Source organism: Dreissena polymorpha, chromosome 7 (genome assembly GCF_020536995.1).
Source record: "Dreissena polymorpha isolate Duluth1 chromosome 7, UMN_Dpol_1.0, whole genome shotgun sequence".
NCBI lineage: Eukaryota > Metazoa > Mollusca > Bivalvia > Myida > Dreissenidae > Dreissena > Dreissena polymorpha.
The window spans coordinates 868,376-991,182 of NC_068361.1; the positions used below are offsets into that span (position 1 = coordinate 868,376).

The window sequence follows — 122,807 nt, forward strand, 5'->3', positions numbered from 1 at the left end:
AATTAAATAGCTCAATAATTGAACAAGAATAAAATCAAAGATAAAAAAGTTATCCTTAACTAGTCTTAAACAACTGACCATTTGAGTAAAAGACTAGAACTTAAACAACTAGCCCATCTGTGATCGTATAGTAAGTAATATGTTTATGTTATGATTTATATCATCAATCATCGTACTGTCACAAAATATAATGATAACAACAGAACTCGCCAAATTATTCCTTCGTAATGCTTTAAATTTTTAATGTGTTTAAATCATCAAAATATGCAAATACTGTAATACTGTAGAGCTTAGTAAATGTTCAGTATTACCTATTCCTCACAAAAATATAACTACAACGACATTTTGAAATCTGAAAAAAAAATCAATTTCGTCAATTAACCAAAACGTGAAAAGGTCCATTTAACAAAACAATGGTACAAATCTATTCACAAGAGGCAAATTAATATCAGAAATCAGAATTTTAATATGCTCACTATTTACAACAAATGTAAACGATAAAGGAAAATTATGTCGCATGTTTCGTTTACAAAACAATGTATGACCTTAGCATCTTAGGCCGAAAAGTAATATATGAAAATATAATAACACAATTTCTTAAATTTCGCTTAATGAGATGTATAACTCTGTCAAATGTTATGTATCATCCTCTTATCCATATTTATACTCATACCAAGTTTCAATGAAATCCGCCAAAGTACTTCCAAGATATGGCTCCGGACACAAAAAATTATTAAAATATTTTCCCAAACTTAATGATAAATCCGAAATGTTGTTTGCATTTCGTGACGTCATTTGACATTGCAATGTTATTTCAGCAACATAACAAAATGCGATTGGTCAATCAAACAAAAATAAGCCAATGAAAATCCTTAAAAAGTATATTACACATGTGTAAAATAAAAATATTTGTAATGGTTATATTACAAGGGGAAGCAGGGTATGGCATGTGATAAATATATATCTGTATTGAAGTAACTGTTAATTACACACTAAGCACACTCACAAGCTGAACTAAGGTGTGTTGGTCATCATTGCTATCACAACCCTTCTTTGCTGCCTTATTCATGTGATATCTGATCACTTTTTTGTAGGGGCAAATCTCCTTTTAGTTCTTGATGGAGCAGGTGTGACATTCTTCATAACAAATGAGGTCAGATGGCGTTGCATTTCTTCAACATTTGCAACGCCCTCTTCCACCACAAGTACTTTAATTCTTGAGGCAACATCACTGTCGATACGTTGCAACAGCCCAGCGTTCTGTTGAAGATTCAATAAGAAATTAAAATAGCAGCAATTAATATAAACATGCACTTTGCAAACATTATCACCCCAATGTACGATCATCTGCATTTTAATACAGATCTTCAAGCTAATATAAATACATTATTATAAAGAGGTGTCAAATGAAAAGATGTAGATGTCTCAGTGTCTGACAGACAGTGTGACCCCAGAGTGCGTTGTTGTTGATTAGTTAAGATGATCAGTAAAATTTGAATATTACATTAACAAGAGCTTGTTAACAGACAAAACAGCTGCCCCCTAGTGGATATTTGCTGCATTGTATTTATATAACCATAGCAATCAGCAATTTGAACCATATTAAAGAAACTGACATGAAGTGCATATTCCCAATACGGCCATTTATGCCCTCCAAACTTTATCAACTCTGCTTACGTACTTTTTGAGTCAGCACGCTTTTAGTTTCCAATCATTTCTTTAAACTCAGCAACAATAATTTGCGCAGGAGGCAAAAAAAATGAAGGAAATTGTACATTCAACTTTTTGTCCCTCTTTCAACATACCAAATTTCATCAACCTAGGTAATTTACTAGTTGACATATTGCAATATGCTGATTGCGAAGATGGACATACACACACACAAACGGAATGACAACTGCAAGTTCAATACACCTATGCCTTTCGGCAGGGAATAATAAAGAAATTATAATTGAAACCAGGGCATAATCTTTATGTCCTTCTTTTCCTCATGATTTCGTTATTTTTATCTTAATTATTGCAAAACTTTGACTTCTTAAGAAAGTTTTTAAACAGTCATTTTTAATAAAAGTCCATATAAATCATTCGACCACTGGCGTGTGGCTACCTTCGATTCCAGGAGCATGCTTTTAACAATCTTTAGTTTTATTATTTGATGTCAAATAACAACTATCAAAACTCAAGCATTTAGAGAAAATTAATTGTAAGTTATTTTATTATACACATCATCTTTTAAGGAAAGATCTAGGATAATGTAAAGGTACAGAGTGCTGCCAAACAAATTAGGTTTAAAGCTGGAGCAGTCTGATGACATTTTTAAATATTCTGCGTAATCCTATTCATCTTTTAGTTAACACTGGTAAAAATAGCTATTAAGCAAAGTTTTTAGATTTGGTTTTAAACATTGGCAAAAAATCAAATTCAAAAGATTTTTACATTTTTTAATTATTACGTGCCAGGTAAACAAGAAATCCCCATGATGGGGCAACTGTTGACAATTTTGATCACATGTTACAGCAAATGAATCAACAGAAATTTAACTTTACAGAGTGTTACTTTACATATCAGTACCTCCCCACTTGTATGGGACTTGTGTTCGATGTTAGGAAACACCACCATTATCTTTTTGATGCCTTTACTCAGATCACTCCTCACATTAGAAGCAGCCATTTTTTTGTCCAGCTCGCTTGATGAACCCTTGTATTAAATGACATAATGTTGACAACCTAATTAATGCTTAAAACCAACAATAGCAAAAATTGATTGGATGAAGATGTTCAATTTAATTGTCATCATATTTTGCTTATCACACTTTTACAGAGGTAAAAACAATAAAAATGAGGCAAACACAAAACAAATGTACATTTTGTATGAATCAGAAGAAATTGATGATATAACCAGTGGATTTTGAGCATTGGTGCAATAGTAAGGTTTCTTAAGTGTTATGATTGCAATAAAACAAAGTAATGTACAGTAATTGTCCTGCTTGTGGGTAAATTAAATAAAAGAAAAAAAACACATCCAACCTCTTCAGGGGTATATATCAACACTTCTTTCAGAATGATAGAAGCAGGACAGTCCAATTTTTTGGAGAGCTGCACTGCATGCCTTGTTTTCTATTTAGCATATGAATGTTGCTCACTGCTAACTGTCTTTGTCTGAAAAGAATGTTAATATCTTTACAACTTTATGTACATGAAAATGCATATTTTATCTGATATCACACAGTGTTGAGTTTTGACAACTATTTGGACCAAATTTGTTTAAGAACAGATACTGTAAGTCTAATTTCATCATAATATTAGTCAGTATAAAATAAAAGGGTTAACATTTTACTCTTCATGGAATGATCTGATCAATGTTGGCATTTTACCAAGTCCAAAGAAATAAATCTTATATTTTTATCTGAGCATTCATCAAGACAATAAGAACAAAAAATTTCGTTTTGCACTGAAATCAACACCATTTTAAGAACATTTTTAAAATCCTGTGTCCATCATTACATGTACATTGTTTATTTTTGCATTAAATGGCTTACAGGATGCGCTACATTGATGTTTCAAAGTTTATATATGAAAGATTCTTGTACATTTAGCTGATTCATCTAGATCCTATTTTTTTAACAAAATGGTTATTAAAAAAAAAAGCTTTCCAATTCAGTAAAGACTGATTTATATGAGACATTGCTATTGTATTGTTTATGAAAATAAAGATTCTGCATACTAACAAGGTGCTCAGGTAAGCTAACAAGAGCACCGCATTAAAGGTGCAACGCTCGGCTGCGGTTGCATTTTTGAATACATGAAAGCTTGTCAGATTTTTTTAGTTTTTTTAAGAGGTCACAGTGACCTTGACCTTTGACCTAGTAACCCAAAAATGCGTGTGACATGTAGAACTTGTCAAGGTGCAGCTACATATGAAGTTTCAAAGTTGTAGGTTGAAGCACTTTGATTTTAGAGCCAATGACAAAATGTTAAGGTTTTAGCATGACGCGGACAGCCAATAACACAACGACGGACACGACAAGCTGGCTATGACAATACCTCGGGTTTTCTTCGAAAACAGCCGAGCTAAAAGTCAATGACAAGCATGGAGGGGAAGGTTACCATATTTCTGTCCAATACCTTTTCCTTTTCCAGTTTTGTCTTCTTATTCTTGTCTGTAACATGGTGGCATTTCAGAACCTGATGTCCAAGGCTCACATACATGTGAGGGTTCACCCCATGGACCCAACAAACCTTATGGGAGGATGAAGTAAAAACTGAAATTATTCATCAAAACAGATTTTTTTTTTATTTTCTGCTTATGTATACACTTTATTTATAAAAAAACAAAAAATTGAAATTAAACAAAAAAATCCATATCATGAATTCATTCATTTAATAGGAACAAGAGATGTGTTTGTCAGAAACACAATGCCCCCTATTGCGCCGCTTTGATTTTTGGTTTTACCTTAGACCTTGAAGGATGACCTTGACTCGATTCAGAACTAGCCGACTTTATGCAAGTGAATAAGTTCAAAATGGCATCAGAAATGTATTGGTAAGCATTAATAAATTAATATGGCCTGAAAGATGATAAATTTTGCCTCAACAATCCAAGTATTTTGAAAGCAATTGCTTTCTTTTAAAAATATTAACACCATTATTTTCGCTAGCGATCCAGAACTACCCGACCGACTGTAATTTATGCTTCTTTCATTTCAACAGAAATCATTACGCTTAGATATATGAACAAAATAATAAAAATGAATTTACCTGAATTACCAAAGTTTTCTATGTAGGTTATTCGTATCAATTTCATTTCTTTTTATGTAAGCTTTTGCATCGTCAAAACAATAAAATAACATTATTTTGTCTTCGTTGCGATTTCTTGCGTGGAGATTTACAGACGCCATCTTGAAAACTACGACCAACTTTCGGTATAAGTATCTTTACGGCAATTTTTTTGTTTCCTTACATCGTTGCCAAATTGCCCATACGATACTGACTCGACGGTTTCTCCCGCGAACGCCGCTACGTCAGCATTATCAGACGATTGACTGTATAAGCGCCTTTCAGAAAGGTATAATTTGCGGCCAGATAAGACTTGACGTAAAGCTGAAGCGCAATCGAACCACTCCAATAGCTTTTAAATGCTTATCACTGCGAAGTCAAATTTAATTTAAAATAATATCATTTGTAAAAAAGAACAGCGATATCTCGAAAATATTTATTCAAAATACTACATAACCGGAAACTATATATTTTATATAGTTATTTTTAAAGTAGCACTATACTTAATTCTCGTCATAGGTATCAACTTGTGCTTAAATCGTGTAATCTGCTATAATTTATTGAAACCCAACATCCAGAGTTCATATTCGTTCGAGCATTTTAAAGGCAGGAAATACAATCAGCTATGCAATAACGGCATAATTCCTCACACGTGGCACACCATTGTCCGCCAAATGAACAAGCACCGTTTAGCGATAGCATCTTTTATTAGTGTTGGCAGTAGCTAATAAAATTTACCGCGGTAGGAAAGGCATCTTTCGTTATAAGTAGTAGTAGTCTAAAAAGTCTAATAAGTTTCTACTAGTAGTAGCTAATAAAACAGGATCGGGTGTCCTATTGACCTAAATGAAGTGTGTAATAATTCAAAATGGAGATGTTAACAAAAGCAATAATTTAACCAGTAAACAGATAGATAATTAACCTGTTTAAAATACATATTTAAATGAAATGTGTATATGACACAGGTTGATCAGTGATGAAAAAATAACAAATATATATTTCATTTCTACAAATATTATATTTGAGAGCTGTTTTCCCTATAAATAACGTAAATACTTAACACTTAATACTCCACTAACGTTTGATTTCAGATAGAAATTCTGGTGAAGTAATTTCAGGCAGTTCAAATAACTAACGGTTAAAAACTGTGCGACCCGGGGTCATTAGTTTATTCAAGTAATCATTTGAAGAACAGAAATGAAGGTTTAAAGATGCCTAATTGGGTTAAACCAATACTAACAAATCAAAACAATTATGATACAAATAGTTGTAACCTCAAAGAAAATTTGTTAAATTTGTATTTGCTTGCCAACGTGTTTGAGAATATGTTGACTATTCAAATTTTATAACATAAAACTAGCTGAGAGCTTAGGTAAGTTTGCAAAGTCCAAAAAAATTACATGCGCCAAAATACATTTTGAACATAAAAAAAATAAAAGATAGCTGGTATATCCATTTCAATAACACTTCATCTTTCATAGCTAGTTTTTATTCTGAATTTACTACACATATTTCGAAGTGAATAACAATTTACACATTTAAATAAGGCTAAAGTTTTAAAATATTGTACTTATTACGCATGCTTAATTTTGTGTTTTGATTTTTCTTTCAATTCAAAATATGTTTACATTTTTATTACAAATTGCAATACTTGTTATTTCCAGAACATTTTAACTTAATGTCAACAAACTTAGCCTGAAACTTGAGTCAAGTGTAAAACAAAGTGTGTTTCTTTAATTTGGAAATCGTAAATACCTACACGTGACTGGCAGGTATGGGTGACTTTGACGTGAAACGACGCAAGCGGACGCGCCATTTCTGTCTACTTGGCCTAAGTGAAAAGGTTAACACAGACATTCTTACAAAAGTTTTGAACTAAAAGGCCCAACTGTGTCAATGCTGCGTGTTTTCCCCTGTAAGTCAAGTCCAGGAAAAGTTGTGATTCGTCCAAACGTTTACGATAATGAGATGACCGAACGCTTGCTGGAATATGACTTTTTGCCAAGATATATTTCGTGCAGGCCATTGCGTACACAGGCGGCGAAAGTGCAGTCGCCGAGACTTCGAGAGGGACGTAAACGTTCGGACAATTGGGTGGACGCTCCTCGCTTCGACTCCTATGATTACGACCCCTGGGCAAATCGATTCAGAAGTCTGGATATGGAGGTGGACTAACCCGAGTGTTGGGTGTGATAAATGCTCCATTAAATGTGTCAAAATGGAAGACTTTAAGTTAAAACTGAAATGTACAGCGCATCATACTTGTGTAAAAGATTGACTAACCTTCACATAAATATTTGTGGTATTTCTGAACATTGGTTGCTTCATATCAGTGTAAATTTTCTCGACTCTGCTTTTAAAAACAATATGTATATATTCTCAAGTGTGATAATGATATATTATTGCCTAGAAAACGGAAAATTGGTAGCCCTACTTTGGCGACATAAACTTAATGACAGAGTTTCGCCACTTGAAATTGATGATGATAGGATAATTGGTTTACACATATCACCAATTAATTATGTATTTATTGTTCAAGTTTATGTGCCATGTACCAATCATTCTAATGTGATATACAGGGATTACGCACAGGGGCATTTACGAATAATTATCTACATACTACAAATATATATTCAAGGGATACAACTGTAAAATTTCCTGCACAACAACATGGTCTGAACAAAAGCAAAATAATTGCTTCCAACAGCAAATATTGCACCAAATAAACAATATAAAATTAGCCAAGACATTTATCTTTCATAATATAACTATCTTTATAGCAGTCAATGTGTAAATAGTTTTGTTTGAAACGGACGTTTCATGAAAAAATGTAAAATGTTCGAACTCCGACACAGGTGTGCACAACCACTTTGACATATTTTGTTCCATAATAAATAATACTGAGAAGTTCAGCAAATTTTTCCTTGTTTTATAATCCAAATATAATTTATGAATCAAAGCAGACAACTTTTATGATGGCATGTAACTGCATATGTGTAAAAACACCGTAATTTTAAAGTGTTTACGTTATCTACAATATTCAAGCATGTCTATATGCAAGTTGATAAGTAATGTAACACGGAACGTGATTGGTGGGCTGTTTACTGCAGTCGAAAATTAACCAATCAAATCGCATGTTTGAAATACATGTAGTGTATTATATAACCGGTCCTATTTACTACCGATTATATTTTATTTCTTACTCGTATTCTCTTGGATATTTTAGGATATCTTGATGTTTACTTCGTGTGTTTAATGTTATTCATGAAATGTTATTTCCATTTCTGCGTTAAGCACTAATTATTAAATAGATATATATATATTCATTTCCTGATGGTTTGATGATAATAATTTAAAACCAACGATCTTGCCATGGCAGTTCAATTTTATTTCTTTAAAGCGAGGCAGAGAAATTTTATAATATTTTCAAATAAAATACATGTGAATCTACATGCACAGTTTATAATAGCATGTCATAGAACATTTTTAATAAAATACTTCTACAGTAATTTTCAGAAACACAGGATTTCAGTAACTAACAATAATAAGCCTATATTTAAATATTTGTTATATCAGTTTGCGGTCCAGTTATTATAACTTCTACACAATTCTTTACATACCGAATAATCCTGTAGATTTAATAATAAAATGTTATTAATTATAGCAATAACATCCAAATACAACTAAAATCAGTAATTAACTATAAGTTACCGCACTAAGTAAAATACTACAAACAACAAATGAATATCCAAAATGTATAAGAATGGGCAGGTATAAAACCCGGAACTATCCGGAAATCTTTATGGTAAAACCCGGAACCGATATAAATGGTTATAACTTCATTATTATTCGTCCGATATTAATTATAATGGTACCGTTGTAAAGAAGATCCTCTACAGATTCTAACCATATCAAAATATTTTATGGCAGGGTCGTAGTCGGCCTGTAAATCGCGGACAAAGTCGGCCTGTTTTAACGTTTTTTTTTACACACGCAAATGCCGAAAAGAAAACCCGGAACCGATATAAATGGTTATAACTTCATTATTATTCGTCCGATATTAATTATAATGGTACCGTTGTAAAGAAGATCCTCTACAGATTCTAACCATATCAAAATATTTTATGGCAGGGTCGTAGTCGGCCTGCAAATCGCGGACAAAGTCGGCCTGTTTTAACGGGTTTTTTTTACACACGCAAATGCCGAGAAGAAAACCCGGAACCGATATAAATGGTTATAACTTCATTATTATTCGTCCGATATTAAATAATAATGGTACCGTTGTAAAGAAGATCCTCTACAGATTCTAACCATATCAAAATATTTTATGGCAGGGTCGTAGTCGGCCTGTAAATCGCGGACAAAGTCGGCCTGTTTTAACGTTTTTTTTACACACGCAAATGCCGAAAAGAAAACCCGGAACCGATATAAATGGTTATAACTTCATTATTATTCGTCCGATATTAATTATAATGGTACCGTTGTAAAGAAGATCCTCTACAGATTCTAACCATATCAAAATATTTTATGGCAGGGTCGTAGTCGGCCTGCAAATCGCGGACAAAGTCGGCCTGTTTTAACGTTTTTTTTTTTACACACGCAAATGCCGAGAAGAAAACCCGGAACCGATATAAATGGTTATAACTTCATTATTATTCGTCCGTTATTAATTATAATGGTACCGTTGTAAAGAAGATCCTCTACAGATTCTAACCATATCAAAATATTTTATGGCAGGGTCGTAGTCGGCCTGTAAATCGCGGACAAAGTCGGCCTGTTTTAACGGTTTTTTTTACACACGCAAATGCCGAAAAGAAAACCCGGAACCGATATAAATGGTTATAACTTCATTATTATTCGTCCGATATTAATTATAATGGTACCGTTGTAAAGAAGATCCTCTACAAATTCTAACCATATTAAAATATTTTATGGCCGGGTCGTAGTCGGCCTGCAAATCGCGGACAAAGTCGGCCTGTTTTAACGGTTTTTTTTACACACGCAAATGCCGAGAAGAAAACCCGGAACCGATAAAAATGGTTATAACTTCATTATTATTCGTCCGATATTAATTATAATGGTACCGATGTAAAGAAGATCCTCTACAGATTTTAACCATATCAAAATATTTTATGGCATGGTCGTAGTCGGCCTGTAAATCGCGGACAAAGTCGGCCTGTTTTAACGGTTTTTTTTACACACGCAAATGCCGAAAAGAAAACCCGGAACCGATATAAATGGTTATAACTTCATTATTATTCGTCCGATATTAATTATAATGGTACCGTTGTAAAGAAGATCCTCTACAGATTTTAACCATATCAAAATATTTTATTGCAGGGTCGTAGTCGGCCTGTAAATCGCGGACAAAGTCGTCCTGTTTTAACGTTTTTTTTTACACACGCAAATGCCGAGAAGAAAACCCGGAACCGATATAAATGGTTATAACTTCATTATTATTCGTCCGATATTAATTATAATGGTACCGTTGTAAAGAAGATCCTCTACAAATTCTAACCATATCAAAATATTTTATGGCAGGGTCGTAGTCGGCCTGTAAATCGCGGACAAAGTCGGCCTGTTTTAACGGTTTTTTTTACACACGCAAATGCCGAAAAGAAAACCCGGAACCGATATAAATGGTTATAACTTCATTATTATTCGTCCGATATTAATTATAATGGTACCGTTGTAAAGAAGATCCTCTACAGATTCTAACCATATCAAAATATTTTATGGCAGGGTCGTAGTCGGCCTGCAAATCGCGGACAAAGTCGGCCTGTTTTAACGTTTTTTTTTACACACGCAAATGCCGAGAAGAAAACCCGGAACCGATATAAGTGGTTATAACTTCATTATTATTCGTCCGATATTAATTATAATGGTACCGTTGTAAAGAACGGCATTTGCGTGTGTAAAAAAACCCGTTAAAACAGGCCGACTTTGTCCGCGATTTACAGGCAGACTACGACCCTGCCATAAAATATTTTGATATGGTTAGAATCTGTAGAGGATCTTCTTTACAACGGTACCATTATAATTAATATCGGACGAATAATAATGAAGTTATAACCATTTATATCGGTTCCGGGTTTTCTTTTCGGCATTTGCGTGTGTAAAAAAAAACGTTAAACTAGGCCGACTTTGTCCGCGATTTACAAGCCGACTACGACCCTGCCATAAAATATTTTGATATGGTTAGAATCTGTAGAGGATCTTCTTTACAACGGTACCATTATAATTAATATCGGACGAATAATAATGAAGTTATAACCATTTATATCGGTTCCGGGTTTTCTTTTCGGCATTTGCGTGTGTAAAAAAAAACGTTAAAACAGGCCGACTTTGTCCGCGATTTACAGGCCGACTACGACCCTGCCATAAAATATTTTGATATGGTTTGAATCTGTAGAGGATCTTCTTTACAACGGTACCATTATAATTAATATCGGAAGAATAATAATGAAGTTACAACCATTTATATCGGTTCCGGGTTTTACCATAAAGATTTCCGGATAGTTCCGGGTTTTATACCTCGCCTATAAGGGCGAGAATCATACCTGTAAAGCGAGACAGAAAATACGGTTTGCGCGAAGCTTAAATACTGATAATAGGGGGGTGATTTCGATCGTGATAGGTCGGCTATCTCCGGACTTTCCGTAAGATAGTTTTCCACAAAAGTGTTAACTGGTATTATACGGTTTCTCCTTTTTTGGTAAGTTCCTAGCTATATTTTTTCTGGTGAATCAGTGACCAATTGACTGGTATTAATAGATTTTTATAATTCATTGGTGCTGAATAAGTGATCTGCGATCAGTTTGCGTACTGTTTTTCCACCCTGATTTATATTCTTGGAACTGCATTGTGTACACATCGGTCTTACTGACCTGTGTACTAACGCGAAAGGAAATGTGGGTAGCACTTCTTTTACAAGTGAAAGTAAAAGCGAAAGTAAGTCAAGTAATCGTGCTTCTGAAAATCGCTGTTAGTCTTAATAGAGATTCAAAATCGCATTTAAACATATTAAATAACATTTCTTTAAACAATATTCTATTTTAAACACATATTTTACACCGTTTTTCTCATTATAATAAAATATTCATTCCTACGCGGAACTTTTTTGGCGGAAGCACAAATCCCCAAATCAGAGGTGACAATAACGTAGTGACGTCACCATCTATGTATAGAATGCTTGGAACTGGGTATATGTGTTTTGTTGAACCGAATTCTCTTATATTTATAGGTCATTAACCTCAACCGAAATATATGCTTTGTTTCGTTTTTGTTAATAAGAATTTGCTTGCGAAGTATTTTCTTACTGTAGGTACAGACAGGTGTAAAACATGCACTTATTTCTTTTGTTCTTGGTCACAATTTGCTATTCTAATATGATAATTATATATGATATGTATATATTATATAAAATAAAATGAAAATTATATTAAATAAAAATTAAAATTAACAATTAATGTAAATACATTAATCCCTAAAGTCAGTGTTTTGTTTTTAAAGGGATTACAATTATCCAAAATTACAGTAGACTATTGTGACACTAAAGTAGTTTTATACAAATTTCGAGCAAAAGATCACAATTAATTGTAATTATGTTATATTGAAGTATGAACAGAAACAAGCATATGCATATGTACCTTCAAAAGAGGTTAGTTTAAAGGAATATGGATATAACAACTAGAATTATCAGTTTTCATTTGTGCACACTTGTGTCCAAGTTAGGATTTTTGAGCTTTTTTGCACGAAAGGTATCGTTTTGATTAAATGAATTTTCGTAGTTTATTGCCAAGTTTATTATTTTCTGAACGATAAATATCTTGGCTCTTGGCATAACGTTTATTTTATGTAATTAATGCTTTTGGAAGCGAGTTTTTGCTTTTGTTCAGACCATGGTATTGTGCAGAATTTTTTACAGTTGTATCCCTTGTATACTGTAATCAAGTATGTAGGGTATTTTTTATTAAAGATACCTGTGGGATTACGTGCAGAAATTGTATGAGCTTTGGTGTGCCTTTTGTGAGATAGGTATGGTTATTTTTAGAGGTGATTTTAATTGTTCTGAACTTGATAACAAACCAAGACGTTTGCTTCTTATGCAGTTCTTTTCAGATTCGCAGAATGTACCTGTAAATTGTTTGCCAGCTTGTAATTGTGTGAAATCTACATTTGTATCACATGATGATGTATATGAATCAGTGATTGACTATATTTGTTTATCTACTGTATTGATCTAGTTTTGCATTGTGAAATTTTAGATGATGATTGTCTAAATGTTTCTAGACAAAGGCCGGTCGCAGTTAGCATAAACTGTCCTTTGTCAGACGGTAAATTCAACGTCAGCAAATAATCTGTTAAACGCATTCACTGGAAAAGAGCCACGGATGCAAAAATAAGTGACTATACTGGAAATGTTGCAAACTCTTTGAAACAATGTACATGTGTGTGTGATAGTAAAGAAAGTATTGACTCAACATATACTATGTTATGTGACGTACTGACAGGGGCGGAAGGAACTTGTATCGGTCATAAACCATTTCAGTCTCATTTAAAGCCATACTGGGATAGTGGTTTACGTGAATACCATAAACAGATGCGTTATAATAGGTCCCAGTGGTGTCGAGCTGACGTCAGAGGAACAAAACTAACACAGAGTCATATAAGACGGAAAAGAAGGACTTCCGGCGAGCCCATAGAAAGGCAGCAAGTTGGCATATGATGCTGCTGACCAAGGAACTTGACGAATCTGCAGAAATGAATACAAATGATGGAAACAGGTCAACACACGTCGTATGGCGTATAACTGTAATAAGTGCACATCTAGTATCAAGTTCGGTGAAATTGTATATCGTGATAAGAAAGCAATTACATTACATTACATTGGGGTTTTATTTTGAAAGACTATATTCGCCATCTAACTCTGAACATTTTGATTTCATATGGCGTGATCATGTGTCACAAAACGTCGGGAAATTGCGTTGGACATAGATACCTGACAGCAACGCCACAGTAATGTCCTAAGACATTGAGAGGTGTATACGTTCTTGTCCAAAGGGAAAGGCTCCTCATTAATTAAAGGACAATCCGGATAACTACAGGGCTATAACAGTGCGGATTTCAGGAGGGCCTTGGCTGTCTGATTACGTTATTTACGTTACGTAAAAGTGTTTATTTTGCACGTGAACATGGATCAAAGCTATACGTGTGCTACTTAGATGGGAGACAAGCGTTCGATAAAGTGTGGCATGACGGCCTCTTTTACAAGCTCCAAACACAAATATAGACGACACTTCACTGCTCGCATTCATGGAATTATACTCGACCATGACTAGTTGTGTGAAAAATCGTGGCCATACATCGGAATGGTTCCCTTTTTGTCAAGGAACCCGCAAAGGCGGGAAAAGTTCACCGAACTGCTATCTACTATATATAAATGGGTTAATAAATGCTCTTGAACATTCTGGTCTAGGTTTCTACGGAATGAATATGAACAGTCTACAGTAGCAGACGACATGATTCTAATTGCATTTTCAAAGCTAGCACTTGATGGCATGATGAAAATATGCTATGGCTATTCGTTTAAATGGCGCTTTGAATTTAATCCATCAAAATGTGCATTTATAGTATTTAACGAACAGCGATGCAGTCGACCTGAACGTAGTTGGACACTCGGACATGAAACAATACAGGAAATAGAATCGTACACACATCTTGGACTGAAATGTGACCGTAACATGTCGAGCGGTGCACTGATGCGTGAATCTTCGTCGAAGATGAGAGGTACTCTCAATTCTATGCTTCATTGCGGATTTAATACTGCTTAACTAAACCTTAGAAAAAAATTATGTAAATGTGGTCTTGCCCAAAGCTTTATACGGCTCGCCGCTATGGTGCAACTATTCAAATAGTGACACAAATCAACTTGAAGTATCCCATAGAAGATATGTTAAACAAATTCTTAACGTAGGTAGGAACACAAACACCGATGTTGCATGGTCATGTTTAAACATTAAAACCGCGGAAGAACTGATATACTTTGAGAAACTTCAGTTTATTGGGGCCACTGTGCCGGCTTCCAGTTAGATTTTCGACCAAGAAAGTGTTCATCCATAGATTGTACGATATTGCTTAGGATGCGCGAATATGAAAGGGCTGATTCCTGACATCTAAAGACTTTTACAAAAGTACAATATGATGCCTACCCTAGAAACTTATCTGGGTAGTGGTGTATTCCCCGGAAAAATGGCATGGACACGGACAATTAAAAACAATGTTAGAATGATAAAACAGACAAAGACGCTCAGAAAATGCAAATGAAATTACATGTCTCGAGGACTCAAAGCTATCTGAAGCTTAAAGACCGCTTTCCACCATCGTCATTTCAAAAAATATACCGTCATTATCTGTGATAAACCAAAAGGCAACGAAGATCCGTATTAAGGCGATGTCGAGGTAATTTGCAAGTAAATGTGCCATCTGCAACAAGTTCACCGACAGTATTGTGAGCCATACTCTCTGTTTGTGAAAAAAAGAACCCAAAAGGAATGAGCTTATTATTGAACTGTACAAAGTGACTGGTCACTGCAAATGTATGCAATTTATGATTCTTCCAGTAATGAAAATGAGTAGGCATATAGTGTGTCTTGCATTTACAGTAACTGAAGATAAACTTTTTAGCAATTTCGTTTTACTCAAGTAATGTGTTATTTGTTTTAACTTGATTATGATACATTCGCTTAACATCGACTATAATGTTTCTTTGTAATGGTATGAAACTTACAGGATAATATTGTCAATATATTATATTGTTAATTTATATAATAATTTCTGATAAGATATTTTGTAAATCATGCCACTCTTTCTATGTTAAACATGCTTTGTGAGTATTGTATAACTATGTTATTTCAATCTTCGATATCGGAGGAAATAAAGAATAAATGATTTGCAGAAACATGAATTTAAAACAACAATTAGTTCATGTGACAATTGCATTTCAAATTGACATAAGACGCATGATGGTAATTAAGATGGTAAAGGCTCGCTAGTATTATAGTGATTCGATCCTCTGTCAAAAATGAAAATCTCGAAATGCCATGAGTATGTCTGTATTGAAATCAAGAACGTGGTTGTTGTGTATTAATCCAATCATCATCTTGCTTGCGTCTTTGCTGAAATAGACAGATCCAATATTTGACATATCAATATCAATTTTCGTGGTTTTGAGGATTTTCTTGCCGTCTGTGTCTACCTGCCTTAAAGTATTGTCACCAAAGACAAACACCTGTCCTGTGGCAGCCACATGTAGGTTACATGATAAATATGTACATTTGAATGCAAGATCCGCCAGCGTTACTGCGACTTCTCCATCCCTATTCAGTGTGAGGAGCTTGCCATTTGTACTGTCCGTCACATAGATCCTCTTTCCATCAGGACTCACTCCAACACCTATAAAATATAATATACACAATACATGGACATGTAAGCTTACTAATTAACAATACTTTTCCACGAAAAGTTTAGTAAAGATATGTTTAATTGATATTACGTTTTCCGTTTTCCACCCGATTTAAATATTTGAATGTTAGATATCGTTAATATATTTAACATTCTTAACTTAAGTTAGCAATATTGTAACGCATAATTGTATTGTTTAAATATACACATAATGAATTGTTTATACAATAGTCACAACGGTGACATTGGATTGACTCTTATCCGTTGCCTATAGTGATGTTCCTGGAGCATCTAATAATTAAATGGCCATAATGAGCTTTTGTTACTGATATACTTTTATGAAGCTTTATTGATATATATTTATATCTAACTTTACTCTAGAATGTGAATATCACTTGAAGAATAATAAGATATGGTAACATTATATAGTAAGATTATTGTGAAACAATGACAGAGTTAAAACGTCTTTAACATAAACAACAACAACAAAAAATTATATGTTACTTTTAGGAATCAAAGAAAATAATATATATTCATGTCCTTTTAGATCGGATTTGGAATATAAAAGTAGTGTTTACCCATCAACAATCCAGATGAATCTTTGAACAGCACTTTCACCAACCGACCATCCAACGGGTATGGAATACTTCAGAATGCGAAGTTATATACATGTCGTCCTGATGAATCGCAATACCGTAACATTCATGCTCCTGTGGGAGAGTCTGACACTTTACAATTCGCCCTTTGTCGTCCGAAATAAATCAATCTTGTTATCGGAGCAATAATAACAAACAGTGATCGCTATCTCGTTGGTGGATATATTTCACAAGGACCACAACAAAGAAGCAGATGCATTTTCTCTATCAAAGTGTACGCCTGATCCAAGAGTTTCACGCACTGATTGTTTTTTATCAACAATGATTCCCCATCGAACGACTCGCATATATCACTAATTAAACAGTCGCTCGTATCATTTGGTGTTCGCACCATGTATTGTGATTTGTCCGTAATGCTTACAACGTCGCTTTGATAAACATGCCTCGCGACTGGCGATTTGTTCGAACTCAGTACAAGAAGCGAGTAACTGCTCTAAGTCCTTGTTGCGCTGAAAGAAATTCTCAACATTAATTATTACGTTGCGAGGAAATAAATCTGTTGAAGCAGAAATATCCAGACTTTTTCTATACATAATGAAAGATCGCTCAATCGACGTACTATGTGGTGCATTTTGTGTCGTTAGCCCTCAGCTTAGAAACAAATTCTACGCATCGTTGATGTATGTATGTATGTATGTATGTATGTATGTTATGTATGTATGGTATGTATGTATGTATGTATGTATGTATGTATGTATTGTATGTATGTATGTATGTAATGTATGTATGTATGTCTGTATGTATGTCTGTATGTATGTATGATCGTGTATGTATGTCTGTCTGGATGTATGTATGTCTGTCTGTATGCTGTCTGTCTGTCTGTATGTCTGTATGTATGTATGTCTGTATGTCTGTATGTATGTATGTATGTATGTATGTATGTATGTATGTATGTATGTATGTATGTATGTATGTATGTATGTATGTATGTATGTATGTATGTATGTATGTATGTATGTATGTATGTATGTATGTATGTATGTATGTATGTATGTATGTATGTATGTATGTATGTATGTATGTATGTATGTATGTATGTATGTATGTATGTATGTATGTATGTATGTATGTATGTATGTATGTATGTATGTATGTATGTATGTATGTATGTATGTATGTATGTATGTATGTATGTATGTATGTATGTATGTGTATGTATGTATGTATGTATGTATGTATGTATGTATGTATGTATGTATGTATGTATGTATGTATGTATGTATGTATGTATGTATGTATGTATGTATGTATGTATGTATGTATGTATGTATGTATGTATGTATGTATGTATGTATGTATGTATGTATGTATGTATGTATGTATGTATGTATGTATGTATGTATGTATGTATGTATGTATGTATGTATGTATGTATGTATGTATGTATGTATGTATGTGTATGTATGTATGTATGTATGTATGTATGTATGTATGTATGTATGTATGTATGTATGTATGTATGTATGTATGTATGTATGTATGTATGTATGTATGTATGTATGTATGTATGTATGTATGTATGTATGTATGTATGTATGTATGTATGTATGTATGTATGTATGTATGTATGTATGTATGTATGTATGTATGTATGTATGTATGTATGTATGTATGTATGTGTATGTATGTATGTATGTATGTATGTATGTATGTATGTATGTATGTATGTATGTATGTATGTATGTATGTATGTATGTATGTATGTATGTATGTATGTATGTATGTATGTATGTGTATGTATGTATGTATGTATGTATGTATGTATGTATGTATGTATGTATGTATGTATGTATGTATGTATGTATGTATGTGTATGTATGTATGTATGTATGTATGTATGTATGTATGTATGTATCGTATGTATGTATGTATGTATGTATGTATTAGTATGTATGTATGTATGTATCGTATGTATTGTTTATGTATGTATGTATGTATGTATGTATGTAGTGTATGTATCGTATGTATGCTATGTAATGTATGTACGTATGTGTATATGTATATAAGGATCTGCTGTGTGTGCTTATGTGCGTGCATGTGAATGCGCATGTGTTTCAGTCTTCGTGTTTGGTTGTGTGTTTTTTTTATTTAATGTTTTTCGCATTTATATTTCCTTACTTTGTATTCATTTATTTCCTTTATATAATTGTTTAATACCATCGATTATTGTTTTGTTGTGTTGTTGTTGTTGTTGTCTGTTGTTTTTGTCCTGCCTTCATATCTATTTAATTGTTCGTATTATGATTATTATTATTAGTTTCAAGTTTTCAACATCGGTAAAATGCCTTTGACCATTTACATAGAATTTATGGCTGCAAAGCCAACGTCCAGCGCATGATTCTGAATTGGTGACCTAACCTTTATTATGTAGGTCAAGGGCTGGTGATCTACTTCCAATACAAACTCTCTTCCATATATGTAAATCTCCAACTTCTGTACATCCCAAACGAGTGCCAGACATTCCTTCTCAATGGTTGAGTAGTTCACCTCATTAACGTTCAACTTCCTGCTGGCGTACATCACAGGAAGCTGTGAACTACGACGATTGACTGCAGTAGGTTTACTTGCGTCTCCATAGTCTCTTCGCTGTCCTTCTGCCCAAATTCCTCACGCTCTACAAACATCCTAAGCATGTTTGCGTGGTACTTTCTCAGATTGCCATTATTTCTAGTATGTAGTTCCTGTCGTTTACCTTTTTCTTTGATCTCAAATGACCCCTTCCATTGCATCAACAGCTTATTGTTGTCTGTTGGAAGTAGAAGCAAGACCATATCAGCGACAGCAAAACTCCTCATTTTCTTGCATGTATGTGCGTACGTTCGGTACCTTGCACTTGCTTTCTTAAAGTTTTACTGCGTTAGTCTCATTGTTACATCGAGTCGTTCCCTTAAATCCATCACATACTGGAATGTTGTCTTTGTCTCTTCGTCACCCTTTCCAGAGGTCCAAATTATTTCAAGACTGTGAGTGGCCCGCACTGTCCTTCCATATATAAGCTCAAACGGCGAGAAACCTAAACTCACTTGTTCGCTGTCGCGGTAAGCAAACAGAAGTGCTGAAATGTATCTATCCCATTCACGTGGTTGGTTCTCACACATCTTCTTCAGCATTGATTTCAGGACTCCATGGAACCTTTCAACTAGACCATTGGATTGCGGGTGGTATGGGGGTCAGTTTTTTCATGTCAAGAAGCCTGCATATTTCTTTCATAAGATCGGAAACAAACTGTTTCCCTACGTCGGTCAGCGTTTCATTGGGTAGGCCTACCCTGCTAAATATGTCTGAAGTGCTTCTGCTACTGTTTCGGTGTATATTCACTTCAATGGCAGAGTCTCTGGGTAACGTGTACCATAGTCTACGACTTTTAGAATGAAACGATGTCCCCTTTTGGTTTGTGGGTTGAAGGGTCCTACTCAATCGATTGCAACCCTGGCAAATGGAATGTCAGTCATTGGCATTTCTCCTATTGGTAGCTGTTGCGCTTTCCCCTTGTGATACGTTTTTTGGCATACCCCGCATGATTTGCAGTACCTTTTTATATCTGCGCATACCCCTGAATTCGGCAAGAATCCGGTCGGTAATCTTCTTTTCTTTGACATCAGATTATCATGACCAATACGTAGCACGTGCTGCCTATACATTTCTGGAACGACTAGCCAATTTTCCCTTCCCTTTCTGCTCTTACCTTGTTTTCGACATCAGACCTCAATTCGGCCCCTTCTGAACCCATTAATTTTCCATCTTCAATGACCATACATCCGTTGTTCCACAAAAAATTAATTCCCTTAAAGGCAATTTAAAAACAAATCTTAACACTTATTCAAATGATATGACACAGATAATATTCAAAGAATTTTTTTAAAACGAACCTATTTTGTAACTTACCTCAAATGCACTTAATATCAATAACACTACAAATATCCAAGGAGAAAAAACTCGTATACCCTAGATCCCATGAACATCCCTAATTTTCCACTGCTAGTCTCCCTTGACTCACATCAAATCAAATCAAGCGTCGCAACAAATCTAAAAAAAAGCTTAAGCCCTAACAGTGTTCCAGGTAAAGAATAGAAATCTGATACCTCATTGATGATCTGCTCCACACCAATCCATGATAAAGGAAACCAATTGTAATTAAATGGTCCTGCAGGATCGCCAGTTTTTGTCACGAAGTAATTTATGAGTGACAAGCGGTTCGAGCCTTGATCATGGAAATGATGATTGAAACAGATGGAATCTATTAATATTTTTATTAATTGGATGTCTTAATATGTGCTACATTTACTACACCACTAATGTTAGTAGAAACCGCATGCATAGTAGTTTATTAAAATGACTACCAGATAAAATTGTACCAATAAAAAAAAACAATCATTTAAGACATTGGCCGACTAAAATGTCACATCCGACAACAAATCATCAAACCCTCACGCCTTGTCATCGGCCCTTTGGTGGCGTCCAATATGTCATGCCCACCCCGGCACAGATGATACTCGCCTGACGATGGGTCCACTGGCGGCGTCCAATTCCAATGTCCGTTCCACCCTGGCCCAGATGACACACGCCTGACCCGGTCGGCCCTAGTCGCCGAAACCGCCTCTCTCTCTCAGAAATAACAGCTTTCTGCATAACCGTCGTTGGGTGATGGCCGCTGCCGCACCCACCCGGAAACTTCCCGTTGGGTGATGCCCGTCTGAGGCACTCAACCGGAGACTGGGATATATTTATTCAAAATAATACCTAACCTTGATATTGCGTGGTTTTGTACATACTATATTTAGACAGCCAGCATTTAATTACTAAATTAATAATGATCCATCAACATATAAACAAATGAAAAGTACACATGCATAACTGCAATATTAACACAAAAATACAAATACTATTTAAACTTCACATTAACATTAATTCACCCGATATTTAATAAATGTTACTGTGTTGTATATCTCAGAAGCTAGCAGGGTTTCAGTGCAAACATTTACTAAAAATATATTAAAACTTATTAAAGTAATATTTACCCGAGTTCCTTATAAATAAAATATCCAAGTGTCTGCCATTTTTTTTAACGGCACTGAGTTGATTTGCTTAATATTTCTGGAAACATCGGATGTAAAGATAGCAATTCACGGATCTGTCGTTTATCAAACTGGGCATGCCCTTCGTTATAAAATGCCAGAGTTAATGACAAGTTTGCATTCCAGAGCCCTATTATTTTGATAACCCTGGCCGCATCGAGAATAAGCACAGATTGGGTTTGTTTTTTTTTGTTTGTTTTTTTATTTTTTTTTATTCAATATCATACATACAATGTAAACATGTATAAGATCATACAGCATAGTGATTGTACAAAGCAATTAAGTTCAGACATGTTATACAAGAGATGCTAATATATATTTTTTAGAGAGAAAAGAAAAGAACAACAGAGGAATAGTTAGGAAAAAAAAATGAATTGTATAAAGTCGGAAGAAGGCATACTGGACTTGTGTGTTTTGTTGTATATTCACAATGATCTTGTCAGATTGAATGAAATATATAAAAAAATAAACAAAAACTTTTTTAGAGAGATAAACTGACATTAGAATGAAATGTATATAAGTGGACAAAAACATTATGAGAATTTAATCCGATTCCATTTTTGTTCAAAGATTTGTAATGTGTCATTACTGAGGGCTATTTCTTTCTCAATCTGGATTTTTAGTTTAAGACTATGGACAAAACAATTAAAATTTGGTACTTGTTTTTTGTACTTCATGTTTAAGATAAAATATTTCATCAATATAACCATAAAATTCACAATATTATTACAGTCTATTGATTTCAATGAGTTAATTCCGAAACTTACATTTAAGAAAGAAAGTTAAACGTTTAGTTGATGTTGTTCAAGAAAAGATATTAATTGATTCCAAATAGGCTGGATGTGTTTGCACTCCCAAAAAAGATGTTCTATAGTTTCAATGTTTTCACTGCAGAAGTCACACAGATTTGAGTTAGATAATTTGCATTTAAAGAGATATTTATTTGTAGCTATAACTCTATGGATGTATTTATATTGAAAATTTCTCAGTGTGCTTTCAATGGTTGCTTTATATGGCATGGTAAATATGTGTTTCCAATTAAGTTCCTTTTCTCCAAAAAGGACTTGCCATTTATTTTGGATTTTGGAGTTTTCTGTAGGGTTTTTAATTTGAAGTGTGTAAAAATTTTATTGGTTTTGTTTTTTCTTCCAAGTATGTTTTCTACAAATGTTGTTTGAGTACATGGAGTATTATTTGTATTGATTTCAGATTTAATATGTATGGGTATGCTTTTGATAAGTGTGTAGTACTTCAGAAAATTATTTGAAGGTATTCCGTATATGTAGCATAAATTATCAAAAGAGTAGAAATCCTTAATTTTGTAGTCAAATAATTGGTCGACATATTTAATGCTTCGTTCAAACCAGTCTTTATAGAAAAACGTCTTATCGTTTGAAGTTATGTCTTTATTGTTCCATAAAATTGTTTTACTGCTGGTTTGGGTTTCTAAGTTATGAGTGACATCACTCCACGCTGATAGAACATCAGACAGAAATATATTTTCGTTTGCAATTTCATGTAAGATAGTATTGCTGATGTTACATTCAAAGAGTAAGGAGTCACCATATTTTTTTAGGATTTTCTTGTAGAATAATTTCCATTTACTCGTATTGGTATTATCTAGGTATCTTTTAACCCAGCTGCATTTGATTGCATTCAAGAATGAGTCAATGTTCGTTAATTGGATACCTCCATTTTCTACAGATTGAATTAACTGAGTTCTTTTTATTTTATCAGGCTTACCGTCCCATATGAAATTAAATATTGCTGATTTTATATCGTTAATAACATCATTTGGTGGATTTGGGAGAACTGTTAATACATATATTCATTTAGGAAGTGCAAACGTTTTCAATACTGTGTTTTTTCCGATTAGTGTAAGTTTATGATGATGCCATGATTTTAAGCAGTTTTTAAAATTCTGTAATTTAGGTAGTATGTTTTTAAGAACTGTGTCCTTTTCATTATTTGTGAAAGTAATTCCTAACGTTGTGGCTTCATCGGATGTCCAATTGAATTTCATTTCTTTTTTATATTGAACATTACTTTGTTTTAATTTACCTACTCGTAGCACAGAACATTTACTTTTGTTTAGTTTAAGACCCGATGTCATTCCGTAAAGGGTTAGCGCCTCTATTAGGTTATGGAAAGAATCGTAATTGTCGTTTAAAAAATAAGTTGCATCGTCAGCAAATAGGGATTGATTGATTTCTTCGTCAGGTTCTAGTGATATGCCTTTTATGTGTTTATTTGATTGGATGTGATGTGATAGATACTCGATGCAAATAATAAATAGCGATGATGAGAGTGGACATCCTTGTCGAACCCCTCGTTCGATGTTAGAACTGTTTGAAAAGAAGCCATTGTTAATGATTATACTGTTAATATCGGTATAGAATAGTTTGACCCATTGGATGAGACTTTCACCAAAGTTCATATTTTCTAAGCAAGAGAACATAAATGAATGATCAAGCGAATCGAATGCCTTTTCAAAGTCTGCAAAGAATATTAGACCAGGATTATTAGAATTGTTGAAATAGTTTATGCATTCTTGGATAAGACGAACGTTTTCACCAATGTAGCGTCCTTTTATAAAACCAGATTGAGATTTTGAAATGATTGATGGTAATATTTTTTTTATTCGGTTTGCTATACTTTTAGTTGCAATTTTATAATCATTGTTTAGTAAACTAATCGGGCGCCAGTTTGATAAGTATTCTAAGTTTTTTCCAGGTTTTGAAATAAGTGATATAATACCTTGTTTTTGTAGCGTAGTTAAGTTTTCGTTGTTAAATGAATAGTTTAGTGAATTAATTAGGTGTGTTTTTATATCATTCCAGAATATTTTATAAAATTCGATTGTGATGCCATCAGATCCTGGGCTTTTGTTATTTTGCATTTCTTTTAGGGCTAATCCACATTCATATTCATTAAGCAATCCGTCGCATAGTTGTTTTTCCTCCTGGTTTAAAGCGTGATGTGTATTTCTAAAAAGGGTGTTATTTTCAACAGTTTTTCGTTTATAGAGGGTTTCGAAAAAAAAACGTTGTTCTTCTAGTATTTGAGTTCTGTTTGTTATATCTTTGCCATTGACTACTAATTTGTGTACAGTTTTTTGTTCACTTCTACGTTTTTCAATGTTTGCGAAATATTTTGTATTTTTTTCATTGTGTTCAACATGCTGCGCACGCGCTCTTAGTATTATTCCATTTAGATGTGTATGATAGGTTCCATCTAATATTTGTTTTTTTAATGTTATTTCATTTTCAATGTCGGTGGTATCATTTGTGTTTGTTTGATGCAATTGTTTTTCAAGTGTTTCAATGGTTTTGATGGTTTCAGTTTCAAGTTTGTGTGTTTCTTTTTGTTTAAATGATGTGTATCTAATTGTTGTGTTACGTATATTTCCTTTAATTACTTCCCATAAGGTGTTTGGGTTTGCATCTTTATTATTTTGAACTGTATTTAATATTTCCTGTTTTATTTGTGTTTGATATTGTGTATCTAATAAGATGCTGTTGTTAATTTTAAAGTACCCTGGGCCTCTTTCAGGTTGTATATTGTGCAGTTTAAGTTCAACTAGAGAGTGGTCAGTCATAAATCCTGGTTTTATGTTACACGTGTCGATAATGTTGCAAAGAGATTCAGATATTAAAAAATAGTCTAATCTACAAAATATTGTTGGTTTTGTGTTTGAGTGCCAGGTGAATTTGCTTTCGTTTGGATATATTGTACGCCAGATGTCTATCATATTGTAGTTTTCAATTATGTTATTTAAAATGTTTCTATTTTTAGTATGGGTATAAAGGTTTCCATTCTTTTTATCTAATAATGGGTTCAGGACAGTATTGAAATCACCACCTATTATAATATTTTTATCTTGGTTATTAATTATAAAGGATTGTAATGTTTCGTAAAATGTGGAATCGTCTATGTTAGGGCATTGGGTTTGTTGTAGGGGAATTGAACATCGCAAATGTACAAAGCATGAATCTAGAATCTTTACACATGCAAATATTAATGTTCACGCCAATCGTCTTTTTAGCGGCATTTATTGGTATTACTTTGCTGCCATCGTATGATGTCTGTACAAATCGCGTTAATTTAGAAAATTGGGTTGGTGACTTTAGATCTAATGTGATATCAGACGATTCTGATATTCCGTGGAAAAGGGCGAGGTTTGCCGAAGGTTTTAACATGCCATATCTGTCGAGTCGGATACCACATGTTATTAAAAGGCACCCGTATTATTTGTTATTATGCCGCTATTTTTTAAAACTATAACATTAACAAGTTAAATACAATAAAACGCAAATAAAGCACATATGTTGTCGTTTGGTTTACTCAGGAGTAAACCATGACGTTCGAACAGCACTGTAATACAATTTTATTCTTATTTGTGCTGCAAACAGGCACACATAAGTCGCTTATTTAGGGGAGTAACTGGCCACTGATCATAAACAAAGAGTTTTATATACAGAAATGTTCGTCTGGGTATGTAGATTATGGTATGAGATTTCATTTGTTCGAAAAGTGCTGGAGGGCTTTAAAATCCAAGATTGCGTCCAAGATGGCCGCCAAAAGTGTCCTACTCACTGTATACATTACAACTTTTATTTTATTTTATTTGCTATCCTCCTTCTAAATCAACATTAAATGAAAGGGATGTGTATCTTAAATGCTTTATTTACCTATTACCATGTAATGGAATGCATTTTTGTGCATATTTTACTGAAAATCAGCAAAAAATGCTCCAATTTTGGGGGCAAAGTCTAATATATTTATGTATTACTATCAAGTATTTGATTAAAATGTACTTTAAACCAGGTAAAATTAATAAGTGTATTAATATCCATTAAAACACATGAAAAAGATAACTTTATGGTCAAGAAAACGATCCAGATATGATTAAATAATATTTTAATTGATGAAGTGATTTGTAACTGTACTTTCATTTGATACATTGTGTTAATTCATAGCTTAAAACTTAAATTATGATTTTATACCAGTAATATGTTATCCATTTAAATGAAATCATATACCATTTTTATGAACTGAGTCAACTTTAAACTCTGAAATCTATGACAACTATAATAATATAAAGAATTATTTGATTTTAGATACTACACATTTGTTGAGTTACTCCCCTTTGATATAAAATTTACCATATACATAAAATTTAGCAGACACCAATGTCAAACTTGTTTTGTCAATTTCACAGTTTTCATTTCCATGTACATCTAATATGGTAAGTATTTAACATGTTTATTCATTTTTCGTGTCATAACTACATGCTATGTTTATAGATTTTAATTGATAAAACATTTTCTCAAACATCATCACAAGGGAATTTGTCTGCAATGTCATTGATGTTATTCATCACATATATTTACTAAAATCAGTTTGAATACATGCAACAGTAGTGTGCGTGAAAATTTGAGAGCCTAACATGAAACCTACACTGCCTTTTGTATTAATAAGAAGTGCTTATATTTGTTTTTCCAAAACTTGAGTAGCACTCGGATAGGTACTAGTAAGCGGACATTGTTTTCACTCATTTTATTATCTTGTAAATTAACTTATTTGAATTTTTTTATTTTTTTTTCTGTTGATGAAATAGTGCGTATGCCTAAAATATGTTAATTTCTGCCTATTCTAAACTATTGTTTTGAATATATTAAAAGGTGCGACAAAAGAACTTCATCAGCCAAGGGAATGCCACAGTCTTCGGGGAAGAAAACATGGCTAGATCTGGAGAGAGCTTAAAGATCTATGACTGCAAAGTAAGAAAGTATGTATTGTTAATTGTAATTCTGTTGATCCATTATTACAGTCATTTATTAAAGAGGTTTGCGGATACTAAATAGTTAGATATAAATGTACTTACAATGAGAACACAGGCAAGTTATAATTAGTATTAAATCAAGGATGATTTTTGTTCGCTTCAAAAAAATGGAGCAGATGAGTGTACTGAAGACATATATGACAACCATGTGGTGATCCTGGTCTGGTATGACAATGACAATGATATTCATAAATATCATAGTTTGATTTCTCTCAAACATGATCATTGAGAGTAGAACATTAATGCCATTTCAAATTCTCTATTTTTCTTCAAATGATTTCATATGTATTTCTGTTTTTCAGGCCCAGATGGTCCTATGATGACTCAACAATGGATGACAAGGAAAACACAAGAACACCTTTTTGAGACGAGGTCCACTTTTGAGAACTTTGACTGGAAATTATAGTGCTTTATTTGTGGGGAAAAGTGCAGCCGTCATAAAGATAATACATCAAGAGGTTTTAGCAGAAGTTGGTCCCTAGGGCCAAACAAAAAAATTGTGTGTTTCGGGAAACGGCTGAAAATTTTTTTAGGTAGGGTAGGTATTTTTTTCTGGTCTTTGCGATGGCTCACATGCTTTTGCAATGGAAATATCCGGGAAAAAAACATCGTACCGAAGTATGCGCGTCCTAGAAATTGGATCATATTCCGTTTCTTGTTGAATTCTCAAATGCGCATAATTATATTTGTAATCCGAAACACTCTTCCCTATTTAATTTTTACTCGACGTTATCACATTCTTCAAACAAACTGTAAATGTACAGTGTGTTTTAATCTTTTCTCTAGAGAAAAGCGCGCGCAAATTATTCCCTACATGAACAACGTCACGTCAAACGCATGGAAAGCGTGCGTGCATTAAATTTCCGTTTAATGTTCCGTGGTAAATTCTAACAGAATGATATAGTGAATGATTTGGAATATGCATTTCCTTAAAATTAATTGCAAATCAAACACACTGTATATTTATCGTTACGGACGTTTAGATAAGTCACTATTGAAACAGTTATTGTACTGTATACTGTTGCAACAGAAAATCCAGACGAAACTGGATTAAGTGTTCGGTGTTGTCAAAACGAATCCCGGAATAAATCCCCTTCGGAAGAAACACCCTTCCCTAAAAACAGCATGGCGGAAGAAACCCCCTTTCACATTTTGCATAAACGGAAGAAACACCCTTTCATAGCGGAACAAACCCCCTTCCAGTTTTCAGACAGGCCGAATAAACCCATTTCATAACTGTTATTACTGTTCGAAAAACATTGACACGTAATTCGATTAACAATTTTCCTGTTTGAAGCAATAATAAACATTTTGTATATTACATGCTCACATTAGTATCACTACATTATATATATATATATATATATATATATATATATATATATATATATATATATATATATATATATATATATATATATATATATATATTATAGACAAAATATAAACTGTGCAGTGACAATCTTGTGTCAGGCTCGTATGTACCAATAGGGGTCGTCTTCAACCGGGTTTCATGTTTTAGTTGTAAACGTATACCAGGCCTCTTTTATCTACTAAGAAGCATTTAGAAAAACAAAATTATGAAAAAAATAGTGGTTGATGTATAACAACAAAAACACAAATAACACTATTAAAAAGTCTTATAAGCGGTACGTTGATCATATCTTGTGTCAATTTCATAGATCTATATGTGGGCTTTTAATTGCTAATTATATATAAAAAAAACAACAACATGAGATTGACATAATTATACACCGAAGTTTGACAGGGAGTTATGTAGGAGTCACGCTGTTGGGCGGTCGGTCGATTGGTTGGTCGGTTAATTGGTTTGTTTGTTTGTCCGAATCAAATGTTTAAAGTTTGTTGAGCGACTTCATTTGTCAAGCTTTTGAATCGAAACTTGGAATATGTAACCCCCTTTAAAGTGAAGATGTGCAAGACACTTTTTCATGAGCAGTGATCCACACGTTCTTGAGTTATTTAGCCTTGATAGTAAACCTTTTATGGCAAACGTATACAAATTTCTCCGTTTTTGAAACGATCTTTTTCCATATTTCTCAAGCGATAGAATTGAAACTTAAAATATGGCAATAACATGAAGTGTATGATGTTCAAGACACAATTTTGATTGCTGTTTCAAAGTGGTAATATAAAGAAGTAAAACTCCAGCTGCTGGAGCAGTATTGAATTTTCATTTAAAACAATTAGTTGGTCCTTTATTTAAGGCAGTGACCGATTGCCCGAACAGTACAAAACAGCACAATACAGCACAATACAAGTCATGTTTGTGACAAAGCTGTAGTTTATGTACGTAAAATGCATCACGTATTACGATCATGAAGTTTAAACTTAATTAATTTTAACCCAATTCCAAATCATGGAACAATTGTTAAGAGTTTAATGGGCAGATATATTGACTTTAATTTAACATAAATGAAATAATGCATATTGGCACTTTAAACCTGAACGTGTTTTTAAATAAACCTTGTAAAATTCCACTTGCAAATTATCTAATAACCTGTGTACTTACTATATTATGCTTGCAAAAACTGTGTATATTTGTTTTAAATGAGGCACTCCATAAATATATATCAGCACATGTAATTTAATCATGAATAAAGCACAATTCTAATATTGGGAGATTAATCTCCAAGTATAAACATGCTTGACATTGATGTCAATAGATGCTACAAAGTTGTTCATTTCTGCATGATTCTACACATCCATGTTCTCAACAAGATATTGTTCCCAAACAGTCGATACTTACAGATAATTCTTACTCACTTTAAGATCAAAACCGTCGGTGGATACCGTAATCCTGACAAATTAACAAAGATGAGAAGCTATTAATCATACGTGATATGGAGAGTCCTCAGGTAATCTACACTAATCGGAGCAAATTATCAGCTACATTTGTTAGAGTGGACAGAAACCAACGCGTTTATCTTGTAATCTAAAAATGCTCAGTTTAAAAATTATTATAGGGCGGTTAACTGCATTGCTTGTAAAACTTGGTTGACAAATTAAATTGTTGCAAAATTTTGCCCAGATCTTCGACTTCAATCTGAAAAAGCCATATATACATGAACATAATAATCTGCAATTCTGTCGTGTGTGTTTCTTTCCCCATAGTAATACTGTATTCGAATAGTAAAGCTTAATGCGAGTGAAATCGTTAATATTCGAGGGTTAAGATAGCTTACTTATAGCCGTCTACTGCTTGATAACCCAAGCTAAAATAAGTCGTAGCTTGCTGATTCAAGCCGAAATAGGTCACGGTTTGCATGCTTAAATAAACGTAGTACGTTTGAAAAAAGAGTCTTGCTAAACTATAATTAGTACTTATAAAACAAAGTGTCTTTTATTTCATTGAAACGAATTTTGTTTGAAAAAAAAAATGAGTCTGCTTAAAAGCGCTTGGTGCGATATATATGTTAAATTATTTTTGCGTGTGTACTTAATCGATTAACTCTTAAGGCTTCTAGCGCAATCGCTTGTATAATTCTATCTTTGCAATTAATTATAGCAAATTGTTCGTTATTCTACCGATTACAACGTTTTCAGTGACGTGTTCATCTAAATCTTTTTTTTTTTCATGTATGTTTGGAATTGGATTAAAGGTAAATCCAAAAGTGTGCTTCTGCTCGTTGGCGCTGTTCGGCAAATGTTGCTGTAATTTCACCCGACTTATATTTTAAGTTGTGTCCAAATAAATCCTTGCTTGAAATTAATCCCTGAGTCAGACAAAAAAATGTGATAAAAGTCATAAAACTTATCCTCGGCGGTAAAACAATTTGGCCGCCTGTGAGCAGTTTGTTTGAAAAGTTCCCCAAAACAAGGATGTTATCATTAAGTGTGGGAAATCTTAACTCTGCACAAATGTAAAGACAATTATCCCCATCAAGTGATTTCTACTGAAAGCATGTCTTGATTGTTTCGCCAAGCTGTTTGTTTTCACTGCTGATGTGTGCACAATGATTTTATCTTATCTGAGTACACATTGCTCACGAAGACCTTTTGTGACAATATTGTGTGCGTCGTCTGTTCGTTATCATGTACCATATTAACACTTCAGAGCACACATGGATTGCTCAATTTTCACGAAACTTTTTCAGCACATTTGTTGCAATGATATTTTGGACAACGTCACTAGGTCAGATTAAAACAAGGGCTTCTGAAAACTCTAGAAGAAACATGTGTTACAAAATCTTCATGGAGCGTACCCAGAACCTGTGTTTTTATGATATATCAGCAGAGTGTTTGGAAACGATTTTTGTTCGTTAAAAACATGGCTATCTGCGGGAGAAGGGTAGCAGCTGTTATAACATGGGTATAGTCAAACCTTGTGACACTCTAGAAGTCTGATGTTTTGCACAATCATTATGGGACTTTCATAGAACCTTTGTTTCAAATGATATATCAGCATAGTTTGAAAACGGCCCTTGTCCTTTTAAAAACATGTCCGCCGTTGCGTAGGGCAGTTTTCTTATGAGCTATAGTGAAACAAGGAGGTGAGGCAGTTGTTCGAGAACATTTTTTAATGATATCTCGGCTGAGTTTGTAAATGATTCCGATCTGGTTTTTCTTGTTTTGCCTTCTGGAAAACCATGTAAACACTTATGAAATTCTACGCTGGATTATTGTGCAATCGATAATTGCCGGGCGTAAAATCGGATGATTGATACCGATAGCGAAAGTGGCAAATGTGCGGTTATTTTCGGGCACTATTTTTTTCAGAGATCTTTTTTTTTACGAGACGAAAAAAAGTAGGGTCGGGACCAAAATCGTAGGTAGGGTCGGGTTACCCGAAACACACTTTTTTTGTTTGGCCTAGTTGAAACTTCTATATGTGGTCAGACTCTAACTCTATATATCGCAAAGTGTAAGATATTGCTACTGCAATAAATGATGTAGCCATTATTGACAGATTGGCAAGTGTTCCAAATGGTGATCTTGTAGCCATTGAGGCTCGATATCATAGAAAAAAGGTTGTTTGACTAAATACTACCAGTGTAATACTTATGCATTTTCCGGGCTGACACCCAATAAGGCCACTTCTGAAAACTAAACAATTTCATACACAATAATTGATGAGATAATTAAAAATGAATTTGAGCATTATATTGTTGTTGATAAAAAGGTGTTCTTCTTTCATACATTAAAAAACGTTTTGTTGAAATTGCTGAATCAGAAGGATGTTCAAATGATGCAAACTCTAATAAAAGTTCCAATTTGAAAAGGTTGTTTGAAAAATTATGGCCAGAGGTATCCTTTATTCATCAGCATAAAAAGCCTGACCTAGTTTGTTCGCCTAGTTTGACTATTAATGATGCTGTCAGAAAGTCAAAGGAGATGGAACAGGTCATTCAAGATGACAATGAGTGTTCAAACGATGAACTACCAGAGTCAGAGGACGACACAGATGAAGCTGTAGTTCATAAGGCGATGGGTATTTTGAGAAGACGAATTATAGAGAATAATCCTAAATTTGAGGACTTCTTTTACGCTCCAGAAGAAATCAAATTGTCAGATCAGAAGCAGTTTGTGGAGCCTCTTCTTTACAAGGCAGTGTGTTGGTTACATGACAAAAATGGTACAAGGAAGCTTCTGAGAGGACCATTACAAGATGTCTAGCTGTTGCTTGTGACCTAACTACACTTGTCACGTAAAACCCATCCCCTAAACACCTGGGCTTAGGGATACACCTCAACAACGAGTTTGGCAGCCGCCATCTGATTAAAGATATGTACTCTTTTGTTTATTCCATCTCATATCCAGATCTTCGGTTATTCTTGACATCAGCAGCCCAACAGAACATTGCATCACACAAAATAACAGACTCTGGTGGTATTGTACCAGACAATATACTACCTAGAGACAAAAGGGGGACGCTTGTAGTGGCAGTTGCTGATAACTTGAATCTGAATGAGCGAACAGTTGATGGTTAAAGGACGACTCATGCGATGACAAGTATGTTGGTCAGCAGTGCGCCAGCCGAGTCAACATGGATTCCACGACTTCCGAAAGCAACAAGTAGGACGTTGACAGTTCCTGGTTTACAGGAGTTGTTTTTCAGTGTTTGTAACTTGAAAACATAATTTGTTATTTGCATCATTTGTATTAGTAAATACAATGTAAAACCTCATAATTTACAACATTTGTAAATAACGTTTATTAGTCTTTATCAAGCACTTATACCTGGTTAGATTTGATTGTTGAATAAATATGATACATGGAACACTGCATAGCTGTTCTTTACATTTGCCTTGATAAGTCTTAAAGTATTTATTAAAGATTAAAAGCAAACTTATTGAACTTGTTGGTTATAATGCCAAATGACTTTCCACGAACCAGGAAAATGGACACATAGCGTATGTAGTCTTGGTTACCATGGTTACCAACACAATTTTAGGCATTTACTTTTGTTAAAAATGAAGCTTGTAAATGTGGCTATATAATAAAAAGGTTAGTTATCACAGCAAATGTAAAGCATTTGAATTAAAAAAAGAAAATGATATGTCTATACTCAAATTTTTGTTTATTTTTCCATTTTGACCATGAAATAACCTTGACCTTGACCTTTGGTGACCTTGGTGATCTGTTTGGTAGAAGCCCTATATCAATGGATTACTTCAGATATTAAAGTCAGTACATATAGGTGTTCAATAGACGTATTCAATTCATCTTTATTAGTAATTGAATCATAAAACGGCGGGCATCTTGGAGGCCATCTTGGATTTCTAAGCCCTCCAGCATTTTCCAGAAAAACGACATCTTGTTCTGAATTCTACAGACCCTGACGAACATTTTTGTATATTAAACCCTCTGTTTATGAGTTGTGGCCAGTCAGTTGTTATAAAGCTTAACAAATGTGCAGCAATATATCACAATTGATAGCATTAGACAACACACATACCCTGTTAAATTTATTTTATATGGATTGTCAATTATAATTCGAAAAAAAAGAAACGTTCACAAAATACAACAGATTGCCAATGGAATTGTTATGCGAACAGTATATAACATAAAATAATATATTATCCCGTATAAATTAGACATACAGATGCTGCTCTATATGTATTACTCAGTAAACTGTTAGCAGTTAACATAGAATTGTACCAAGCCTCGATATTTGTAAAAGACTGTGTATGTTTATATTCCTTTGTCAAAATTTGACGGTCTTAGCAATAAGTATGCAAAATCAAGCAAAGTCCAAAAATTTTCTAAATATAATGAAAACAAATATGAAAGTTTATTTTTTCTGTATTGCATTGGTCGTAAAAAACTGGAATGTTTCCTTTGTACACAAATAATGATTGCTCTGACATTATTTCGTTTCTTGTCGATTAACAACTATTATCTTGAGCTTAGGCTTAGTCATTGAGTGTGTAATTTACTTCAAGGTCAGTGCGACTTAAGTCCTGATGTTTACTCTGCACTTCAACTGCAGAATTATTTTTATTGATACGAGATAACATGCAAGTGCAAGGTTAAGGTTATGTGAGCTGGAGAATTTTGAAATGTATTGCGCAATTCGCAATCGATTCAAGTTTAAAGGGACCTTTTCACGTTTTGGTAAATTGGAAAAAATAAAAATAAATGTTTCAGATTCGCAAATTTTTTTTGTAGTTATGATATTTATGTGGAAACAGTAATACGGAACATTTACCATGCTCTAAAATGTGAATGATATATGCATCTTTGACGATTTAAAAACCTGAAAATTATAAAGCGTTACAACACGAAACGATTGAATAAATTGGAAAGTTCCGTTATATTTTGTGATACTACGAGGATTACATATTTTAAAAATAAAATGTATCACTCATTGTGTGAGAACGGATGGCCGAGTGGTCTAAGCGATAGACTTATACTCCAGGGGTCAGTGGTTCGAGCCCAGTTGAGGGTTACTTTCTTTATTTAATTTGATTTCATTTTATACTAGAGCTTTTTAGATCCAATGTTTACATTTATCAATGTTAAGCATGTAATGATAAACTTTAAAACATACAAAAATCTGTGAAAATTTTCCTTTAATGCTTTTGTTTCAGCTGGCTTCTTATCGTGTATATGAATCAACTTGTAACGGTAACCGGAAAAAAAATTTGACGGTGAATCGCTTTTCAAAAAATCATTTGTTTCGCGTTCAGGCCTGTACTCAATAAACCGCTGTGCTTAAATATTAGTTCAAGGACGGTTAAAACCAACCATGCAACGACGTATTATGTGGACTTAAATAAACCTAACATGTCATGTAACAAATACAGGGTCCTGAAATTATTGATTTGACAAGAAAGCGATTGTGCACCTACGGTAGCAACACAATATTTTGTTATAAACTTTAAATATAAAACTCTTTCTAGTACGAATTAATGAATTCTAGATAAAAAAAAACTACTATACTAAAAGTGCGACGTTGTTACTGATCGATGATGATTTCATTTGTTACTCACAATGTATGTAATAAATCTAATCACTATTAATATCAAACATATTTAGGCTTCGCATGTCATGAATGGGGAACGGAATTATCAGATATTGGAGGTTTTTTTGTTGAATTGTAAAATCCTTCGTTTGTAGGACGCTTTCAGTAAAATGTTAATACGCTTTAAGCTTACGACGCATCTATATATATATATATATATATATATATATATATATATATATATATATATATATATATATATATATATATATATATATATATATATATATATATATATATATATATATATATATATATATATATATATATATAACATACATCTAGCTGTGCGTTTAATTTGCATTGCGCCATAAAATGATTTTGTATGCATTGATATGGGTCTCTTACTCATTGCTTTGCACCGTTAGCAATTCCATGCGCTGTAAAAATAATTCAAATAGTTCAACAATTGATCTGATTCATATTACTGGTAATCAAGTTTTGAGCTTTGCTTATTATCATATATTATTATTTAATACATGTTGATTGCGTTCAACTATACAAGCTTTCTTTAAAAAAATCACAGAAACTGAAGACTGGACTGACAGATTGTTTAAATGCTGACTGAGCTAACGTCCTGTCGCCATACAGCTAGAACCTTAATGCCGGCAGTATATAATATGATCCCACACTGGAATCATTCCGCTAGAATGCTGGGATGATATGCTGCTGACTCTATGATGCAATACTGACAGGCTGCTGGGCATCTGATTTTATTCAGCCAGACATATAGGCTGTTGGACTGTATGGTCAAATGCGGATATCACGACATTACGAAGGCACGTTGCTTGACTGCTGATATCAAGCTGACAATTGCCTGCCGGTTGGACTGCTGATAATCTCCAAGCAGCTGAACTTATGACTTAACGATGACGGCATGCCAGGATGCAGGATTTCTGATGCACGATACCTTGCTTTATCACTTAAGATTTCATGATTCAATATACCAGAACTCCTAGCGATGAACTGTTGACTTTATGAGACATTATCGTTTTACTGCCAACATCACAAACATTACATTGGAAGGTACAGGGAATCATTATTAAAAAAACAAACGCTGATAATCATTAAAACACAATATGACCTTAAAAAAACCACCTCCAGTCTAGGCCAAACTATTTTGGTATATGTATTAAATGGTATACCTGATCATTTGTAACTTTTGTTTGCCATGTCATACATACGTAATAACATGTCAAACCATGTTTAATTAAAGGGCTTAATAGTGATCTTATGTTCGCAATAATTTCAGCCTTATCTGGTTTTCAAGGTCAATGTCATCAAGTGCTTCGTCTTAAATCGATGAGACAGAAAGGAATAATCACGCGATTGTCAGCTTGTACGGGGATGATTGGTGCTTAAAGGGATAGTATTGTTCCGTAATGCTATAAAATGTTGTTAAAACCGCAATTACATTATCGTTCGTGGAGACTTAGTACAAAAAACTTGTTCTATTAAGAAAATACACACCATGGATTTTATTATGCAATCATTCACTCCAAACATCATTCTAAAAATGCTTATTTTGTATTGAAGATGTAATTGTCAGTGGCGCTTGAAAAGGCACGTACTGATCCTGTAAAAACGAGGTTTTCAAAAAACCAAGGTCGTTCGTTCCACTTAAATGCAAAGAGTATATAAACGATATCCGTTGTATACTTACATTACACAATTTCATCGGTGTTTGAATGATAAATTATATTTCAATATAAGGTAAGTTATTTAGATTTTATTTACACATGTTTGATGTCAATGTTCGCATTTATTTATTTATAGATACTACATTATATATAACAAATACGCAGTTTTGAATTAATATACGTGTAGATGATTCACTGTTTAATTAACACAATGGATTGCTAAAAAACACAAATATAATTTCAACTTGTGTAAAATCTTAATTTGTTATAATTAGAGTACTAAGACTAAGTCAATTCGTGTTTACGTATTGTGAGTCTTTTGCACTTCTTGATTCTTAAGCCATGCAAGATAATCGTTTAACAATCGATATTTAACTACAAATATTTTAAGAATCGAATAAAAAGTAATACTTTTTGGCACACAAAATAAAATAATGCGTTCTGAACGTCCCAAACCCAAAAGCAAATAGTACGACTAATGATGTAATTATGTATCAACCATTTTGTGTCAATTTTGCGTTATAGAAATCAAACGTGCAACTTGAACTTATTTAAATTTATTAAATATTGAATTGTATATGGTTATAATTAATTTCAATTTACTGTAATTATGTCTGCATCGAACCAATTAACTGGTATTTTCGGCATAGAATTAAAAATTGGTAAGTGTAATATATATATATATATATTATATTATATATATATGCATATTATATATGCATATGTACCATCAAATAAGTGTTAGTGTTTATGTCTTGACAAGCTAAACATGTCCTAAAAATGTATGCATAAACTTAACATGAATTAGCACTATGTTCATTATAAAGCATACTCAGGCCAAGATTGATCGAGATGTGACGAGTTGTAATTGAATAAGTATATAATTGCTGTTTATTGTAAGCACTTGGGAACCGAACGTGCGTTGACAAGTGTCATGGTAACATGAGCTTTATAATACTGCATGTATTACTTACATTTACATACAGCCTCAACATGGAGCATGGAAGCTTAATCGGGCTTTTTCTTGATGTATCCGGTTCCATGAAGGAAAATGCAGTCGGAAGTGTGGAGAAGGAAGGCGAATGGGTCCGATCGTTGTTTCAAGTAAGCACAACTCGGCATTGACATGTTTGGATGCATATATTTAGTTATATCGTAAGGCAAAAATTATAAAGACCATGTTCGTGAAATTTATGTGAAAATTATATGTGTATATTTGTACTCTGAATGCGTAAACGTTACGTCACAAAGCTTTGAATACAGTGGTACTACCCTGTTAGTATAATTAATATTGAAAAAGAAAAGTCCTTTACATGACTTATCCGAAATTGGTTTAGTAACATTACAGCGCCGTTAAATGTCGCATCGCCGTTATATGTCGCAGGCTTCGAGATTTGTCGCAACCTTGACGATAAATGTCGCAAGGAACGATAAATTTCGCAAATCCTATTGACGATATATGTCGCAACATTAACGATAAATGTCGCAAAAACGCCCTCTGTCGATATATGTCGCAACATTAATGATAAATGTCGCACACCTTTCTAAGTGATGTAAAAATGAAAACTTGAAGTAAAATGACTAAAACTTTAAGGTTCGATCGAGGTTACCCGACGAGGTTCCACCAGAATGGTCAGTTTTGTTCGAAATAGTCAGTTGTGGTCAGTATTTGCCATAAATGTCATGTGCGGTCAGTATTGTCCAAAATGGTCAGTTGTGGTCAATATTGACCAAATCAATTTTTATAATTCTTGGGTCAAGTAGCCAGTTGTTGATTTCCCTGTGCTAAAAGGAATGCTGTTATCAAAAATGGCCAAGGTTGTAAGATGTGAACAAGTTGCAACACAAATAACGATACAATTGTATTGAACATTGTATGTTAGTTACAGGACTGTAGTACATGTATCATTTTCTTAGTTAATGTATTACTATTTTGCAGACGCACTGGCATATGCCGTAGTTTGTACTGGCATACTGATTAACTAGCTGAAGACATATATGTTTTTTTTTATTTTTTCAATATCGAAGCCAACTATAAAAGTATTTGGTGAGTAACAATGTCGAAGATCATCCTCCGTGAACAGTAATTTTGTTTTATTAGACTCCCGATCCTTTTGGAATTTGAACTCATACTCGTCACAGGATTAAACCCCCTAGTTGAATTGCCATTCTTTCGCTTTGATCTTTATGTTTCATCTTGACCCTAGGAGCTTAAGGCACGGGTGTTTTTTGCGACAAGTTGTCTCCACATGGTTATCATTTGTGTCAAGTTATTTTAAAATCGCAAATACATCTTTAACAGTCCGGAAACAAATCGGGTGATAAGGGTATGCGTTTATATGCATATACATACAGGAGCAGTGATAAATATTGTTAAAAGTTCTATTACCTTATTAGGATTTTATGAATATTCACATTTGCTAAAAGGAAATACAAAAATGTGTTTTCTTTCCCACAGTATGTTTACCCAAAGAACATATTAATCATGCGAGAAAATACATACCTTACATTTTGATGCCCTGAAGTATTGTTTACTTTAAAAATGCTAAATTCAGACACGCATGAATCATTCCAATAAACATGGTAAATGTGTGGTTATTTTAATACATGTGTCGCATTTATAGATACTACCTTAATTCTATTCACATGTAGAGCGCCTAAAAAACCTAAAATTCAAAAATATCGACATACAAAACATAATATTAAACATTCCCTCGTAACAAACCCACCTATCCCAAACCAACTAACATGCCATTAAGTGAAGTGCTTTGCTAAACTTTAAATGTATTCGTGTATTATCTTCCTCAAGTAATTGTCTCACGCAAAAACGTTTATTTTTCGAATATATCAAACCAAAGCTAATTTAATCGGAAATAAGAACTGCATTTATTTGCCCCGCGGATCCAACCTCCGCGCGGATATTTGACTGGTTCCGAGCATAGCTGTATATATCGAATCTTGCTGTTATAACCAGCCACGTAAAGATAGCCGAGCCACGTGGTACAATAATTGAGTCTTACAGTATCAACGACCACCTAATTGTTATTTGTACTTTTCTTTGAATTAAGGTATTTCTTTGTAATGGACCTAAACTTATACGCTTTTTTCAAAATATAAAAGTAAATAATACTACTTTTCGTAATGAAAACGTAAACAAAAAATCCTTCCAGATCTGGAAGGATTTTCTTGTGATGACAGTGGTTATCGCTAGTATCCGTGGGGAGTTTGCCTCGGATCAGTAAACACTCGCTGGTAAGGAACTTGAGTTGTAACGATAATGTTCTGGTAGTGTACAAGAAAATAAAAGGCCATAGTCCAAAAACTCTCGGTTGCTTCTTTTGGCCACTTAAAATGGTCACTGTACGTTAAATAAACAATGAAAACGCTAAATTGAATTAATGATCATATCCCGGGTGGGTAACTTCCTATATAAGGGTATATAGGGGTGTGCCGATTTTATGTGGGGTGTTTTTCGACTAAAATTATAGATATGGGTATGGTTTTGAGCATCTAAGTACAGATATGGGTATTAAAATCAGAAATTTGCTTGTATATAAATGCATATAGGTTTGAAAGTATCAGTTTCAAAATGGTTATGATAAATGTCATTCTTGCATATAAATGGGTATCAAAAAGTAAATTTCAGTAGCGGGAAAGATATAATAGAAAATTCAATAAGTATACTGTATTGATATGAAAGACATTAACATTCTAGTATGAAATGGGTCCACTTTATAAAATTCTAGTATTTAAATAGGTCCAGTTTATCAAACTTCTTGTATTGAAATGGGTCCACTTTCTCAATGGTATCGTATACAAATGGGTATGCTTTTCAAAAATCTTATCAAAATGGGTCTACTTTATCAGAGGTCTGGTATAAAATGGGTCACATTTCGGTAGTCTCAGCGGGACACCCCTACCCTAAAATTTGGGAACTTACCCGCCCCCCGGGGATCATATGGACGTCTCTAATTAAAATGGCGTGTGCCTATATCAGCTTTATAAGTGTTTGTGTTCTCTTCAAGTACGTGTTCATCCATAGGCGGCTTTACAATCTCTTAAGTGTGACTTAGGCATCTACAATTTGGCCACTGTACGTTACCATATAAATACTTGCGATGTAAGCAAATTAGCTTAATGGTCTCTCACGTACAGCAGGGACTTGTGTTAGTCTTTAGTCCAGGATCTCTCAGATACATGGGCAATATGTACAGTAAACACTAGATAAAAAAGTGTAGACAGATGACTTTTCACGTACACTTGTTTTGTTTCAATAACCAAACGACACAAACAAAATTACGCGTAGATGAGACAAACAGTTTTCATGGTGATAAAGCCAGGTGGCTGTCATATGTTCAACTAGCACGTATGCGCTGATGGTTGGAAAACTCTTGTATTAAACTTTTGGCAACTGAAACATTGGCACTAAACATTAAAAGTAAAAAAGGAAGTTTTACGTGCATTAATGGTAACGTGCATGTGACGAATTCAGACGGCACGTCACTATCAGCGTGGTGGTTGTTGAGTTCTCTACAAGAACCTGATAGTCAATTGTTCGAGAAAAATCTTGATTGGGACGTTGGGCTGCTGAACTGTTGGCGATGGACATTGAACAAAATAATAAAAGTGACAATGTGAATGTTTGACCACATACATTGGAGGTGTGACCTGTCTCTAAATATTTAAAAGTAGTCTTTTAGCAAAATATGAAGAATCGGCCGAATCAGTTGAACGTTTTTTTCCGTTTTAAAGAGACATGCTTCAATAACGGTATATTACCTCAATCGGATACATTGGTAACTTCACTTACATACAATCGTCACGCTTCTTTACCAATCTGATTTGCGTTACTATGTGTGTCGCGCTCTAGAAAGCGAAAGGCACATGCAAATCAACCTATCAAACAAAATATAAGACAACGTCTAAGTGCAGCGCCAGTTAAAACACAATACAATCAAATTGACGTGCAATAAAAGTGAAATAATAAACCAAAAATGGTAAAGCCTGTTCAATACTATTACAAGGTTGATGAGACAAAATACTACCATTATTGCGATTCGGAATACGTGACATGATTTCGGAATACCTGACGCGACGCGAGATGCATATTACTACATAGGCTAACGTTTAGTGTTTATTTATTTAATTTCTATGTAAAACTAGTATTGTACGTTCTAAAAAACTTGGATTTTGTAAATTAGTAGTTAATATTTCTATTAATAGCGCATGGAAATGCTTTTATAATACGTGTTTTATTACCCATGCGTTTTTTCACGCATAAATAATCCAACCAAAATTCATAGACTTTTTATCTATATATAGCACAACATTAGGAGTATTTTTCCTTCTTTTATTTAGCAAAATATATTGTATAAACGTTTTTTATAAATTCTAAAACAATCTGATCCTGGTTATCTAAATATTGTGACTTCGTTAAAGATTTTATTTTGTGAAAACTCATCAAAGATTTAAAGATAATTTTCCAAAACCATCTTTAAATCGTGGTTAAATAACTAAACACCTATGCATGAGCAACCCTGAATATTAAAATGACACAACATTAAATTTAAGGGTTAACTTAATGTATGCAAGTAAAATATGTAAATTCTCTCGCAACCCTGGGCATTAGACTTAATGGAAATTTATTAAACTACTAACTAAAAACTTACCATTGTGATGGTATTCGGCCCTAAGCACCTCGTCGGGTGATATAGATCTAACCTTAAAGTTTTAGTAATTTTTACTTCAACATTTCATTTTTAACATGTATACGAAATTAAACGTTAATCTTGCGACATCTATCGGCAGTTGAAATTTTTGCGACATTTATCGTTAAAGTTGCGACATATATCGTCAGAAGGATTTCCGACATTAAGCGTTCCTTGCGACATTTATCGTCAAGGTTGCTACAAATCTCGAAGCCTGCGACATATAACTGCGATGCGACATTTAACGACGCTACAAACATACCATGTAATTCTCATATCTGCCAAATTTGTAAAAAAAAATCTTTGAAACACCCTTTAATATTATCATTGTGTCATTTCAGTAAATTTATACACGAACCAAGAAACCAAAAAACTGCCTTCTGAGTTTCATAATAGTAAACTTTGCTTGTTTACATTTTAAGTTAGTAACGAATAAATCATTATTATTCTGAAACAATTGTTATGCTGTTTTCACTGAGTAATAGTGCTCGCTAGTGTTATATTTACCGTTATGTTACTACAAAACTAAATTTTCAATGGACCAATTTGAATTTACTAGTTATCTATCAAAAAGTGCACTCTTGTCGTATGGGTCATTGGATTTATTTAATGGACGATGTCTCTCATTTTAGACCGCTAACTTTGTTTTTCAATTACCTTTTTTTAAACCTTTTGCTTAAGATATAGGCTTTCTACAATCAGACAACGACGTGTTGCGAGTAAAACCCGTCTCCCTACCTCAAAGGTCAAACTGAGCGTTTAGCGGTCTAATATGGGCATACAATCACTTGTTCGTTCTGTAACTTCATAATTCATCATACAAATACCAACAATGATCCAAAATTAGGAAACGGTTTTTCATGTTTATCACACATCTCTCTGTCTCAAATTGTTAGGTAACACTTCAAAGGTCATATTCATCGTGCAATTTCAAATTTGTTTTTCATAAATGATCAACATGCGGAGACGGCATAAACGTGAAAAAACCGTCTTATTAAAACGTGCACGTCACAAAAAGTCGTTTAGATATGGTCAAAACTGTAACGTGTCATTCAATTTTAAAATAACTCGTCATAAAGATCCATGCTTGCTATTGTAGCGGTCTCATCCCAAATGAAACACACTATAGTGTTTCACAGGTTAGTAGTTCGTGACAAAACTGAATGTATTCTCTTTTATTGCTTTTTTCTGTCAAGTATGATATGGTTAATTGTATGTTAACACTTAAAAAAATGTTGTGACAAAATTTAGGCTATGTTGAGGTTAAGGTTTGAATCCCTAAAACCTGTTTTAACAAAAAATAGTCTGCTTTGCATTGATATTAAAGTGCGCGACTCGAGTACTTATTTTATGTTTTGTCAATTCGATCGCTTCATTAATCAAAGACCAAGTATGATCAAATATATCTCACACTTACACAATTTAAGTTTCACTTTATCTATATATTTCAACCAGTGTGATACATATTTATTGCCTATGTGATGCATATAACGTCTATGATGAATAGTCATTTTGTTGATGTATGAAGGATAAACGTAATTGCCAATTCTTACGAATTTAAAATCAAATTGTTATAACGGCCAAAACATGCATCTATGGCGAGGGATATAAGAAAACAGTATATGATAATTGATTAATCTTCCGACAAAGCAACGTGAGTGTTGATACGTTCAGTTTGCTTGATTATTACACCGACGTACTTGGTAATCAAGATTGTTTTCCAAATAATTTATAGTTACATGCAAATAAGTATGATTTTGTATTGCATATACTTTCTAACAGAAGTTTTTAATTTAAGGTTTGATATGTAGTGCGTAATATTATGTCTTGGTATTGTATCAAACTATGCCATTGGGGTCAACACTGACCATGCCCCAGGAGGTCACATGATTTATGTTGAATATTATTAAATAATTAACAAAACATCATGTATTACACCACAAGTCAAATAGCTTTGATATTCGGTATGTTGCATTACGTAATGATCGTTAACAAAAAGGCTAATAGGTCTTAAATTTATTTTGTAACATCTTGTAACATCTTATAGTTCTACACTACTGCGTTCAATAGAATCATGATTCTGGGGTCATAATCGACACTATCTATGTTTTGTATATTGAATATATATTTGATCAAAGTGTTGCCCTTTGCAAATATTGTTGAAAAGAATACTTCTAAGTTCGAAACTTACCACGCCCTATTAAACAGGTAAGCGATTCAGGGCCATCATTGCTCCATTGCTAAATGCTTAGCATACGAAACCATAGGACTCAGTGTGTTATGGCATGTAGAATCGTATTATAGTCCCTTATACGTAACAATATTGTTCAAATACACCTGTAGATACAGTTGATCACACCCGGGGTTATTTCAGCATACTTCACAAAAAGACTTTCCATATTTCTTTCTTAAAACTGCAAAACCGAGAGGTTTGATAAAGGACTCAGGCAGCAGTGTAATGTGGCTTGGTAAATCTATTCTGTAAAGATATTGGCCGACGTATGCCGCAAATCGGGGTTGAAATTCCTATAGGATTTCTCTTTCTTATATGAGCGTCTTATGGCCATCGTTTTCAACTTGTTCACGAGCTCATTTCCGAAAGGTGTGGTCATTACCAAACGGTTAAACCATGAAAACATTATAAATTGTCCAAATGTGTACCTGAATGTGTTAACAATAAGGTCATTAGTAAATCCAAATTGATCGTGAGATGAGTTACAACTTTTGATGTTTCGTTGTAGGTAATTGACGACGTAATAAAACATGACGTGAATGAAAACAATCGGGTGTTTACTATTGGTTTCGGAGGTCAATCAAATGATGGAACATTCGATATTTTAAAATCTATTGACAAAGCACAGCATCAAAAAGAAAGACTTGAACAGGGGAGAGAAAACGCTGGAAGGGGCACAGTAAAAGACATATTTAAAGTTCTTATTCGTCATGGTGCTCATTATTTAGAACATTGGACCACAGTTGAACAAGTACAGAGACACATATCACAGGCAGAAGCAGAGATGTTTTTAGAGGCGATACAAAACGACGATTCATTAGCAACACGGATTGTTAAAGAATGCTTGCCCGATGCTTGCAGAGGCATGTCGCAGACAACACCCATTGGTGGTGTCCTTTCGTTAATTCCCGGTTTCGATTTTTTAACAACAAACGCGGTAACCGCATTTAGAACTGCAACACCAGCTGAGATACGAAAAGCAATTCAATCAGGAATTGGTCTTATTAAGAATAACTTCAAATTAACGCCCATTAATGTTACCAAGGCCGCAGAGAGTGTTCAGAAAGCCGCAACAACTATACGTGGTACAGTGCATGGGGCTGAACTGACTGACAGAAGAAGACAGGAACTACTCAATCTTGTAAAACCTGTCATTTATGGTGGAACACCGATCGTGTCTGCTTTGAGGTCTGCAAGTGAAATATTTACGAAAGAAAGCTCAAATGTAGAAAAGATAATGATCGTCATATCAGATGGAGAGTGGAGCGATTCGCCATCGTTTCTTGATTTGTTAAAAGATGTAAAAATCGTGTGTTGTTTCGTAAGTCGATCTTCAAACATACGTCCCAGACACCTGTTTGATACTTCCGAGTTTTATTGGGATCCTGGGGCAAGGAAAATGTTTGAATTGAGTTCAGTTATTTCTTCACAACTGCTACCGAGGACGATCATACTACAGCATGGTTGGTCATTTGATATTGAGAAGAACAACACAAAACTTTTCGCTCACGTAAACAATCCTGAACACATGCGCGAAATATGTCGACTGGGAAAGAAAATTGCTTGCAATCAAGAATGTCTGTCAGAGTTACTTGTAACAGTTTCCTTGGATCAACTTGTATATCAACCAAAGCAACACAGGTTTAACTGCTCCGAATCAAATAGGCGGAACATGTTATGCTCATGCTTCAGCAACAGCGATCCATTTATCTTTGAAGAGGATTATCGGAAGAGATGGAGAATACCCATCATTTGAAAGTATTCGTGACGCATTGATTCGTGAAAATGGCTCTGACGGCGCCAACACATTCGGCGTTCTAAAGAAAGTCTGTCCACGGTATCGTCTTCAATGTACTGAAATATATGGCCATGACGTTTTCAGAGCTATTGTTGCAAAACGAATTATTGTCGCCAAATTTCGCTTGACAGACAGAGAATGGGGTGTTTTCAAAGATTTCTACCGAAAAGAACCCAAAAAAGAAAGGGAAAAAAGGATCCTATCACGTGCAACATGCCCGCAATGCCACCAGGAATTCACGTGCAGCGAAGAAGGAAATATTCTTGCCATGAATATTTACCTGACGTCAATTGCAACGTCCCATGAAGAAGACATTACTGATTAGCGGCATTGCGTGGCGTACAGCACGGAGCCTTAAGATATGATCGTTCACAACATTAAAGAGATATCTAAATATATAACCGATCGCCGTGGCCTAGTGGATAAGGCGTCCGCCTCAGGATCGGGAGGTCGAAGGTTCGAGCCCCATGGGGAGCGTTTGTCGAAGGGTGGATGTTTGTCATGGGACTTGTTCCGATATGGCCGGCTCGTTTTTAGGGGTAAGTGGTTGAATATGCATGCATTATTTGACACGCTTCGTTGTTTCAAAGGAATAGGACGGGAGCTATCGATTGAGGGGCAAAAACTAAAAAATATTGTTTGAAAATCTGTAGAAGATTTATTCGTGTTGACAAACGGACTCGAAATATTGCTCGGTTTTCGACCGACTGTGAGTTAACGGCTGGACAGATATTTTTGAAGTTAACTTTTCTTGAAAGGTTGTTCAATTGCCCATAGTAGGATCAAGGGATGCTTTGGATTAAAGCTATTTTTGACATTTTTGCGGCCCGCGAAGACAGGTCTATAATAAAGTCTAGTTAATGACCTTGTTATAATTCCAATATCAGAGGGTGGGGATTTTTTTTTTCATGGCTCTTTGTCAATTTTTTCTCATTAAACATGATTTTATACATTAATTTGAATATATTGGGCTCCTAAAAAATATATATATGAAAAATACTATCCTGGGTACGTTACTTCCACCTGTGCATTTTAGTTGTGTTAAAATGTGTAATGTAATATTTTCTAGTAAACGGTCGACATATTTTGTAATGTGTGTGAAGGCAAGTAAAGAAATAATTATGTGAACGACTAATTTGCTTGTTAGTATTTGTGCTTTATTATATAACATACATATGGAAAAAAATGCACCGTGTAGTTATTGACCGGGTCTGCTCTATTCTAAGCTATTTGCGATGAAATCCTTTATATACCCTGGAACGATTTTAATCAGAAAATACACATGCCATATCTGTCGGGTCGGATATCACATGTTATTTAATGGCCCTATTCCACTACGAAAACAAGCCCAAGATTCGCTACGATTTATCACATTTATTGAATCGGGAAGACTCGTGACATTCTACGATTCAGTTACGACGAATCGTGGGGTTCGGTTGAAGTCTTGCGAATAGGGTCGCGACTTCACAACGATGTGTAAGAATCTACTGCGACTGTACTACGATCGATGCAGATCGGTCACGACTAAGCTAGGACCTCACCGAACGCATCCATGAATAAGGCGTCAATATCTATTGACCTTTTGACACCTTCACACAATAATCACTTTAACTTGCGATCTTGCAAAAAGGGGGATTTAAAGCTTGTGCGAATACCCAAAACAAACTATTTCAAACGATTGTTTGAATTTTCTAGCACACAAATTTGGCATTCGTTTCCCCAATTTATACGTCAAACAAACAATTGTATGACATTTAAGAAAAAAATAAAAGCTTATCTTTCTACCACACTTTATGAAATATACTGAACATGCTTCATGTTTTTTAGTAAATAGCCTTAGTTTAATGTTTAAATACTGTTCTTGCATACATGGTAATTGTAGTTGTATGTCTGTCATGTGTTTTTAATTATGATATATATCATTGTAAGTATGCATGCATATGTGATTATTTAAGTTTTGTTATTATTGCTCAAGATGAAATATAATGTATTCGTTGTAAATTGTATTATGTTAGAAGACCTTGTTGAAAATAAAAATGTATTATATAAATTGCATATTATGTAATTTCATCTTATGTATTTCTTAACAAGTCTATCTTCTTTAAATAAAGAATGTATTATTATTATTATTATTATTATTATTATTATTATTTTGACGAGTAAATTGCAATTAAATTCAGTCTTGGAGGTCCAGGTCAAATTTTAAACACGTTTAAAATCTGGCCACGATTTGTCGGGAGCTCACGAGTTGCAGGAATCACTTACGACCGGTCCACGACTAGCTACGAATAAGTTAGGACCTTCGCCAATTGATCTACGAATGTCCCCGACCTCAAAATATTGGAAATCGGGACAAATCGTGGGGAATCGGGTCGTAGTGGAATACCCCTATAAAGGCATCCGTATATTCTTGTTATTATGCCGCTATTTCTTTTTAACTAGACCATAAACAAGTTGAATAAAATAAACCGCAAATACAGCACTTTCAAGTGCAGTACTTAAGAAAATATGGCGATGTCTACGTGGATCGTGATAAATCATGAATAATAACATTAAAAAAAAAACATTTAATCAATGATTAAATTAATCCCAGCGAGAAAGTGTTAATGGTCGTGATATTTAACGTAATACAATAATATGACATCTTTTTTATCTATAATTTAACACACCCAGACAGCAGGGTGCACGGTAGATGAACGGTTTGGGTTCCAAAGTATGAAAATTGAAACACTAAACAAAAACACAATACATACACTCATACGGATTTTAAATGATCACAATCCTTGAATTGTAGCAAGTGAGTTTGCTACTGCGTTTTTCCACCACCAATTGATTGGTCAAATGTTGAAAGACTCACGATTACTTCTCACAACGTTTGGTTGATCAAGTGGGTGGGGAAAGCAAACGGGCTGTAGTTGCATTTTGAATTGCTGTCGCGTGTTATTATGTTGGTTTGTATTGAAAATTAGAGGACAACACGCAGTTAAATAAAAATAAAAATTTAATAAAATTAAGTCCTTGAGTAGCAATGACACAATTGATCAGTTGCATCACGATTTCTCAAGCTATAGCGTCGATATATTGCGAACACTGAGGGAATTAATTTATGCAAGCAACATCGTAAAAACAATGTAGTACATTAAGATGTGTTGCTCTGTTACAAACACAACACAAATGTCAGGCCAAAAATGACTTTCTCTTTAATCATCTTAGTTTATTGTTATTGCTTAAATGTAAGATTATAACACATTCAAATTATTGTTAAAAGTTAACTGTAAAGATGGAAATTGTTTCGTATTTTTAATTGTGTGAACTATGTACATGTGTCCTCGCCAAAAATGTTAAAATCACCCCTCATTCATCAATAGGTTTGAAGGCTTTCATCCATTATTGTGTTTTTTTGGTCACTTGTGAACGAAATTCCAACGTACAAAAGTAACGAGTTGGCTCGACTTACGAATGATTTAAAAGTGCAGAGAAGCTTTATAATCTCAAATGACGGCAGGACTAATATTGTGATATCGGTCAAGGACATAATAATTTTGTGAGCGGAGTTATAAAGTGTTATCTGCCTTGGATATAGCACTTACAATAATTAGTTTAGCGTCTCCTATGTATTTGTGCACTTTTGACATAATAAATTAATTAAATTAATAAATCTGGACGGTTTGTAAGCTCGGAGGCCACAGAAGGGTTCTGAAATATTGTCAAGTATGCATAAGCTATTGTCGTTACCGGCTTTGCATGCATAACGAACGTGATTGTAAAAGCTTTTATATTTTCAAACGTTTCAATCGTCTGTAGGCGCTCGTTTGCAAGCGGGTTTACATTGTCAAATAAAAAGTCTGCATTTGAGACAAAAAAATGTCCTTCTACAACCTTAAGTGTTGAAACTATTTTCTAATGCAGTGATTGAAATTAGAACACGCCCTGCAATGGTAAATGTGAAACCAAGGTTGCTTATATTTTTATTTTTTATATAGGCGGGCGTAAAGATAGTTCGACGACGAGCTCAATAAAGTCGATATTTGACAAATATACTAATACGATTTATTCTGAAGAATTGAAAATCAACAAATCTTATTCTTTGAGAACCAATTTTCAAGTCTGGATTGATTCGATATGATTATTTACAAAAGATTCTACATTTGTCTTAACGACTTAGCGATTATTCCGATTTTGATGTTTTTATTTTTCCTAGTATTTGAACGGTTTAATTCCAAAGAGACCTTCCTATCATATATATTTTCTTTCTAGGCGGAAGTCTCCTCATGACAAAATGACGAAAGTATAAGTTGAATTGCCAAAACAACTTACGGTCCTAATAATAAGAATGCAAATATTTATCAAAAAAACTCATAGTACATTTAAAAATTGAAAATCAAAGTTAATGTGCAAGTTAGTTTTTATCCCTTAATTACATTCGTGGTGGAAAAATTAAGTTTTGCTTTTGTACGAAACAGAATCATTGCTCTGACTTTCAATTTGTTTCGTTTTTACTCCCAATTATTATCTTTTAATCTAGACAGGGTCCTTGAATGCGTGCTTCAAGGTAAGCGCGACTGTTACATGGACTGCGACATCCATTGAAATATGTAAATTTTGGGTGCTTTCAGAGAAAAAGTGGCCTAATGTATGTTAAATAAGATAAGCCTGTGCACACTGATTAGCCTGTGCAATGCGCACAAGCTTATCATGGACGACACTTTCTGATGTTATGTTTTTTTTTCGCTTAAAGACAGTTTCTGGTACTGGGATGACAATTTATGCATATGCATTAAGCCCTGTTTTCCCAAAATGAAGCTTAAATTATCTTTTTTATACATGATTTGGAAAAAAAACACATCTCAACCTGTGCTTTAAGACACACTCTTTATACATTTGAATGGGTTGTGCTCATTTTAAACTTGCAATATATAAAGCTTTAACCTAATTTTAAAAACTGAGTTGCGTCTAAGATTATGCAATAGCGAACAACTTCAGTGCCTTCAGCGCTTTGATTTACTTAAGGATTACGATAAGTTTCCTATTTAAAACAAGACGCAGCAACACCACTACACATACAAATAAAACTAGACCCATCGCCTTAAAACAACAAAATAATGCAACTGAATGCGGATTGCACGCGTTTACAAAGCCATGCTGAATTGCTTTAAAAAATACAAACATTTGTTTTGCGTTCAGGCCTGTACTCAATAAACCGCTGTGTTATCAGATGATGGACGGGTAAAAGCAAAAATGCAACGACGCATTATAGGGACTAAAAATAAACCTAGCATGTCATGTCACAAGTACAGGGCATTGAAATCATTGATTTGACCTGAAAGCGCGTCTGCACCTCTTGTAGGAACACAATATTTTGTTAAAAACTTCAAATATTTAACTCTTTCTAGTACGAATTCATTTTTCTCGATAAAAAAATAATACTAAAAATGCAAAGTTTCTGTTCGAATAAAGATGATTACAATTTGTAACAATTATGCAATAATTCTTATCACTATGAATATCAAACATATTGAGGTTGTGCAGATCATTATTGGAGAACATAATTATCAGTTATTGGAGTTTCTTTTGTTGAATTATGAAATCATTCCTTTTATAGAACGCTTTAAGTTAAATGTGAATACGCTTTAAGTTAAGGACGCACGTATACAACCCACATTGAGATGTGCGTTTAATTTGAATTGCGCCAAAAAAGGAATTTGTTTATGAATTGAAATGGATCATTCGCCCATGACTTTGCACCGTTAGCAATTCCATGTACTGCAAAAGGAATTCAAATAGTTCAACAATGCTCCGAGTCATATGACTGGTAATCAAATGTTGGGTTTTGTTGATGTATCATATATTATTATTACATAAATATTTATTGCGCTCACCTATACATGGTTTTTTCAACAGTTAAAGAAACCTTATTCGCTTCGCTACTAGAACGATACTGGACTTACAGATTATTTTATTGCTGACTGCTTGAAACTTAATGCCGCCAGTATATATAAAATGATGCAAGACTTGTATCATTCCGCAAGAATGATGAGATGCTGGGCTGCTGACATCAAGCTGACAATTGCCTGCCAGTTGGACTGCTGCCAATCTCCATGTAGCTGAACGTATGACTTAACGATGACGGCAAGGGAGGATGCAGGATTTCTGATTCACGATACCTTGCTTTATGACGTGTTGCGTGTAAAACCCATCTTCCTACTTAAGTTCACACTGAACGGTGAACGTTTTAATTTGGGCACACAATAGCTGTCCGTTCTGTAACTTCATAATTCATCATACAATTTGAAAATGCCAACAAATATCCAAAATTAGGAAACGGTGTTTCCTCAGTGTAACACACCCCTCTTTATTTCGAATTATAAGGTAACACTTCATATATAGGTCATATTCGTCATGAAATGTTTAATGGATTTTCCATAAATGATCATCATGCGGAGACGGCATTAATGTGAAACAACCGTCTTCTTCAAAAGTGAATGTCACAAAAAGTCGTAAAAGTCTGGTCAAAACTGTAACGTGTCGTTCAATTTTAAAATAACTCGTCATTACCATACATTATTGTAGCGTTTTCATCTCAATTGAAACACAATAGTGCGTCACACAAGTTAGGAGTTTGTGGCAAAAACTGAATGTATTCTCTTTTATTGCCGCTTTCTGTCAATTATGATATGGTTAATGTTTGTTAACACTTAAAAATGTTGTGACAAAATGAAGGCTATGTTGAGGTTAAGGTTTGGATCCCTAAAACCTTTTTTAACACAAAATAGTATGCTTTGCATTGATATTCAAGGGCGCTGACCTGAATTTCATTAATTACATGTTTTTCAGATCCAGTAATTATTTTTTGTTTTTGTCTAACCGATTGCTTTCATAAATCAAAGACCGGGTGTGATCAAATCTATCTCATACTTACACAATTTAAGTTGCACTTTATCTAAACATTAACCACTGTGATACATATTTAATTGCTGTGTTATGCATATAACGTCTATGATGAATAGTCATTTTGTTGATTTATGCAGGATTAAGGTAATAACAAATCCTCGTGAATTTTAAATCAATTTGCAAAAAAATCCTATGTGCGTGAAAACAAGTTTCCGTTGCTGGGGATTTAAGAACAAATCATATGATTATCGATTAATCTTCCGACAGTGCAACATGATTGTTGATAAGTAAAGCGTGCTTAATTACTCCTACAACGAATTTGGTGATCAATATTGTTTTCCAACAAAAATATGGTTACATTTAAATTATTATGATTTCTTCATTACATATGTTTCCAAATTAAGGTGTGATATGTAGTATGTAAAATTATGTATTGGTGTTCTACTAAGTGTGATAAAACTATGTAATTGAGGTCATAACTAACCATGCCCCAGGGGGTCACATGATTTATCTTGACTTATATTAAATATTTAATAAAACATCATATCTGACACCACAAGTCGCAGAGCTTTGATATTCGGTGTGTTGCATTACGTGATGGTCGTTAACAATGAATGTTCAAATCATGACACTTGAATAAACACTGACAATAATATTGAAAAAGTAAAATGTGTTACCTAAAACAAAAATGCTAATACATGTAGGTCAAATATTTATTATGTAGCATCATATAGTTCTCATCTTCTGCGTTTATTAGCATAATGATTGTGGGGTCATAACCGACACTATCTAGGTTTTGTATATTGAATATTTGGAATGTGTCGTCAGACTGTTGCCTTATACACAGATTGTTAAAAGAATACTCGTAGGTTCGAAACGTACCACGCCCTATTAAACATGTGAGCGATCTAAGGCAATCATGGCTCCTTTGCTAAATACTTCTCATACAAAGTTATAGCACTCAAGAGTTTTCGTTTATGCCGTATAGAATCTTATAATAGCCATTAATACGTAACAAGATTGTTCAAACAATACACTTGTGGATGAAGTTGATCACACCCGGTGTTATTCCAAATCGAGGTTTTATTGTGTCAGTATACTTCACAAAATGACTTTCTATAATATTTCTTCCTTAAAACTGCATAAACGAAAAAGTTTGATAATTGTCGCAGGCTACAGTGAAATGTGACCATTGGTATATGTATTATGTATAGATATTGGTCGACTTATGCCGCAAATCGGGGTTGAAATTCCTATAGGGTTACCCACTCTTATGTAAGCGTTCTAAGACCCTCTTTTTCAACTTGTTCATGAGCTAATTTCCGAATAGTGTAGTCATTACCAAACGGTTAAACCATGTAAACATTTAAAAATGACCATATTTGTACCTGAATGTGTTAACAATAAGGTCATTAGTACATCCAAATTGATCGTGAGATGAGTTACAACTCTTGATGATTCGTTGTAGGTAATTGACGACGTAATAAAACATGACGTGAATGAAAACAATCGGGTGTTTCCTACTTGTTTCAGAGGTCAATCAAATGATGGAACATTCGATATTTTAAAATCTATTGACAAAGCACAGCAGTATAAAGAAAGACTTGAACAGGGGAGAGTAAACGCTCAAAAGGGCACAGTTGATGACATATTCATCGTTCTTATACGTCATGGTGCTCGCTATTTGTAAAATTGGGCCACAGTCCAATCAGTACAGGAAAACATAACGCAAGCAGAAGCATAGATGTTTTTAGAGGCGATACAAAACGACCATTCATTAGCAACACGAATTGTTATAGAATGCTTGCCCGATGCTTGCAGAGGCATGTCGCAGACAACACCCATTGGTGGTGTCCTTTCGTTAATTCCCGGTTTCGATTGTGTAACAACAAACGTGGTCACCACATTTAGAACTGCAAAACCATCGGAGAGCAATTCAATTAGGAATTGATATTATTAAGAATAACTTCAAATTAACGCCCATTAATGTTACCAATGCCACAGAGAGTGTTCAGACATCCACAACAACTATACGCGGTACAGTGCAAGGAGCTAAACTGACTGACAGAAGACGACAGGAACTACTCAATCTTGTAAAACCTGTCATTTATGGTGGGACACCAATCGTGTCTGCTTTGAGGTCTGCAAGTAAAATATTAAAGAAAGAAAGATCAGATGTAGAAAAGATAATGATCGTCATATCAGATGGAGAGTGGAGCGATTCGTCATCGTTTCTTGATTTGTTTAAAGATGTAAAAATCGTGTGTTGTTTCGTAAATCGATCTTCAAACATACGTCCCAGACACCTGTTTGATACTGCCGAGTTTTATTGGGATCCTGGGGCAGAGAAAATGTTTTAATTGTGTTCAGTTATTTCTTCACAACTGCTACCGAGGACGATCATACTACAGCATGGTTGGTCATTTGATATTGAGAAGAACAACACAAAACTTTTCGCTCACGTAAACAATCCTGAACACATGCGCGAAATATTTCGACTGCGAAGGAATATTGCTTGCAATCAAGAATGTCTTTCGGAGATACTTGTAACAGTTTCCTTGGATATGTATATCAACCAAAGCAACCAAGGGTTTACTGCAAATGAACAAGTAGGCGGCACAGGTTATGCTCATGCTTCAGCAACAGCGATCCATTTGTCATTGAAGCGTATTATCGGAAGAGGTGGAGGGTACCAATCATATGAAAGTATTCGAGACGAAATGATTCGTGAAAATGGCTCTGACGGCGCCAACACATTCAACGTTCTAAAGAAAGTCTGTCCACGGTATCGTCTATGATGTAATGAAATCAATGTAAATGACGTTTTCAGGGCTATTGCCGCCAAACGAATTGTGGTCGCCAAATTCCGCTTGACAAACAGAGAATGGGATGTTTTCAAAGCTTTTTACCGAAAGCAACCCAATGCACAAGAAGAAAACATGCAATCTGGACCAAATGAAGGAAGGGGAAAACGGATCCTTTCAAAAAACGATCTGGACATACGACAGCGATCACATAGAGAACACCCAGAAGGTCATGCCGTCGTTTTGACGAGCTACACAAATAAATGCCTTGTTCTTATGAACTCATGGGGCACCGATTGGGCCGATAATGGGTTTTTCAGAGTTGAAAGTGCCGATGTCCTTGGTCTAGAGTTTATGGATGTTTACTGGACTGAGTCGGATCTTCTTCTTTCAGAAAGGAACTACTTCAAAGTACATGGCTCCGAGGTTGCAAAAACACTGATCTCAAAGCTTCGCGGTTTGCAGATGCAGACATACGAGTGCCCTCGTTGCATCATGACGTCACCCATCAATACATTTACAGGAACACTGTCACGTGCAACATGCCCGCAATGTCACCAGATGTTCACGTGCTGCGAAGCCGGAAATATTCTTGCCATGAATATTTACCTGATGTCAATTGCAACGTCCCATCAAGAAGACATTACTGATCAGCGGCATGGCGAACTTAATATATGATCGTTCACATACTTAAAGAGATATCTAAATATAAAGTATCTCAAAGACTCCACTTATCACCTAAATTTGTTCATTTAACTTAATGATTGAGTGTACATAACAACTTATGCAGTCCAGCAGTTTTTTGATAGACTAAAAAATGATATAATTAATGAGTTGAGTTCATATTGATCTTGTTTTGGGGCTGGGTCAGTAGCATAAGCCTGATTATAAGGTTGTGAAGATTTGTCAGATATGGACGACGTCTTTTTAGCGGATTACGCAGAAATAAACATAATGCGCACGTATATGTATGTTTATATTTAAATATAATGGAAGTTAAAAGAAACCGCTTCAGTATAATTGCTCATTAATAAATTTGACATTGTTCAACCAATGTCTTGATTTTTGTCTGCTGTCTTTTTGGTTAACCCACACTCGTTTAATGCTAACATTAATACTGGAAAATATTTCAAAACTAAGTAATCTTGTGCAAATTATGTATACGGTTTCTATTGTGTATTTTTAGAAAAAAAAACTAATTGTTTATAATCGATGAGATGTTAACAAGACTTTATCTCCTGATATTTTTTTCTAAAGCTTCATTATTTCTATAATGCAAGCACCGTATTATGTACACTGTATAAACAGTTTGGACAAAGTTTTGTATTCTAAAGTATTGTTTGTTTCGTATAAATACGATATTATTTAATCCAAGAACCGTGTGTTTATTTTGCTACCGAGATTTATTACGTTTGAATTTAAATATTTCATATATGTATCACAATTACTTAGAATATAATCCAAGTTGAGAATAACGCTAATGCAAAGTAATCTTTTTTCATCAAGGGGTTTTAAATTTGTCTTTCACACATGTCGTAGGATTAATTACGTAACAAGAAAACACAATTTTTAATATTGTATTATCAACGCGAAATGAACAGTGTTTCGTGTTTTCTTTGAGACAGAGTATTTTATATAGTCCATACACGAATCACGTTTGTTGATCAACTGATTTAGAATAAAAGCTGTAAGTAAATGCGCATAGTTTTGACGAACATACTTTTAAGTCTTGACTCCTGCCATTATTGTAAATGACCAGTGTCTTGTATTTGTAAGCTGTTATACATTATGTCGCAATTGTTTTTGGTTCTGCAAGGCTTTACATCATGTCGTTTTTTATCATACTCTATGTAATATAACCATTATGAATATTTTTATCTTACACATGTGTAATTTACATTTTAAGCGTTTTCATTGGCTTAGTTTTCGTACGATTGACCAATCGCATTGTGTTATTTTGCTGAAATGACGTTGCAACGTCAAATGACGTCACGAAATGTGGGATTTATCATTATGTTTGTGTCAATATTTATTTAATTTGCTCATTTAAAAGCATGTGATAAAATAGATCTGACACTCGTTGTCATTTCATACCATATTTTATAAAACTCGTCCAGGAAATTCGTTAGTAAGCTCGCCATAGGCTCGCTTAATTACAAACAAAATTCCTGAACTCGTTTAATAAAATATGGTTTGATATGACAATTCGTGCCAGATCCTATATGTCTTTAGTCTTATTGATGTCGTCTATGATTGAACATGTGCAAGCACAGAGTGTAAAACGTGAGAATGAACTAAACAGATAAGTTGGTTTATGATCCTTAATGTGTTGTTTGTTATTGATGGTTTACAGCTGAAACAGTACATTGTGTATTACAGAACGAAAACCTTTATTTGTAGATCAAAGATCAAACAAAGGTATAACAATATCTAAGCACAGTTTTTCGATTATATTCACTGCTTCCTTATACTCACAAATCTGATATTTTGAGAAATACATTATGGTTGATGTATTATTAAAGGGATCTTTTCACGCTTTGGTAAATTGACAAAATTGAAAAAAGTTGTTTCAGATTCGCAAATTTTCTTTTTAGTTATGATATTTGTGAGGAAACAGTAATACTGAACATTTGCCATGCTCTAATATAGCCATAATATACATCTTTTGACGATTATAAAACCTAAAAATTATAAAGCGTTGCAACGCGGAACGATTGAATAATTTGGAGAGTTCTGTTTTTGTCGTTAAATTTTGTATAACTACGAACATTGCTTATATAAAGTATAAAATACGTCAAGAAAGTGTACTTGGCGGAATAGCTCAGTAGGCTAAAGCGTTTTTACTTCAGAACTCTGGCAGGACTCCAGGGGTCACTGGTTCGAAACCAGCTCCGGGCAATGTTCTTTTCCTTTTTTAATTTTATTCTTGATTTTTTACTGGAGCTTTTACGATCCAATGTTTACATTTATCAATATAAAGCATTTAATGAATAAGTTAAAAAATGCCAAAATCTGTGAAAAGGCCCCTTTAATAGCTGTGTGTGTCACAATGTATAATGTAGTGTTTTCTAGTATACGGTTTTTTATAATGTGTGTAAAGGCAAGTTAAAGAAATTATTATGTGAACGACTGATTTGCTTGTTAGTATGTGTGCTTTTTTATATAACATACATGTTATTGCAACTTCATAAGGAAATATAGAGGGGGTCGCCTGGGTTTTTGGCGCTGTCACTCCGTAGTCTCCGAAACATAAAATGTCATTAGATGCGCATGGAAATAGCTTTTTGAAGTAAGCATTACATAATTATTTTTCATTAAATACAAATACATTTACTTTGAAAGCAATTTCTGTATTTGTTCACGAACATGCCACATAACTTACGTATGCAACATAAACATCTAGGGTTTTTTGTTTGTATTTGTTTATTTTAATACTGTGAACCTTATACAATGTAATATCCTAACATTTTAGTTATCCCCTGTATAGTAAGCCTGATCAGAGGCTTAATGTATTGTGATGTATTTCTGCTCACCGTATTTATATAGAAATATACATTATACATACGAAAACGAGTATATGTTAAAACTTGTTATTCCATAGCATGTCTTACCACGCGTCATGTTGAGGCCTATATGATGAAACCTCACGATTATCGTAACAATCTAACATTAATAAGGTTTTGAAGATTGCAATAATAATACTGTTTAGTGCAATATATTTCAAAACAGATGACCCGATTTGGTTTGAATAAAGACTATCTCTAGATTTAATTGAAAAAAAAAGTAAAATCATAATATCACGAAGTTTTGTCTGCTTCACTAATTTGACTACCATATGTAATAACGAAAACATAAAATGAGTAAAACACTAACAGGGATTGCCCGCAAGCAAGCAAATCGTTCTTAAAAAAATAAACATATCCTCGTTCAATATTGCGTGTTACATATGATATAATTAATAATATTCTAAAATATTATACATTCAATATTCGATCGATTTAGATGATTTATTTACGGAAGATGAAAATACCAGATAAAAAAAATGTGCGCAACAATTTTGCCCTTAAAATAGTTTTACTTAATTAGAAATTTACCTCAACACGAGACTTGTGAAATGAGTTTTTATGTTGTGTCTCAATTTTCAGCCATCGTTCATCTGCTACAAATACGGGTCTGTGTATAGTAATAATAATGTGCTGCCGTTATTTTAAAAGGCGTTTCAATTTGTAAATATGTGCTTCCTATAGACAAGGAACGAAGTTTAACGCGGGTCATTTCTCAAGATATTATGGGCGGATCCTAGTTAGTGTCTGAACACCGGTACTCCAAACAGTTCGGTTTAACTGCAAAAACGCCACTATTTATCCCCGACTTATTTTTTATATATTCTACAACGGTTTTGACTTCTAAAAACTGCACATAACAAAAAGCAATGACAGTACACTGTCAGTCTCTTGGGTTGATGCGACAAGTTAGCTACTGTTTCTTATCAATCGATCAAGTTGGCGACACAGGGAACAATCATTGAGCATGGAACATAACAACACTCCATGTTTGCGGCAAGGTCCACGAACTGCAGCGCGGCCAAGGTAAGGTGGCTAGGCTTCAGAGATACATCAACAAACGAAGGACACACAATTAAGTTAGCGGGGAGCTTCCTAAATATCACCACAGTGTTGCTTTCATCGTTAGAAAGGAGGTAGTCCAAAGCGTCATCAGTTGCACCTGAGACTCCTGCAGGCTCATTTCCATCCGTATCTAACAGAAACCGCACAACATTACCATCATCCAAGACTACACACCAACATCAGACTATAAAGAAGACGAAATTGAATAGTTATATGAAGAATTAGAGCGCATAAATCAGTTATGAGTAAAAAGGATAGTGGATGCCTACCAAGACTTTTCAGGGACAACACGTAGATATGGCATACGGGAGACCAACAACAGAGGGTGATACTTCTTGAGTTCACCAGAAGCCACCAACTTACGCTGGTCAACACACTGTACAAAACAAACCTTCCAGAACAGCGACCTTGCATGCTTTAAACGGAAAATTAAAAGCCAGATCAATTTCATACTGGCGCCGCAACGGTTCAAGTCCATCAGTTCGAACACAATAATATTCCCTGACGCAGACATCGGCAGGGACCATGAATAAGTGCTTACGAGTTTTTGTATGTTTATATATCTGCTTTTTATAGATAACATCGCTTTGACATAATGATCATCTTTCTCAATTTATTTCGAAATGCCATAATGCCTGTCAAATAGGAGCCGCGCACGAAATATTCCACACATATTATCAGAACACTTGGTTTACACTATTCGCGTTTGCGTTTTTTGCGCCGTCAAAAAAAGGAAGATTGTCGATTCAAGGTATTAAAACATCGTTATTAATTAATTATGCTTTATAAACACATGCGACTTCTCCTCATAAAGGTAATATAATTATCGTTTTTGATCTTTGTTATCAATACAACCATTTTCAAACTGTTTCTCAATCCATGACGCTTAGTTGCTTGCCTTCAGTGAATGACCAAGAATAATTCAACACATATCTAAATATTCCTGTAAATTTAGTGGAAATTGATCAACAACAAAATATCAAACTTAATAAATTTAACAAAACAATCAATTCAAAAGTCAAATTTTCAAAATCGTACAACGTAAAATAATAACATTGTAAAAGTCACGAATATCACAAAATAGAGTGCCTAATACCTTATGTGTCCTCACGTGGCTCTTACAACGTGTGTACATCTCCTCTCAATTGAAGCCACGTAATTGATATTAAAACGTTGAGGGCTGTTTCGCCACACTTCCACAAGGACCTGTTCTAATACACGAAGAGTGAGTGAGGACACTGGTCTTCTCTGTACCATTATATCGCGTTACACAATTTTCACATGCAAAAAAAATGAAACAATACATAGCCCACGTGCTAAAGCGTCCAATCGTCAAGGATGAATAATTTAAACGTGAGCTTGCACAGAATGTTGTCAAATGATCACGTATAAACTTTTATATCAAACTCTTTACTCAAAACTGAGATATTTCATAGGGACCGTTGGTAATTTTGTTCAGACCATGGTATTGTGTAGGTAATTTGACAGCTGTATCCCTTGTATTCGTTTATAGAATGTCGAGTATTTTTCTTAAAGGTCCCTATGAGATAATTAAGTTTGGAAAGTATTGCGTTAGAAAAGTCTCCAAGTCTAGTGTGTGTACTCAATAATTGAGTCACCACCCATTAAAAACAATTATATTTGTGCGATGAAAATGTTGCACTTCCGTTTTCATGTTATCGCTTTCGTTGATTATTCTCTAAGCAGATAGTTATATTGATAATATATACTTAGTAGCTGTCGATTTTACGTGTTGACTTGATGGAACGGATTTTTCAAGTCAAGCATGTCCACGTTATTATTTGTCCCAAATAAAATATATCTAAGTATATTTAAACTATAAAATAATTAACACAATGACATATGTTATGAACATTTTATGCTAATAAACAATGTTACAACATGCACATTGCACGAAGCGTCTTATTCTAAAATGCACCATGCACAATAAAAATAAACATTCCAAATATACAGAAGCAATAAGTTTCATGACATATTACAATATATAACCTTGATTAAGGATTTGGTCCAGCAATATATGTTCAAGATATTATAAACTCCCATACACATTATATCATAACTTTTGATAACTTTGTTAGAAAGTATACTTTAAAATGTCCTTATGTTCCTTGTATATCGACTACTTAACTAAAATTGCAACAACGTTCAAATGAAATTTAAAATATTGAATTTTTAAAATATGGGCCCCGTCCGTCCGTAGATCTTTTATGTGGATTTTGGGTTCAGTAGGCAAAATATTAAGCACACGCGAGTCAATAATGTATTTATTGGTTTGGTTGAATATCTTGAGAACTTTTGATGGTAAATCTTTCACATTTCACATGGCGTTTAGTCATCGTAGTAATTTCTCCTATTGAACAGTTGTTCAACAGAAGGTCAAATGTCAATTATGGCGAGAATTGTAAGGGGAGACAACACATATAATCATAGGATTCTGCTACATGATTTAAGAGCAATTAATTATTGAGCTTTACCAGTACACATGAAGCCACTAATGTAAACATTGCTTTCCGGTACTATCATCAAGAGACAAACAGTCAACACAGCGTGCTATACAATGGAGGGATAGATACATACTTCATGAGAATACAACTTAAATGTGTGGATATGGGAAACTAGCTTGAAAGATTGATTTTGTCCAATTATGCATCGCGTCGCATTTCTTTGACATTTAAGGTTTTGCTGCTATACCTTCCGAGGAGAAAAAGAAGCGAGTATCAGCCATATTTGATTTTACATCGGGAATTACTTCTGGTCGAACTGTATCACATTATTATATAATAATATCAACATATACGAATACATAAAAACCAGATTCACCGCAGTGAGAACATTCTTATCAGCATCCCAGGTTATCTTAATACAATTTCCTAAATGGCACTATTGAAAAACATTTTAAACTATCAATATATTTACGAGTGCAATGAAAACAATACACAAATCTCCAAACAGACATCAAATAAATAGTTATATTATAAAGCTACAATAAATAGCAATGCCTGATACAAAACACGATCTAAATTAAATATTAAGACCTGATCGATATAATAGAAAAATGTCACGAAATAGGTAACCCCGTACCTCTTTCAGGTACCCCTGCCATTTTTTAGTCTGGCTAAACCCTTAATACCGTTATACCCATTTTATACAATATATCCTCTAAACGTTTCTGTAACTGTCCAATTCTTGTAGACATTTGTGCTACGCCACGCCAATGCGTCGTGTAGCAGACGTGTTCTTATCAGTCAAAAGAACAACATGACTGCATTGATTGAAATAAGTATATGTGTTATCATTATTAATATTAATGTTCTATGTATTAATGTATGTATGTATGTGTGTATGGGGGATGCGAGCGTGCTTGCGATTCTGTCTGTGTGTCTGTCTGTGTGTCTGTGTGTCTGTGTGTCTGTGTGTCTGTGTGTCTGTCTGTCTGTCTGTCTGTCTGTCTGTCTGTCTGTCTGTCTGTCTGTCTGTCTGTCTGTCTGTCTGTCTGTCTGTCTGTCTGTCTGTCTGTCTGTCTGTCTGTCTGTCTGTCTGTCTGTCTGTCTGTCTGTCTGCCTGTCTGCCTGTCTGCCTGTCTGTCTATCTGTCTGTCTGTCTGAAGTAGTAGTAGTAGTAGTAGTAATAGTAGTAGTAGTAGTAGTAGTAGTAGTAGTAGTAGTAGTAGTAGTAGTAGTAGTAGTAGTAGTAGTAGTAGTAGTAGTAGTAGTAGTAGTAGTAGTAGTAGTAGTGGTAGTAGTAGTAGTAATAGTAGTAAAAGTAGTAGTAGTAATAGTAGTAGTTGTTGTAGTAGTAGTAGTAGTAGTAGTAGTAGTAGTAGTAGTAGTAGTAGTAGTAGTAGTAGTAGTAGTAGAAGTAGTAGTAGTAGTAGTAGTAGTAGTAGTAGTGGTAGTAGTAGTAGTACTAGTAGTAGTAGTAGTAGTAGTAGTAGTAGTAGTAGTAGTAGTAGTAGTAGTAGTAGTAGTAGCAGTAGTAGTAATAGTAGTAGTAGCAGTAGTAGTAGAAGTAGTAGTAGAAGAAGTAGTAGAAGTAGTAGTATTAGTAGTAATAGAAATAGTAATAGTAGTAGTAGTAGTAATAGTAATCTGTAGTCTACTACGACAGGCAAATTAACAAGGATTTTCCTATATCTCACCTCCAACAAAAATGACCTTATCCGATTGGTTTACAGCGGTCAGTGCCCATGGAGTATTTTCCATACACCCCGAGTAATGTCCATACTACCCGAGTAATCGAGTAGTCGGTTGAGATATAATCGTTACACCGTTAGTAAGTGACGGTGTATGGGATATTCACCTACAGTAATTTAATACTATACTCGAGCTTCGCGTTCGTATGGTATGAGGGTGTATATCCCATATACCGTCAGTTACTTACGGTTATACTAATAATACACAAAACGTGTACTTTGTTATTGATAACCTTCGAAACTTGAAACTTACATACGCATTGATTTTCGTTATCTTTGAGCTAAGGCCTGAAGTATATTGTTGTGTGGTTTACATGTGACTAATTTATAGCTTTGTTCTTTTAATGGTAAATTTTATCGATAATGATGACGTTTGACGATAAACGCACGTAGTTTAATTTATTGTATACATAGTTTTTGATATAAGAATAACGAGACGTTCCCAAATTCAAAAAGATTTCAATGTTATTATTATCCGAAATATATTGACATATATTGTAAGATATGATTATGTATAAATTATACAGACAAACAATATTTTAATAAAATCAACTAAATGAATTGTTCTATAATTCTTACTAAGTAAACTGCTTATAGTTTATATTACACCTCACATAAATTTGTTTCTTATTTGCGTATAAAAACAACACAGGTCCGTTATTTTGAATAGTGCCCGACAAAGAAGCGCGCGCATCTCGTAAGCGGGCGCTATACAGTATGGTTCCCGCTGACTAGAGGCGCGCGCATCTAATAGTGCCCGCTAGAATGTTAGTTATTTGTAACATTTGTGCAAGTTTTACAACGCAAAGATTTTCCGAGTATTGTTTCCTTTGTTTTTAAATGTACATCGTGTATTCTTGTTTTACACCGGTACATAGTATTATTAGTAACTGAGAAATATTGATGGAATTTATATTGTTATTTATTTTTATTAAAAAAAGCCTTTGGCTTCGGTCCATATACTATTTGGGGCTGCGTGGCTTGTCACTATTCTACCATAGGGCCCTCAGTGAGGTTTTCTATTTGTTATATCATATTGTTTTAAGTCTCGATAAATTTTAACGACTATGTTTTGTATATCAATTATGTTCACAATGCACTGGATTAAAATATACTGTATATGTGTATTGATATCCGCAGCCATTTGCATACCAATGACATTAAAAGTGATGATTGGTCAACAAAACTGGAAGAAAAAGTTCCGCTCAATATATTGGGTATGTCTTACAACCTTATAGATTTTAAAGTATCTGTGTCAAATCTCATTTAAAACAAGAGAGAGTCATTTTTGTAATCATGTGTTATCACCATACAATTAATCGAGGATTCCCGTCACATGCGCAAAAATATTGTATATGTTCACTAATGAAGCGATTGTTTAATCTTATATGGATACAACATATATCCTCGATTATTACATGGTGAAATGATAAATATGAGAGAAAAAGCTATTTAAAGTAAATCAAAACCTATCTACAGACTTTAAAATAAATAGCATAACGAACATGATTTTCATATTTTCTTTTCATTTGACAGATTTTTTTCCAAGTAATATACATCGTTGTTAGTCCTCAGTAAAAAACACTATATTAAATGAAATACAAAGAAAACGTAGTGACGTGTACGAAAATACAAAATACTTTTAATGCAAAGATGCAAATGAGCTTATACTATAAAGCTTTAACACGTGTTAATTTTCAATACCTAGCGAAACACATCTGTTCTTAAAGTGAAACCTTTAAATATGTTTTTGACTTCATGTGAAAGAAAGTTCAATCTAAAATTTAGAATGTTGGTGTAATAAAATAATATCAACTCTGTGACTCATGGTAGCTTGTGACAAAGTTTTATATGTGCTCTGTTTATTGATGAACATGGAAGTTTTGGATGTGATTCATACTGAATGTGTTATACCAGAGTATCGAATTGTATGACCTCTACTAAATTACAATATTGATTCTTAGTCTGCTATTTATAAGAGTATATGAAATGTTTATAATCGTTTGCTATGTTCAATAATCAATAGGTTATTACAAATGAGGTCACAATTGTCATTATAAATTCAGAGAAATTTGTTTTCATATATGAGAGAATTAAGAATACATTATTATACCATTAACATATAAAACAGTCTTATGTCAAATCAATTGCATTTTCATTAATGCCAAATCTAGCTGTTGTGTTTTAACAAAAACATCAATAAATTAATTATGTGATTTTACAAAATAAAAAAAATATTTAATTTGTAAACATTTTAGTTAATCATAACTGAAAACTCGCTGACCTTGATGAATATTGTCAAAACAAATGATCTCACATGTTCATTACAAGTTATACTTGAAAAATGAAATATCGAAAATGAACTAATCATCAAAGCTTATGTTTACATAACATCATTTTACTACAACGAAAACAAAGCAATATACTTGTAAATAGAAACAAACATATATAAATTATTCAACATTTAACAAAAGCACATTTCATTTATATAATCAATTAACGAGAGCACATTAAATCAAACTTATTTTTGTTTAAAACATTTTAGAAATATATGAACTGATAAGTCCTTAAATGGCCTTATATACTTTGAAATACATATGCACGGGTTCATGCTTTTGGGGTCTTTTTTACATAATGATGTAAATAGCCTTAATGATGAATATGAGTTTGCATATTAATAGATGCATACAGACGTGTAACAGCACATTATTCCAATAAGCTTAACGAAATCGATAAGCAATAACTTAGCTCCCGAACAACACGAAGAACAGAATGTTTTATTTTTCTATTTGCGTATTTTTTCCGCAAATGCTACAAATGTTACCTTTGTTGTTGTGATCAAATACACATTATACGTTACCATGTCATATCTCGTTTTAAAAAAAAACGAGTTGCAGTCAACGTGTTGAGAAATTAATAAGTTAAGCACAAGCCTGTTACTGTTCCATTAAATATAACAATCCTTATAATCCAGAAGGGATGTACAAAATCAGATGTTTATTTCTCAACACCGAATTGGGTAGTTTCTTGGGAAAATATTAGGTTATCGTAGGTAAAAGTCTGAAATCAGTTCCATATAAAAAAAATACATCAGTATGAATCATTACTACTTATTATAATGATGTAATATAATGTAACATTAATAGCGGGATTAATAATCAAGTGCCATAATATAACTAATGCTCTTGGAAGGTCCTTAAGTTATAGATGTAAATGAGGATCAGTCAGGAAACCTTAGTTTCGAACTCAATTATGTTGTCGTTGTTTGCAAATCCAACAATCATCTTGCTAGTGTCTTCATTGACGTAGACAGATACAGGGTAGGTCATACCCAGTTTTATGATATTGAGAACTGTCTTGCCCTTCGCGTCAACTTGACTTACAGATATCTCATCTGAGACAAACACCTGCCCTGTGGCTGCCACGTGTATGTTACATGTAAAATATGACATTTTGAAAGCAGGATCCTGTAGCGTGGCTGTGACTGTTCCATCCCTGGTCAGTGTAAGAAGCTTGCCATTAAGACTGTCCGTCACATAGATCATAATCCCACCTGGACTAACCCCAACATCTACAACATATCAAATACACAATACATGGACCATTGGGCATGGAAGCTTTTTAAATGCTCATTTAACATTTTTAATCAGCCATGTTTAATTGACATTTCCGAACGAATTTTTCCAGATTGGTTTCTGACTTCACAAATAAATCGTTGACTATTGATAATATAATAAAAATTACACTTGAACTAAATTTTGCTATAGTATATATCTATGGACTGATTCTAAGACATTGCCTACTCTGATTGCCATTGAACACTATATACATATAATTTAATAACCGACGATTGAGCAGTATTTCTTCTTACACGCATTTATATGTAACTGTACCCTGGAATATGAATATCACGTGTAGAAAAGTTAAATACGGTAGAATAATATAGACATTTCTTATATTGTGCTGCAAAATAAAAGTGTTAACGTATTTAAGATATACCGAAAAGACAAATATTACACTGAAGTTAACATGTTACTTTAAATAATCACTCGAAATTATGAATTTTTTGCTCTTTAATTACCATATATTCAAGACCTTTCAGATCGGATTCGTAATATAAAAGTAGCCTTTTACCCATTAAATATTCAGATGAATTTCTATACAACTCCTTGAACAACCGACCATCCACCAGTATTGGTATACTGCAACACCGGACGTAACAAACATGTCGCTCTGGTGAATTGAAATACCGTAACATGAATGGTTCAGTTGAAGAGTCTTAAAGTTTACAATACTCCGTTTGTCAACTCGTAAGAAATGAATTTCGTTAGCAGAGCCAACGTCACCAACAGTCACGGCCATCTCATTAGTGGATATATTACACAAAGACAACGGAAAAGTAGGTAGTTGTAATTGCGCTAATAACGTGTACCCCTGATCCAGGAGTTTAACACATTTATTATTGAAGTCAGCAATGACGAATTCCCCATTAGACGAGCCGCATATTCCAGTAATGTAACAGTTCTCCTTATCAGTTGGTGTTCGCACCTTATATTGAGACTTGTCTATTACGCTTACAACCTCGTTTGGATCAATGCGGTAATGTGACACAGCTGCGTAACTGGCTATACTTCCTAACTCTGTACAAGAAGCCAGAATCTGCTCTAAGTCCTTGTTGCGTTCAAAGACAATGTCTATATTACTAAGTACATTTTGATGAAATGAATCCACTGAAGCCGAATGATCCAGACATTTTTGATACGCAACGAATGATCGCTCAAGCGACGTACTGTGTGTGTCTTTAGTGTCGTAACTCCTAAGCTTAGAAACACATTCAATGCACCGTTTGCTTTCATTTTCCAAAGAGGTCTTTAATCTGGAATGTAACTGTTCCAAATTTCTTATTGTATTTTCTTGCAGTCGGTCTAAATTGTCGTCGATCCGTTGACGTTCATTATGTATTTCTTTTAGTGCTGTTTCGTATGAAGTTTGGAGTGAGTTTATGTGTTGTTCGCCAATTTTCAGCATATCCTCTAAACGTTTCAGTAACTGTTCAATGCTTGTTGACATTTGAGCTACGTCCATGCGTCGTGTAGCAGATTTGATCTTATCAGCCAATGGGACTACATGACTGCATTGTCTGAAAAAACATATGTGTTGTTATTATTATTAGAAGTAGTAATAGTAGTATAGGTTGCAATATTATTATTGTTGTTTTTACTTGATGATGGTAAGAAACCAACATTCTTTTAATTTGACCTTAATATTCATTTATCGTCAAAAATATTTTATTTGTTACCTGTGATTATGAAGCAAGCAAAATTGACAAAGCAGCTTTTCGTGATCGTCACAGAACATCGTCAGCTTCTCCGATGTGTGTATCTCACATAACTCCAGTGTATCATCCACTGTTTTGTTATCAGGACATAGATCACCTTCACCTTTTACATTTACTGAATGATCCTTATGAAACTTATTGTGCGTTTTCACACAACTGTCACAGAAATACTTTGAACATTTCGCACAATAAAACAGTCCTTCTTTATATATGCCATCATCTTCGCAGATTGAACAACACACGTCGTAAACAACATCTGAACCTTTGTACTGCGATGTTCTCAACATGGCCGCCATTTTTTGTATGAAACTACTTTCGATTTCCCTATGTCCAAAACGTTTATCATGATGTATTGATATCCTTCGATACGTGTAACTAACAAACGTCATGCTTTTCGTTATCTTCTCGCTAAGGCCTGACATGTATTGCCATTTGGTTTACGCAGGATTATATCATGTAGTTGGATTAGCTATGTAATACTATTTTATTCAGAATACATTGTATCACAAATTTAACAATACACATACGTAGTTTAAATTTCATGTACATGGATTCCCAATCATAATTAGAAAAAAAGAGAATTTCACAAATTACAAAAGGTTCCCACTATAATTATGCACAAAGTCTGGTGCGTGTAATATATAATGTCATAGATGATCCCGTATAAATTATACATATATATAGATGAAATTTCATAATTTCGTTGCTCAATATTAATTACTAAATAAACTGCTAGCAATTATAGACTTTAACTTACCCTCGATACATTTAAACGACTGTGTCTTCTGATATTTTGTGTCAGTCATGAAAAAACAAGAGGACCATAATGACCTTAATCTCACCTGAGTTCAGGAAACAGATGTCGATGATTTGACCGGGTATCCATGTTTTTTACATAACTTGACCAAGACTTTGGTAACCCATCCCCGAGATAAACATTCGGATAAAGTTTAATCAAGATTCCTTCATCATTTGATTTCTGAAATGGTAACACGTTATTTCTATGAATTAACTTCATGACCTATAAGGAACATGCTTGCTCCAAATTGGAATATATATTTGTTCAAGATAAACATTCCGACCAAGTGTTGTAAAGCTAAACTCTTGAAACTGGCTTCTAATGTGGAAACATCGGTTCTCTAACAATTTACTTGTTGACCTGGTTTTTTACTGTACATGACCCACAATCAAACTTGGCCTGGATATTATCATGATAAGCAATCCGACTAATTTTAATCAAGAATGAGTGATAGTGTTCTTCTGGTGTGGTTAAAAGGTTGAAAAAAGATTTTGACTAAATAAGCCTGTTTTAGAACTACATGACTCAAAATCAAACTTCCCTTTAAAAAAAATCTTTATCGTACTCATTATTAATTTATGTTTTTTTAAAGTTCAGGCATACATGGGGCTTCTGTAGTGGCGACAATATTGATAAACGTTTTACCTGGTGATCTCATTTGCTACCCCCTTTGACCCGAGTCTAAACTTGACCTGTAAATACATGTACTTAAGGTGAACTTGCTGACCAAGATCAATCAAATTAAATCTTAACTGTGGCTTCTGAAGTCGTTATGTTGTTTTTCTAGGATTTTACGTGGATTCTTTGTTGTTAGACCGATTTCATCCAGTTGTTTAAACATGCAAATATATTGTCAGGATAAACATTCTGAAAAGTTTGTATCACAATTGAGTCATAAATGTAAAATCTAGAGTGGTAACGATGTTTATTTCCAAGATTTGACCTTAACCAATTGTTGACCTCAAAGGAGAATAGGCCCAGACATTGTCAATATTAACATCTGACCAAGTTTCATCAAGAGTAAGCAAAAAATGTGGCCACTAGAGGTAAAAAGCCAACGAACGATACACGACGAATTTGGCCGGACATATATTTCACTTTTGTTTAGTGATTGCAATTTATTAAGACCCTTGAGGTTAGTACGTGATATATCAATGTAAAAAATGTCCATCATGAAAAACTGGTTATGCACACATTGAGAAAAATAAAGTGTACGCGGACTATATTATCTACTAATGACGGATCGTCTGACCATTGATTTTAACGAATTATCAAAGATGAACCGATCCTATTTTCAACTGTTTAGATAAATAAAATAAAGTATATGTTATGAAGACTTCAAGGTGTATTTTCATATGTGTCTCAGACTTAAATACAAATTATCAATGTAATTTAAATAATGGTGAAATCACAAGAAAAGTTTGAGTGGAAGCAAAAAACACACAATCTCATAACGACACCCAAGGCTATTGAGCGAAAAATATACTAATGTTAGAAACAGTGACCATGACCTTTACCCCTACTGACCCAAGCACAAGCAATGTTTAAACGTTGTCTATTTTAGTAACATTGATAAAGACCATATCCAAATGACCCAAAATGATTCTCGTGCAGTCGTCGCATAAAGCACATTATGTACAAAATTCAGTACATTATATCCATCCAATCCCAAGTTCTTTTTTAGAATTTTCTTTTCAATTTTTAGCAACAGCTACCTTTACCGAGACATCGCATGTCCAAAATACAATCCCAAGTTTGGTCTCAGTACAAGCTTGTTATATTAAGTTTCATTAAGATTGGTCGATGCAAACATAATTTATTGGCGTAAAAGCATCTGTTTGATGCCTGCCCACCTAGCCCCAGGCCTAAATCTTATTAATTGCAAGCGCTTATAAAAAATATTTATTTTCGCACTCTACTGAGAATATTGTTTCATGGATATACCCTGAGAGAAATCAAATATCGTATAGGCCTGTACACTTTTCATTTAATGAAAACAATGCTCCTTTTACATGTTTAATATTAGCATTGCACATGATTGTGAAACAACCCTCTTTTGTATTAGTTTTTGTTTATATATTATTTACAAATAAACAACCTGTTTCGTTCTGTTGATATACTGTTGTGCGTGCATGTTTTAATAATCTTCACGGAGGACTTATTGCAAAATATACCTTTAATGGCATACTGCAAAATTATTTATCATATCGAAGTACGTTTTTACTGAACCGCAATATAAATGAATACATTACGTATTGTTGAACGAAATACTTTATATTTATATTATTTCATTCAGATGAAAATTAGGAGCGTTGGTGTAGTATTCAAACTGTTTTGTGTACGGAGGACAGGTGTGTGTTAAGTAAGCTGTGTTTCGGACTGACAGGCAGCTGTGTGTTCTGCTAATACTGTTTGGTTCAGTTAAATTGGTAACATTTCAATCCCCAATGTGAATCGCAGTATAACGACAGTGAATGGCAACCTCATAATTTAACTTCAGTTCGAGTGAATGATGTTTGATCATTTCACATTGGATTTATGCCAAGTTTGTTGGTACTTTTAGTAAATTATTTCTATTACAAATGTGAAATAATCCGAATCAATCGTATAAAGTTTGAGATAATAATAAACAACAGAAAACAAAAAGTAAAATTCAATAAAAATGCATTCGAGCGACCATTTTAAAAAACAACGGGATTTTTTTCGACACAAGCAGTGAGTGCTTTTATTGTAACCATGTGCTATCACCATACTGTTAATCAAGGATATCCGTCACTAGTGAAAATAAATGTTGTACATGGCAACTCATGAAATGATAAAACGGTCTTACATGAAAATAAAACAAATATCATCGATAAATTTTAAGATTAAATCACAATTTGAGAGAAAAGAACTATTTGAAGTAAAGCAACCTATGCACAAACTTTAAAATAAACAACACAACAAACATGATGTTCATGTTTTCTTTCCATTTCGCTGATTTGTACCAGTGGTATCATACATCGTTGTTAGTATGCATATTAAACGTAACTATTTGTACAACAAATACAAAATAATTTGATAATATAACAGATGAACAAGAGCTGTCTCCATAGGATGACATATGCACCCAAAAAACGCTTTGATAGAAGTTATGAGCATTTTTCGAAACCTAAACGCAAAATTTATGTGCGTATAGAAAGGCCTTGTCCATGTACACATGCATACCAAATATGAAGGTTACATCTGAAGCGACATAGAAGTTATGAGCCTTTTTCAAAACCTAAACGCAAAGTGTGATGGACAGACAGACAGACGGACGGACAGTGCGATCACTATATGCCCTCCTTCAGGGGCATAAAAATGAACATACACTTAAACCTAAAACACGTACACAAATGTTTCTACATGCTTACGTGAAGCCTTAAAATATACTTATAAATGACACTAAGGATATCACGAGAAAGAATGTTCAATCTATAACTGAAGTAATATAATTATATCAAAACTGTATTTCATGGAAGACTGTGATTACAATTATATTTTTTCTACTGTTTATATTGATTAATATTTTGAGTGTGACACAAACTGCATGGTTAATATAAAAATATCATAAATTGATTGCACATAAATAAAGACATCTAGCATTGTTGCATAACATCTGCTAATGGAAAACAATAATTCCTAGCCAGCTATATGAGTATATTAAATGTGAATAATTATTTGTATTAGTAACAGTATAAGTTTATACAAATGAGGAAACAACTTTACTGATATTTCAGGAAAGTTTCTTTTCATTTATGAAAGATAATTAATCAAGAATCAATCATTACACTATTTAATTTAAAATAATGCTCATGTCATTCTAGTACATTTTATTAATTTCAAATCTATGGTTATATGAGTTGTTATCATAAAAGACATGTTAATACTAAATGGTTTGTAATTTATTACTTTTAACAAAACTAGAAACAATGTTTCTGCAATATTTTACAACATAAAAAGAAACATATATGTAAACTTACTGGCCTTAATGAATGTTGTCAATACAAATAATCTCGCATCTTTAAAAGTTTTCAATTAATAATGCAACATCAAAAGTGAATAAATAGCCTACAAAAGTATGATTTTATTAATTAAAGCAACATAATATAAAAGTGCATAGACACAATCATAACTAAACTAGTCACCTTTTTACAAATGCACAAGGAATTTATACTATTATTGAATTGAAAGAACATTTTATATCCAACTTCAGTTAAAAAGTACACATATTTATGATATTTATTAATGTGTTGTCTTTTTAAATATGTCTTTCAATCAACATTTAAGAATGAATAATAATTATTGCTAGTTATAAAGCATTACATTTTTTAAGACATTTGCATCTGACCTTCAAATAAAGAAACAGTATCTAAGCCGCAAGAATTATTGCTAGAGTGATATATATAACGTTATATATATATTTTTAAAGGAAAGAGTTATCTATGAAATGCTCCTTATGCTATTGATGAAGTTGTGATCAATCATTCATACTAATTGCTATAGACGAATTTGTAATCAATAAAACATAATTGTTGCTATTGAGGAACTAGTGATCATTTAAACATTTTTTGAAGAAAAAGAAATGATCTATCAACCATAATTCCTTACAATAAAGGAAATGTAGATCTATCCAACAGCTATTGGTGTAAATAGGGGAAGCATGATTTACCAAACATTTTCTTTCACCACAATTCCTTAATATGAAAAGAAATGTGATCTTTAAAACATCCGTATGATCTTTCAAACTTAAAATCAAAAGGGAATGATTGATGGTCATTTCTTGTAATACAAGTAGTTGTTATTTATTAAGCATTTCTTAAAACGTAATTAGCAAACAATTTTTCGAAAATAAACTTGCTTTTCAAAGAAGAGACTGACACAAATAAGTAATTTAAACACATCTACCCCAGCATGTAAGGAAAGAGATGAAAATAATATATCAAACATCTTTCCTGCTATAAATCCTGAATGGAAAAACATTTTATACAATAATGTTGAAGTGTCATCTTTCACACATCCGTCCGTGCTATAAATGGAAACACTTTCAGTACTATGATGGGACTGGCACATATGAGGCTGTACACTTCGTCCTTTGACAGAGAGCTCACTGGGTGACCGTTCACCTCCAATATCTCGTCTCCCACGCCAAGTAGGCCTGCAAAACTTCGGTCCCGATCTGTGCTGGAGAATCGAGACACAAAGATTCCTGAAATAACGGGAAGCATGTTGAAATTAACAGTCAATGTTGTCATTAAACAAATTTTGATTAGGGGTAATAATTCAATGAGCATTTATCATAAAGTTAATATGAATGAATGATTCAAGTGAAAAAAATGTTTTACCAAAAACACTGCTAGATTCTGGTATTCCATATCAGATTGTTCGAGTAATACACCAAATTTTAGAGATAAAACACTTGGTATGCATGAAATCTTTATAAAATCAGAAATTTCTAATAAGTTCAAATGGGCAGTGATTCATGAAGTTTATGCATACTTGTCTTTCATGACAAAAAAAGTATAAGGAACAAGACATACAAGCAAAAGCTAACTATCGAAAGAGACATGTTAATTCACATTTGCTCCAGCAAACCTACAATTGCCAAATAAAACTTTTGGCATTTCCCATTTAGACATTAAAGCCTAAATTAGTACAAACATTTTATGTTAAAAACGTTTTCAAACCATAGCGTGTTAGGTCCAAAAATATATTTCAAAAATTTGAACTTCATTCCTGCAATTTACCATTTCCATATTTGGCATTCCCCTTTGTAATATAGAACCCCAAGGGTCCGCTCTCTGGCTTGGCAAGGCACAGCACTTGTGTCCCGTCATGATTTATCTTCTGAAGCTGACCGATGGGATGACCACCCAGTGTTGTGGAAGTGACCGGTGTGGGGTGGTCAGCGGGTGGGTCGGTGGCAGACAGGACTTGACAAGATGACCACTGCTTGAGGTGTGACTCAGAAAGATGACCATTGCTGTTTATGGCATTGTTGGAGCTAAAATAGATTTGCAAGACTTTAAACATAACATTAAACTAAATTGGATGTTTTTATGATAATTGTAGAGGCATTTTACTTAAAAATAGGGCAGCATGGCAAGTGAAACTGTGAAGAGTACAATTTTTATAATTTTGATGAACATAAAAATAAATAATAAAACATTTGATGTGTAACGGATTTCAGTGTACATCTATATTTACTTGTATATTATATAGATAATGACCTTTAAACAAAGATGCTACTTGAATGGGAATCATTGTTATAACTTTAAATTAAGTGGGAATAACAATATACACATTTTGCCCGTATATGACACTTCTGAATTGTGATTTCATCAATTGTTAGGCTCTCCAAAAATTAATAAGTAATAACGCACAAGGAACAATATAACATTGTGATATTTAAAACATAATTATTCTTTTTAGATGCTATCTGGTGATTGGACAATCAATCCCTTAACGTGACCAAATACTTTCCATGACTAACATAATTAATATCAACGATATGTTTTAAAGTATCGTTCATAATGACACGGCTGCAATTCTTAAATCGTTAAAGAGCTTATAAGAAAAGATCATATACAATTTGCCATATAATTAATTATTACTTTCGATGTAAGTATATAAAGCAAAATTTTAAAACAAACAACTTTAAGAAAATTCATACCCCTTGTCCTCAAATTTATCCTTCTTTTTACGCTTGAAAAGGGAGGTAATCGACTTTATGGATGGGGCTTTCTTCATCTTGCTGAACAGGTTACCTCCCTTACTATGTGATTTCTTAGTCTCTTCGTCAAGTCCCTTTTCTAAACTTGTTGATTTACCAAAGAGTTTCAGTTTTCCTCTAGTTTTGTCGAATAAGGAACTTTTTGAAGCACTCATTTCCTTTGCTTTTGTCAGGTTGCTGCAATGGTGTCATATAATGTTTATGCTAGAAACATAATTCCATCTGGTTAAAATCACAAATCAGGGCTTGTCACAGAGGAGTCACATCTGTTATACCTAGCAAGCTGTGACAATCATGTTATTGAACATCTTAGTAAAACATGACATAACTTTAGGAATGTGTAACATAGGATTATACAAATTTCTAATGGACAACTTTGTGCTATATGGATCAGTGCATGCGAAATGAGTGGTGTGCATTGAAAAATGTATAAGTAGTTCATTAGCCCAGTTATTTTTTATTGAGTATGAGTATTTCATCAAGCAAGTCCTTTCTCTGAACAGACAGAGTGATGTAAATTGTGAGTCCCATACAACTCGGCCCCTCAACTACGTTCTAGGGGGTAAAATTAAGCAAATCATGATGTACAGGCCTGATGACATTTCCAAAACTGCCAAAGAGTAAGAAAACAGTCAAGATTCTTAACATATACCAGACCGGTTTCAGCCTTGTTTCCGAGGTCTTAAAATGTTTATGTTGCTTTATTTTCAATTGTTTTATAGCAAAGGACCTCCATTGTAAATAACCTTTAATTTTTGATAGGCTTATGTCGTGTACTACACATGCGCCCCGCACTGTATTGTCCATCTACTTGGCATTACTCTTAAAGCTTCCACACTACAGTAGGTGTGGCGAATAAAGTAAGGCCAAAAGACGTTTTTGCAATTTTTGGAATATAATACTCTATCAATGCAGTCAATAAAGCATCATTTAATAAACTCGGTATAAAACAAAGAAATAATTAACTTAACGTTTTTATTAGCAACCTTCTTCTAAAAATAGACAAGGACTTTTCACTACTGTTATTTTGGTCTGTTTGGGCCTAATTGAATTCTGAAAGCTTTTTAAATAGAAGGATTATTTGTAAATATTTCATCAATTAATGATAATTGATAGATATCTCTGTAACTTGAAATATATTGGATAATAAATTGCATACTTTTAATGTCAGTGAACAATAATGAATGCTCATGTGGATTAATCCCAATCCTCCCAAGTGCACTGCAGATGCTCAAACCATTATCCTATAAATGCCATTCATAATAGTTACAGCCTAATTATGAAATAATTGTAGTTATCAAAGGGACTCCACAAGTAATGCTGATTGGGTTAGTTTTGACCAAGCAGTAATTCCACAACAGCAACCAAAGTTAGACATGTAAATAGCTGAAAAAGGGTTTTGAGACACTTTTGCAAATGAGTAAAAAAATGCATTAAAATAACTTAACCAGGCAGTTTGGAGCTTTGATAATGTGTTAACAATGTTATTAATAGCAATTATATTACACTGGATCTTGTTTCAATGAATTTGAAACATGAAACAATATGTTTCATTTATGTCATTTTCCCTATCTGTGAAATAGCAGCTTCAACCTCACAGTTTAATATTATACTTTGAAATTGCTACTTTTTTCACACTCAGTTGTCAAAAATGTTGATATTTGAATTTTTGAGAAAGAACATATTTGCATAAACAAAGCACCTATAGTTATACCAATATTCATACATTTGAATGAGTTATTTGATTTAAACATGTTTATTTTAAAGCTATAATTTTCACATAAACTTATTCAGAACACTGTAATTTGGAATTGCAATTGTTATTTGGGAAATGGTACTCTTGAAAATGGTAATAATTGTAATTCTGATATTGTCTTATATTCCAAAAGTATAATGTATATTTTTGTTTGAAAGTGCTTTATACAATCATGTGCATGCAGATCTACTCCAGTGAGACTTTTTTGTAACAACGCACAAATTAAGATTTCTTTTTTGTTGTTGGACTAGTAAGGTGATTTTATTTTTATCATAATTTGTGCAGTCTGCTCTTTAAACAGACATAAATCTACCACTCTTACCTGGACTGTACGGGGACATGATCCATTTCATCTTCTGTGTCTGATAAAGGCACCTCTGTCATCGCAGAACAGGGAGTTTCTGATAAATTACAAAATACAAACCATTACCATAAGCAGCATAATTGTTACATAGAGAATATTTGTTGGATTCAGTGGATTATCGATTTTAATTCACGAGTGATCTATGATCACGAGTGAATTAAATTCGATATTCCACCGAATCCAACAAATTTTCTTTTTATTTTATGCTTTTTTTTCACAGTTTAAATACATTGTTAAAGAGTTTAACTAAAGAATTTCGCTGGGATAATGACGTCATTTCTTTAAAAAAAAGATGTCATTTCACAGTAAACTGTGAAAATTATCGATAAGTTTTAATTCACTGATATTTCTCTATAAACCACCGGAAAGCATAAAATAAATATCTTTTATGGCATGGAATTTGAATATGAAAAATAACTGACCCAAGAACTCTGTCAGATATTAGTATTGCCAATACATGTTAAGTTTCCCATGGGGCCATGATCCATTTTAATTGAATACTTGTACAGAGATATGTAGTTGTTGAACACAACCCTTAACTCTTTTAGTGCTGGAACCAAATTTTGAAGGCCTTTGCAAACAGTTTGGATCCAGATGAGATGCCACAGAACATGGCGTCTCATCAGGATCCAAACTGTTTGCTATTCTGACAGTATTCTTTGAAAAAAATCGAAGAAAATGCTAATTTTAGAAATTCAGCAGACAACAATTTAGCAGACGACAAATTTCCCAGCATGCAAAGGGTTAACTATAGCATCTAACTGACAATGGGTGAGTGGTAGCTTGCAGATTTAGAATAAAAGTCAAATTAAAGAGTGTAATAAACATATAAACTGAAAAAAAGTGTTATTAACTTAAGAAATTTAAAGAAAATATCAGCCCTCCCTGAGAAAACAGGTTTCATGCATTTGTGTAAAGTGTCGTCCCAGATTTAAGCATCTACAGTTTGCACTGTAGGCTAATGATTAATCAGGGATGACACTTTCAGCTTTTATTTTATGTTAAGTTTAAAGGAAGTCCCTTTTAAGCAAAAACTCAAGTTCATGTTGAAAGTCTCAAATCAGAATAGCCTGTGCAGACTGCACAGGCTCATCTAGGAAAACACTACACACATGCATAAAATCCCATTTTCCCATAACAAGGCTTAAATATTCATGTATATATTCTTAACCACAAAGTTTAACAAACCTTCCCGGTACAACTGCAGAACTGGCTGTACTTCACTACAGTAATTTTGACTACCATTTGCACGAGTGCTTACAGATCTCCCTTCTGGAGTTTTTATTTTGTACTTGGAGAAGCTGAGATCAGGTGCAGCCCGCTTATGCTTTGTTCGGGCCGGTTTCTTTGGTGGCTGTGCTTTGGGGGAACGCTCTGTGTCTGTTTGCAATGATTGACTCTTTCCTGATTCCCAAGTATTTTGGTGACTTTGTGGCAAATTTTCATGTTGAAGTCGGGATTGGTCGTTTCCCAACCTAAAGTTTTCATTTAAATGATTCTTCGAGCTTGCACTGTTAACCTCCTGGAGTCTTGCAGAGCCAGAATTAGTCCTGTGAACATCAGCCACAATCTCTAAGGGATCTGCAGAGCCCGAAGATGCTGAACGTCTCCCAAAGTTTCGCTCATTCACAGAACCACTTCTCTCACTATCACTTCTTCTGCGGTCAGTGTCTAAGTCACTATAAATTTCTCTTGCACTAGACTGTGGAATGGAATGAGTAGCCTCCCTTTCTTGTCCCCTGTCTTTTGCATAAATCCTATTCACGGCCACTCTTTCTGCAACGGAATGATTACTCTCACTCACAATTGGATTAAAACTTCCTTTCTTGTTCTTTAAAATGCTTCTCAGTTTAAGTCTTTTTTCTTTCACACGGGGGGATGACACTGCTGGCTTAAACATGCCCTTCTTGCCGAAGATATTAGTCTCCGAACCTTTCCCTTCGTGAAAATCCTGATTCAATCGACCGTTAAACAACGTGTTCTGATCACTATTGTAACCACGCTCATAATTCAAACGGGGATGCCTATGAACAGGTGTACTACTGTTCACATGAAAATTATGTTCAACCGGTTCCCCAATACTTTCATCGCTCTCAGACTCAGAAAGGGAACCATCCTCTCTTGAAGATTCTGTTGAATCTTGTGAAATCTTACGAGGTTTCAGATGCTGCGTACTGGATGACCACTTCCCAAGCATTGGACCAGCTAACGCTGAAGACTCGTTAGCCTTTACAAGATTTGGTGTGGATGCATACTTCTCTTGGACTGATCTGGGACTCCGAGACGTTTGTCTACCAAGCGTCTGGCTCTGAGCAATAAACTCCTCATCAGGAGAAAAGTCAGAGTTTTCAGCAGAAATGGGTATATCCACTGGTTTTAAGTTTGATTTTGACTCCAACGTAGGGGCACTCTTTGGTCTATTAATTTCTGAGGTCTTAATGATAATGTGGCGACATGGCGTTCTAGCCCTTCTGTACTTTTCCACGACCTTTTTCTCCCGGATGGACTCGCGGCAGATTCCCAGCCTTATGTTTGTGTCGTCAGAGACATCAAAAGAGTTGCCTCCCATTCCAACACTTGGAATGTCAAAATCAGGCCTGTGAGAGTGCAAAAATGATGCATTGATTACAGTTGTTGAACAAAATGAGCAACAAGAAAAGTTATTTAAGTCTGTACCTCAAATCGAAGACAAGTTTTTCTTCTAAGATTGCAAGAATTGCACAGTAATCTCCTCTTTTTCACTGTCTTCCGTATTATTAAGTAGGTGAGAGAAAAATAGTTTTTGTCCTTAATCCAGTTTAAAAAATTCCCAATTGATTGTTTCACTTCCAAGTGTTTGCAAATAGAGCTCTTAAGCATGGAAATGTTAAGTTTTAAAATGTTATAGATATCTTGAAGTTATTTTTGTTTCATTCAGTTTTACATGTAACAATACATGTAATCATGCAAAAGTTAATTTGGTGAAAATTTACTTTAAAATTCCCAAAAAATTTATGAAAAATGTCCCGCAAGAGTTCCACAATCCACCCTGGATGTGTTGTTCGAATTTAAATCAATGAAAATTGACAAGCTTATACAACAAATGACTTTAAACTGAAATAACTTAAAATAAATATTGAAATGTTGTGATTTGCCTGAATAATGCATGATTGCCAAATAATCAGTTTGAGTGGCAGTTGATAATTACTTAAGGTTTGTCAACTTACCGGTTGAAAAAAAAGTGCACATGATAAAAAGGTCATGCAAACTATCATGTCATTAAAGGCAAGCCAACCTGAAAGCTATTATATCCTTCATTTATTCCCACCATAGGTATAGTTTATATAAGACCAATTTCATGTTTGCTTAGGGAATTATCCTCGCCATTAACACAAAACAGAATTGTTGTCTTAAATAACTATTTCCTGAGTAAAGCATTCTCAAATTGCTACTTCTCCACTACTTAACTTCAAAGGTGTGTGTAAATATTTAAATAAACAGGGTATTGATAGGTGTTAATCTTTACCCATTCAAATGTATCTACAACAGATAAATACAAGAATGTATCAAAAATACTTGTTATCATCTGCTTTCTTAAACAAATGCTAAATTTAACTGTGCTTAACTTTATTGTAAGCATGCATATGCATTCACGTATTAGTTAGTATGCATTCATTAAAAAAAAGTAATGTATATGTATGAAAGAAATTATGTTTTTCACTTTGCTAAAAACAGTTATCAATCAACAAGTACTACTGGTAATTGTCTTGTTCCTAATTAAAAGAAATTGATGCTAAAATTTACAATTACACAGGTTTTGGTCATGTTTCCAAAATGGTGAGAAAAGCTCCTGTATTCTTGAATATATAAATATATGAATATATTCATATATTATAATATAACTGATAATAATATATATGATAATAATATGTATTACATCTCCTTTTTTTAAATAAAGTTGATCCATAAAACAACATTTCAAAATTATAACATGTAGAAATAAAACCACCAGAGCATTTGCATTAGAATAACAAAGCTTTGTTAAACCAAGACAGTGTAAAAACTAATTTCATTCTAAGCTGATCTGATATATTTTTTAATTATATATAAAACTGCCATTTATTATGCAACCCTCTGGTATTGTTAATCAATGGATTTACATGTAGTAACACATATTTTAATAAGCTATGCTCATGCATTGTAAATGAGTGATTTTAGTAGCATAGACAGCACCAACATATTTTCTTTAAATGGTAATACTAGCTAATACACATATCTGATATACATTCTTTTTCAGACATCTAACAAGCTGCCAAGAATAATAGCATACCTTAAAGGGAGAATACTGTGGTCTGCCTTGACAGGTTGCAGCCTCATGCCAGACGTGGATTGTCTGCCCTTGGATTTGCCAGGCAGAACCTCTGCACATGAGCTGAAAAAAACACACACTAATACAAGTAAAATAACTATGTACATTTCACAACAGACTTAGTGCTTTTTGTTAATTTTATTGTGATGCTTTGAATAGTTTTTTAGTTCGTAACCATCAAACTCCTTATCATGATTGTCATCACCACCAGAACCCCCATCATCAACATCAACATCATTATCATCAACATCATGATCATCATGATCATGATCATCATCATCATCATCATCATCATCATCATCATCATCATCATCATCATCATCATCATCATCATCATCATCATCATCATCATCATCATCATCATCATCATTTATCATCTCCATTATCAATTCATATGTTGAATTGTTATCTTTACTACATGTGTTTTTACTATTTAATTATACATATTTAATGATTTTCATTAAACAAAACCAGGGCCCTTACTGTATGTTTAAGGGGAAGCCAAATTCAGCATGATTCAATTTAGAAAATTTTCGCATTTTTGTTGCTTTGATCAATAGGAAGTTTTGAATGAAATTAGGGATTTATTTTAAGCTGAATGGCAGGTAGGGCCTCCCTGCCATTTTTATGCCCCACACTTTTATAGTATATCCCACCATTTTATGTACATCTTTTATTTGTCAATGTTCTTGCAAATGCAGACTCATCCAACATGCTTTTATTGGCTATTGACGTAACTAAAAATGTATAAGTTTACAATAAAGCTATTTTTTCAGGAAATAGGTGGCTCTGCCAATTTTTACCCCTCCCCCAACCCCGCCAGACCCTTTTTTATAGCCTAACTTAATCCCTAGAAATACAACTTGTATAAAATACTGGACCCAGATTAAAATTTCCCAACATCTTTCAACCTTTCAAACAATACCAAGTACTGGTTCCTACCCTGAAAAAGATTTGAGATTGTATGCATTTCCCTGAGGCATTTGACATTTAAATTAATCAGTCTAGACTGCACATTCATCTTTTAATATTTAAGTCGTTGTTGTATTGGTAAGACATTGCAAGAGTAGAGCCTTACGTTACTTAAGCATAATTTAAGTCAATTTATTCAAAATGTTAGGACCTTGGAACATATGTTAACTTTTTAGGTGGAGAATTGACCTTTCGACAGCCGATTGATTGACAGGCTTATTAACCAATCAGATTACAGCATAGATTAGGCCCGTTACTATCCGCCATTTTGTCCGTCAAACTCGCAGTTGTCCGACACATAAGCTTATACGTAATTCTGTGTTTTAAACAAAGAAAATGGTTGAAAGGTGCTGTTATGGCACTTGTTATTCATACACAAGGTATCCAGAACGGTTAAAAGATGGAAGTACGTTTTTTCCGTTCCCTCAACCGGGTACTAATCTTGAAAAATTCAAACGTTGGATTCGTCTTTGTGGTCGTCCACACGAACAGCTTAATCTCAACATATTAAGCGATCGCCCGAAAGCAAAACACAGTCGTTATAATAAGATACTATGCGAAAATAGAAAATGTAAGTTTTGCAACGGACACGTTATAAAAAAGAGTATCACTTTGTACTTGTTTATCCTCTATATAGACAAATTAGAAAGGAACAATTAAAACCATTTTTCAAAGGTGGCCAACGTTAAATAAATTTGACATTCTAATGCAGTCGGCAAATAAATAAGACATTATAAACTTTGCTAGATTTTTTTAATGCTAATGAAATCGTAATAATAAAGACAATCAGTTATTATTTTTAATAATATCACATAGAATAAAACATTTTTTATTTCTTTCGGTTTAAGTCTTCCAAATTTAATGTAAGTTAAGAAACTATTTTCAAATGCGCAAGTAATTATCAATAGGGGCCAATAAGTGTCATTTTACACCATATGTGGGCTTTCTACTAATCCGTTATCAAAACAGATGCTGCAAACTGTGAATGACCCTTTGAAAACCCGGTCTGATTAGCGAGTTTTTTTGTACATGAAAATTCTTTCAACTTTTTATATTTTAAACATTGCAGAAGATAGTTTTCGAGGAAATAATAATATATAATAATATATTGTGTATGTTACTTTTTTGACGACTTTGACTTTGTTATACGATTATAACAATGCGCATGGGTCATTTTGACCAAACGCATTGTAGATATGTGTTATATCGGATTTCAATAAAAACGTTCTTCGTCTTCTATTATAATAAATTTACTTACCTGTGCCACATTTGCGATGTTGCCATCGGTTGCAAAAATTAACGGCTTTTAATTAAAAAACTGAAACATCTATTACTCAAGGAAAAATATTGTGACAAACGAACAATTCATACTGTATGCGATAATTGGCGATAATTTTGCCGACTTTGATGATAAATTTAACGGCTTTTAAGTAGACTAATAAAAAAGTTTTGACTTTTTAATAGATATGATAATTATATTCAGCACCAATATTCAATGATAATAAAAACTATTGTATGGCCTTTCTGGTATACCATGAGGCCTTTTTGGTTCACTTATGCGGCCGATTCGCGTAGCCATTTTTATGACGGACTTCGGCGGAGTGACCCCCCTTGAAATCGGTGGGCGTTGCTTCACTCTCGCTGTCGAAAGGTCAATTGGCACATTTTGTCTGAGGGAAGCAGCCTTTAAGGATGGCAAAAGATAAACCCTAACCAGAGCAAGCAAACAATTATCAATAAAATTGAGTCTTGCTGTGAGAAAAAACAAGATGTAATGTAAGTTTGTAAAGTATCGTACCACATTAGCCTGTGCAGTCAGCACAGGATAATCAGGGATTACACTTTCCGCTTGCAGGGCCCTTGAATGGCAGTTTTTGGGCCGAAATTTGGCCCCATTCCCTCCTTATAATAGTATACTTTTTTCCGCTATTTCAGCTAAAAATTCCCCCCCTCCAAATGTTTTTTTTATTATACTTTTATACCTATGTTGCCAGCTGGTATCGTGCTATTAACCTTTGATTTAATGTATATTTATGTAAATTACATTAAAATAAAGCAATTTTAAGTGTTGAATGGTTGGTGAAAAGATCTTCTAAAATTTCTCTTTTCGCCCAAAATGGCGCAATTCCCCCCTCTAAGGGCCCCGGCCCCAATTCCCGAAGGTATAGCAAGGGCCCTGGCTTGTATGGAATTTTTCATTTGAAGATTGTCCATCTTAACAAAAATCCAGTCCTTTTGCAATTTAGTGTCCTCACAAAATGACCTGTGCAGACTGCACTGGCTGATCTCGGACTACACTTTAATCACATGCATTAAGCCCCCTTTTCCCAGAGTGTTGTTCAATTTACAAGAAACGTCCTACCTTCCACATCCTATGCCTGAGTCCAAATCAGAATCTGAAACAGACATCACCATGGTTACATCTCAGTTGGTTGAAAGAATCACACATTTATCCATTTTTGAATTCAAAAGAAGAATCTTAAATGAAAAATTTGCAAATTGTGTATACATGAAATATCACTAGCTTCCAACCAAGAATTCATAATGATTATGCATAAAAAGTATTTTTTAAATTCCTAAACACCAACTTGGATAAGACAAAAAATAGATAACACTTGTTTCTTCAAGTACAGAAAACAGTTACACCTATGCCACATAAGACAAGTTCTGGATATCAAGCTCCTATCGCCACCACCTTTAATGCACCTGTATAAAGTTCATAATTCCTTAAGAACAGTTGATCAAGGTCAGTCTGACATCCCTTTTCAACATTCTTACAATGATTATGCTGTCATTAAAAACTAATGCAATATATGAGGCCCCATCAGTAATAATACTTTTGTTAGCTATTTCCTACTGACCCAATTCAATGTCGCTTAACTCAAGATTTTAATTAAACAAGATGTGTTTGTGAAACACAATGTCCCCCTATATGACGTTTGACCTTGAAGGATGACTTTGACATTGACCCTTCACCACTCAAAATGTGCAGCTCCATGAGATACACATGCATTTCAAATATAAAATTGCTGGCTTTAATATTGCAGAAGTGAAATTACATGAGCAATTTTGACCCATATATTTGACCTTGAAGGATGACCTTGACCTTTCACCACTCAAAATATGCAGGTCCATGAGATACACATGCATTCCAAATATCAAGTTGCTATCTTCAATATTGCAAAAGTATTCATAAAATAAGCTATTTGGGCCACATATATTTGACCTCTGACCTTGAAGGATGACCTTGACCTTTCACCACTCAAAATGTGCAGCTCCATGAGATACACATGCATGCCAAATATCAAGTTGCTATCTTCAATATTGCAAAAGTATTCATAAAATAAGCTATTTGGGCCACATGTATTTACCTCTGACCTTAAGGATGACCTTGACCTTTCACCACTCAAAATGTGCAGCTCCATGAGATACAGATGCATGCCAAATATCAAGTTGCTATCTTCAATATTGCAAAAGTATTCATAAAATGAGCCATTTTGGCCACATATATTTGACCTCTGACCTTGAAGAATGACCTTGACCTTGACCTTTCACCACTCAAAATGTGCAGCTCCATGAGAAACACATGCATGCCAAATATCAAGTTGCTATATTCAATATAGCAAAAGTTCTTGCAAAATGTTAAAGTTGGCGCAAACAGACCAACCAACAGACCAACCAACCAACAAACAGACAGGGCAAAAACAATGTCCCCCGCTACTATAATGGGGGACATAAAAATTGTCTTTTTTGTCAGTGTATGCTTGTCTAATCAATGAGTTTTATCAATTTGACACTTCAGTGTTTTTTCACTTATAGGGGAATGGTGGCGGGGCCCGTCCAACAGGGAAAAAAGGCATCTTTTTTTTGGAAAAGGGGAAAATTAAAAATTCACTTATTTATATGTAATGATATTTATTATATTAATACACATGTTTGTATGAATATAATATTCACACCTGAATGTCTTTGTCCTTTTTCTTAAAATTAAAATATATATCAATGATTTTTTCAACATAAGTTTCAGACAGTTCAGCCTTCATGCACAGTCTCAGTTTTCTTAGCCATTCTGAGTCTAATTGGGATCTTTTAAATCGATAAAATGGCAAATTTTAGCATTGTTTATCAATAAAATGGACCAAATTGGAATGATTTTATCAACAAATATTGACACAATATAGATACATAAGGCCTTTTCCTGGCCATTTTGGGAGAAAAATGCAATTAATGTGAAAAGTCCACTGAATTGGGAAAAACTATTTAATATAACTCTTTATAATAATTCTAATAATTCAAAATAATATAAATTATAGTTATATACTATAAATTTGAGATATATTTATCATGATTAAGAGACTGTTCTTTCTAAAAAAAAAAAAAAAAAAAAAAAAATTTTTATTTCTGGAGGGGATTTTTTTTACAAAATGGGGGAAAAATATATACTCTTTTTTAAGGGGAATGGGGCCGAATATATGCCCCAAACTTGCCATTAAAAAACACTGCACTTGCTTATTGATAATTGGTCGTAAAGAAATTAAATTGCCTTGTGTGCCACAATAAATTGTTTTAAAATTGGCAAACAGCAACATGCAAATTCAATTATGCAAACAAAAGGCAAACACTCATTATTAAGCCTTTCCTTGAGAGAGTTTAGTGTGCATCTTTTGTATCTGTTTTACTTTTCAGATATAATAGATTTGAGCTTAATTTTAGATGGCTGTTTGTTCTGAACAAATAACTTTTACATAATTCATGCAGTCTTCACGCTTTGAAACCACAAGTCCGACAGCCAAGAAAATGTGATTTTTTTTCGGGCTAGTAGAAATTGAGTAATATAAAAATAGTAATATAATATATATGCTAATAAAAAAGACTTGTGAACATGTCACCTGCTACTAAAAATGGATTATAATCAGGAAACTGGAACAATTATTGTGAGAACTGTTTATGGGGTACTTGAATTCCTTAAAGCTGCAATTTAAGAAACAATACAGGATCCAAAAGGTACAGGGTGCTGATAAAAAATAAGAAAATCCTTAACAAAAAATAATCAGTAAAATTGCAATAACACATTCAACACTCATTAGAGTACTTCTGTTAAAATTCAAAAGCCTAACCATTGATACAGAGTGTTTAAACTGGATTTGAGGAAAAATACAACTTTTTGGCCTTTTATTATGTGACCCAATAAAGGCTGTATGATCTGCATGCAAATACCTTCATTTTGAATGTTTTATTTATAAAAAAAAACACATGCAATACAATAACCTTTTCATACTATTTATAGGACACAATCCAGTAGTGAATTATCAACTATCAAACAGATTTTTACACTTCCATATAATCTGTAATTCTATTTACATAGGAACTCAAGATGGCAGGTATCATGAATAAAAACTCCTGAATGAAAACCAATTTAATCACAGTCAATTATTCATGAAGTTTCTCAATTACTTTTCAATACGAAGGCTTTTAAATATCGCCTATTGAAATGTGAGCAAATCATTTTACATTCTTCAAAATCAAACTATGCAGTTAAGCACCAATTGACTAGTGGAATTTTTGCTTCACAAGAATATCAAAAGGGCATTGATAAAATGATAAGATTGACTGATGTAAACTACACCTAAACCTGACCTCACAAAAGCGTTAATTCATAAAATGCTGCAAAGTTATAAAAATTATAATTTAGCTATTACCATAATTTGAATGCCATAATTTGAATGTATTGTTCATTTGAATGTAACCTTTTTAACAATTTGTTAACAGATCTTTTCAAAGGTAAAGTTGACAAGTTACAATGTATATCATTAAAAGAAAAATGAAGTAAACCATTTTTCAATCTTCTCTTTATAAAAAAGACATTCATGGCTTAAATTTTCTATTTCTAATGACAAATATAAAGGAATCAACTTCTTTATGTAATAATAAGTACATTTGTATAATTTAAAACAACAATAAATAAACTTCTGAAAAAAGGCCATACAAAACAGCTTAAAGGAAATGGGAAAATATTTGAAATGATATTATTTTTAGAACACACAAACAACATGTCTTATATAATGAATGTAAAAAAAATGAGAACATATACAGGCATTTTTCAGCTGTATCTAGAGAAATTTGAACAGACCCAGCATTCCCAAAGCAAAACGGTAAAATAAATTCACAAAAGTTATATTGAATTACCTTTCCCAAAATCAGTATTGTTAGCGCAAAAACAATCAAAATCCCCAAATTGGATTATTCCCAAAATCATCATCATCATCATCATCATCATCATCATCATCATCATCATCATCATCATCATCATCATCATCATCATCATCTCACATCATCATCATCATCATCATCATCATCATCATCATCATCATCATCATCATCATCATTTTGGTGGTACACTACAACAATCAGACATTAAAAAAAAAGATAAATTTAAAATGATACACATGTATTACCTTGCTGACTGGTCCTGGAAACCATGACTGTTGTCTGCTTTACAGATCTGGTATCCATGGCAACATAACCATCCATCGGCAGGTGATTGTCACCATGACAACACTCAACATTCTCACCCTGTTCACAGTCATCATTTTCACAAATTTTGTTCACAACTTTAATAACATTTGTTTCACCACATTTACCTGTTTGATTATCACATTGATTTTCACATTCGTTGTTGATATTACCCGCACTATCACATGGACTCGCGCGTTTAACACAATTATAAGCACCTTGGCTGCATTCAGCCACACTTTGATTCTCGTGTATCACAGTTTCACAGTCCCTGTGAGTAAAATCTATCCCCTCACTTTCACATTTGGGCAAGTTAACTTCCAAAGGGTCAAAACATACTTTCAATATTCCTGGCACTGCTGTAGTGTCTTCACTGTTTATATGTTCAGAATTACTCACAAACCTGTGCTTTATATCATTAATCTCATTGATTTTCTGCTCGACTTCATAGTCTGAGGTAACAGCTGCTGCTACTGCAGAGGGCCTGGTAACATCTGGATCAGGATGCCTAGTTTGTGCCTCGTCAGTGTCTGATTCACTCACTGCACTCGTATTAGTTACTTTCTGAGATGTCTGTCTGTCAGAATGTTTCCTATTGCATGTACTAGCACTACTGCCCGGACTAGAATCTATCGCTGGACTTTCACATCTGCTGTTTGTGCCTTTGAGCAGCGAGGGCAAATAATTAACCTCCGCTATCTTTGAGGTTTCCAGCCACTCCATGGAATCATCTCCCTTTTCATTGGAACTTTTTGCCAGGAAATCTGGGCTGACCATTTGCCGAGTGATTCTCTCGAGAACTGAGTCTATTTCTAAATCTGACTCGGCAAGTAATGTATCAATATTTACAAGATGCCCTTCATTTAAGGGTGACTTTGGTAAACTGTACTGCTGCCTATTTCTTGAAGTAGGAGAGGCAGATTTACTCACCCATCTCCTTGCCTTGCTTTCGTTCTCCTTATTGCCTTCATCGCTCCCATTAATCTTTCGTTGTATGATGATTCGTTTATGTTTCTGTCTATGTCTGCTTCTTTCTTTACCCCTTTCAATCATGTACTCTTGTAAGTCTGTACTTGTGTCATGCTGCAAATCTGTATGATATTTATTATTGAAGCGGTTAAGCGGAGAATTCTCGTTCAACAATGTGTTCAAGTTTTTACTGTTCTGCTTGAGCCTTTGAGTCACAGTCAACGGCGGGTCATAAATTCCATGAGTTTGACTTGTCAGCATTAAAGCATCCTCTGATAATCTTGATCTTGGCCTTGCATAGTAATGAAGTTCCACATCCCGGCTTGCATGTCCAGATTTGGAATCAATCTCACCAACAGATCTAGCACTTGATGGGTTTGAACGACTCGTGTTTTCCTGGAACCACACGTGGTTACGAGCATTTAACAGTTTCTGGCCACCTTCCCTAGCCTTGAGTCTACGAGCGAAAGCGTGAGGATACCTCTTGTACAATTCATGGCAAAGGTCCCGGCCAAGTTTCAAGTCCATCGGTGATGTTGACAGGTCCCCATAGGAGCCATGAACCTAACACAGAAAATAATGTCATGATTATATCCTTGAACTATGTCTACAGAAATGTATTAGAATGGTGAGTGTATTAAATGCTTGAACTATGTCTAAAGAAATGCCTTAGATTGGTGACTGTATTAAATCCTTGAACTATGTCTACAGAAAGGTATTAGATTGGTGACTGTATAAAATCCTTGAACTATGTCTACAGAAATGTATTAGATTGGTGACGGTATAAAAGCCTTGAACTATGTCTACAGAAATGTATTAGATTGGTGTCATTGGTGACTGTATTAAATCCTTGAACTTATAATAATAATGTCTACAGAAATGTATTAAATTGGTAACTGTATTAAATCCTTGAACTATGTCTACAGAAATGTATTAGATTGGTGACTGTATTAAATCCTTGAACTATGTCTACAGAAATGTATTAGATTGGTGACTGTATTAAATCCTTGAATTATGTCTACAGAAATGTTTTAAATTGGTGACTGTATTAAATCCTTGAACTATGTCTACAGAAATGTATTAGATTGGTGACTGTATTAAATCCTTGAACTTAATACATGTAATAATAATGTCTACAGAAATGTATTAGATTGGAGACTGTATTAAATCCTTGAACTATGTCTACAGAAATGTATTAGACAATGGTGACTGTATTAAATCCTTGAACTATGTCTACAGAAATGTATTAGATTGGTGACTGTTATGGATAACACTGATTACAAACTAACGCCCAGTCACATCGAAAGGTTGATTGATTAAATTAATTGGATTGAAGAACCTTAGAAATTGATAATAAAGAATCCTATTTTAATTCCATCCTTGCATTTCAAAAGAATTTTGTGACTTTAGTTCTATGGACATTTAAATGGGTAATAAAGTGCAAATATGGATAAAAGCTTTAAAATCCAAGCAATTCTTCATTTATTGTAATATTATGGAATAATTTCCACTGACACAAATAAGTTATGACTTTCATTTATTGTATATCAAATTGCTGCCTAAAATAAGCCATGTTTAAATCTTTATCACATTTTTAATAGTTCAATATCATTTAGTAATATATTGTTGTAATTAATTTGTCATCGAGAAATATGATACTAAAAATTCTTAATCCCATGGTTGCCTATTTTGCCACGGAATTGCTTTATTTTTTAGATATAGCTGCAACTCTAATCCATGATCAATACACTATCAATTTGTCTGTAAACAATAACACCCACACTTTGAATTGACCGAATTATTCCCAAAGTTCTACAATTCTATTTTAAGACATTATCATTTCTGTCATGTTCATGTACCTGTACTTCAATTAACAGGTCATTGGACTTGTGAAATGTTGATTAAAAACAATTGGTAATACTTTCTCTTTACTCACTTGGCCATTCAGGCTGGCAATAAATGAATTGTTTTTGCAATGATATAAACATTAATAATAATGTCATGTTTTCCTAAGCCCTGATAATAAGCATTACCATTTATTCCAAACAAATTTCACCTTAAAATTTCAACCATTAAAGATATGGTCGATTTCTCAACACTTTACTTCCAATAAATTATTATACTTTTTTATAGGTCTATAGTATACAATCCATAAACACAATACCAATTTCTTATAACTACTCAATACAATATTTACTGTATTTCTAAAATCAAAATCAGTTATTTATCTAGTTTAATTGTCTGAGAAAAAATATAGGTTTACAATTATAACACGAATTGAGACAAAAATAAGTATTACTATAAAACGTCGACCCTTTTAAAGAAAACTAAAGAAGTTTTCATATACATGTACATTAAAATATTTTCAAATGAATTAATAATACCTTATACATGAATGCATAAAATCTCACAAACAATTAAAATAAGCACAGTTTAATTAAGCATTCCCGGGTGTACATTGTCCAGGGTAATCATGGAACTTAGGCTGGAAATCCATGGTATAACATGGAATTCCATGGAAATCCCTGGAATTTGAAACAGTTTCCAGGGTTTTCCAGGGTTTTGTTCTAGAAATGTCCATGAAACGTGGACTTTTTTTCCGAGCATTTTCCAGCCTTGGATGGAAAAGCATGGAAAAGGAATGGAAAACGCTGGATTTAGGCTGGATAACCATGGAAAATATTTCCAGATAGCATGGAAAGTGGAACATAGAATTTTTTAAGCATGGAAAAGACTAACATTTTCAGCTGACCCTGGAAAAAACTTAGACTTTATAAGAGGAGAAAATAACTTATAAAAATGCAACACATTTTATTCAAAGTAAATCAGAGTTCAACAATTAACACAACATATGAATAAAACTTAAAACAATGTGCATAGTTTGGGCAGAAATAGTAGTAGTTATAGTAGTAGTAGTAGTAGTAGTAGTAGTAGTAGTAGTAGTAGTAGTAGAAGTAGTAGTAGTAGTAGTAGTAGTAGTAGTTGAAGTAGTAATGCTGGTGCTGGCAGTAGAATATGTTGTAGGGGTAGAAGTAAAAGTGGTTGTTGTATAAGTTGTACAAGCAGTTAAACTACTGATAATTATACTTTTGGTGCAAATTTAAGTGACAGTAGCAGTAGTAGCAGTTATTATTGTGTTGTTGTTTTAGCATTTACAGGAATAGTAGCAGTAATGGTAGCAATAGTAGTATAAATAATAATAACAATACTAGTAGCAGCAGTAGTAGTAGTAGTTAAGGAAGTAGCATTAGCAGCAGCAGCAGTAGAAGTAGTAGAAGTAGTAGTAGTAGAAGTAGCAGCAGTAGTAGCAGTAGCAGCATAAGCAGCATCAGTAGCAGTAGTAGTAGCAGTGGTAGTAGCAGTAGTAGTTGAAGTAGTAGTAGTAGTAGTAGTAGTAGTAGTAGTAGTAGTAGTAGTAGTAGTGGTGGTAGTAGTAGTAGTAGTAGTAGTAGTAACAGCAGCAGCAGAAGTAGTAGTAGTCGCTGCAGCAGGAGTTGTAGTAGTAGCAGCAGCAGCAGCAGTAGCAGTAGCAGTAGTAGCAGCAGCAGCAGGAGTAGTAGCAGCAGCAGCAGTAGCAGCAGCAGTAGCAGTAGTAGTAGTAGTAGTTGAAGCAGTAGTAGTAGTTGAAGCAGTAGTAGTAGTAGTAGTAGAAGTAGTAGCAGCAGTAGTAGTAGTAGTAGTAGTAGTAGTAGTAGTAGTAGTAGTAGTAGTAGTAGTAGTAGTAGAAGTAGTAGTAGTAGTAGTAGAAGTAGAAGTAGAAGTAGTAGTAGTAGTAGTAGTAGTAGTTGTTGTTGTTGTTGTTGTGGCTGTTGTAATAGTAGTAGTAGTTTTGCAGAAGTAGTAGTAGTAGAAGTAGTACTAGTAGTAGTAGTATTAGTAGTAGAAGTAATAGTAGTAACTTTCAAAGCAATGTCTACAAGTTTAAATTCCTTAACCCTGTTCAAGGTGTATACACACTCAATATTTAACTACAGTCCAGGTTTGCAATTAACAAACTATCTGAGATGCCTGTGTGTGAGTCAGATATGTCTGCCGCTAATCTATTGGTTATAAAATATCACAGCCTTTTCTGATTGGCTGAGTTCAAATACAGAAAGTTTACCTGTTAGATTGAAATTCTGGAGAAAATATGCAGGTTAAACTTGTTGTTAAAATGAAGTTAATGTAATTTCACAAACAGTAGAGTTAATAAGTTTTTCCATTAACAAGAATTTCTTAAAATAATACTGTATGGATATCATTTGGAAAGTGACATGAAATGTTGTTAAAAAGTGATGCATACAAGTGTTTCAGAAGTCTGTCTAGGAATAGAACAACAACTGAAGGTTTGTGCTTTTCATTATTTCTAAATATTCCTTTAAATTTATTCTTGTTATGTCATCATTGTAGACCTTTTTTATGTGACATTTTAGGTAATAGAAGTTTAAAAGCAGCTGTCACACACATTTTCACTAAGTGCAGTTTGCAGCTTGATAAAGGAAGTCCTATGTGGAGATATTAATAAGCTTGAATGTAGTATCGGAAGTTTATAATGCATGGCTAGGGAACTGAGGCTAAGGGAGTTATGTGCTGTGCATGATGAGAACTCAATGCTCATTAATGCTGTTAATGTTTATAAATAAATTAATTAAACCAATAGCATTGGTTTTTAGGTTTCACTTTGCATTTTCATACCAATAGAATTACACATCATTCTAATTATAGCAATAATAAATTTGTACTAATCATACCAACAAATTTTGTTATGCTATGCTTTGTGATGTATTAACTTCATTGTAAGTTATTATTTAAAGACCAATTTACTAAATATTTAAAACAATACTTTAATTATTTTCTATATACATTTTCATTATGTGCTTAAACTGTAGCTGACCAGTTGATGGAAGATACTGCAGAGTTTGGCAGGGAAATAACCCAAGACAGCAAAGCGGCTCTTTTGGCGCATTTACCAAGAGGACTAACATGGCCACAAATTCATGGTAAATATTGTTATGCCCTGGGCTCATATAAGTAATTTAGTGTTAACCACCTGAAAGTATTTTGTCTTTTTGGTATCCAATATTTTGGTCTAGTTTCAATTACAGGTTATTTTTATATGAATTAGCAAATTAGCATAACTTTCATATAGCAATATCTGAATATAAAATTCCTATATATGTTTGAGTTTCCAGATACATGCTATTGTAACCCGTTTTGGGGCATTTAAGAAAACAACAATATAAATTTCAAAATAAAAGAGAGTCATATAAAAATATAAGTTAAATCACCAATTTATTCACTTGAAAGTCTCAGTTTTCCTGTGTGGTTGCCTGTTTGCAAGTAGATTAAAGCCCGCTTGCAAACTTTAAGAGAATAAATTTCAGTAAATGGAAAAGAAATAATTGCTAACTACTTAGGATCGTAAATGTTCGCTCAAATACAAAAAAGCCAGATGTACCAAATTGAGCAGTGATATGAAATATCTAAAATAGATTAAATTATGAATGAGCATTGAAGTATAGATATTCAATCATATGATTGCTGCACATTTACTTTTACAGATGAATGTAAAAAACTTATGACTTTCTTGTAATATTGTTTGCTTTGTTTTTCTTTCAGAGATCATGCAGGAGCCGTACAGTATAACAGCAGTACAAGTTCTATAAAAGATCCACGACCTACTGAAGCCCAGCTAATTAACAAAAAAGTTTTTAAAAACTGTAATTTTATCCCACCTGGGTACTTATAATTTACTAAGCTGCCTACACAAGTTTTAGACTTGCAATTACATTTTAAATTGTCACTTGGAAAGTAATACATCTACATGCATTATGTTCTTAATTTCTTTGAACAATAAAATTATATAAAAGTATTTTAATGAAATTAAGCACCTAAATTGCATTAAAGTGAAAGTAGCTGAGAACAAGATGTGTTTGTAAAACACAATGTCCCCCTATATGACGTTTGACCTTGATGGATGACCTTGACCTTGACCCTTCACCACTCAAAATGTGCAGCTCCATAAGATACACATGCATGTCAAATATAAAATTGCTAGCTTCAATATTGCAGAAGTTACATTACATGAGCAATTTTGACCCATATATTTGACCTAGATGGATGACCTTGACCTTTCACCACTCAAAATGTGCAGCTCCATAAGTTGCACATGCATGCCAAATATCAAGTTGCTATCTTCAATATTGCAAAAGTTTTCATAAAATAAGCGATTTGGGCCACATATATTTGACCTCTGACCTTGAAGGTTGACCTTGACCTTTCACCACTCAAAATGTGCAGCTCCACAAGTTACACATGCATGCCAAATATCAAGTTGCTATCTTCAATATTGCAAAAGTATTCATAAAATAAGCAATTTGGGCCACATATATTTGACCTCTGACCTTGAAGGATGACCTTGACCTTTCACCACTCAAAATGTGCAGCTCTATGAGATACACATGCATGCCAAATATCAAGTTGCTATCTTCAATATTGCAAAAGTATTCATAAAATAAGCAATTTGGGCCACATATATTTGACCTCTGACCTTGAAGGATGACCTTGACCTTGACCTTTCACCACTCAAAATGTGCAGCTCCATGAGATACACATGCATGCCAAATATCAAGTTGCTATATTCAATATAGCAAAAGTTATTGCAAAATGTTTAAAGTTGGCGCAAACCAACCAACCAACCAACAGACCAACCAACCAACAGACCAACCAACAGACAAGGCAAAAACAATATGTCCCCCACTACTATAGTGGGGGACATAAAAATAGTATCCTTGTGCTCATTGGCAGCTACATATATTGTGACATACATGAAGCAGCTAAAATAACTTTTTAATTTAATAATTTTTCATTTTGTTTCTTGTATATCGTTTGTACAGGGTTCGTGAATTGTTACTGTATATTACTTGACTTGTATTTTGTTACTTTGAATACATGTTGTGAAGGTTGCATTATACTTTTTAACTTTTAAAGTAGCGCCTGTTCTGTTATGTAAGGGCCTGATTTATGATAATGGACCTAGAGGCTTTGTAAGCATGTATTAAACAACACTTGTTTGATCTGAATAATTTGTTAAATAAATGTAACACAATTTGTAATCTGATGTTATATTTTGATGAAATGTGAACAAAATAATACATCGAAGAAACTAAGGCATTATGTTGTTTTTTTGTTTTGTTTTAATCTAACCTTAAATTATGATTTACTTAAGCTGTGAGTATTGTATTCATTTAATACATGAATATTGTTTTTAGACCAGAAATTTCTTTTTCTATTCAGTGACCATGGTAAACGCTGGACAATTTTCCATGTTATATCAGGCATCAATGGAATATTTAACATGGAAAAACCCTGGAACATTTTCCAGGGTTTTCCAGCCAGCATGGAAAAAATACCGTCCGAATACTCCATGTAATCTGGAAAATCCTGGAAATTAATCCATGGTTTTCCAGATTACATGGAGTATTCGGACGGTATTTATTCCATGCTGGCTGGAAAACCCTGGAAATTGTTCCATGGTAATTATTCCAGGGAGCCTGGAAAACCATGGAAACTATTCCAGGCTATTTCCACATACCATGGACAATTTTCCACCCTTTTTTTTTTAAATATTGACGCTGGAAAAGGCTGGAAACTTAGTCCGAATACTCCAGCCTCATATTTTCCATGGATTTCCATGGAAAACCCTGGACAAAGTACACCCGGGTTTGATCCAAGGTCATTTTAAAGAAAACAGATGATAAGCAGTTTTTGGATACTTTCTTGCATTTATCACTATAATATACACATTTAAATGGGTGAAGATTAACACCTTTAAATATCCTGTTTATTTAAGTATTTACACACACCTTTGAAGTCACGTAGGGGTGAATAAGTAGCAATTGGAGAATGCTTCACTCAGGAAATTGTTATTAAAGACAACAATTCTATTGCGGTTTAATTGCCGGGATAATTCCCTAAGCAAACATGAAATTGGTCTTCTATAAACAATACCTCTGGTATGAATAAACGAAGGAGATTATCAAGCAGCTTTCAGATTGGCTTTCCTTTAATGATATGATAGTTTGGACGGCTTTCTTATCCCTTACCCTTTTTTTGCTTTTAATTTTTAAAACAGTACTTTCCAAACATGGAAAAAAATACAAATTTCTCAATTGCTATTAAACATTCCCAATTTAAGGTTTTATAACTGAAAATGCAACATTTAGTTACTTTCTCTAAGCAGCTCCATAGCTTGAACCTAAGTAAATATAAAATTGTCAACTTGACACCGCTTATTTATCAATTGTAATGTATTTTTGAGCAAAAAAAACAAACAATTTCCTAATGCTAAAACAACAAGACCCACATTCTCCCTATTTCAGGATTGTTCGCGCAAATTTTTCCCAATAAGGCTGGTACTGGTACTTTTCCCAGTAAGGCAAACAAAATCGCTGATCTGATAAATTGTTCTTAAAGTTCATTATTTAAAAATTGTTAATGTCATCACTTTAATGACTTATTGCATTGCACCAATGAAAATGCCTCATGAATGTTTGAACTAATCACTTAAATCAAATACAATTAACAGCATTTCATGCATTGTGAACCACACCTGCTAAAATAAATGTACAATGTACATATATATTCCTAATTGGATTTTCAATTGACGTGCATTAATCCTTTATTAAGGCTTTTCATTTAATGCTTGTTGTAGGGAAGTGGTAAAATTTACTTTGAAGCCTAATCCATAAAAATACATGTACATGTATATCAATTAAAATACTTGTTAAAAACAAGAATAAAGAAGGAACCAACAGCATTAAACACAGTATTTTAATGGACACTGGGATTTGACTTATCAGAGTTTAAATGTATCCTCATTATTATCATGATCTTCAGCAGCAGCAGCAGAAGCAGCAGCAGAAGCAGCAGCAGCAGGAGCAGCAGCAGTAACACAGCAGCTTTTTGTTACTTTCAATTATCATCATGATTACAATATCAAAATAATCATATCATCAGTAAATTATCATAATTATATTTCTTATTTGATGCCAGATCACAATTACTACACTTGTTGATCATAGAAAAAGTATATTAAAATTTTGCAAAAATACACGCATTATTATATAGACCCAGCTGAAGAAGTTATACATAATCTCATACATTTATGATTCCATTATCTAAATATATATATTCAGTCAATGGTACTATTTTGTTAAATACTGTATAATTTAACAGTTGGTGAATTGTTAAAGTCACTATCACACTCACCAATACATACGGCTACTGTATTATGCTATATAAAAACATTCGACAACAAGTAGTACCATACGATGGTTAATTACAATAGGAAGACCCTAAAAACAAGTAACATTGATGTAAAAACGTTATATTACAAGCATTCAGCAAGTTTTAAGCATCTAAATTTCGCTCCACGATGTAATCTACTTTCGCTTTCGAGTAAGGATCGGATTCATTCGGGTTGCGTTCATTTGCATATTTTATACACCCATTTTCGCATTCGCTAAGTTCCAGTTACCCAGAATTCATTTTGATTTCACAGAATGATTATTCATGAGAGCTACGTCATGCTTCCGACGCTTACCGTATCCAATCTCGTGTTCGTGCGTAAATGTTTGGATATTTCACGGGAGATATAAATGGAATTATTTGTGGCCACAAAAAATAAAAATAAAAACGAGCATTTTGTATCTCGTTAAATCAATTCTACCAGATAACATCTAACATTGAAATTTTGCATTTTGCTAAAAGGAACTTTGATTTTTTTATGGGTTAGATTTATTTAACGAAATATTCGATATTTTTGAGCGTGAATGTTACTTTAAAAAGATGACAGTGTGATACCACATTATACTTACTTAACAGCTTGTTTAGTAAATATTTACTCTTTGTACCATTTGCATACAACTGGCATATTATTTGGCACAGTTTCACAAGCCAGTTTTACAACAAAACTGTCTCCACAAAGGCTGCCATCTTATCCCAAGTCAAACAAAAGAGTACAGATAATAGCAGCAGATAGTAGGCTATCTTGTTTGACATTCAGATGGTAAACATTGCATAGTATGTCCACGTTTAAATGGGAGACCCATAAAAATGCCTTGTGTTCGTACAAAGACAAGCAGAATCATAAATGAAATAAAGACTTGGAGTTGGATAACTGTTATATGAATTTGACTGATCATTCAAATAAATAACCGAAATAAATGTTCTGTTGAGCTAACTTAAACTTTCTTTGAAAAAAAACCCTGTTTATATGACACATGTTTATGTGTACATGTACGTAAATTTACTAATGGAGAAAACAGTACCACATTTGTGGCCACTGGCATTTTTTCAAGTGGGAGTAATCAGTAAAAACTAGTTATATAATGTTACAGTCTCTTGTATTTGTTTAGATAAACAATAATAATTACCACGTTTATACAAACTAAATAATAAAAAAGCAGGCCTTTCTTAATGCAGAACAGTAAAATTATAGCAAACAAGAGCTGTCTCCATAGGATGACATACATGTATGCCCCCAAAAAACGCTTTGATAGAAGTTATGAGCATTTGTCGAAACCTAAACTCAGATTTCGAAACCTAAACCCGGACCTTAAGTTCAAGGTCAAGGTCAAAGGGGTCAAAATTTGTGTGCATATGGTGTGCCTTGTCTATATACACATGTGTACCAAATATGAAGGTTACATCTGAAGGGACATGTATAGAAGTTATGCGCATTTTTGAAACCTAAATGCAAAGTGTACCGGACAGACGGACGGACAGTGCGATCACTATATGCCCTCCTTCAGGGGCATAAAATTTCATGACATAATCAAAATATTTGGCGGGCAGATAAAAAAATCTTTCTAACCCCTTGCAAAAAATTTAGTTTTATCCAAATTTACTTTAGAGCATATAGAAAGGTTTTATGGTATTTAATGAAGAAATTTAAAGTTGTAGCAAAATACAATTTCCTTTAGCCAAATAAGCTAATGTGTAGCCATTGGCTACTTTGGCGAACGGCTGAGCAAGTAAAAAACAAGAGCCCGGCATAACAGGTGCCAATGCTCGGCTGCGGGTGCATTTTTTAATAAATGCAAGCTTGTCAGATTTTTTTTATTTTAGAGGTCACAGTGACCTTGACCTTTGACCTGGAGACCCAAATTTGGGTGAGGCGTGTAGAACTCATCAAGGTGAAGCTACATATGAAGTATGAAGTTTCAAAGATGTAGGTGGAAGCACTTTGATTTTATAGCCAATGTTCAAAACCTTGACAAAATGTCAAGGTTTTAGCACGGCGCGGACAGCGGACGATGAGATGGCTATGACAATACCTCAGGTTTTCTCTGAAAACAGCCGAGCTAATAAGTTTCATCTCATTAGAATTCTAAACAAGGGCTGTTTGTAAAACATGCATGCCCCCCATATGGGCTGTCCATTGTAGTGGCAGCCAATGTGTAAATACGATTTTTGTCACTGTGACCTTGACCTTTGACCCAGTGACCTGAAAATCAATAGGGGTCATCTGCGGGTCACGATCATTCAATGTACCTACGAAGTTTCATGTTCCTAGGCAAAAGTGTTCTTGAGTAATCATCCGAAAATCATTTTACTATTTCGGGTCACCGTGACCTTGACCTTTGACCTTGTGACCTCAAAATCAATAGGGGTCATCTGCAAGTCATGATCAATCTACCTATGAAGTTTCATGATCCTAGGCGTATGCGTTCTTGAGTTATCATCCGAAAACCATTTTACTATTTCGGGTCACCATGACCTTGACCTTTGACCTAGTGATCTCAAAATCAATAGGGGTCATCTGCGAGTCATGATCAATCTACCCATGAAGTTTCATGATCCTAGGCGTATGCGTAATTGAGTTATCATCCGGAAACCATTTTACTATTTCGGGTCACCGTGACCTTGACCTTTGACCTAGTGACCTCAAAATCAATAGGGGTCATCTGCAAGTCATGATCAATCTACCCATGAAGTTTCATGATCCTAGGCGTATGCATTATTGAGTTATCATCCGGAAACCATTTTACTATTTCGGGTCACCGTGACCTTGACCTTTGGCCTAGTGACCTCAAAATCAATAGGGGTCATCTGCAAGTCATGATCAATCTACCCATGAAGTTTCATGATCCTAGGCGTATGCGTTCTTGAGTTATCATTCAAAAACCATTTTACTATTTCTGGTCACGGTGACCTTGACCTTTGACCTAGTGACCTCAAAATCAATAGGAGTCATCTGCGAGTCATGATCAATGTACCTATGAAGTTTCATGATCCTAGGCCCAAGCGTTCTTGAGTTATCGTCGACAACCACCTGGTGGACGGACCGACAGACCGACCGACATGAGCAAAGCAATATACCCCCTCTTCTTCGAAGGGAGGCATAATAAACACACAATAAAGCGAAAATAGTTTAAAATTTGTAATAATTTGTCATTTATTGTTTAGGAACAATAAGACGAGAGATAATTATTTAAAATATTAAGCAAGGGGGTAATATACAATATTTAAGTTGGACTGGGTTAAAACAAATGTATTCTATTTTATGGGTACAGCCTAAAGTTAGTGAAATCATAATGCATTAAATTACAAAATATTCTTTCATATCACCAACATCAGTAAACAATTCACATACCGATTTAAAATTATTTTTTTTAACTCTTTCAGTGCTGGAACCGAAGGCCTTTGCAAACAGTTTGGATCCAGATGAGACGCCACAAAACGTGGTGTCTCATCGGGATCCAAACTGTTTGCTATTCTTATAGTATTCTTCGAATAAAATCGAAGAAAATGCTAATTTTAGAAATTCAGCAGACTACATTTTAGCAGACGACAAATTTCCCAGCATGCAAAGGGTTAAAAAACTTTTTAAACAAAAATACTTCCGTACCAGTCTGCCATCAACCGCAGATTTAGGTCTATGAGACATGGTTGAAAGCCGAGCTGAATTTGGCTCACTGTGGGACACGGACTCATGGTGCCTTCTCCCAACACCACTTTGGTATCTAATGTCATATGCTGAACCCATGTACTGTTACAGGCAGATCTCTTTTCTGGCACCCTGAAATAACAGATAAATGAATAAAAAATACAAATGTAAAATCTAATATGTTTTTTTCTTTAAGAAAAGGAACTTGTAGCTTAGGAATATCTTACTCATGCAACTAATAAAGCCACATAAATACTCAACATCAACAAATATTTTGTAAAATATTTCGTAAAATAAAGTTAACCCATAAAAAATCAGTGTTCCTTTACCTTTATGCTCTTTTTTTTTCTGTGTGACAATATTTTTTATATATACATATATATATATTTTTTTTTATTTCCCGTAACAATATCCATACATTTTTGAGCCATCTATTAATAGGCTTCGGGCACTTCATGAGAAGTACATCCAGCTTACTAAGTTGCCAAAAGGCAATCTGGCGTTCGCTTGTAAGTTTTTTAATATTGTTGTTGGAAATTTACATGAAATATATTGTTACACAAACAAATCTTGTTAAATCTTTGACCATACCAAATCTAGCGTTGAACTTTTGGCTATGGCTATAAGGAGCACTGATTCTTTTATGTGTTAACTTTATTTTACAAAATATTTTACAACATATTCGTTGATTTTTAGTATTAATGTGATTATCCAGTCACAAATGTACCTAACCTCTACAGTGTATTTAAGAAATTCAAAATTATTTAAATATCTGATAAGCGACACACATAATGCACTGATACAAGTGATATGGTACCAGAGCTCCAGATAACATGCATAAAGGCATTAAAACAAATTAAATTTCTTAAATAACGATTTAGATTTAAAGTCTTTGCGTACAGTTACACATTGAAAAAATAAAACACAAATTCAAAATGTTCTAACATGCATAAAACTTCCTGTAGCAAATTATATACGGTAAACATTTCATCCCGGTTCTGATTTGTCTAGGTGCTTAAACAATCTACAACTTTAAGTCAACGTACTTCAAGCGTTTGCTGTGAGGAATAGAGCCACAGCTAAGAGTTAAAACTCTCCAAAGGCCAAACAGTCATGTTTCTACTCTCCTATTATTGCAGGCGAGTCAGTACTGTTCATTGTACCTTTTTAATTACACTTAATTTAATATTTATACACAATTAAATAATATATATCATATACATATTCAACATGTCATTAAAAATAAATGTTAAATATAGTTTTTTCATACGACTTTAACGGCAACCAACTGGCCATTATGACCTAAGCAGAAGTGTCAGTTACATAAAAAATAAAAATGGCCGCCCGAAGCGGTGTATCGAAGAATGGAAGGTAAAAAAAAGCCATTTCAGTGTGACAAATCCACGCTGTATGCAATCTTTCAATCAGATTCTCAAGACACAAATAACCAAACACGGTTTTGTCAATAATTGATGAACTTATAAGCTCATGAGTAAATGACTGAATCTAAAGCGGTTAAAAAACATTCAGGTCCAGTGTCCGGGAGAACTGCTGAGACATGGAAACAGCAACAATCTTCACAAATAACTTTTTGGAGCAGTGCCAGTGGACATTCAGACCAGTAAGGGTAAAAAAATCACTGGACCTAATGACTTTTTACTGGACTGATACAGTTATGGGATTTTGACATTAACGAATCTGTTTTATATCTAGATCTACTATTATTTTATTACGTTTTACTGCAGATAACAACTTGTTTATTGACATGACCTTATGAAATAATTATTAAACAAATGTAGATTGGTCAGTAGTTTATTTTCTACAAAGGACGCTACCTATGGCATCGAAAAGCACGGTGTTTAAATCAGAAAAGTTTGGAACAGTTTTAACGGGTCAAACATATCACAATAAAATGTTCAATGTATCATGAATTAATGAATACAGACAAGATTATAAGTTTAAAAGTGGCATTTATTAAAGGCATTGCGAAACACGTGTTATTCAGGTCATTTAACCTTTTAATTTGAAAATGACAAGAGCATTGGATATGAATGAGACGTCATTGCGCAAATCCGATGCGCGCTAGTCATAGACTCATAATCATCCGGAAAGTTTACTTTCACGACACTGTTTACAGCTGCCGTGATCAGTTACATTTTCGTGTTTTATTTTTATTGTTTTCTTTGTATTTCATTACTGAATATGAAGATTTCATAACTAGTTTTCGACATTCATTTTCATCCAAAATTGACTGGACCATCGGACTTATCATCTGTAATTTTCAACTGGACCGTTGGTAATTTTGGTGGACCTGGTCTTCGGTCCAGTGGCTAAATTTAAACACTGCAGCAATATCCCGGGCTTGAAATAATTAATTTAACAAATAAGGAGTAATATAAGAATTAATTTTTTAAATGTAGGGGTAAAATAAGAATTTGACCAAAATGTTATCTGGAGCTCTGTTTGGTACACCTTAATCATCTAAATGTTACAGTAAATTTGTTTTAAATTTGTATTTAAATTGATTTCTGATTTATTTAAAACATTAAAAAAAATTGAGCAATTTATTACATAATTTATTGTTGTTGTTTTATCAAAATTTTAATACACATAACTGACGTGTTCATGTATTATTCAACAATGAAATATGGTTATCAATAAATAATCAATAAATTGACATGATTGCACAAAGGTGTGATCTGCATCGAACTTGAGACAATGCATGGTATGTCATAAATATAAATAAGCAAAAAATAAACAAAATCAAAAATGCATACCCTCTTACAGTAATAATCACTATTAAACATCTTATTCCAGGTTAATTTTGTATTATAATCAATACAGGTAACAATCATATTTTCATTCCTATTTGCGCTTTGTGTAGTAACCTAATACGTCATCAAGGTATGTGAATCGTGGAACTTCTAAAGCACGTCTATTTCCGTACGTCCTGTTTTTATATTTTACGTTAACAAACGACAGTTAAGTTTTAAGCTCCGAGAAAACTACAGAAATTGACGCGAATTGTATCGAGTATGGTTCGAGAAAGATAGAACAGCCAACGATACACTCAACACTAAGCGACAAATATCACAAGAAAAATGCGTTACTATTGTCTGTTTTTTAAATCTTTGCAATTTACATGTGTGGGTGAAATTTTCCTTGACAAGGCGATATCCTTTTTAATGTTTGACGGTTGTTTTGAAAAGATCCGCATGTTTTTAATGTTAAGAAACGATTAAGCTTGAGTGTCTCGTATTGTGTGTTGTTTTTTTTTTCACTATACGCATCAATACTTGAAAGAGCTAGTAACGGAAAGACAGCCATATTCAACACACACCAGCCACTGCAGACCGAAACTAACAAATACACAACAAAAAAAAGAAACATACAAACACTAATTTAGATCTGATGAAAACACAAGAAAAACTATGATTTCGCGAATATATATTGATATCATAATTATCAAACTTGTAACTCATGGAAATCTCCATCTCTAATTAAGCTTCGATGCGTGTGTCATACTTGTTTATTTTATACCGGAATAAGTGGAATTAAATTTATCCAAGCAGATAACTTGCCAATGTGTGCAAATGTATCTGGATACGAGAAGCATTATTGATAAAACTTAATTTATTTAAGCCCCAACGGGAACCAAACAAATAACAATAACGACACTTATACACATTTACTTAAGCAATTTTAAAACAAACAAAACACCAATAAACAAACAAGAGCATCGCATAATGGGTGCCAACGCTCGGTTGCGGGTGCAGTTTTGAATAAATGAAAGCTTGTCAGAATTTTTCTTTAGACCTTTTACCTAGTGACCCAAAAATGGGTGTGGCATGTAGAACTCATCAAGGTGCATATATACATATGAATTTCAAAGTTGTAGGTGGAAGCACTTTGATTTTAGAGCCAATATTAAGGTTTTAGCACGGTGGACGTCGGAAGACCAGCTGGCTATGACAATTCCTCGGGTTTTCTCCGAAAACTGCCGAGCTAATAAAATTACAACAATACCAATGTCATATGTGTGCTTATTTCATTTAGAAAACTTATCCTCTTATATATGTACGTCTACATATATTGTCTTTTTGTCTAACCGCCCGTCGAACATTCTGTTCGTATGTCAGTCTTTCCTGTCAATATTTTTACCTGTCTGTCATTTAATACTTTTTAACAATGTTAGTATGCGTGTACATGTTCAATTTATTTAAGGCTACCGATGTTCAACTATATACTTTATTTTTTTTTTATTTTTTTTTACCCTGTCGCACATTCGACGGTGGAAATCTGTGCTACGACACTGGTTTCGCTCTAACAGGATGGACGACAACATACTATATGAACAGTGCTTTGACTACTTAACCATGGCGCACTTCGAAACAACTGGAACACATTGATAATTACATCTTGCCATGGTCTTATGTACAGTAGAGATCAACAAAAATCGATCTGTATAATAGCTATCAACATGCCATGTTGAACGAATTTAAGTGTAAATGGGACGACATCGCTATTACAGAAAACGGTCAATACGCTCCAATGGGGGCAATAAACTTCGGAGCTAAAGGCATTTAAATAACCTGCGCGCAGAGATTTGACTGGAACAAGCATAGCTGGATCAAATCCCTGCCTTTATTCATTACCAACAACGTGATGATAGCCGAGCCACGTGGTACAATAATTTTCCGGTTGTTATTTTTACTATTTTAAATTTTTTGTATGAACCTTAATGTATACGCTATTTTCGGAATATAAAAGAAAATGATTGTAATTTTCATAATATAATACTTATAGTATAATATAACACAAACAATTGTAATTTTTATAATATAATACTTATAGTATAATATAACACAAAAAAATAAAATCCTGCCAAATCTGGTAGGATTTTCTTGTGATGGCTGAGAGTGAATGTGAGGGCATGGATCGAACAACTCTTCGTGGAGATGAACTCAGCATGAAGTGGATGATAAGTACATATTTCAACTAAATAAAAATACTTAGAAATAGATCATAAACGTGTTCATTACAAGATCAATATGTCTATTAATGTTACATCATCTTAAATTTGTAGTTCATTGACGTATTTGAGGAATTTTCGAATTTTACAGAGTCGGATGCTACATTTTCATGGACACTTCTGTAGCCGATCATCATTACAATGGAACTTTTGTTCCCGATTACCAGACACAATACACACTTTTTGGTGAACCAGAATAGAAAAATTCGCTGTTGAATACTGTTATAGAAAACATGTAATAATTCACAATTTCTGGACTGTCGGAAATTAAAGGGATCTTTTCACGCTTTGGTAAATTGACAAAATTGAAAAAAGTTGTTTCAGATTTGCAAATTTTCGTTTTAGTTATGATATTTGTGAGGAAACAGTAATACTGAACATTTACCATGGTCTAAAATAGCCATTATATGCATCTTTTGACGATTTTAAAACCTTAAAATTATAAAGCGTTGCAACGATAAACGATTGAATAATTTGGAGAGTTCTGTTTTTGTCGTTAAATTTTGTGAAACTACAAAGATTGCTTATATAAGGTATAAAATACGTCCAATATGTGTACCCGGCGGAATAGCTCAGTAGGCTAAAGCGTTTTTCTTCAGGACTCTGGCAGTACTCCAGGGGTCACTGGTTCGAAACCTGGTCCGGGCAATGTTCTTTTCCTTTTTTAAATTTTATTCTTGATTTTTTACTGGAGCTTTTACGATCCAATGTTTACATTTATCGATATAAAGCATTTAATGAATAAGTTAAAAAATGCCAAAATCTGTGAAAAGGCCCCTTTAAAAACGAATCACCGAATATTTGCTTCATTTTCTTAGCCCTTTGGAATATGAATATGATTTTGTTTTTCATGGCTTATTAAATTAAGACACGACATATCGCGGATTAAAATCTGACCATTATAGCGTGAAGTTTCAATTTATTTTTCTTACATCGATTGTAACGCTGAAGCTTATATACACTCCTGTCGCTGTCTGCTTCTTTAATTGGTACTACAACGGTACTCTCGCCGGTTTACAACATAATTATAAGAGTACCAGATTTGTTAACAGTCTCCATTATCCGATGTGTCCGCTATCAAAGTGTCTTCATATTCATGTCTACCACATTTTAAAACATTTTCTGTCTTCGTTCATATTTTATTCAACAGTAGCAAAATTTCAGTATTTTAAGCACAGTAATTAATCAACATGCTGGGTTATCAAATACACTGGTAAGAATGGTAACACTACAAATAAACGCATTTCAAGTAGAAGATAAAACTCGGATATGCCAGGGCCCAATTTGTTGAAAGTCTCCGTTATCCGACATGCCCTTTGTCGGGAATCGAAGTGTCTACAAAATGACATTAAAATATAATGTATAAATATGCGGTATCGTCGTTCATATTTCATTAAGTACTATCAAAATTTAATTTGTTATGAGAACTATGGTTTCCAAATGAAATCTTGGGTTCTCTTGAAAACCTTGGATATCAAACGAGAATGAGAACCTAGGTTCTCAGGAAAACATAGTTTCTCATGAGAACCTAGGTTCTCAAGCGTAAACTCATGAAAAACCTGGTTTCTTGGGATTTAATAAACCTAGTTTCTCATGAGAACCTAGGTTCTCACGAGAAACCTGTTCTTGGGGATTTCATAAACCTAGTTTCTCATGAGAACTTAGGTTCTCATGAGAAACCTAGTTTCTTGGGATTATGCGTCGAACCGCGAGCCATCATTAACCTCCAGTTGTCTCCCATTGCTTGGTACGCGCTGGCGGCATTTGTGTATAATGATAAGAAATAGACGTGAAACAGTGAATGTTACTCCCCAAGAACATTTTTTGAACAATGGTCAGACATTGCTAATTAATATTAAACGAAACTTAAAGGAAACTTCTTGAGGAATGAAATTAGTAAAGTAATCGGTCGACATTGGTCTGAACACGTTAATAATTTAAATAAAAAATAACTGTTTATGAAATACATCTTTAATTATAAATATTATTTTGAGACTAAACATTTAAACAATTCAGATCAATCGTTACATAATTCATTGTTACAGCATTAAATGAGTTTAAGATATTCAGTTCCCTTGTTCGGGCCTCAAACGACTGTACGGTACAGTTTTCTATTTAAATTATGTCTATGATATAGTAAGCAATCATTATGGTATACTTAGAATCTCTATTGATAATGTGTAATAATGTCTTATTCAATCGTAAGATATCCCCCACACTGCAAGAAAAACTTGTGCACTAAAGACTTTGCAAACATATTTAAATAACTTGAGATATCTGCAAAAATAAAGTCCTTAACGGCTTGTTTTCATTCTGTCCAGCCCGTGTATAATCATATGTGAACCCCATTGATCCCGCGCCATGAATAATATGTGTCCCGTATTCCAAACGAGCAAGTTTACGCCGTCCGACGCGTAATTCTGGAAACCTAGGTTCTCATGAGAACCTATGGTTCCCAAAGGAAAACCACCGATTTAATATTAAAGACGCGTAATTCTGAAAACCTAGGTTCTCATGCGAACCCAGGTTCTCATGAGAACCTATGGTTCCCTAATGAAAACCACGGATATGGCAAGCAGTTGGACGCATAATCCCAAGAAACTAGGTTTTTTATGAGAACCTAGGTTCTCATTCTGAGAACCTGTGTTCTCACGAGAACCTAGGTTCTCACGAGAACCTAGGTTTTCAAATGAGAACCTAGGTTCTCATGAAAACCTAGGTTCTCATTTGAAAACTTGGGTTCTTGAAGCCATGTGCAATCTTCAAGCGAGAACCTAGGTTCTTATTCTGAGAACCTAGGTTCTCATGAGAAACATAGTTTTTTGGGATTATGCGTAGAACCGCTTGCCATATAATAGTGTCCCTTTTCGTACAACGGATAGGTGTAAATTGCGTGGGATATTGAAAATGACCGCGTTTTGTTCCTACATATTGGTACAGATAAATGATGATATTGGTGGTGATGATGATGATGGTGGTGATGATGATGATGACGACGACGACGACGACGGACGACAATTATTATTACTGTTATTATTATTGGTTGTAGTATCAGTAGGCATGCGGTATCTTTCATGATAATCTATTTTTCTAATCACTCACCTAAGGAGGCGTATACTAATTAAATGTTTCAGTTGAAAAATGTAAAAATTTTAAATAAATTAAATATACCCGAAATGCCGAAAAACCAATGACAAAACAATAGGACCATTTTCATTCGATCGGGTATGATGATTCTTTGAAACATCCGGACACCAGACAGGTAAGTAAATACCTGACCATTCGTCCCCACAGAAAGTTTGAACCTATTTCGACCCCTCCTAGGGTCTCATCAGGTGGTTGCCCACTGTGTCACGTGACACAGTGAAAAGATTTCCCCACGATAGGTTTATTTTCATTCATTTTTTCATCTGCATTTTTTTAAGATTTAACGTCTTGATTTAATTATGTAATTTCAAAAAGATGTAAAAGTATAATGTATAAGTAATTGGGGCGTTTTTCACGGGAAGAAAACAGGCTGGAAACAGAATTTACGTTTCTTCGGCAAACTTTCCTCGTCCTTTAGAGCTGATCGCTTTCCTGTTAGTCGGACTGGCTGTTGAATGTTGCAATTTCTTTCCAATAAAATGATTGCAGGTGATATTTTCTTATCAAGGTCAAATTTAACTGATTTAAATTCGAACTTCCTTTTCTTTTCCTGACAGTCAGAAAAACATAGATTCGTTACATCTCGCTTTCTTGTGCTTTGTACCGAACTGCACTCAGTGTTACTGTTATTGCTGTCTGTAGAATCAAAGGATTCACTAATAGAACATCTTCAAGAAGATCTTTAGCTTGGAATGCCTTTTTTGAGAATATTGTCATCTTTGGCTGACCGATGGGAACAGATCAGAAACATTAGCATTGAATTAGGTTGCGATGTTTGCCATTCATACTATCATCCAATGACTTAACTTCATTAATTTTAAGAACTTCATCGATCTCATAAAGCAAAGCGTCAACTGTCATGTCTTTGTACACGATTGGTTTGGCGTTGTTCTGTTTTTAGGAATTCATCAAGTTCTTCATGCTGTTTGCGTGCGTACTCTTAATAATTGTCTGCATTTGTTAGGTTGGAATCATTGATTGCTGCTGGGTGACTGTTTTCCTTGTCTATCTCTTTTCTTAAAGTGACATTTATGCGGTTCAAATTGTCGCCTTTATTTGTGTTAAAAGCTTTTGTGTTTTTTTGCATTTATTAGATAAATTTGTTCCGTTTGGTTTGTAATCAGCATCTGTCGTGTTTATTTTCTCAGGGTTTACCAACCCCAACTCAACACGAACTCCCATTGGCAAATACCTTTTCTTTTCTGGAAATCTCAGTTTGTTTCTGTGTAAATAATGTTTCCCACGTTTTCCTGACATTACTTTGTCCGTTGCTTTTTGGCAGAGGAACGGAAATTCCGTTTTTATGAACTTGACAGGCGTTAGAAACGCCAGCGCATCCAACTTGATAGAAGGTGTTGTTTCCCTTGTAGGGAAACGAAGTGTATAAAACCATTGTGTGAGACCGATTCGAAATGCGTGTTGCTCGCAAGACAGCTTGCGCTAAAATGACGTTGTTTCTATGTCGCTATTTGACGTTTTATTTTATAAATTACGTAAAATATACGCGGAGAGCGTCCATACCAAAAGCGATTTAAATAGCCTGATACCACTATATAATAACCGTAATTAACACAGTAACCGTACGTAAAATGTGTGTTGCAATTTAGTACAAGTTAAGTATTGATGCAAAGCATCAAAGGGCGTCGGGAATTTCAGTGTAAAAGGCACTCAATGAAGTTACATGGAACGATTTTTTTCTACTGTAAATATTAATATATTGGCCGGTATTTTAAACAAAATAGAAAAAAAATACTAGTATAACCATTTTCTATGATTTTGTGTTATAACCCCCAAATAACCATTATTTATGATGTTGTGTTATAACCCCCAAATAACCATTTTCTATGAGTTTGTGTTGTAACCCCCAAATATTTCATAGTTTATTTCAGTGTAAAAGGCACTCAATGAAGTTACATGGAACGATTTTTTTCTACTGTAAATATAAATATATTGGCCGATTATTTTAAACAAAATAGAAAAAAATACTGGTATAACCATTTTCTATGATTTTGTGTTATAACCCCCAAATAACCATTATTTATGATGTTGTGTTATAACCCCCAAATGACCATTATCTATGAGTTTGTGTTGTAACCCCCAAATATTTCATAGTTTATTTCAGTGTAAAAGGCACTCAATGAAGTTACATGGAACGATTTTTTTTACTGTAAATATTAATATATTGGCCGATTATTTTAAACAAAATAGAAAAAGATACTGGTATAACCATTATCTATGATTTTGTGTTATAAACCCCAAATAACCATTATTTTTGATGTTGTGTTATAACTCCCAAAATAACCATTATCTATGAGTTTGTGTTGTAACCCCCAAATATTTCATAGTTCATTTAATTTACATTGGTTTCCTTTTTTTACTGGCATCCGTGTGCAGTTTTCATCAATGGAACAGAACTGTGTAGGTTTTAAAAAATCTGCTTAATCTTGTAAGCGTAATTTCATATTTTTCTCAACTCCAATGGGCAAGATATGGGTCAGACCTGTTGCCTTCTATGTATGGTTCTTATAAAAACCCTGTAGGAGGACTTGATAGTAATGAGACTGGGGTGCTGTGATCGTGCTCCTCATTGATAAGCGGCATCTTCCTTTATCAAGACTCATTATTACAATTAATAATACGTGTCGCGCTTCGCGCTCTATAGCGCCTTTATAAGTAACTAGGTGGTTGCTAGGATAGTGCAACAAAGAAGTTTTGTTTTTATACAAAACTAGGAATTTCACCGGTTCGCGTATTTGCCCAGTCCCTGTGATCTTTTATTATTGCTCAGTCCCTGTGATCAGTTATTAATTAAAAGAATAAGCTTTGCATTATTAGCAATACATGTTGTAGTAAATGTAATAGGCACACATGCAGTACTTATTTACACTAATTTACACAAAAATCACCACTATGCAAGATAGTCTTACAACAAAAATATAAACATTGATCCGTAAAATAACTTCTCCTCCCGTAAGCGAAACAAAACGTATTACATACAAGTCGCCGCACGTCAGTGCGACGCCAATAATTATTCTCTTTTATGAAAATATAAGAAATGCTTAACACTTACACAATTGTGAAAATAAACAGGGATGATTCAAAACACCACGTGAACACATGGTAGGAAAACGGTTGGAATATCAAGGGTATTCCGACAAGTATGTTAGACTTTTAACAAAATCGTTTATTAACAGCATGTTCCCGAAATATCGAAACTAGTAAAGGGCATTTTAAAGATGCCCATATCGTGACAATAATTTAACCGCTAAATAATGGTTATATAATAAGATTATATTTGTAGGGTACAGTGGCGTAGTGGATATGGTGTCCGTTTAGCCACCGGGAGGTCACGGGTCGTCACTGCTTCCGTTTTTTCTCGCAGGAAACGGACTCGAGTGCGTTTCGATATGCCTTAGGCCGGGTTTCCTTGCATCCGTGTCCGCGCTCCGCGTTCCGTGTCCGCGTTCCGTAAACTGACGCAGTCTACAGGGTTCGCCAAAACTTGAAAAATCTGTCAGTCATTCGGACTGACAGACTTGACCTTTTTGTCAGTCCGAATCAGTTTCTTTCAGTCCAACTGTCCGACTAAACTATAACAGCAAAACACAACAAAAGAGAGTAACTTTTTGATGTTTATTGGTTGTGATCACATTAAAATACAATATAAACATGTCCAAAGTCGATATTATAAAACTTAATTATATTAATAATAAACCACATATAAACCAAAGGTATTTTTTTTAAACTTCTTTTTGTCAAACTGTTTTTTCAGCCTGCACAGCTCTACAAATCCGTTCTTGTAAAGTTAGGGTGACATCCAATCAAGTTTGACTTAATTGCACACACCCATTCACACTACTTTGGATGACTTCAATTTCTGTTTATTAGCCGATTTCACAAGTTCTTAAACAACACCTATTGTTAAAATATTTTCTCTTAGCTGAGGTGGTTGATTTCCAGGTTCAATTAAATGAATGTCTTTCACACCTATTTCTTGATAGAAAGGCCCATGATAATTATCACCATCCATTATTGTTGTCTGAAATAACACAAAACATATTGCTACAAACTATCAACAACAAATCTAAACATAAATAACCCTATGTCCGAATTTTAAATTATCCGAAATATAGTACATCGGGTGAAAAATCTAATTTTGATTTCAGAAATTGTTGGTGTGTAAATTAAAATATATCCTTCCCAGAACAATATAATAATGAAACTATTTAACAGAAATGCTCGCAAATGCCTGTTGAAACAAGTTTTCATGTGGTTTTTGTTGTGGAGAAATTAAATGGAACAAATAAAATGGCGGACGCACTCGGTTGCTTTTTTTTAACAAAGACCGTTGATTTTGAACTCGCATGTGATAGTCAATTCTAATCCAACTTTAAACATCAAAACACCAAAATGAAGGTAAGAAAAAAAGGATTTTGACAGAAGTTGAACAAAATGTATTTACCTTCTATTAATCCAATAGCATATTATACACTTTGAGTGATCTTTTTGAAACCATTTTCATCCGATTGTGTCGGTCAGTCGGACCGATTATCTTAAATGACGTGTCGGTCCTTAGAAAAATTTGCCGGTCAGGACCGGCGGACCGACGGTTTGGGCGAACCCTGCTGTCACAGACTATCTATTCCATGCATCCGCTTATTATTTAAGCCTTTTCGTGTAAAAAGCTCATTCCAAACGTGGTGGTACTTGAACTTAGATGTCGTTATCAGAAAAGCACACATTTTTTATGATGACTGCTGCGGCAGTACTGCATGTTAGTAGACGGAAACTCAGACATAGGTACTGGACACGGGCCATCATAAGAAATCGTCAAATTTACGACACATACTAACATCTTGTTAGAGAATTAGAGCTGAATTAATGACAATTAGCATCATTATATTGATAAACATTACTGATTTATTCGTAAAGACAGACTTCAAAACTTATATGTGAACTCGCATAGACAAAAAAAGAGAACATAAATACGACTTTATTTAGCGTTATATCTTGTTTGAAATATATACTGTGTATTTTTTAAAGCGATTATAGTGTACAATATGCAGACGATATATATTCGCATAATACTATTCCCACTTACCTGAAACGCCATTTATTTGTCTATGCTTTTCCAGATGTTTGATGCAATGTCTTTGTATTCTATAAAATTATTATACTTGCAATTTTTAAATAAGATTGAAATTTCCGAAGAAATATAGTTTAAGTACGTGACAATCGGAAATAATTGTCTACATAATGAACTTGTTTTTCAGAAGTAACTTGAGATTTAGAGGGAGTAAAATACAACGGATCATGTGGATCAACACGATTGTGCTTAATTTTACTTATAGCAGGGCTCTAAATAACGGGAACAAAGGGGTCTTTAAGAGGCAAATACACATTTGTTCTTGATAAAAACCGTTGGTGCTCATTAGAATCGCATCATCAAGGCGATACTTATGCGTGGCCACAAAACTAATTGGTGTCGCACTTAAGTGCGGCGACTAGTATGTAATACGTTTTTTTTTTCGCTTATGGGAGGAGATGTTATTTTACGGATCAATGTATATACTTTTGTTGTCAGAATATCTTGCATAGTGGTAATTGTTTGTGTAAATTAGTGTAAATAAGTACTGCATTTGTGCCAATTACATTTACGACAACATTTATTGCCAATAATGCAAAGCTAATTCTTTTAATTAATAACTGATCACAGGGACTTGGCAATAAGAAAAAAGATCACAGGGACTGGGCAAATACGCGAACCGGTGAAACTTTCTGGTTTTGTATAAAAACAAAACTTCTTTGTTACACTATCCTAGCAACCACCTAGTTACTAAAAAGGGCGCTATAGAGCGCGAAGCGCGACACGTATTATTAATTGTAATAATGAGTCTTGATAAAGGAATCAGCCGCTTATCAATGAGGAGCACCATCACATCACCCCAGTCTGATTACTATCAAGTCCTCCAACAGGTTTTTTTTAAGAACCACATATAGAAGGACGCAGGCCTGACCCGTATCTTGCCAGTGGTATGGACCCTTTGGTATGGACCTTTAACCCCGCTCACTATCCAGCGTTTTAACTTCCGGATTTACATTTAAACCGACTATTAATAGCTTATTAATATCTTAGTTAGAAGGTGATTTTTCAAGCGGTTCCGTAGTGTAGTGGTTACACGCTCGCTTCACATGTGAGAGGCCCAAGGTTCGAGCTCCAGTAGAATCAAATTATTTTATTTGTGTTCTATGTTAACTTTTTGTTTTGATGTAGACATTAAAGTTTAAATAAATATGCTGTTTATTGTAACCATTTTTCGTTTTTCTTATGTCCATGAAATATATGTGTGAGAGGGTGCGTGTGTGTGTGTGTGGGGGGGGGGGGGGGGGGGGGGGTTCGTAAACACATTAAAACTTTTACAGTGTTTTCATATCAATGAGTACTTAACCCCTATCGTAAATGAGTAACGTAAGAATAAGTTCAGAATCATCTCCCATTGAAGTTGAGAAAAATATGAAATTACGCTTGTAAACAAGATGAAGCAGATTTTTTAAAAACCTACACAGCTCTGTTCCATTAATGAAAACTGCACCCGGATGCCAGTAAAAAAGGAAACCAAATGTAAATAAAATGAACTATGAAATATTTCGGGGTTACAACACAAAATCATTGATAATGGTTATTTGGGGGTTATAACACAACATCATAGATAATGGTTATTTGGGGGTTATAACACACAATCATAGATCATGGTTATACCAGTATTTTTTTCTACTTTGTTTAAAATAATCGGCCAATATATTAATATTTACAGTAGAAAAAATCGTTCCATGTAACTTCATTGAGTGGCTTTTACACTGAAATTCCCGACGCCCTTTGATGCTTTGCTTCAATAATTATCTTGTATAATTATATTCAGATAAAGTTCGCACTGTTACTTTTGTACATGTCAAATATGATTTAAACAAAAGCACGTAATGCACGTTGAACCGTAGAATCGAACAATTAATAACTTAACCTAGGGAACTAAGTCTTATATTCAAAATCGTTATTCCAAACGATTTTCCTATCATCAAATATATGTTGATATAAAATATTTATGTAATATTACATATTTATTTATGGCCAGATTGAAGTATAAGAAGCGAATAGCTTGCTATATCAATCATATTTATTTTAATTGCTGATCAGAAATAAACATTATTATAAAATAATATTATATCAAAAGATATATATACATGCACATGCTTGATGACGTGAAAATATCCCCTTTTTGTCTTCCCTGATTTTTTTGAAAACCTGACAGTGGACAAGCGATATTATTACAGCGATATTTGACAAGTTCAAATCGCGACTGTCAAGAAAAATATCGAGTATCGCCTCGTGTGTCTAGTGTCGCGGTCTAAAATTAGACCGCGATACACGAGATTCGGATAATATGGGCGATATTTGAAAAACAAAATATCGTGCGTCGCCGCGACTGTCAATAAAAATATTAAGTATCGCTTCGTGTGTCTAGTGTCGCCCTTTGAACGAGACGCTAGACACACGAAGCGATACTTGATCTTTTTCTTGACAGTCGCGGCGACGCACGATATGTGTCTTTACAGTCGCGGCGATGCTTGATATTTTTCTTGCCAGTCGCAGCGACGCACGATATATTTAACAC

At 34.0% G+C, this 122,807-nt stretch overlaps 3 protein-coding genes and 2 long non-coding RNA genes across 7 annotated transcripts; 2 read left to right on the top strand and 3 right to left on the bottom strand.

Annotated features, from left to right (window-relative positions):
- Positions 1–2,985: 2,985 nt before the first annotated feature.
- On the bottom strand, positions 2,986–4,890 carry LOC127838827 (uncharacterized). Its single transcript, XR_008029980.1, has 3 exons — positions 4,758–4,890; positions 4,125–4,261; positions 2,986–3,158 (listed from the first exon to the last, which is right to left on the bottom strand). It is a non-coding gene; the product is annotated as an uncharacterized LOC127838827 (long non-coding RNA).
- Positions 4,891–37,646: 32,756 nt separating this feature from the next.
- On the top strand, positions 37,647–58,617 carry LOC127838828 (uncharacterized). 2 transcript variants are annotated; one of them, XM_052366825.1, is made up of 4 exons: positions 37,647–38,012; positions 38,926–39,043; positions 46,389–47,234; positions 56,876–58,617. In XM_052366825.1, the coding sequence occupies exons 1-4, from the start codon at positions 37,924–37,926 to the stop codon at positions 56,927–56,929; spliced, it is 1,107 nt and encodes a 368-aa protein (XP_052222785.1). In that variant the 5' UTR covers positions 37,647–37,923; the 3' UTR covers positions 56,930–58,617. The 2 variants fall into 2 exon arrangements, with proteins under 2 accessions (XP_052222785.1, XP_052222784.1); XM_052366824.1 differs by lacking the exon at positions 56,876–58,617 and having other exon boundaries at positions 37,695–38,012; positions 46,389–49,804.
- Positions 58,618–66,667: 8,050 nt separating this feature from the next.
- On the bottom strand, positions 66,668–71,907 carry LOC127838829 (E3 ubiquitin/ISG15 ligase TRIM25-like). Its single transcript, XM_052366826.1, has 3 exons — positions 71,514–71,907; positions 70,349–71,354; positions 66,668–69,785 (listed from the first exon to the last, which is right to left on the bottom strand). The coding sequence occupies exons 1-2, from the start codon at positions 71,846–71,848 to the stop codon at positions 70,352–70,354; spliced, it is 1,338 nt and encodes a 445-aa protein (XP_052222786.1). The 5' UTR covers positions 71,849–71,907; the 3' UTR covers positions 66,668–69,785; positions 70,349–70,351.
- A 3,393-nt stretch (positions 71,908–75,300) lies between these two features.
- Positions 75,301–109,842, bottom strand: LOC127840160 (uncharacterized). Of its 2 annotated transcripts, none has more exons than XM_052368648.1 (10): positions 109,736–109,842; positions 106,920–107,090; positions 93,001–94,591; positions 88,908–88,941; positions 85,535–85,636; positions 82,414–83,822; positions 81,184–81,262; positions 79,046–79,282; positions 78,120–78,376; positions 75,301–77,581 (listed from the first exon to the last, which is right to left on the bottom strand). In XM_052368648.1, exons 2-10 carry the CDS (start codon positions 107,055–107,057, stop codon positions 77,385–77,387), a joined length of 4,044 nt encoding a protein of 1,347 aa, XP_052224608.1. In that variant the 5' UTR covers positions 107,058–107,090; positions 109,736–109,842; the 3' UTR covers positions 75,301–77,384. The 2 variants fall into 2 exon arrangements, with proteins under 2 accessions (XP_052224608.1, XP_052224609.1); XM_052368649.1 differs by having other exon boundaries at positions 109,744–109,834.
- On the top strand, positions 98,284–100,615 carry LOC127840175 (uncharacterized). The gene is made up of 3 exons (XR_008030448.1): positions 98,284–98,352; positions 98,896–99,006; positions 99,626–100,615. It is a non-coding gene; the product is annotated as an uncharacterized LOC127840175 (long non-coding RNA).
- Positions 109,843–122,807: the final 12,965 nt, after the last annotated feature.

Excerpts from the sequence above, each read along its gene's own strand:
- LOC127840160 (XM_052368648.1), bottom strand. The coding sequence starts at position 107,057 with ATGGGTTCAGCATATGACATTAGATACCAAAGTGGTGTTGGGAGAAGG. Across the intron at positions 94,592-106,919 it reads CTGCGGTTGATGGCAGACTG|GTTCATGGCTCCTATGGGGA; the intron begins GTACGGAAGTAT and ends TTTCTGTGTTAG. Across the intron at positions 77,582-78,119 it reads GAATGCCAAATATGGAAATG|GAATCTTTGTGTCTCGATTC; the intron begins GTAAATTGCAGG and ends CCGTTATTTCAG.
- LOC127838829 (XM_052366826.1), bottom strand. The coding sequence starts at position 71,848 with ATGGCGGCCATGTTGAGAACATCGCAGTACAAAGGTTCAGATGTTGTT. Across the intron at positions 71,355-71,513 it reads TGCTTGCTTCATAATCACAG|ACAATGCAGTCATGTAGTCC; the intron begins GTAACAAATAAA and ends ATGTTTTTTCAG.
- LOC127838828 (XM_052366824.1), top strand. The coding sequence starts at position 37,924 with ATGCAAAGAGTATATAAACGATATCCGTTGTATACTTACATTACACAA. Across the intron at positions 38,013-38,925 it reads AAATTATATTTCAATATAAG|CCTCAACATGGAGCATGGAA; the intron begins GTAAGTTATTTA and ends ATTTACATACAG. Across the intron at positions 39,044-46,388 it reads GGGTCCGATCGTTGTTTCAA|GTAATTGACGACGTAATAAA; the intron begins GTAAGCACAACT and ends GTTTCGTTGTAG.